Source organism: Salvelinus namaycush, chromosome 20 (assembly GCF_016432855.1).
Source record: "Salvelinus namaycush isolate Seneca chromosome 20, SaNama_1.0, whole genome shotgun sequence".
NCBI lineage: Eukaryota > Metazoa > Chordata > Actinopteri > Salmoniformes > Salmonidae > Salvelinus > Salvelinus namaycush.
Window position 1 is genome coordinate 8,948,954 of NC_052326.1, and position 144,179 is coordinate 9,093,132.

The following is a 144,179-nucleotide window of genomic DNA, read 5'->3' on the forward strand; positions in this document are numbered from 1 at the left end:
CACAAAGAAAAGAGAGACAGTTCATGAAAGTATGCCTTATCTACTTTGTAAACTAGTAAAATGATTTGGTCAGTCAGCTCTGCAGCATGCTTAGTCAGCCTAACCTAGCTAAATAGGATGACTAAAGACAGTACAGTATGGGGAGCAGAGAGAACATTGTCTGTCTGTTTGGCTGCTACAGCGTGAGCAGTGATGAGATGATGACTTTTAATTAAGGAATGAAAAAAAATTAAGTCAGCAAATAAAAGATAAGTAATACACACAACTGAAATATTGTATTATTTCATATTCATTTCGTATTTTTCTATTGATGTCTAGCCAATGTGGATATTTTCAAGGTTTGCCTGTTCATTATTTTTGGCTTTGGAATTTCCAATAAAAAGCTCTAAAATCATTTTTATGTCATTATTTCATGAAGCATTTCATATTTAAGAAAATAATCTAAACCGAAATTGAAAATCGTAATTCTTTTATATTAATCTAGCCAAAATCGTACCGACCTCAAAAAACAAGAATTGCTCAACACTAGATCCTGACAAACTCCCCAGTCCCTGCCGGTGACAAGCATACCCATAACATGAGGCTGCCACCACAATACTTTAAAATACAGAGGGGCCATACCTGAGAACGTTAGAAAAAGTTTTAGTTTAAGCATCAGCCAATTCAAATCGTTGAAGTAGTTGCACGTAGTCAAAGGCTACATATTAGCTGTTCCCATTACATAACTTGGCCCATTTAGCCCTTTGCTATCCTCACCAGGTGGCTGTGATTATATCCGGTTATATGCGGGGGGGGGGAGGGGGTCTGATCCCAGATCAGCACTCCTACTCTGAGACGTTTGGTGAATATAAGCCTTGAGTCGCTTGGTTGCAGCAGGGACCAGGAGACCAAGAGGTTGTTGGGGTCCCGGACGGCTGAAGCATGCATATATACATGCATAGTTTCACAACAGCGCTGGATTCCTGGTAAGATTAACATTCAGTAACAAGGATCAGCCTCAGTCCTCCAGCCTGTGGAACCAAGTTGCTACTGACACAACTGGGACCTGAACACACAAAACAATGAATACACACACATACACTCACATATGCACATACACACTATGGTACACACAGATATACACGCACAGACTGTTCTTATGGACTGTACACACAGATTCCCACACACAGGCAAATACAGACAAACATGGATACACATACTGCACGTACAGACAGATAAACATGCATAACCCCACACAAATATGTACATATATCGTACTTGATAAGGCACACTCCACATGCACTCAGACACATATGCATGTACACATTCACAGTGCTCTTGACCCAAAGCTGTTTTGATTTTCCCATTGTTCTCTCAGCCACAGCGACAGCAGTGCATGTTAGTGTACGGTCCCCACTTCACGTCAACTGCAGGTGACTACCTAAGCACTTTACACCGACAGGCAGACCATTTCATAACAGTCTGTGTGTTATGAAAGATACTTAAGTCATAATGCCTGATATGCCGGTGTTTGGAGGATATATTGGCACGGGTGTTGTTAGGCCCGGCCAATACATCCTCCAAACACCGGCTTCGAGGGCTTACCAACATATTCGGGTTACCAACATAACGGGTTATCAACATATAAAAAATAAGATTTACATATTTTCATTAAAAACATATTCATACTATTTCATCCTTTCTACCTTAGCCGGCTGGTCGTTCGTTCTATCGGTGACGTTGCCAGAGATGCGACCCAGTCGATCAGTCTTTTTGTTCTGTATCTATGGACACGACCCAGTCGTTCGTTCTAAGTGTTCCATTGCCGTACTGGCTGGCAACGTTCTTATCCCTTGCTTGCTAGCTAGGCAACTACGGCTAACTTACACATTCATATCAAACAGTGCAGCCAGGGGGCCTCCCAAGTGGTGCAGCGGTCTAAGGCAGCGGTCTAAGGCATGTTTCGCAGCCGGCTACAACCAGGAGACCCATGAGGCGGCGCACAATTGGCCCAGCTTCGTCCGGGTTAGGGGCGGGTTTGGTCGGCCTGGATGTCCTTGTCCCATCGCGCTCCAGCGACTCCTTGTGACGGGCCAAGCGCATGCACGCTGACTTCGGTCGTCAGGTGTATGATGTTTCCTCCGACACATTGGTGTGGCTGGCTTCCGGTTTAAGCGAGCATTGTGTCAAGAAGCAGTGCGGCTTGGCAGGGTCATGTTTTCGGAGGACGCATGGCTCTCAGCCTTCGCCTCTCCCTGAGTCCGTACAGGAATTGCAGAGATTGGACAAGACTGTAACTACCAATTAGGGAGAAAAGGGGGCCAAAGGTACACACAAAAAAATGGTGCTGTCAGAATAACAGCAAAGTAGCTGCATTTGTTCAAACTGTTTTCTAGTGACATTTATTTGGATACATCCAAAATTATGCGCGATTTTGCCTGGCGTAGAAAATGTGTTCTCTCGTCAGGGCACTGTTGTTCAGAGGAGCTAGCCAACAACACAGCTAGCACAATCACTTCAAACTGAAGCTGGAAAGACTGCAAACTAGCTGCACTTTGTTTCGTTTTACCTGTTTTCTATTGATAGTACTTTGTATATATCCATATAAATGATGCTGATTCATGATTTCGACTGACTGAGAAAAGCTGCCTGCCTGTCTCATCCCGACTCCCGACACGTTCATTCAGGGGCGCAACTTTGGTTTTAGAAGTTGGGGGCATCATATATATATATTTTTTTATCCAGTCAGATAAAGACTTCGAACGGCCTACCCGAGCGCTCAGAGGCGTCTGCATGGTCCTAGAGCAAACCGTTGCCTCGTTTTGTATCACATTCCAATTATAAAACCGGGGGGGACAGAAATGCCATTTCAGAATGTGGGGGGGACATGACCCCGGGTGAAAGTTCTGCCACTGTGTTCATTACCATGGGACAGCTGGAGATCAAATTTGAATATTGAAACTAGGTTGCAAATGTCGTAGAGACAGACAGCAAGGTTTATACAAAATCTCCGCTGTCGAAAACTAAATGTTAGTCTAAAAAAATGTGAGATAATGTCTCGATGCTTTTTATATTGTAGATCAAGTCCATACATTGCCTGGCTGGGCTGATGAGACAGTGGATTGTCCAGTCAGATGGAACAGAGTAAATAGGCATTTTAAAGTCATAGATTTAGCCGGTGGTTACTTGTGGCATGGACACAAGTAACCAATTTTAACCAATCAGCATTCAGGATTACACCCACCCGTTGTATAAAGTATAACAACAACAGCAAAAGACAGCAGTTTATGTATGTTGCAATTGCAAATACCAATAGCAGTGGAAATTCACAGGGATTTAAACGTTCAATGTTGTAATAATGGCTCGACAATAATGCAATGTGAAGCTGCACTGTATACTCAAAACACCACACTGCATGAGGTTGTTGGCCTGGACTAGATAATAAAGCACCAGCTTCCCATTTATTTTGGTCAGAGACACATTTGCTAAATAGACGATTTACTATAAACCATTAGTATTTACTGTAAACTTCCTGTGACCGAGCTCATTACGGATTTGCCATCCTGTAAAATCAACCTGTGTATCATGAACACTGTCTGCTGATCAGAGAGCAACCCAGTTGCATCCACCCTGAGAGAGGAACGGTAGTAAGGAATGCCGCCTCCAGACGTCACACAGAGACACAGTATTCAGTGACTGCATGGAGGCCTAAGCCCTGTCTGTCTGTTACATGGTGACAGGGAGATAGAGGAGCACACGCACGCACGCCCGCACGCACGCACGCACGCACGCACACGCACACACACACACACACACACACAAATACACACACACAAATACACACACACACACACACACACACACACACACACACACACACACACACACACACACACACACACACACACACACACACACACACACACACACACACACACACACACACACACACACATACAAAGCCCAACATTTGGGTCTGTTACAGAAGTGACGGAGATGTAGAGAAGAGGAAGAAGCTGTAGCCTAATATGTTCTCATTCGTTGATGTCTCTCCTCCCTCCCCACACAAAGACACACACATAGATACAGCTTCTATTAGTATAGCGTTGAAGTCTCTAAGCCGATTCCCATTCTTTAATAAAACCCTGTTCTCTCCACTTCCTCTCTTTGCCACCATTTGAATTGAGCACGATTGCGTAAGAGTCTTAAGCTCACTGATCGGTTAGGAGGGAGGGAAGGGAGGGAAAAGTAAGACATACTGACAATACTGACACACACACAGCCCTTTAGTTGCACTGCTATATTTGTATACACTGCCGTTACTATCTATAGTCTTTCTCTCTTTTTTATCTATAGGCCCCTCTCTGTTCTCAGTAATAGAAGCCCCTCTGTGGTTCTACAGACAAAGGCTTGTATACAGCAGCCAGGATTGTGTGTGTGTGTGTGTGTGTGTGTGTGTGTGTGTGTGTGTGTGTGTGTGTGTGTGTGTGTGTGTGTGTGTGTGTGTGTGTGTGTGTGTGCCCGCGTGGGTTTGTGTCTGTCATAACGAGGAGGGTAGACCGTCTCAACCCATCCACTGTTCATAGAGAGAGAGGAAGAGAGGAGGTGAAAGGACAATGAGACATAGATATACTGTACACTGGGAGCCAATTATTGTTTTGCAGTGTGTTGGTTTGGCAACAGTGAATCACTCCTGTCATGCCAATAAACCTAGCCTTAATTTGAAGTTGGCAGAGAGAGAGGGACTGAGATAAAAGAAAGAGAAGAATAGAGAGTGAGAGGGGATCAGAAAGAGTAGGAAACAGAGAGAGCAACCAAGCAGAGAATCAGCTGGTTGTGACTTCATCTAAGTCAAACTGTGTGTTTGTGCGTATGCCCTTGGGCCGTGCAGACACAGACAGACAAACCACTCCCAGTCTCCATCCTACTCCTCCCTTCTCTTCATCCACCTTGAGAGAGAGAAAGAGAATTAGCAGAATCGGTCTCTCTTTGTTTGCTTTTTGTTTACAGATCAGTGACAAAGTACACTACAGACCCTCACACACACACACAAATCTTCACAACAAACAGTTATTATAGTTATCATTATAGACAACATCACATTGCCTACTGTAGTAACTGTATGAGTGATTACGGGGTGGACTGTGACTGCACTGCAAGGTCAAGTAAGAACAGTAGTAGTGGCACACAGTAGAGTACAATTACATCCCTCTCTGCCCCCGGGCGCCTGGTGACCCAAACACACTCTGACTCTGTCCCTGCCACAGCTGTGGGTTGCGTGCCTAGACTCCCTGCCTCCCTCTACCCAGGTCTGAGTGCTTCACACTGGGCTGGGAATGGAGCGAGGGTGGAGGGGCACTAGTCTAGCCTCTGGCTTTCGGGGAGAGGGAGAAGGCTGGCTGGCCCACTGACACTGGCAAGGGGGCTACGGGAGGATAGGAGGACGGGAAGGGAAAGGCGGGGGTGTATGGTTGTGTGAGTGGCAGGGTAGGGGATGGTAACAGCTATAGGTCAAATAAGAACACTAAAATTGCATTTAGACTCCCCTCCCCCATCTCTGACACACACACACACACACACACACACACACACACACACACACACACACACACACACGAGAGCCCCGTCCATCAAAGAGCTATAAGTGAAGCCACATGTAGTAGCTGAACGGAGAGGGGAGACAGACAACATAGCGACAGGAGGGTTAGGGTCAGCCCCCCCCCCCCCCCCACCCAGCTCTATGTGTTGTGATAATTGTGTTGTTTGTTCTTTAACCTGTTAGTTCATATTCCTTTGCGACCGTGATATATAGGCCTAAAGGCCGAGACAATAAGAAGACACAGTAGCAGAATAAATTCAACCACACCTTTGTTTCAGCACAAAACCAGATAGCAACTTCTGTCCAGTGAAGTCCACAAAGCACATTGCATGTAACAGGCAGTTACATGATATACAAATGTTTCCCACATTTTCGGACCCCTAAACTATTGATTTAGAACCACAGAGTTACCGCAATTTGCAAAGAAAACAGGAGCTGCCTTCATCATTCCAGCACCATTTCAACTTCAACATTTCAACATCATCATGCTTAGTCTAACATAGTAGATACCAAAAACAGTTTAATCAATGTAAGCTAAATATGATGTGGCTGTCCATGGTTCTGATGTGTGTGTGCACGTTTGTGCAAGTAGAAAAACATGTTGACTCACCCTGCTTGTAGAGAAACGCCTCTCTTTCATGTTGACGAAACGGTCTATCGCTCTGTCATACCGTTCACACTTTTAATTTTTGTTTTCCTGGCTACCTGGCTAAAATGCGTGCTCGCTAGCCTAACTTCCATTCATGGTCAACGTTAGCTAGTTAACATTAGTCATCAACATCTAGCTGCATATTGAACTTCCATCCTCTCAGGCCAGGGGCACAACAATGTATGATTTAATGTTTGGATCAGATTTGACGTTATAATCATTGGCCAGTACAGAGAATTAAGTAAAACCACAAGTCCAAGTCCCTATCTCCATCAATGGATAATTTAGGAAAGGTCCCATTTTAGCTAGCTAGCAACACAACAACACAACGAGATGCAACAATTCAAGTTTTTCTGTCAATGCCGTATGCTATCAATGGCATTTGATAGGACGCCAAAATACAAGCTGGCTTCCCTTGACACTTTTTTTTGGTGTGCCAGGACCATTCACAGATGAGCTCACTCAGTTTAGCTCAACGCTGATTGGCAAATGTTTTATACTTTTTTTATCAAGGGAGGCCAAATGCTCGCTGGCTTCCCTTGCCCTCAATGCTACGGGTGGCAACAATGCTATACTTGTGTGGACCAGACAGCATCAGATAGATGGCCTACATGTAGAGAGACAGAGGGGCGCTGTTTAGTTCGCTCGGATGCTTTCCCCTGTGAGATATATTTAGCCTCTTGCGAATTGAAGGAAAATTACGAAACACAAAAGACAAATTATGTTTGTTGTTTATTTTTTAATTTATCTGTACATTTTATGGGGAAGCCTGGCTTTCCTTGGCATCCGTTAATACATGCCACTGGTAGGATACATCCAGAGGTCTGATCTGATCAACAGATACACCAGTCAGTCATACATCCCACTGGGCTATTCTAGCTACACCTTGGGGGTGTTAGCTGTGCCTGTCATCATCATCTTTGTTACCGCTGTACATTCATTCAGGACACGTTTTCATTTTCAATGGTGACAACAACACATTGACATATTAGTTAAATATAGTGTAATTATCAATAGTTAATTATCAATAATTATCAATGAGAACAGTTTTGGGTGATAGTCGAGTCACATGGTGAAAATAGACAGTTGATGTGCTTTGAATTGGGCGTGGACATCTCTCTCTGCTTTTCTTCAGGGCATCCTGCACCTCGTTTCTATGGAAACATACTCTCTAAAAAGGGCTGAGAGAGAGAGAGAGAGAGAGAGAGAGAGAGAGAGAGAGAGAGAGAGAGAGAGAGAGAGAGAGAGAGAGAGAGAGAGAGAGAGAGAGAGAGAGAGAGAGAGAGAGAGAGAGAGAGAGAGAGAGAGAGAGAGAGAGAGAGAGAGAGAGAGAGAGAGAGAGAGAGAGAGAGAGAGAGAGAGAGAGAGAGAGAGAGAGAGAGAGAGAGAGAGAGAGAGAGGAAAAGATCGAGGGGGTGCCTCTTAGGACAGGTTAAACACTAACCAGCACCCACCCACACCGAGATACACATCCACACAAATGTGCACACATACCCACACAACCACACACATGTGCACACACACTCACCCACCCACCCCCAGATACACACACACACACACACACACATCCACACAACCACACACACGTGCACACACACACACGTGTACACACACCCACCCACCCACCCACACCCAGATACACACACCCACACACGTGCACACACACCCACCCACCCACACACTCCCACACACACACCCTCTCTCTCACACACACGCACACTGCTGGAAGAGAGCAGCATCACCGGATCATAGAACCCTGGTCTGTCTGTCTCTACACCCCAGATCCCAGGACACCAGCAGACCTAGAGCCTTTAGAAATGGCTGCAGAGATGGCTCTGCACAGGCCTAGAGGCTGATCCTCGTCAATAAGCCATAAGACCTGAGAGACAAGAATGACTCTCACTAACTCATCACAGGACACAAGTCATTTAAGTAAGTAAGGTTATGGTAGAGAGCCCAGGGTTTAGACCAGGGTTTAGACAGTCGATGCAGAGAGTGCAGAGGGCTCTGTGACTGTGATGGCAGGGTGTATTGGCCTGCACAACACACACACACACACACACACTCACAAGACACAAACACACCTACTCTCTCTCTCCATTATGTGGATGAAAATTGGATTGCTGCTGCTGGATTTGAAATAACTTGATTATAAACAGCCTAACTGTAGTGCTGGGATAAAAATCACTTAATAAAGCTGAGTGCATTGACATGAGGGAGAACACACAGTATACACACACACACAAACACGTAGCTATCGTTATACACCGAGTATACAAAACATTAAGAACACCTGCTCTTTCCATGACATAGACTGACCAGGTGAATCCAGGTGAAAGCTATGATCCCTTATTGATGTCATCTGTTAAATCCACTTCAATCAGTGTAGATGTAGGGAGGGAGACAGGTTAAAGAAGGATTTCTAAGCCTTGAGACACGGATTGTGTATGTGCCATTCAGAGGGTGAATGGGCAAGACAAAAAAATGAAGTGCCTTTGAACCGGGTATGGTAGTAGTTGCCAGGCGCACCGGTTTGTGTGAAGAACTGTAACGCTGCTGGGTTTTTCACACTCAACAGTTTCCTGTGTGTATCAAGAATGGTCCACCACCCAAAGGACATCCTGCCAACTTGACGCAGCTGTAGGAAGCATAGGAGTCAACATGGGCCAGCATCCCTGTGGAACACTTGACGCCTTGTAGAGTCCATGCCCCTACGAATTGAGGCTGTTCTGATGGCAAAAAGGGGGAGGTGTTCTTAATGTTTGGTTTGCTCAGTGTATAATGCAAGGATGCACAATGTCCTGCTGTTTTTTACTATCAATTTATGTCATTGATGGCCCAGAGAGCACACCTGGTTTCCCTGGTTAAATGAATCACTAACTATGACGTACATGAATGAATGGAACCCACAAGGCAACAAATAAAAGATCAGGCAGGAACCACTTGGAAAGAACTTCAGAAAATTGCCCAGAACGGGGTCCACTGTTGAGGCCCACTAGAAGCTAAAAAGGTATAAGTTAAGTAAGTCAACACATACAGGAAATACAAGAAAGACAGGACTTTAAGGGGAAGTTTAGTAAACGGTTAGAGTTCTGCCCATGTACACACACACACTAACCAGGGAAAGATGAACAGTTGGGTTAACAATCAGCCAATGTCCTAAAGTAAAACAATCTAAATACTTAAATGGACCTAAGTCAAAGGACCCTTTCGTCCACACAGCTACAGTGTGTCGTGTTTCTCCATAACTATGTTGCCTTAAGATATGGGGGGATTAAGATTGAGGGTAACTATGAGTTACCAGGGGTCAGGAAGGTCACCATTCATTCATGTTTTCTCTGCTGTGTAGACCTTCTGTGTGCCTTTCCGTTGTTTATGTATACAGAGTCTCTGTACAGATAAACAATTGAAAAGGCACACAGAAGGTCGACGCAGCACAGACAACACTGCGCGTTTTGGATTTTACGACCTGGCTCATAGTTCGCACCAACAAATGGAGACCACGCGTGACTTACATGTAAAAAGGATTACATTTAATACAAACGTGTAAAATAAGCTGTTGACGTCTGCAGGATCAGTAGTGTATGCAGTGTGTGGATGAGTGGAGAGCGTGTTGTACGGTGAAAACAAACCCCAAAAAACTAAATGTGGTGGAAGCCAGCCTGCCAGTAAGGGGAGAGAGAGAGTGTTTTGGCTAGTGTGGCCACCCTTTATAGCCTGCAGGCCAAGCGTGCCCAGTTGCGTCAAATCAGCTGACAATCGTCCCAGCTATGCCCACTGGCCTCCTGCAACAAGCAGACTACCAAACAGAAGATCCCAGCAGACAGAGCGGGAGGGACGTCACAGTAAGGAAATCATTATAGACTCTCTACAGCAGGGCTGCCCAGCCCTCTTCCTGGAGATCTACTGTCCTTTTAGGTTTTCAGTCCAACTCTAATTTAGCGTATCTGATTCAGCTAGTTAAGGTCTTGTTGAGCAGCTAATTAGTAGAATCAGGTGCGTTAAATCAGGGTTGGACTGAAAACCCACAGGACGGTAGATCTCCAGGAAGAGGGTTGGGCAGCCCTGCTCTGCAGTATATAATATAACTGTTGACTTTGTCATGAGACATGAAGGCTAAGCATAATTACGCTAAAAAGTTTGCTATAAGATAGGCCTATTACAGTCCTATTTCCGATCATTTTTTAAAATATAAGTTCAACTCTCAGGGAAAACCTTAACTTCCACAGTTATTTCCAATGTGAAACAGTATCCTGTATCAAATAGGTCCACTGAGACTGTTCATTAACTGCAGGTCAGCTTTGTTTGTGACCTCGCAATCATTAAGGGGTTATCTGATACACTGAATCTCACAGGGTAAATAGGCTACTTATCCAAAAACACAGGGCCTCCCTTGTCCTTAGTTGCCAAAACACAACTTTCCCCTGAAGGAGAGAAGGACAGTTGCTGATGACAGCTGCTGATGGCTACCATCACTGATGTTGATCTCTCCTCCTCTCGCTCTCTTTCTCTGAGTGCCTTTTACACTGTCCCTCTCTCTCCCTTAATCGAGGGATTTTTTTTCATTTAAATAACCATTTTGGTGCAATTTTCACAAGTATGTGATAGATTTTCACAACTCTAAGCACATTTTCAAATTGACTGAGTACAACAACTTCACAAAGTCAGTTGTTCACTATATCAAATTAGATACTTAGATGGAGTGTGTATCTGCTTTTCAAAATGCAATATTCATTTTACTTTGATACAATTTTCTTGTCAATGGTTAACAATACAATTACCTATCACTTAATCAAACTTCTCAAAACTGATAACTAATAAAACAAAAGTATGTAGTGTCTAGTTAACGTAAATAGTTTGATAACTGCTGTACATTTCTATATTTTTACCTCAAAAATGTATCAATTTCATATCAATTTAGGTTGGAAGGTAAAAACGAATCATATATGGATGTGGCTGTAAACACTACATAATCATTCTCCATCAGCCGGTGTGCTTCAGTAGGACAGTCTAAGTAGTCATGTGGTACCATTTGAAATGATAGTGTATTGTACAATGCACTGATGAAATACCTGGGTGGTATATAACAATATATTCCACTCAGTATCTGAATTTCATTGATACACTGTACACTGAAGAATTTCAAGCAGAGTCAGGCGATACTGTATCAGTTGACAAGTCACGTAAAATAGCATACTTTATTTCAGACGATTTGTCCTACGTACAGGGGAGTGCTTGTAATATACGGTGTACATCTGTGCATATGCTAACAAAATCTTTCTTGGAGATGTTAGGCCATACAGCACATTGAAAAGAACAGTTTTGACATTTGTATCTTGTATGTTTTGCTATTGGATTACATGGTAGTTAAAATGACGAAATCTAAGTCTATCATTATCTAATATATTGGTGACTAATCAAAATATTCCCCCGAAAACGTTGATTTTGTTCGAATGACTCAGGGGTGAAAGATGCGTGGAACCTCAATGAATGTTTAATCAAAGGTTCTGAACATAAGCTAGACGGCATTACAGCGTTATCAGTTTAGTTCTGTATTTAAGAGTATTGAAAATATCTTACATCTGAAACATTTGTCATAGTGATTGAAAAAACGGTACTACGACAGCTGTTATAGTTCCCATAGTCTTCTAGTAGCTCTATAAATGTATGCTTCATGGAAAGGATTCGTCTAGTTGTTGTGGTAGTATTAGCCGTGTTCCAATAGAGTTATCATCACATTTAATAATATCATCGCATTTATATTAGTCAGCCCATTTCCTTAACATTAAAATGAATTGACATTTAATGTTTGGCTACCTGCTATTCAAAAAAAAAACGATATCACTAGGTTGAATATAGCAATGTATCTTCAACCTCCCCCTATCAATGGAAGCAGATGGTCGTTTCCGTTCATGAAGAGATGCGTGTCGGGTGTTCTATTCATGAGACTTGGCGCCGGCGGAGATGAAAGGCGGAGCAGATGAGCGGGAGCGATTTTTTAAAATTGATTGATTGATTTACCGGCCCGCCCCTCCCACGAGACCAGCATTGTTCGATTGTCTCGCGCACCGTTAATTTGTTTCAGTACAATAGTCATCAGATTATATCGTGACAGGTGGCAGTTACTATTCTTTACCTATTCTCCTTCATTGTCATGATCATTTAGGCGTTGACTAGTTTTCATGAGAGCATCATCTGGACGTGTCATTCTGAGAGTTGACAGTGATAATGGCAAAATAATACAATATGCAAATTAGGTTTGTAAATACAATTGACATTGCAATTAGCGTAATTGCATGGGCATTGGGTAGGCAGGTCCAATGAACATTGGGGGCAGAAACTTTTTTTTTTTTTTAAGAGTTAAAAGAAAATAACAATCCATCTGTTTCTGTTTTTATGATGGTTAACATTTTAAGAAAAAAAGATGGAGGAAAGCTTTGCTATTGTTTACCTTATTACTCACATAGCTGACATCTGTCAACTTCTCGATAAATTGTCAGAAAATTGGGCCTAGTGAAGCATTTGAGCTTTAACCCTTATCCTAGCCTACACATATCAGTGGTAGAATATGCTTTAAAAAATTACCCAAAACCTCTGATAAAATTCAGGAATAAATCCTTATTTTAGTCCGACTCTTTTCACTTGTGTGGTGATGACCTTGTAAAATCTAATGCTATTTCAATTATAACATTATAGTGACACCTACTGGTGAGCCTCTGTAGCCTACGTCCCTGAGCTAAACTTCAAACATCAAATAACATTACAAACATTAGACATTGTCATGCAGTGTACGTTTCGTCCGTGTACGTTTCGTTATTGTGTCAAAATGGAGTGGCTTGTTTTCCTATTTATTGTGTCAAAATTGGACATGGAATAACGGAAAATAAATAACTTGTATCAAATTTGTAATGTTACTTGTTAAGCACATTTTTACTCCTGAACTTATTTAGGCTTGCCATAACAAAGGGGTTAAATACTTATTGACTTAAGACGTTTCAGCTTTACATTTTTAATTAATTTGTAAAAAAAAAATAAAAAAAAAATCATAATTCCACTTTGACATTATGGGGTATTGGGTGTAGGCCAGTGACACAATCTCAATTTAATACATTTAAATGCAGGCTCTAACACAACAAAATGTGGAAAGTAAGTAAGTTAAAATAAGCCTTTTTATTGGTATGAGTTTTTTTCACCAACATAATTTCCTGCTCACTGCAAGGCAGACGTAAACTATACTGTTTAGTTGTGAATACGACTATTGCTGTGACAATTGGCCTACTGTGTAGGATCTTAATTTGATCACCCTATTGTTGAAGGAAATTTCAGGAAATGCAAACGTAGCGTTTAAAATGCTGTTAAAGTTTGTAATTACCACTTCGAAAAGTCAGACTTCATTTGCCCTAACTAAATATTTAACAACCCTTACAAAAATAAATAAATTACAATCCACACAATAATTCATATTTCCTGTTGCTGCAGGATTATTTTCCTGCTGTGAGAAAATGATCAAATTAAGATCCTACATCTGTACATACCCCCTGTGGGGGGGTTGATGATCAATGATACGGAACCTGTAATATTACTTGGTTACTGATTCACTCCCCACAAACACATTCTCTCACACACACACACAGGACCATTCATAAAGTTCAGTCACTCAGCCCTATCAAGTGGACATGATGCTCTCAAAGTCTTGCACTACCGCCTCCTACTACACCCTGATGAGAAGCAATAATCCTGGCCCCGTCGCTGTAAATCTGGATATCTCTCTAACCCTGCTGTACCCCACTGTGCTGAGACAATATGCCTCTAGAACAGTTTTACACTATTTTAAATGGAATGTACAACAGTGATTACCTCTCTCTCTCAATTCAAATACAATTCTAAGGGGCTTTATTGTCATGGGAAACATATGTTAACATGACCAAAGCAAGTGGATTAACTCAATCTCTCTCTCGCTCTCCCTCGACAATCGGTTTAATTCAATGTTTAAATTCACTTCGTGTTGTTTTTACTGAAAGTTGACATATGGCATTTGTATGGAGGGATGTGGGTGTGTGGGGAGAGAGTGGATAGATTGGTGTACATGGGTTTGGTTGAAGAAACTCCCTCACCCGTACCGCCCCTCCTCCTCTTGATATGCAATAAAAGTGAATGTAATTGCTGTCTTTAAACATCTATTCACTACTCGTCAAATGGCTGTTTTTAGGCCTGTTTTAAAAGGCAAAGCACTTTGGATGAAGTCTATATTACTATGCTTATATATGTTGGTACTGTATGTACAATAAGGTATCCAATGTTCTTAAATCTGACATGGGTTGAAGTTAGTATCATTAATCCTGAATTGTAGTGTATTTACAGAATAACCTGTTGTAAAAGGTAATATCCACTAGATGGCAGTAATGTGCTACCACCTTCAGAGGTCTGATTTTTCTATTCACCCTTCAGGTACTGAGCACGTGTCCAAATTAATGAATTTCCCCTAATTTGCAATGCAAATGTTGCTTTGATGGTATGACTGGTTGTGATCCAGACACGTAAAAAACGTGACATGCAAGGTTCAAGTGTCATAAAGTGGGTAACATGGAGCACCCAAATCCTGTCTGTCACTCACTCCATTAAATATCTCAAACCACCCTTTGCCTTGATGACAGCTCTGCATACTCTTGGCATTCTCTCAACCAGCTTCACCTAGAATGCTTTTCCATCAGTCTTGGAATTCCCACGTAGATGGGGGATTTATCAATAAATGGGTGGGAAACAGAAGTTTACACGTTAAATAAAAATAAAATCCCTGGAAAGGAGGGTCTAAACTGGTGACCATGAGGTACCAAATTTACAATCTGATGCTGCATTCAAAACAACTGGGAACTCGGAAATCTCTCACTTCCGACTTCAGTGCGTTCAAGACAACTGGGAACTCAGATTTTTTTTTGCTCTGACAGGGAAAAATCGTTTTGACCGGTCATCCAACTCGGGAACACGGCCTCTTTCTAGAGCTCAGACTTTCCGACCTGAAAATCACTGACATCCTGATTTGACCTAGTATTTTTCAGAGTTAGTAGTTGTCTTGAAAGCACTATAAGTCAGTTGAGTGAACTATCCCTTGTTATAAAATCTTTGGTCTGACAGACGCTTACATGACAACCGGAATGCATTGTATGATGTCAACATCATGGGCTCCCGAGTTGCGCAGTGGTCTAAGGCACTACAGTCCCTGGTTTGAATCCAGGCTGTTTCACATCCGGCCGTGATTGGGAGTCCCATAGGGCGGAGCGCAATTGGCCCAGCGTCGTCTGGGTTTGGCCGGGGTAGGCCGTCATTGTAAATAAGAATTTGTTCTTAACTGACTTTCCTAGTTAAATAAAGGTTCAATAAAAAAATAAAAAAACAAAACAAACAGGGCATAACCCATAGCCGCCAAATAGCTTAGCATTAGCTCATCATAAATCAGTACAACCTCCAAAAAAGTATTTTACACACATCATATGTGTCCATTACAATCTATGCAAGGATCGGAATGCATGATTTGTCACGAGTACTTGAAAACATGTGAAAACAGTAAATACATTATGAACCATAAATACGCACGGTGTGCTACAGTAGAAACAACACAATATACATAAAATAAGCCACTTACTTTGATAGGACACATATCCAAAGTCCAAATTGTAAGGAAAACAACAATGAAAGCAATGCGGGCGCCATCCAAAAAATGTGCCGGGGGGAAAAAAATTGTGCAAGGCCTGTTCTGATTAGAGATGCGCAATGTCTTCATACTGGATCTGACGAAACACTGGGGAAGTGTTTGGGCTCTCGTTGAAGAGAGACGTTTGTCTGGCTTAGTAAAGGCTATGCAACTTCTTATGTGAATTAATGAGGAGGCGGAACACACCTCAATTCAAACTGTTGTTAGAAAATAAAACTTGGTATAAAATCATTTTTAATTGACAAGCCTTGGTTTGAGGGCAGCGCGGGTTAACTGTCTTGTTGCATAACAATCACATTTTGGAACAGTGAGGGGAACAACTACTTCAGGTCTCAGAGCGAGTGACGTCACCGATTGAAACGCTATTAGCGCGCACCACCGCTAACTAGCTAGCCATTTCACATCGGTTACACTGACATCACACTAAAATTCAAGTGGGGCGACCATTATAAATATTTGGAACTCACACGTGAAAAGGTTAGTTGGCCAAAAGGTACACAGGCCGTTATTTATTTTGCTTTATTCCATGTCCAATGTTGACACAATGAGTAAACAAGTAGATTTCCGATTTTCGTTATTCAAATTCAGAAAACGAAAAAGGAAAAATACAGTTTTGACTCAGAAATCAAAATAACAAAACTTAACTTACCATGCAGGATACCCATTTGGTACACCATGTAATTTCAATGTCGATTATTGGGTAATATTTGGCTGATATTGACCAATGAGATTACAACCTAAATCCACCCACTCAAAAAGACAGACAAAAGTTAGTTGAATTTCCAATGTGTTATCACTATGCGTTCAACCTTCTAAATGCACAACCAAATTAAAATGGAAAAACAATGTCAGATTTTTGGTTTAGTTGTCTATCACTGCTCTTTCAACCATTTAAAAGCACACTAAAATTCAAGTGGGAATACAATGTCCAATATTTTGTTTATTTTACAATGCATTTGGAAACTATTCAGACCCCTTCACTTTTTCTACATTTTGTTACGTTAGTCTTATTCTAAAATGTATTAAATAAAATATTTTCCTCATGAATCTACACACAATACTCCGTAATAGCAAAGCGAAAACAGGTTGAGCTCAGGTGCATACTGTTTCCATTCGTCATCCTTGAGCTGTTTCTTCATCTTGGAGTCCACCTATGGTAAATTCAATTGATTGAACACGATTTGGAAAGGCACACACCTGTCTATATAAGGTCCCACAGTTGACAGTGCATGTTGACAGTGCAGAGAAAAAAACCAAGCCATGAGGTCGAAGGAATTGTCCATAGAGCGGAGGCAGGATTGTGTCAAGGCACAGACCAGGGGAAGGGTACCAAGAAATTTCTGCAGCATTGAAGGTCCCCAAGAACACAGTTTGGAAGTTTGGAACCACCAAGACTCTTCCTAGAGTTGCCGCCCTGGCCAAACTAAGCAATCGAAACAGATTTGTCCAGACTCCAGTTTCCGGATATAAGCAATTATTTACTGTACCAGACAAGGTACTCCAGCAAAGACCAGATACCTACAACTACTTTGTATCTGGGTGGGTCCATGATATTGAAGTGAAGAAATACACTCCCTGGTCAGTTTATTAGGTACACCCATCCAGTACCAAGTTGGACCCCCATTTGCCTTCAGAACAGCCTGAATTATCAGGGGCATTGATTCTACAAGTCGGAAATGTTCCACAGGGATGTTGGTCCATGCTGACGCAAGGGCATCACGCAAATTGGACGCCAGTGCCACCAGCCTTTACCGTTGACACCAGGCAGGATGGGTCCATGGACTCATGCTGTTATGCCAAATCCTGACTCTGCCATCAGCATGACACAACAGGAACTGCGATTCGTCGGACCAGGCAATGTTTTACCACTCCTCAATTGTCCAGTGTTGTTGATTGCATGCCCACTGGAGCTGCTTCTTATTGATTTTAGCTGATAGGAGTGGAACCTGATGTGGTCGTCTGCTGCAATAGCCCATCCATGACAAGGATTGACGAATTGTGCGTTCCGAAATGTCATTCTGCACACCACTGTTGTACTGCACCGATATTTGTCTGTGGTCCGCCTGTTAGCTTGCACTATTCTTTACATTCTCCTTCAACCTCTCTCACCAACGAGCTGTTTGACAACAGCACTGCCGCTTGACCGGATGTTTTTTGTTTGTATTAACCATTCTCTGGACATCCTAGACACTGTCGTGTGTGTGACAGCCTTTTCTGAGATACTGGATCCGGCGTGCCTGGCACCGACAATCATACAACGCTAAAAGTTCTTAGGTCACTCGTTTTTTCCCATTCTAACATTCAATCAAACAGTAACTGAATGCCTCAATGCCTGCTTTATATAGCATGCCATGGCCACGTGACTCACTGTCTGTAGGAGGGATACATTATTGTGAACGGATACATTTTTGTGAACATATACCTAATAAACTGTCCGGTGAGTGTATAATGAAGTTCACGTCGTTGTTGGAAAGGTAAGTGAAACATGAAAGTTATCTTTAGGCTACTTGTTAGCGTTACGTTAGCTAGCTAGCTCGTTGTTTCTGTAGCAAGATAACTAGCCAACGTTATCTAACTTAGCTACTCACCGGATAGATTGCAAAACGATCATGCCCTTCCCACAGACTTGATCTATGTATCTACCTCTCGCATAATTTCCCTTTTTGTTTTGGTCAGGTGAACCACTCACAGCGAATGTCAGTCCCTGCATTGAGGATCTGGGTGATCTGTGCACACTGCACTTCTATGGCAGTGTAAGAGCAGTGAATCTGATGAAAGCCTTACAGGCTGATACAAACTCATGCTTTCAATAATTCTATAAAAAAAAATGTTTTATCCAATCGGATAAACACTCCAAACAGCCTACCTGAACGCTCAGAGGAGTCCGCATGGTCTTAAAGCACACAGTTGCCTCGTTTTGTATCACATTCCAATGATAAAACTCGGGGGACCAAAATGTAATTTTAGAATTTGAGGGGGACAAGTCCCCCTCCGTCCCCAGTGAAAGTTGCGCCCCTGGTAGTAGGTGCCAGGCACACCGGTTTATGTCAAGAACTGCAACGCTGCTGGGTTTTTCACAATCAACAGTTTCCTGCGTGTATCAAGAATGGTTCCCCACCCAAAGGACATCCAGCCAACTTATCACAATTGTGTGAAGCATTGGGGTCAACATGTGCCAGCATCCCTGTGGAACGCTTTCTACACCTTATTGAGTCCATGCCCCGACGAATTGGGGCTGTTCTGAGGGCAAAAAGGGGGGTGCAACTCAATATAAGGAAGGTGTTACTAATGTTTCATATACTCAGTGTATATAGAACCTTTATTAGGATTCTCTAATCTCGTCCAAATAACCAAAAGGTTCTATATAGAACTCCAAATAACCTTTTTTTTCTTGAGCGTTCAATAGTCTTACTGTAACCTTCCAATAACTTTTACGTTTATTACTGTGGCACTGTCATGACTAGTTGGAAGGGATCTAGCGTTTGTTAAATGATCAGATTTGACTTTTCCTCGCAGGTTAGGATCACTTTTGCAACAGATTAGGAGAATTAACGTAGCAGATTGAGAATTAGGTTAAAGTTAGAAAAAGGATTAGGGTTAGCTAAAATGCAACAAAACAAATCTACTTTTGATGTTAACTTGACATGGATCCCTTAGCCATGATCGTGACAAGCTGCCCTCTCTTCTCCCCAGAGCACCCGCGTCCTATGTTTAAACATCTTGTGGCAGAGATGAATCGTGGGAGAGTTGGGAAGAGAGTGAAAGACAGACCCAGAGAGAGATGGAGAGAGAGAAACAGAGAAAGACAGCAGTGCAAATATACTTAGACTTGAGTATTTCAACAACTCTTCTCGTCCGACTTGTTAGGCAATCATATCTACCTATGGGGGAAGGATGGCCAGCCACACAGGAGGGTGATTTTTACTAAGGAGGAGAAGGAGGCCGTGCTGACCAAGATGCGTGCTGGCCAATTCGGAATGAAGCACATGAATGCCAAAATTAAGCTACGCTTCTTCTGACAGGGAATTGTCAAAGTGGACAGCTGGGCAAGTGAAATAACCTTGTGCTTACCAATCACATTCTATTATTTCTGAAATTATTATGATTTCAATTAATGTCATATCAGAGAGCACACAATGTTTCAATATGTCACTTTTCTCTTTAAGGTCAGTACCCTGTCTAGCCTGCCAGAAGTTTGAGAGGGTGAAGACTGTGGCGCCGGAGTTGAAGCCCATCAAAGCACATGATCGGTAAGTGTCCCAATTCAAATTTTGCCCTGATAAGTTGTTTAGTAATGGTTTCTTTATTTGACCACAGCAGAGTTCAATATTATTGTGTGTGTGTGTGTGTGTGTGTGTGTGTGTGTGTGTGTGTGTGTGTGTGTGTGTGTGTGTGTGTGTGTGTGTGTCCTTACAAATACAAAAATCTGCAGACTGTATGATACGGGTAAGAATAAAGGTATCTTCTCTCTAACACTTTAAATGTTAGGGGTTGGACCTCATCGGAACCCTTCACTAAATCCAGGATTGGCAACAGCTGGTGTTTGCCGGCGACCGATCACTTTACCAAATGGGTGAAGGCAAAGGTCAGTAAAGGAAGAATATGTGCTTAACTCTAAATTCCCCTTCTGTAACCCATTAAAAAGGGTGCTTGGAACCAAAAATAGATTTTAGTTTTGTATGATACCCATCGAGGACGAGACTAGCGAGGCCACCTCCAAGGCAATAGTGGACTATCTTCAGCACCCACGGTTCTCCTGAGGTCATCTTGAGTGACCGAGGTCATGAATGCTGGAACAAGGTACGGATGCTATAGGTTATATGGTTTGTTTTATTTATTTCATACAATGCGTTTTTCCACATGGTACATAAGACATATTTCAATATCTTACATTGTCAATAGATATCACTTTCCTACTGGTAAAGAGTTAGTTTGCGGGGTCACAGGTTAGTCAAGGTAATATGTACATGTAGGTAGAGTTTGTGACTATGCATAGATAATATACAGAGAGTAGCAGCTGCGTAAAAGGGGGGGTGCAATGCCTGGGTAGCGATTTGATTAGCTGTTCAGGAGTCTTATGGCTTGGGAGTGAAAGCTATTAAGCCTTTTGGACCTAGACTTGGCACTCCCGGTACTGCTTGCCGTGCGGTATCAGAGAGAACAGTCTATGACTAGGGTGGCTGGATTCTTTGACAATTTTTAGGGCCTTCCTCTGACACAGCTTGGTATAGAGGTCCTGGATGGCAGGAAACTTGGCACCAGTGATGTACTGGGTCGTATGCACTACCCTCTGTAGTGCATTGCGATCGGAGATCGAGCAGTTGCCATACCAAGCAGTGATGCAACCAGTCAGGATGCTCTCGATGGTGCAGCTGTAGAACCTTTTGAGGATCTGAGGACCCATGCCAAATCTTTTCAGTCTCCAGAGGGGGAATAGGCTTTGTCGTGCCCTCTTCACGACTGTCTTGCTGTGCTTGGACCATGATAGTTTGTTGATGATGTGGACACCAAAGAACTTGAAGCTCTCAACCTGCTCCACTACAGCCCTGTCGATGAGAATGGGGGCGTGCTCGGTCCTCCTTTTCCTGTAGTCCAAAATCATCTTCTTTGTCTTGCTCATGTTGAGGGAGAGGTTGTTATCCTGGCACAACACGGCCAGGTCTCTGACCTTCTCCCTATAGGGTGTCTCATCGTTGTCGTGATCAGGCCTACCACTGTTGTGTCGTCTGCAAACTTAAGGATTGTGTTGGAGTCGTGCCTGGCAATTCAGTCACGAGTGAGCAGGAGAGTACAGGAGGGGACTAAGCACGCACCCCTGAGGGTTCCACGTGTTGAGGATCAGCGTGGCAGATGGGTTGTTACCTACCCTTACCACCTGGGGGCGGCCCATCAGGAAGTCCAGGATCCAGTTGACGAGGGAGGTGTTGAGTACCAGGGTCCTTAGCTTAGTGATGAGCTTTGAGGGCACTATGGTGTTGAACGCTGAGCTGTAGTCAATGAATAGCATTCTCACATAGGTGTTCCTTTTGTCCAGGTGGGAAAGGGCAGTGTGGAGTGCAATAGAGATTGGTGTTGATGTGAGCCATGACCAGCCTTTCAAAGCATTTCATGGCTATGGACGTGACTGCTACGGGTCAGTAGTCATTCAGGCAGGTTACCTTAGTGTTCTTGGGCACAGGGACTATGGTGGTCTGCTTGAAACATGTTGGTATTACAGACTCAGTCAGGGACAAGTTGAAAATGTCAGTGAAGACACTTGCCAGTTGGTCAGCGCATGCTCGGAGTACACGTCCTGGTAATCCGTCTGGCCCTGCGGCCTTATGAATATTGACCTGTTTAAAGGTCTTACATCTGCTACGGAGAGCATGATCACACAGTCGTCCAGAACAGCTGATGCTTTCATGCATGCTTCAAAGTTGCTTGCCTCGAAGCGAGCATAGAAGTAATTTAGCTTATCTGTTCGGCTCGTGTCACTGGGAAGCTCGCGGCTGTGCTTCCCTTTGTAGTCTAATAGTTTGCAAGCCCTGCCACATCCGACGAGCGTCGGAGCCGGTGTAGTACAATTCAATCTTAGTCCTGTATTGATGCTTTGCATGTTTGATGGTTCGTCTGAGGGTATAGCGGGATTTCTTATAAGCTTCCGGGTTAGAGTCCCGCTCCTTGAAAGTGGCAGCTCTGCACTTTAGCTCAGTGCGAATGTTGCCTGTAATCCATGGCTTCTGGTTGGTGTATGTACGTACAGTCAAACTGTGGGAAGACGTCATCAATGCACTTATTGATGAGGCCAGTGACTGATGTGGTGTACTCCTCAATGCCATCGGAAGAATACCGGAACATATTCCAGTCTGTGCTAGCAAAACAGTTCTGTAGGCTCAGCATCTGCGTCATCTGACCACTTCTTTATTGACCGAGTCACTGGTGCTTCCTGTTTTAGTTTTTGCTTGCAAGCAGGAATCAGGAGGATAGAATTATCGTCAGATTTGCCAAATGGAGGGCGGGGGAGAGCTTTGTACGCGTCTCTGTGTGTGGAGTAAAGGTGATCTAGAGGTTTTTCCCTCAGTTTGCACATTTAACATGTGCAACCATGTTAAATGTGTAAATCCTTCACATCCGACTCGTTCAAGAAAAAATCTTTGTCCAGTACGAGGTGAGTAAATCGCCGTGTTGATATCTAGAAGCTCTTTTCGGGCATGGCAGATGATGGCAGAAACATGATGTACAGAATAATTTACAAATGACGCGAAAAAACACAAAATAGCACAATTGGTTAGGAGATTGGTTAGGATCTCCTCTGGTGCCATTATCATGAAAAGACATTACCCTGTTAGACTACATTCGCTTGTAAAATAGACTTAACTTTAGGCTATTGACTGTATTGCAAAAGTAATATTGAACGCAACCAAATATCAACGAGATTTATCTTCTGCTTGCATAGTATAAATTATGAATTTATTGACAAACTGGAATTAAAGCCAGCCTAAGTCAGCGGCACAGATGGAACTAAGCAGAAGATATCTGTCCTTCAAATGTTGATAGTGGATATAACGTTGAAGATCTGACTTTGTTTTAAATGTTCAAAATTCAACATATTTTACACAAGGTTTGTCTATGTTGAAATGTGGTTATCATGGTGACATAATCCTGTGGTTGACATTTTTGAAAATCAAATGTATTTTCCACGTCACAATACATTGACCATTATATGCCCAGTGAGCAGGCCTTCATAGAGGCTATAAAACACACTGACGAAGTGTTGAAAACTCTGCTGCGACACCACTGTTTTCAGATGCCTGAGTATGGCTGCGTAGCCTATAGCCTACGTTGCCTTTCCTCTATAGACAAAAAATCTCAGTGTCTTCCTCACCAAATTACTCTCACTATCCACGTAAGAGCCCGTTTATCCGTCCATCAATAAATTAAAATAGTCTAGAACTTTCCTCATTCTTCCAAGGATCTGTTTACCACCATCAATTAATCATTCATTGGAATCCTGAGAAACACGGGGAATCACCCACTAGGCTTCCCTTGCACTGCATGCCTCATTTATGAACCAACTACTTCAACAGGTGGTATTCTGACTGGATGGCCAGCACAAGTGTCCACTCATCTATCTGTTCCGTGTGGGGTCCGTGTTGGTTGATACATTCTGTGTGTGTGTGTGTGTGTGTGTGTGTGTGTGTGTGAGAGAGATACTGTATGTCAGTAAGTGACGCCTTCAGCACCGGGAGCTGTCCATGGTTTTGAATTTCCGAGCAGCAGTGTTCATCAGGACAGACGAGGCAGAGTGAGTGTAGAAAGAAGGAACGGAACTTTTTTCCCCCTTTTTTCCCCTCTCTTGACTTGGAAACCATCAAAAAAGTTATCTAGAAATAGTTTCTCCAACCGTCGCCATGCTCCCCGCGCAGGAAGCGGCTAAGATCTACCACACCAACTACGTGCGTAACGCACGCGCCGTGGGTGTCCTGTGGACCATCTTTACCATCTGCTTCGCCATCTTGGTGATGGTGGTGTTCATACAGGTCAGTAGACAGTTATTTCTTTAACTATTTCTAGATTAACATTGCTGTGTGTTATATCCCGAGGACCACATTGGAAAGAAGTGTGGTCACACTTTATTTGGATAGCATAACCATCTGTATGTGTCTATCAACAAAATCTGTTAAGCAACTGCTTGCTAAGATTAGGGGTAGGTTTAGAATAAGGGTTAAGGTTAGGTTTAGGTTTTCGTGATATCCAATTGGTAGTTACAGTCTTGTCCCATCGCTGCAACTCCCGTACGGACTCGGGTGTGAGCCATGCGTCCTCCGAAACACGACCCTGACAAGCCGCGCTGCTTCTTGACACACTGCTTGCTTAACCCAGAAGCCAGCAGCACCAATGTGTCAGAGGAAACACCGTCCAACTGGCGACCTTGTCAGCGTGCATGCGGCCGGTCCGCCACAGGAGTCGCTAGAGCGCGATGGGACAAGAACATCCCGGCCAGGCCAAACTCTCCCCTAACCCGGACGACGCTGATCCAATTGTGTGCCGCCTCATTTGTCTCCCGGTCACGGCGGGCTGCGACACAGCCCGGTCTCGAACCCAGATCTGTAGTGAAGCCTCTAGCACTGCGATGCAGTGCCTTAGACCGCTGCACCACTTGGGAGGCCACCATAAAGTGTTTTTAACATTTCCCTGTGTCATCCTCTGGTGTTCTTCTTTTTAAAATGATTTTGTACACAGCCCCCGATGATGCTGTAAGTAACCAAAACCCTTGTGTGCATATTTCTTGTTCTTGATGTCCCTCTTGTCCAGCCCTACTGGATCGGTGACAGCGTCAACACGCCGCAGGCGGGCTACTTTGGCCTGTTCCACTACTGTATCGGGAACGCGCTCACCGGCGAGCTCATCTGCAAAGGGAGCGCGCTGGACTTCGGCTCCATCCCGTCCGGGGCCTTCAAGACAGCCATGTTCTTCGTTGGCATCTCCATGCTGCTGGTTGTGGGCAGCATTGTTTGCTTCAGCCTCTTCTTCTTCTGTAATGCCGGCAGCGTCTACAAGATCTGCGCATGGATGCAGTTGGCCTCCTGTGAGTAGAAGAAGAAGCCATACACTAAAACATTTCCTTTCATTTGTACAGTAAATTACTGGCAGCACAGTAGTCAGTAGGTTACTGTACATTTACAATACATTACTGGCAGCACAAAAGCCAGTAAATTACTGTAGATTTATAGGACCTTTACTGAAACGCAAATTTACAGCATATTACTGGAACACCTGACTATAGCAACATGCGGTATTTCTAGAATGTATAGGGCATTACTGGAAGCACAGGGGTTAATAAACAGTTTGATTTACAGTGCAGGCATCTAGTGCCAACGATGGGCAGTGTCTGTTACATGTATTTGATCAAGGTATTTTAATATCTATTCTGTTTTTCACTAGCCTACAATTGAAGACGTTTGAGGGCGGAGATCATTATAATACCCAGCAGTGTGCTTTGCATTTTTACATTTTGGTAAATTAGCAGACGCTCTTGCTACTGTAATTGTAATATTTTACTGTAATTACATGGGATTGGTGTAAATTTATGGGAAAAGGTTTAGAGAAAAGGTTTAAAATAGGGTATGGTCTGTGGGGTACAGCATTTTCATTAATGGTTGCAACAAATATAGCCTCTCACAAGGCACGCCTCAATGTTAATGAGCCAGAGATTATTTCGCCGTCCACAACATTTTCCCACAACACACCATTATTCACAGTATACCGCTGTAAATGTACAGCAAAACAGCTTATATAGCACTTTACTGTAATATTATATTGTAAAAATACAGCAATTGCTGTAATTTTACAGCAGTGTAGAAGAATGCTATTGATCCCCCTTAATGTGTTGTTCTTTACAGTACTGTAATATAGAAATACAGTAGATTTTTAAAAATTGCTGTACATTTCCAGCAATTTGTTACTGTGTATGATTAGGATAGTGTGTGTTCTGTGCTGTTTACTTGTTTGTAGGCTAAGTATTGAGAGTCTGATTAGTGGTATTGTTCCACTTACAGTAGTAGTCCTTCTCTTCCTTTTCTTCTTCCTCCTCCACCAATCCCACACCTGCGCCTGTGAGTAATGCGACACTGAGGCTTTTCTCCATGGCAACGCAGTCAGTCTATTTGTGCTTGTGGTGAAAACTGTCTTTTATCTACTTCTGAAAAGCAGGCTGCAACATCACTGAGTGAACACCTCCCGGGAAATGAACAAAATTAGTTCAACTGAGTATTTCAGCACCAAGGACAGCTACCTAGAGGGAAGAGGAAATCCAGAGTGGTCACCAAATTTGGTCCTGGAAAGCTATGTGGTGCAGGCTTTTGTTCTAGCCCAACACTGGCACATTGATTCAACTAATTAAATAAGTTAATGCTGGGCTAGAACAAAACATACCCATAAACTCTCCAGGACCATGAGCAAGTTTTAAGAGAGCAAGGCAAACTGTTGCCAAATGTAACTCAGGAAGCTGAGTCTGAATTTAAAAAGGGAGAAAGTATATGCTCAGAGAATAGAAAGTGAGTTTGTATGTGCCAGGTTAGAAAGTGAGTGTGTAATGTTTCAGGACAGGTAATGTGATCCCATCACATGTAGCTTAGTGTGCCGAGGTGAGATGAGATGACTGAGCTTAGGGGTGAATTATGGATGAAGTTTATCTAACTCAAGACTGGAGTTGCCAAGCAACTACTGCCGTAACTTTCATTGCTGTGTGGGTCTTGGTCTTGTCCATCTGTCTCTCTGTTCATCTACCTAACTGATTGTTGGTCTGTCCATCTGTCTTGCTCCCGCTCCCTCCAGAGTCACCTGTACTACAATTAGCTTTTTAACTGGTCCATCACTTTCTCTCTTTCCCACCCCCTTCCTAGCCACTTGCATGGTGATAGGCTGTATGATCTACCCTGACGGCTGGGACAGTGAGGAGGTGAAGAGGATGTGTGGACAGAGAACAGATAAGTACACCCTGGGTAACTGCACGGTGCGCTGGGCCTACATCCTGGCTATCATCAGCATCATGGACTCCCTCATCCTCTCCTTCTTAGCTTTCTCCCTGGGAAACAGACAGGACCAACTACTGCCTGACAACTTTCAGGTGGACGGGAAAGAAAAAGACAAAGGTATTGAGGGAGAAGAGGAAAGGGGTGAGAGGTAGGGGAGTGGGATGGAGGTACATGGAAAAGTTGAATTATAGAATTATAAAATGTTACCTCAACTCGTCCATCTCCAGACGTCCTATTAAAAAAAACTGGAAATCAAAACAGTGGTGGAGAGAGAGACAAAAGAGAGAGAGAAAAGAGGAAGTCTATAACATAATTTCTAGCAGTGGTGTTGATGTGTGTGAGCAGACTGTTCCCTCCAAGACAAGGCGTTCCTCCAAAGAATGTTCCTCAAACATTAGTCTCTGACTGTTGTCCTTGTCCTCATCCAAATCATTAGTGCTGGAATCAGATCACCCAGAGAGTTTATATCATATCACAGAGGGCATAATGAGAAACTGAGACCATTTCAAAACGCACCATTATTAAAAATACATTTAGGCAACCTCTCGAAACACTATAAACACACACATATAAACACTATTCTTCAGTTAGTGAGAGGAATTCATTGGGAGAGCAGAGAACTTGTGTAGATCTTCAATAAGTGGTGTTGTGACACCACTTTACAGGTCTTGCATGTACCGTTTAGAAACGCAGAGGAAGTCTAGTGTAACCAACACAGTGTTTAGCCACGATGTAATACAGCAATTACTGTTATGGTTCATCGCTGCCCTTTAAGATCTCATTAGGAAGTTTCAAACATCCCAACCCACTTAACCACAACTTTCCTCTTTCCTCTCTAAGGAATATTATGAAACTCTTAGTCACGTCCTTTCTTCAGCGCAATATAATAAGTACATTAAAAAATGTCACCATTTTGTAATACTTTACTTCGAAATATCTGGGTATCTTTTATAGGAATAGGTAATACCTTTCATTAAATAGCCAAAAACGAATTATTCAGTCGACATCCCTTCCATCTCTACTGAGTTAGGTATATCGGCTTTTAGGTTTTTTGCACCTTACTTGTGGAATGATCTCCAAAGCTGTCTAAAAATGGATGAATTGGTGCCTCTAGGGAAATTCAGAAGGCTGATAGAGGACCTTTTGACTGAAGAATGTGTTGTTTTCTATGTGTTTTTCTTTTTGTGTATTGATGTGAATGTTGATGTGTATACAGGGCTAATATGTGAAAGAGACATTGGTCTCAGTGTGACTTAAATAACCCCTTATACCAGTATGTATTAACAACTGTAACAACCACATGTACCACTCCTAGGGATGTGCATTTTTTGCCTTTCAAGACGATTCGATACGTATCTAGATACATGGGCTCCGATACGATACGTTTTAGTTTGAAATGAGTTGGTGCGATTCGGTTCGATGCACTAACATTTGTTGTTTAAACACATTTATTTTCCATTCCAAATTAAAAATCTGGTGCTGATGGATATCATGAGCTGGATCTGTCTGAGCTGACTGTGTGTGTGTGTGTGCGTATAAATGATGTACTGTAAGGTGTGTGTGTTTGTGTAAATGATGTACTGTAGGGTGGGTGTGCGTAAATTATGTACTTTAAGGTGTGTGTGTGCAAATGATGTATGTCTACTATGTAGGCACCTGATCTGAGCCATAAGGGAGACTAGGCATCTGCCACCCCACTATCAGATTAAAGGGGAGGTAGTGTAGCTTTGGAGGTAGCGTACACTTTGGTTCTCACCCACTAATTAATTTACCATTTTTGCAGATTAACTGTTTGCGCTAGAAATGTATGAATATTTATAATTTACAAATGAGATATGACATAGCCAATGGATTTCACCCGTCTCAAAATCAAATGGTTTTGACCGATTGGAAGTTTAGTGAGCTTATTTTTACCTCCCTCTTTGGCGATGCAGTAATCCTCGCAAAATTTGGAAACGATTCGGTTGGATTACAATTCGATGCACTAAACATTAGCTGAATAAACATTAATTTTCCATTCTAAATTCAAATATGCTGCTGATGGCTCTGAGCTGGATCTGTCTGAGCTGACTTCTCTGTGTGTGTGTAAATTATGTCTATGGTGTACTATTTGAGAAGGACCGGTCACACAAATTTCCTAGGTGGCAAAAGGTCGCAACGCATGCAACTTCAAACTGTTCACAACCCTGTTGTTTACAGGTAAATTCCCACAATTCAGTGTGCCACCTAGGAAATGTTTGTGACCAGACTACAAAAGGAAAACCAGCCACGTCGCATCCTCAGAACATGCGCAGACCAGCTGGCATATTCAATATCTCCCTATCCCAGTCAGCTGTCCCCACATGCTTCAAGATGGCCACCATTGTTCCTGTACCCAAGAAAGCAAAGGTAACTGAACAAAATTACTATTGCCCCGTAGCACTGGGAGTGTGGTGCCAGGAAAATAACCTCTCACTCAACAGAGGTTATTTTCTCAGTCAACAAAAGAGAGGATCGTGGACTTCAGGAAACAGCAGAGGGAGCACCCCCCCACTCCACAGGACCGCAGTGGAGAAGGTGGAAAGCTTTAAGTTCCTCGACGTACACATCCCTGACAAACTGAAATGGTCTACCCACACAGACACTGTCGTGAAGAAAGCGCAACAGCGCCTCTTCAACCTCAGGAGGCTGACGAAATTTGGCTTGACACTTAAAACCGTCACAAACTTTTACAGATGCACAATTGAGAGCTTCCTGTCGGGCTGTATCACCACCTGGTACGGCAAGTGCACCGCCCACAACCGCAGGGCTCTCCAGAGGGTGGTGCGGTCTGCACAATGCATCACCGGGGGCAAACTACCTACCCTCCAGGACACCGACAGCACCCGATGTCACCCGAAGGCCAAAAAGATCATCAAGGACAACAACCACCCAAGCCACTGACTGTTCATCCCACTACCATCCAGAAGGTGAGGTCAGTACAGGTGCATCAAAGCTGGGACAGAGAGACTGAAAAGCAGCTTCTATCTCAAGGCCATCAGACTGCTAAACAGCCATCACTAGCACATTAGAGGCTGCTGCCTACATATAGACTTCAAATCACTGGCCACTTTAATAAATGGCACACTAGTCACTTTAATAATGTTTAAATATCTGGCATTACTCATCTCATATGTATATACTGTATTATATTCTACTGTATCTTAGTCTATGCTGCTGTGACATTGCTCGTCCATATATTTATATATTCTTAATTCCATTCCTTTACTTAGATGTGTGTATTGGGTACATGTTGTGAAATTGTTAGATATTACTGCACTGTCGGAGATATAAACACAAGTATTTTGCTACACCTGCAATATCTGCTGAACACGTATGTGACCAATAAAATTTGATTTGGGAAGTCTACACATTTTGCACAGTAACTAACTACTGACATTTAGAAAGTAACCTACCCAACCCTGATAAACGGCGACGCATTTTCAAAGCGCAAGATCGGTTACAGAAATAAACTGTTTTACACCTGCATTTGGAGTTGAAAGTCATTCATGGATATACACTAGGGATATAACTATATAATATAATATAACTAGGGATATACACTCACCGGCCAGTTTATTAGGTACACCACCTGGTTCACGAATGGATCTCTCCTACAGACAGTGAGTCACGTAGCCGTGGCTTGCTATATAAAGCAGGCAGACAGGCATCAAGGCATTCAGTTACTGTTCGATTGAATGTTAGAATGGGCAAAATGAGTGACCTAAGCGACTTTGAGCATTGTATCATCGTTGGTGCCAGGCGTGCCGGATCCAGTATCTCAGAAATGGCCGCCCTCACAGATTTTCACGCAAGACAGTGTCTTGGTGCGACAAACAAAAAAACACCCAGTCGGCAGCAGTCCTGTGGGTGAAAAAAGCTTGTTGATGGGAGAGGACGAATGAGATTGGAGAGAATCGTACAAGCTAACAGCAAGTTGCTATAGAGGGTGCTGAGATGTTGGCCGGGGTACGGGTAGCCAGGTGGAAAGCATGGCCAGCCATGGAAAAATGCTTATTGAAATGATCGATTATCGTAGATTTATCGGTGGTGACAGCATTTCCTATCCTCAGCTGGGAGGAGGTGCTCTTATTCTCCATGGACTTTACAGTGTCCCAAAACGTTTTGGAATTAGTGCTACGGGAAGCACATTTCTGTTAGGAAAGCTAAGGCTAGCTTTTTCAATCTGACTGAGTATATTGGTTCCTGACTTCCATGAAAAGTTGCATGTCGCGGGGGCTATTCAATGCTAATGCAGAACGCCACAGGATGTTTATGTGCTGGTCAAGGGCAGTCAAGTCTGGGGTGAACCAAGGGCTATATCTGTTCTTAGTTCTACATTTTTTGAATGGGGCATGCTTATTTAAGATGGAGAGGAAAGCACTTTTGTGGAGCAACCAGGCATCCTCTACTGACGGGATGAGGTCAACAACCTTTCAGGATACCCAGGCCTGGTCGATTAGAAAGGCCTGCTCGCTGAAGTGTTTTAGGGAGCGTTTGACAGTGATGAGGGGTGGTCGTTTGACCGCAGACCCATTACGCATGCCGACAATGAGGCAGTGATCGCTGAGATCCTGGTTGAAGACAGCAGAGGTGTATTTAGAGAGCAAGTTGGTCAGGATGATATCTATGAGGGTGCCCATGGTTACGGATTTAGGGTTGTACCTGTTAGGTTGCTCGATCATTTTTGTAAGATTGAGGGCATCTAGCTTAGAATGTAGGACGGCCGGGGTGTTAAGCATGTCCCAGTTTATGTCACCTAAAAGAACTCTGAAGATAGATGTGGGGCGATCAATTCACATATGGTGTCCAGGGCACAGCTGGGGGCTGAAGGGGGTCTATAACAAGCGGCAACGGTGAGAGACTTGTTTCTGGAAAGGTGGGTTTTTAGAAGTAGAAGCTCGAATTGTTTGGGCACAGACCTGGATAGTATGACAGAACTCTGCAGGCTATCTCTGCAGTAGATTGCAACTCCGCCCCCTTTGGCAGTTCTATCTTGTCGGAAAATGTTATGGTTAGGGATGGAAATTTCAGTATTTTTGGTGACCTTCCTAAGCCAGGATTCAACATCCTTGTGGAACGTTTCCGATAACTTGTAGAATGTCCCAAATAATTCAGGCTGTTCTGGAGGCAATGGGGGTAGTACCTGGTACTAGATGGGTGTACCTAATAAACTGTGTATCACGTCACTTCACTGGAGTCAAGATAAAGCAAAATCCTACGGCCTACTTGTAGAGGCAGTTGCCAGATCGGATGGAAAGTATGCTCTGTCTGCAGTGTACCATCACTTTGGAGGGCAGCCTGCCTGCAGTGTGCTCATTGCCAGCCGGGTAGCCCTGTTCTTCCTCACAAATATTGTAATAAAATTGGCCAGAATGTTACATCTTCATCCCATAATATTGAAGGCAGTGCGATGTTACAGCTGCTTAAGACATAGCTAGTAGCCACCGAAACTAGGCCAATTTGAAATACACTGCTCAAAAAAATAAAGGGAACACTTAAACAACACAATGTAACTCCAAGTCAATCACACTTCTGTGAAATCAAACTGTCCACTTAGGAAGCAACACTGATTGACAATACATTTCACATGCTGTTGTGCAAATGGAATAGACAAAAGGTGGAAATTATAGGCAATTAGCAAGACACCCCCAATAAAGGAATGATTCTGCAGGTGGTGACCACAGACCACTTCTCAGTTCCTATGCTTCCTGGCTGATGTTTTGGTCACTTTTGAATGCTGGCGGTGCTTTCACTCTAATGGTAGCATGAGACGGAGTCTACAACCCACACAAGTGGCTCAGGTAGTGCAGCTCATCCAGGATGGCACATCAATGCGAGCTGTGGCAAGAAGGTTTGCTGTGTCTGTCAGCGTAGTGTCCAGAGCATGGAGGCGCTATCAGGAGACAGGCCAGTACATCAGGAGACGTGCAGGAGGCCGTAGGAGGGCCACAACCCAGCAGCAGGATCGCTACCTCCGCCTTTGTGCAAGGAGGAGCACTGCCAGAGCCCTGCAAAATGACCTCCAGCAGGCCATCAAACTCAGAGAACTGGAAGGAAATGCGGCCAAAGGAGGTGTTGGCTTTGGGGATGACCAGTGAAATATACCTGCTGGAGCACGTGCTACGGGTGGTGAACTGTGAGCTGAGATAACGCGGGGCTTTACCTAGCAAAGACTTATAGATGACCTGGAGCCAGTGGGTTTGGCAACAAATGAAGCGAGGGCCAGCCAATGAGAGCATACAGGTTGCAGTGGTGGGTAGTATATGGGGCTTTGGTGACAAAACAGATGGCACTGTGATAGACTGCATCTAATTTGCTGAGTAGAATGTTGGAGGCTATTTTGTAAATGACATCGCCGAAGTCAAGGATCGGTAGGATAGTCAGTTTTACGAGGGTATGTTTGGCGGCATGAGTGAATGAGGCTTTGTTGCGAAATAGGAAGCCGATTCTAGATTTTGGATTGGAGATGCTTAATGTGAGTCTGGAAGGAGAGTTTACAGTTGGACCAGACACCTAGGTATTTGGAGTTGTCCACATATTCTAAGTCAGAACCGTCCAGAGTAGTGATGCTAGACGGGCGGGCGGGTGCGGGCAGCGACCGGTTGAAGAGCATGCATTTAGTTTGGATAAGTAGGAGTGACGCCATCTGTCGGAAAAGAATGCTCCCATAGTACAACAAGAGTCTTACCTCTTTCTCTCTCTGTTTCAGAGGAAGCCTGAGCTCATTATCAACCACAGAAGACAGACGTACTACATACAACATGACAGAAGGACCTGTGAGGTGGTGGTGTTGTGGAAAAAAAGCCCAGCTAGTTAAAAGGCAATATCAACTCCACTTTAGTGCATCACTTTACAATAACACATGCACCTGGTAGAACACTGATAAGTGATAATAAATGTTCCATATTAATATACCCTGACCGTGCTTTACTGGAATATAGAATATACCGCACAGCCTCCTAACAAGTACAAGTCAGCCATTTTCAAAATCTAAATGTTTATTCAACTACAGAAAATGCTTAGTTTAGCAGTGAACAATCAAATGCAGAGAGGGAGGTCAGTAGAGTGGGAGGAAGAAGGGCAAGGAGAGGTCAGGGAAAGAGCGCATTGAGAACGAGGGAGGGGGGGGGCTTGTAGAAAAAGAGCAACCAATGGGATCGGGGGGGGGCACCCTTCAAAGCATTATAATAGCGTCATCATTCTTTATTACAATCAGCGATTATACATTTCTCTCTTTGATGCATTTAAAACAGTCCTACACTGCAAGGGGGGCAACGTCAGTATGAAAATAAGCTTTAAAAATGCAGCAAAAAAAAACTAGCAAATGCGTCTCAAGGCATCAATCAACCTCATAACTCATTCAAACATTTGCACCTTAGCAGTGTGTGTGTCCCAAAAGGCACCCTATTCCCTAAATAGTGCATTACTTTTGACCAGAGCCTAAATGGGCTCTAGTCATAAATAGGGCACTAAATACGTTATAGGGTGCCATTTGGGACACAGTCAGAGCTTCCTCTCCTTCATAATATACACAGTTCAAACAGAAGCTCCAAACAGAAGTTCAGAGAGACAAGGCCAACTCTTTGGTACAGATATGTACAAGATAGGGGTTCAGATATGGTGTGCGCCTAAAATGGCACCCTGTTCCAACTATATAAAGAATAAGGCGTCATTTTTTTCTAAATCTGTTCTGGAATCGAATACAGAATTATTCTGATTCTGATAATTTTTCTGAAACGGGAAAATTCTCACGATCTTGTATCACATCATCTAGCATAAAAATAAGCATTATTTTCTCAGAGGCAAACGTTATCTAGAACCGTAGGAGAGGTATGAAACTAGCCAGCAGATTCTTGATCCTATGTCACGCTTGTTTACACTGAGCTGCACTGGGGTCAAAACACAATCATGGTTAGATTAAGACACCACAGAGCCGCAGCGAGATATGGGCTGGAAAACTTCTCAATGCAGGGATGGGATGTGCCCAATGATATATATATATATATACACACACACACACACACACACACACACACACTAGATGACTTACAGGGGTCACTGTTTTGAAGCCACCGCGCTGTCATTTTGGCACTCCTTCACCATTGTAAAAAATATTTTGGAAGCTATAAAAATGCATTTATTAATGTCTACATTGACGTCTGTTTTTATCAAGTTTACTCTGTTAGACACCTTAATGCATACTGTCCCCACTACAAAAATATGTAAATACAGGTCATTTTGTCCTTTAATTTAATTGGAATTCCATTCATTCCTATGAAGGACTGCCTCTTCTAGGGAGTGCCAATATGGTCGACCGGTTGCTTCAAAGCCACTCATTGGCCAATACATAGCATCAGCAATCCAGGTTTTATATACATCCTTGGATGTAACACGGTACTGAAAAGTGTACCTATATCCAAACTGATACATCAAGAAGATTGAAATACCGCTAGTTTTACTAGAAGAATGCCCTTTCATCCTCATGCTAGTGAGCAGTAGCCACCGCCACCATTTTGGAATGGCAGTGTCAGCCAATCAGCCTCTGTCGTTCAACGCGACGTGCCATTCCATAATGGCTGCTGTATCTACTGCTAGCTCGGATGAGGAGGAAAAAGGGCAGTTTGAATTGAAGTACAATTTGGGGCACAGTGGCACATCCCGTCGCTGCATTGAGGAACGTTTTCGACACCGCGCCGGCTCCGCGCTGTCTAAATCTAACCACGATTGCATTCCGACCCCAGTGCAGCTTAGTGTAAACAAGCGTAACGGCAAGATCGGAATCTGCTGGCTAATTTGAAACATGGTTATTCAGTAGCATAGGTCTAGTCATGGTCTGTGGATCAATGCGGGTAACAGAAGGTAGTACATGAAACGCGGGACAGAGTACGATGGTACTATCTCCACACTGTGGTAAGTGCCATTCCAAAACGGCTGCTTGGAATGAGACAAGGAGGGATAGGACAGGGATGATGTCATAGAAGAGAGACAGAACAAGTTCCATTGCATTCAGTCAGTTCGGGAATACTTCATGGAGAATCCTTAGAATCTTTTCATTACTTTCTAGGTAGCTTACTCTTCCCCACAATCCTACACACATTGTAAATATGCTTTGTTATTGAAGGAAAAGACTCAAACTAACTATCAATACTGTATATAAAATAACAACCAATCGGATGTGCTAGTATAGTGGTACAGTGGGTGTTTTGTAGATATGATTGGATCGGTCTTGAAGTTGTCCACTGGAGGTCTGTGAGGTCTGATCTTAACTCTGAACATGCACGTCTGTCAAACATAGAAACAAAAGAGAAACTCCGAATGAAACTTGTGAGAGGTGTCATCATTGGCACAGAGAAAAACACGAGTAAATAAAGAAAAAGTGATCAGATACTCAAGTCCTATCCAGTCAGTACCAAAAAGAAACAAAGTAAAAGAGAGAGACATAAATAGATATAGTGCTGCTGGATCGGGCGTCCTTGTGTTTATTTATCTGGAACCAGTGTTTTCTATGAAGGCCACCAGTAGGGCTTCAGTAGCCAGTCTAGTGTGGTTTGTGCGTGTGTTGAGCCACTAGGGAGGCAATGCAGGCATGGTGCTGGCAACGGCTTCCTCTTAGTGTGTATTTATATGTGTGTGTGTGAATGCTTGTGAGTACGTGAGTATGTATGTATGTTTGTGTGTGTGTATATGTACATATGTTCATGTATGTATGTATGTGTGTACTGTTTGAGCTGCTTGTTGGCTGTGGTAGCGCTGTGGCTCCTCTAGGGGGCGATCCATGCGTGTCGGAGGCACTCTGCAGCCGTAGCTCTCTTCTCTGGTACCAGGTCCAACATTGGGAAAAGGAAGCTAGCAAAGGTAGCTGCCTCCTCTTTAGACCACTCATACTTCTCCACTAGCACCTCCAACAGACCCCACGGCTTCAGCTTGGTAATGTGCCTCAGGTCACCTAGGGAGGGACGGAGGGAGAAAGTTAACTACACACACACATTCCCAAGACAGTTTACATGTGAAAAAGACAAAAAACACCCACACTTTTAGACAAGGCTCAACTTTAACCTTTTCACACGTGAGTAACAAATATCTCCAACGGTCGCCCCCAGCGTGAGTTGTTTTATGCACGTAATGTCAGAATGCGCTCACTATTCCAAAACGTGATTATTACGCAACAAGACAGTTAACGCGTGCTGCCTGCTAATTATCTATGGGCTATGTTTCAATTTGTCAATTTCAAATTATTTTCTAACAGTCCGAATTTAGGTGTGTTCCGCCTCCTCATTAATTCACATAGCCCATTTCAGCATTGCGGACAATTTATGTTTGAAGCTTTACTGAGCCGGACAAACTTCTTCCAAGCACTTCACCAATGTTTCCGCAGATCAGTATGCAGACATTTGCGCAGTCTTGCACGAATTGGCACATTCAGACTTTGGATATGTGTGCGTTCCTAACAAAGTAATTGCCTTTTTTTCTGTATATCGTGTTGGCGTTTCTAGTGTAGCATGTATGTATGAAACAATGTATTTAGAGTTTTACTTGCGTTTTCAAGTACTGGTGAAAAATAATGCATTCTGATTATTGCATATATTGTAATGGACACCTATGATGCGTGTAAAATACTTTTTGGAAGGTTGTACTGATTTTAATGACCTAATGCTAAACTATTTGCCAGCTATGTGTGGCGCCATGTTTGTTGACATTATACAATGCATTCTGGGTGTCCCGTTAACGTCTGTCAGACCAAAGATGTTATAATGAGGTGAAAGGTAAAATTCCGGAAGTGAATGATCATTGACAACACACCCCCTTCAACATGCCTACTGCAAACGGACCAAACTAATCTTGTCTCCTCTTTGGTTGACGCGAAAGAGAAAAAAAACATGGCGGTGCGCACAAACTACCCATCTTCGGATTACATTCGATTTCTAGAAAGTGTTTTACTCAAATATTTAGATCAATGATCAGCTCACCCGTGATGAAATATAAATAGTAGTTGCTATTAGCTAATTCATAGTGTTTTCTGACAGCCGAGAGTTATCTAAATATGACCGCTTGGATTACGTCAGTTAGCGCTAGGACTAATGTAGCCTACATTTTCCGGTTTGGATGACTGTGTATGAGGTCTCTACTTCTGTGAATGTCGTAACATTGCATCCAAAAATAAAACTTCACATTCAGGACATCATTTTGCAAGGACTTTGTTTGTGCAAAATGTTTGTGAGAAAACAGTGTGGCTAGCTTAAAACGCTGACTGTTGCGTCAATAACAACTGGACGTTCTAAATAAGCGTTCCAATCACACCGGGTTTGAGCGTACGCTGCAGGGACCACTGTCGAAGGATCACACCCGTTACGTGTGAACAGGTTAAACCTGCTATGGCACGCACACGAACGTGCACACAAACTATGATAACTATGAAAACACACAGCAGAGGGATAAACGACGAGGCAGAATCAATGCGTTAGCCAGCTAACTTTGATAAACAACCAGAAATAACTATTGATTTTGTCATTCATTAACAAAGCTAAACTCCGATATGGTTTTTCTTTGTTGAGTTAATTTGTCCATTCCCATTTCAAGCATACCCTTCTAAAAAAAGGTTGCTGGCTAACTTACTGATCCTGGTTTGTAGTATAACACTCTAGTGCTTCTTTACCTTTCTTGGTGAAGAACTCCTTGGAGTATTTTCCAGCCAGGATCAGCTTCTTAGGAACTTTACCCAACAACTCAATGATCAACGCTATGTGATCTACACAAGAGAGGAAGAGGACAAACAAATTAGACGGTGCCAATCTCAGTTGTGATGAAGGTCTGCAGAATCCTCACAGACACAGCAGCAGGATCTACACAACAGGATGTGAGAGTGAGTGTGTCTTGAGGTCTAAAATATTTGAGATACTATAAAAAGGCACAATCTTGTGCCTTTACAGGGAGGGGAACATACCTTCATCTCTAGAGTAGTCTTCCCCAGAGTGAGGCTCAAACAGGTAGTCTCCTGTAGCCAGCTCAAAAGCCTAGAAGGGACAGTCACATATACAGTACCAGATAAACGTTTGGACACAACTACTCATTCAATGGTTTTTCTTTATTTTTTACTCTTTTCTGCATTGTAGAATAATAGTGAAGACATCAAAACTATGAAATAACACATATGGAATCATGTAGTAACCAAAAAAGTGTTAAATCAAAATATGTTTGAGATTCTTGAATGTAGCCACCCTTTGCCTTGACAGCTTTGCACACTCTTGGCATTCTCTCAACCAGCTTCATGAGGTAGTCACCTGGATTTATTTTCCAACAGTCTTGAAGGAGTTCCCACATATGCTGAGCACTTGTTGGCTGCCTTTCCTTCACGCTGCGGTCCAACTCATCCCAAACCATCTCAATTTGGTTTCACAGAACACAGTAAGGACTCTGCCTTTGAACATTTTTCACACGTACCAACAAACGGGTGTGCTCATTCTACAGTGGTCCCTTACAGAACACAGTAAGGACAGCGTGGCCAGCTCAAACGCTGACTGTTGCATCAATCGAAACTGGACGTTCCAAATAAACGTTCTAATCCCACCGGGTTTGAGCGTACGCTCCAGCGACCACTGTAGAATGAGCACACCTGTTTGTTGGTACGTGTGAAAAGGCTCAAATGCAGAGTTGTACCAGACAGGGGGATAGACTGATGACTAGTAAGCCCCGCAGCTTAATACAAATACATATCAGAGCACTGTCTGCTGGGCTAGTTAGCGCAAGATTTTCTGAGGCTAGTTATACACTGACTAAGTTGTTTCACATTCTTGCGGGACCTCCTTGGGAAACTAAACTATTTATTAAACGTGGTTGTACTTGTGAGTTGTAACCCACATTTTTTCTTTACATGACCACGTCAACATACAGCCAGACCTGACCTGTGGTAGTTGGTAAGTGCGGAGACGTTCCTTTGCGTGTCCCTACTGACAGGAACACAGAGGCGAGGCCATGTTTTGGGTTGATCTGACAAGCGTGAGGAGTGTGTGTCGGGGTGTGTGTGTGTGTGTGTCCTCCATCATATCTCTACCCACCATTGCGGCAGTGCTCCAGATATCAGCAGGCGTCCCGTAGCCGGCTCCCATCAGCACCTCCAGAGAACGGTACTGACGAGTTTGGATGTCATCTGTAAAGTGCTTGTGCTGAGGAGGAGAGGAGGAGGGATGGAGAGAGAGAAAGAAAGAAAGAGAGAGAAAGAGAAGGCATCACTGATCTGACATGACTCGTATTGGTGTGAGCCTTTAAGTCAAATCAAATCACATTTTATTGGTCACATACACGTGGTTAGCAGAGGTTATTGCGAGTGTAGCGAAATGCTTGTGCTTCTAGTTCCGACAGTGCAGCAATATCTAACATAGACTGTAGTAAAAACCCTTGCCGTCTGTCGCATATCCGGTCATATTTATTTAATAGTCTGGTCATCTCGAGTGGACGGGATGAGAAGTGGGTCTTCCACAGCATCCTGTCCTGATTAACGATCACGCTAGCGAGCGAGGAAGGATGACTTGGGCCCAAATAAGATTTTAAAAAATTCAAAAATGGCTGTACTATACTCACCACCCAGCAGGCGTTCCCCAGATCAGCGATTTTGATCTGGATCTTGTCTGCATTGAGAGGTTCCAGAGGGTTGACCAACAGACTACCTGCTGCTACTTTATCTAAAAAGAGAGAAGAGGGTGGAAAGTGGAGGGAGAAAAAGGAGAGGAACAAAACAATATTTATCTATAATGTGAGCGTTGTGTGATGCTGCACCAGCCGGAAAAAGTCAGTTCTGCCGAGTCAACTGGAAGAGAAAGCAGACGGAAAAGACCGAAAGAGAAGTACTGAGGTGGTGATATTATAAGGAGCCCTCAGAAAGATGACAGAAAAAGTAGAGAAAGAGAGACATTACAGCTATTGACACTCACAAATAACACTTACGCCATCAACGCGAGTGTCTTCAGTGAGGTGAACCGTACAGAACATTGCAACTAGAAATGTGAGGAATAGAGCCGAAATGATACTTGAATCTACATTTCAAAGAGACATGTCTGAACTCCGTGATCTTTATTCTATAAGGTTTCCCCTCCTGATGAAGCGCGCAGCAAAGTGCCATCTCTCCCCCTCCACTAACCATTCCTCTCGCCCTCCTCTTCATCCTCTCTTCCAGGCACCTCATCCGTCTCCATCTCCTCGTCTTTTCTCTCCTCCTCATCCTTCTCTGGTCGTTTACACTCCTCCGTCTCGCCCTCCTTTCCTCTCCCTCTCCCTTCTTTATCGTGTGTTCCAGGGTCACTGGGCCCTCTGCCATTGCATTCTGGGTAAACTGCGTTGGCTGGCGATTCCCGTCCCTGGGTACTGACATTGTCGGGGGCTACGGCGTCAAGTTTGTTGGCGTTCTGTTGGTCCTCTTCTTCTTCGTTGGTCCTCTGTACTACATGGCTCTCCGAGAGGGCATGGCCATTGCAGTTCACCTCCATCCTGCTCTCCTCCTCCATTTTATCTGGAGCTGGGTCTAGGGGACAGAGGGTAAGTGATAGGACAGTCAGTCACATAACCCTATGTCAACACACTACTGATCAGCAACCCTGGTCCCATGACATTTGGTCCAAATATTGTTTGAAATCCACTACATGGCAGCCGGGCTGCCAGAATCATTGATCTACAAATCCCCTTGCATGCCATAAGACTACTCATTATGTAATGAAGATTAGCAATTCTGTGCCTCCAATTGATCTCCCCACACTGGTTGTGTTCTCTAAAACCATGGTGTTTGTTTACCTGCTGTGACACCATTAGCGATGTCCTGTAGCGTGTCGGTGGGCGGGGGGGAGTCTGTGGTGGTCCCTTCAGTCTCCTCTTCCCCCTCCTCCTCTCCTCCCTCTGGCGCTCCCTCCATCTCCTGAATCCTCTTCTCTAACATCTCCGCCTGCTTCCGCTGTTTCTTCTTCATCTTCTTCTTCTTGTTCTTTGACATCTTCGCCGTCTGAGGGGAGGGGTAAGGAGAGGGGGATGAAAAGAGGAGTGAAGAAGGGAAGAGAGTTCAAGGCTTAGACTACTATACAATTTGTAAAACTGCTTTTCCATTGATAAGTGTGAACAGAGAGCCACCCACTCCCATGCATTACCTGGTAGCAGCAACCACACTCAATAAAAACATCATGCTTTTATAAATAACGCAGAAAAACAGAGACTTACTGGTTTGGGCGCAGGGGCTGTGCTCACTAGGCAGAAAGAAGAGAAAGAGAACATTCGACTGTCATATCCTCAGCTAGATAATGACTAAACCAGCACAGGATTATGTCAAATCTGCCTCAGTAATTAGCATACAGTACCAGTAGCACGGTGTCTGTCTGTATTGTATTGTCCCTAGAATTTCTAAGCAAACAGCTGGAGGCAGGGCCTTCTCCTATAGATCCACATTTTTATGGAATGGTCGGCAGACCATTGTATCCATGTGAGAGACGCAGACTCTGGCTCAACCTTTAAGTCTTTACTGAAGACTCATCTCTTCAGTAGGTCCTACAATTGAGTGTAGTCTGGCAGAAATCAAATCAAATTTTATTTGTCACATGCAGGGAGAATACAACAGGTATTAATGCTTACTTACAAGCCCTTAACCAACAGTGCAGTTAAAAAAATCTAATCTACCGAAATAGAAGTAACAAATAATTAAAGAGCAGCAGTAAAATAACAATTGCGAGGCTATATACAGGGGGTACCGGTACAGAGTCAATGTGCGGGGGGGGGGGGGGGGGCGCACCGGTTAGTCGAGGTAAGATGTACATGTAGGTAGAATTATTAAGGTGACTATACATAGATAACAGAGCAGCAGGAGCATAAAAGAGGGGGGGCAATACAAATAGACTGGGTAGCCATTTGATTAGAGGTTCAGGAATCTTATGGCTTGGGGGTAGAAGCTGTTTAGAAGCCTCTTGGACCTAGACTTGGCGCTCCGGTACTGCTTGCCGTGCGGTAGCAGAGAGAACAGTCTATGACTAGGGTGGCTGGAGTCCTTGACAATTTTTAGGGCCTTCCTCTGACACTGCCTGCGTATAGAGGTCCTGGATGACAGGAAGCTTGGCCCCAGTGACGTACTGGGCCGTACACACAACCCTCTGTCGTGTCTTTGCTATCATTAAATTGAAGACTTATAGTTTTTATCAAAGATTCCTGTAATTAGGGATTACGCGATCAACTGAGTAATAACGTAACTAATTAACTATGAATTTGGGAGCACCAGGGAAAGTAGTCAGATTACAAAGTTATAATTTCCCAATATAACCTTTCAGATATTTTCATATCTGATCAATAGTCTTCTAATTAATGATTTATTTACTTTACCTCACGTTAGTCTCATTCCAAACGTTGTAAATTGTTGATTATCTGCACGAACCCAGTCTTCACTATGAGTCATCCATACATCAATTGTCTTAAATCATTTATTTATTACTAACTAATTAATTCACAGATATGCACAAACAAAACAAACAAACTTAAAAAGGGTTACATGAAATGGGAGAAATATGCCCTAGTGGCTGAACCGGCATGGCGGCTCGTTAGACAAAAGGGAGAATGGGGGGTCGATTCAGAAGTCACTACAGAGTATACTCTTTATAACAATTGACATGCTAATCCTTACACATGAACGCTCACTCATTCGGGAACAACTGCAATCAATATATATATATTTACGCTCGGTGTGTGTCGTCTTGATCGTTGGAGAGAAGTTAGTTTCTGTTGGAGTGAAGTTAGTTTCTGTTGGAGTTCCTTCTGTCTCGGTTATTGTGGATAGTTCAGTGACATTCGTTATAGAATGGATGTTTCGGCGGTTGTCTTTCTTCGCGTTCAATGATACCGAATTCCTAGCTGCAGACTAGTAGTCAATATCAAAACTTGTTATTATTCGTCTAAGAGTTTAACCACGTGGTATGGTTAAAGATTCAGCAATTGTACTTAACCTTCGTTCTCCTCCTGGAGGATAAACATGGTCTAATGGTAATTTCTCAGAGTTGACTTTTATTCAGATAGCAGGAAGGGGCTGTCCTTGGATGTCTGACCCAACTGGCTCAGGGGCGGGTCCTCAGGTTTAGTTCAAATCAAAAAGGGATTTGTATTTTTCTTCATTAAACAGTCCAAAATCATATTACACAATTATACAAACAGTATCATACTCACTCATTCATTTTATACAACAAACAGATGTAAACCTCATATCTAAGGTTATTATATAAACAGCGGTATGGCAATGTAGTCCCACAGTCTCTCATGAGTTTCCCACGTGGTGACCAATGGGCATGTTAATAGCTGGACTCTCCACCGATCTTTTATACTTTTGCAGGGAACATGAAATATGTTCGTACCTCAAGTTCTGTGAGGTGGGAGAAAATTCCTTTGTCCTGAAAGTTTACCCTCTGTCTAATACTGTTGGGCCATGAGGAGATTCTCAGGAATTTACGACGTCTCTCTGTGACCACAGCATGGGTTGAAGGGGCAGGGAAAGGCAGGGAGAGGGGGATGGGGTTTGCAATACCCAAGCAGGCAACGTCATGACACCTCTGTAGTGCCTTGCGGTCGGAGGCCAAGCAGTTGCCATACCAAGCAGTGATGCAACCAGTCAGGATGCTCTCGATGGTGCAGCTGTAGACATTTTTGAGGATCTGAGGACCCACGCCAAATCTTTTCAGCCTCCTGAGGGGAAATAGGTTTTGTCGTGCCCTCTTCACAAATGTCTTGGTGTGCTTGGACCATGTTAGTTTTTTAGTGATATGGACTCCAAGGAACTTGGAAGCTCTCAACCTGCTCCACCACAGCCCCGTCGATGAGAACAGGGGAGTGCTCGGTCATGCATTTCCTGTAGTCCACAATCATCTCCTTTGTCTTGATCACGTTGAGGGAGAGGTTGTTGTCCTGGCACCACACGGTCAGGTCTCTGACCTCCTCCCTATAGGCCGTCTCATCGTTGTCGGTGACCAGGCCTACCACTGTTAAGTCATCGGCATACTTAATGTTGTTGGAGTCGTGCCTGGCCGTGCAGTCATGACTGAACAGGGAGTACAGGAGGGGACTGAGCACGCACCCCTGAGGGGCCCCCGTGTTGGATGTGTTGTTACCTACCCTTACCACCTGGGGGTGGCCCGTCAGGAAGTCCAGGAGTCAGTTGCAGAGGGAGGTGTTTAGTCCCAGTGTCCTTAGCTTAGTGATGAGCTTTGAGGGCGCTATGGTGTTGAACATTGAGCTGTAGTCAATGCATAGCATTCTCACATAGGTGTTCCTTTTATCCAGGTGGGAAAGGGCAGTGTGGGGTGCAATAGCGATGGCATTATCTGTGGATCTGTTGGGGTGGTATGCAAATTGGAGTGGGTCTAGGGTTTCTGGGATAATGGTGTTGATGTGAGCCACGGCCAGCCTTTCAAAGCACTTCATGGCTACAGACGTGAGTGCTACGGGTCGGTAGTAATTTAGGCAGGTTACCTTAGTGTTCTTGGGCACAGGGACTATGGTGGTCTGCTTGAAACATGTTTGTAATACAGGCTCAGACAGAGAAAGGTTGAAAATGTCAGTGAATGTGTACTCCGCATGCTCGGAGTACACATCCTGGTAAACCGTCTGGCCCGGTGGCCTTCTGAATGTTAACCTGTTTAAAGGTCTTACTCACATCGGCTGCGGAGAGCGTGATCACACAGTCGTCCGGAACAGCTTAAGCGCTCATGCATGTTTCAGTGTTGCTAGCTTCGAAGCGAGCATAGAAGTAGTTTAGCTCGTCTGGTAGGCTCGAGTCACTGAGCAGCTCTCGGCTGTGCTTTCCTTTGTAGTCTGTAATGGTTTGCAAGCCCTGCCACATCCGACAAGCGTCGGAGCCGGTGTATTACGATTCGATCTTAGTCCTGTATTGGCGCTTTGCCTGTTTGATGGTTCGTTGGAGGGCATAGCAGGATTTATTATAAGCTTCCGAAAGTCCCGCTCCTTGAAAGCGGCAGCTCTACCCTTTAGCTCAGTGCGGATGTTGCATGTAATCCATGGCTTCTGGTTGGGGTATGTACGTACAGTCACTGTGGGGACGACGTCATCGATGCACTTATTGATGTACTCCTCAATGCCATCGGAAGAATCCCGGAACATATTCCAGTCTGTGCAGGCAAAACAGTCCTGTAGCTTAGCATCTGACCATGTCACTGGTTCTTCCTGCTTTAGTTTTTGTTTGTAAGCAGGAATCAGGATAGAATTGTCGTCAGATTTGCCAAATGGAGGGTGAGGGAGAGCTTTGTACGCGTCTCTGTGTGTGGAGTAAAGGTGGTCTAGAGTTTGTTTCCCTCTGGTCACACATTTAACATGCAGGTAGAAATTAGGTTAATGCAGGCAAACTCAAATCTGTTTAAAGTCCCCGGCCAGTAGGAGCGCTGCCTCTGGATGAGCGTTTTCCTGTTTGCTTATGGCCGTATACAGCTCACTGAGTGTGGTCTTAGTGCCAGCATCGGTTTGTGGTGGTAAATAGACAGCTACGAAGAATATAAACTCTTGGTAGATAGTGTGGTCTACAGCTTGTCATGAGATACTCTACCTCAGGCGAGCAAAACCTTGAGATATCCTTAGATATCGTGCACCAGTTGTTTACAGATAGACATAGACCGACACCCCATGTCTTACCAGAGGGCCAGCTGTATGTTATTCGCGTCGTCGTTCAGCCACGACTCGGTGAAACATAAGATATTACAGTATTTATTGTCCAGTTGGTAGGATATACGTGCTGTAGTTCGTCCACTTTATTATCCAACGATTGTACGTTGGCCAATAGTACCGATGGCAAAGGCAGATTAGCCACTCATCGCCGGATCCTTACAAGGCACCTTGATCTCCTTCGCGATATCTCCGTCTTTCTCCTGCGAACGACAGGGATGAGGGCCTCGTCGGGTGTCTGGAGTAAATCCCTCTCGTCCGACTCAAAGAAAAATTATTCGTCCAGTTCAAGGTGAGTAATCGGTGTTCTGATGTCCAGAAGCTGTTTTCGGGTCTTAAGAGACAGTAGCAGCAACATTATGTACAAAATAAGTTACAAAAAATGCAAAACAAAACAGCACGGTTGGTTAAGAGCCCATAAAACGGCAGCCATCCCCTCTGGCACCATTACTATCGCCCAGGGGTGCGAAGGTGAAAAGCAAGGTACTGGAGTGAAGAAGAACCATCGCTGCCTGGCCGGCTCCCCTTCTCCACTAGGATTCTCTGCCTCTGACCCTATTACGTGGGCTGAGTCACTGTCTTACTAGTGCTCTCCCATGGGCATTAATATTGACTTGGTGCCACCTTTGCTGCTATAACAGCCTCCAATCTTCTGGGAAACTTTCCACTAGATATTGGAATATTCCTTCCATTCAGCCACAAGAGTATTACGGAGGTCGGGTACTGATGTTGGGCAATTAGGCCTGGCTCGCAGTCGGTGTTCCAATTGATCCCAAAGGTGTTCGATGGGGTTGAGCCCAGGTTGAAAGTCACTGAGCTCTTCAGTTAGGCCATTCTAATGCCAATGTTTGTCTATGGAGATCGCATGGCTGTGTGCTCGATATTATACACCTGTCAACAATGGGTGTGGCTGAAATAGCCGAATCCACAAATTTGAAGGGGTGTCCACATACTTTTGTATATAGTGTTAATGTTTGTTTTTGACTTTGTTATACATTTGTTGTCCTTTTTGAGGATCCACATGTCATGGAAAATGTTATTTTGAACAACTAATGAGCAACTCCATTGTAAATCCAGCGCATATTGAATGTTGAGATTGCCGAAAGGCCAGTCTTTTGCAATGACAAGGAGTGGCGAGGAGTGGAATTTTAGCCAAAGAGACTGGTACTCAGACTAGAAGGCAGTCGGGAGGAGACAAGATCCAGTGGGACCATTCTAGCCAAGGAGAGGGCAGACTCGTGTGTGTACAGGTACAACTCCCGAGATACAGTGCATTCGGAAAGTATTCAGACCCCTTGACTTTTTCCACATTGTGTTACATTACAGCCTTATTCTAAAATGGATTAAATAAAAAAAATTCTCACAGCAACCTACACACAATTCCCCACAATGACAAAGCGAAAACAGGATGGTCTGATAAAACCAAGATCGAACTCTTTGGCCTGAATGCCAAGCGACACATCTGGAGGAAACCTGGCACCATCCCTACAGTGAAGCATGGTGGTGGCAGCATCATGCTGTTGGGATGTTTTTCAGCTGCAGAATGCTTATGTAAATAAGGTATCAGTTTATTTTTAATACATAATTTCCCCCCCGAAAAATCTGTTTTTGCTTTGTCATTATGGGGTATTGTGTGTAGATTGATGAGGGAAAAAAAAAAAAAATTGTGAATAAGGCTGTAATGGAAGGGGTCTGAATACTTTCCGAATTAACTGTATACCCACTGATTGTTGAAGAATATAACTTATGAAGGCCTGATGAGCTTAGTTCAACTGTCGTACTTCATCAGAACTGAAAATACAAGATTGTTTACAAACATTGGAGTAAAATCATATAAATGGAAACAAACACTTACATGGTTATAATTTTGACATCATGGATAGTCAGTCCTTTAATCCATAGCTCTGTCTATTAATTTGAGAGGTTACATTTCTCCAGGCCCATCCCTCAGCTTTTTACCAAAAACACTGACCTAACATGCTGACCCAACAGGCTCTGCGCGTGTTTGCGTGTGCCATTGTGCAGGTGTTGTTTTTGTCGATCCCCACCAGACACGTTCATGACAAGCAGGCTAAAATACTTAAACCAACTGAACCAACTATATTCATTTGGGGACGGGTCGAAACACACATGAAACATTCATGGACATTTAGCTAGCTTGTTGTTGCTAGCTAATTTGTCCTGGGTTGATATTTACCTGAAATGCATATGGTCCCTTTTATTTTTGCTAGATCTTTGTAGAATGTTTGGCCCATGTTGAGTCATACAACATCGTGTGTTCTCTACTCGGACAATTCATCCAGATGAAAAAACGGGAAAGCTAGTTCGTTTTTCTCCTTGTTCATTCTTCTTCTGTGGAATTTATATGAAAGTTAGAAACCAACTTTAAGGCGCATTACCACCACCAAATGGACTGGAGTGTGGCCCTCTTTCTTTCAATCACCCACGTGGGTATATGCTCCAAAAAGTTATATTTTAGCGCCTGGCTATGCAGACATTCGTTGCCACCCGCAAACATTTTTGGATGAATGATTGATGCATGTGCAAATATGTGGCAACGTATTTTTGCAACGCGGGCGGTGTGGTCAGCATGTAACGTAGAAGGCGTAAAAGAAACGTCTGTGCGGGGTTAAAAGAAACCGGAAGCATCCAGTTCAGGCTTCGCCTCATCTCTGCTTTTTCCCTGAAAACCATATGCCTCGGGTTCTTCCGACCCTCTGAGGGTGCCAAAACACAGGCAGGGTGACCACTTCATTGCTTAAGATGGAGTCTATCTTTTACAATCCCATTATTCACCATCCCAAGCCCTGATGGTAACGTTATGTTCACTATGTTCGTTATGTTGATAAAACCTTCCGAAACTGTTCACTCTGTTAATTCAGTGTGCCAATTGGTCGAGAGAAAGTGTCCGTCATCTGTGGATACAGAGGAGGCTGGCACTCCTGTCCTGTCACTCTGTAGCCCCAGCAGCCATCGTCCTATCGTAGGACTGTATATATGCGTCTCCTTCTTTGTGGTGTGTCTGTGTGTATGTACCTGCAGATCCAGAAGGGGGTGGAGCTCCTGTCCTCTGCCACTCTGTAGCTTCAGCAGCCATATTCCTAATGTAGGGCTCGTTAACAGTCAACAAGATGTTCTCTGGCTTGATGTCCGTGTGGATGATCTTACACTTTGAGTGGAGGTAGTCCAGCCCCTGGAGAACCTATAGGACGGTAGAGCATCAGTAAGACCACTGCTGCATAGGGTTTCAACATTAAGAATAATTCCAGTTGGAGGATTCCACGAATCAGGGAAACTTTAGAATTTTCAACCTTGTTTCGACGTAAAAGTTATGTAGAATGTTTGTTTTTGCTAAAAAAGAATGCACCCAACCTGGAACACACCCAATGTTGTGTGAGGAATAAGGTTTTGTTTTACCTGTCGAATGATGCTCTTGACACAGGGCAGAGGAAGGCCCTGGTAGTTAGACTTGATGATCCACTTCAGCAGGTGATGACCCAGAACCTCAAACACCATACAGACATCTGATGGGCAGCTGGGTCAAGGACTCAAAAACACACACACACCCTTGTCATTCACGCCTATGCATTTGGCAGACACCTACCCAATATAAAAAATGTGAACACCTAAGGTTCTGCCAAGAACCAAGATGGAAGTGGGCCAACGAACCCAGAAATCAATACGACCTCTTCCAGAAGCTGGGCATGCTGGGACGGAGGAAGTCTGGACGCGTTGCCCAGACACCCAGCTGTGACCAGGATGTAAGCATTGCTGGGACGGACAGACAAACTGTCACTACATCTGTGGCTCTGTGCGTGTCATCTAGCTGGAGTGTATTGTGCTGCCAACAGCTGTACCACACCGGCCAAACATCAGTGCAACATCTGCGAAACACTGATAGATAGTGCCAGGACTAGGGCAATAAAGATGTTAAGGCTCATAATATTGACTAATACTAACGCACTGATCTTAGGGAGTACTGAGTAGATGGAGTATGCCTGCGTCCTTTGATTGTCTGTTTCAGGGTTATTATAGTAAACTACAACTGAAAAAAAAAAAAAAACTATTATTATGTAAACTTTCAGCAAAAAAAAAATCTAATGGGATTAAGCTTTTTTCTTCTTCTTCTAATGGGGGTTTCAAGCTTCCGAATCTGGCAGCTAAATGCTGAGAGGAGATAGTGATGTTTCAAATTGACCTAGCTTGTGCATCATGACCACTGGCTATCAATGTTGAATTGCTGTGGGAGCATCGAGCACTCTTTAAAAAGACTAGTGCAGTCAAAAATGGGATTGTCCTTTATACAGTATATATATATATATATATATATATATATATATATATATATATATACACATACATACACATATATATATATACACCCATATATACACAAAAGTATGTGGTCACCAATTGAATGGATTGGCTATTTCTGCAGGTTTCCACATATTTTTGGCCATGTAGTATATTTCCACGTTGTTTTTACACTGCTGCTACTCGCTGTTTATTATCTATGCATAGTCACTTTACCCCTACCTACATGTACAAATTACCTCGACTAACCTGTACCCCCACACACTGACTCGGTACCGGTAACCCCTGTATACAGCCTTGTTATTTTATTGTGCAACCTTTTTCCCCCTTTCGTTTATTTAGCTAATATTTTTATTTCTTGAACTGCATTGTTGGTTAAGGGCTTGTAAGTGTAAGGTCCACACCTGTTGTAATCGGCGTTCGTGACAAATAAAATTTGATTTGAGGTTGGAATAATACTGCGAAATTGTGAAAAATATGATAGCGCCATTTTAGTGTAAGAGCTGTTTGAAAGACCACTTGAAACGTCAGCCTGTTTCGGTGGGATGGAGTTTTGGCCTTCCATGGTGACATCACCATGTGATAAATTAGTTCAATTGACCAATAACAGAGTTCCAAACATCTCTGCCAATAACAGCACATTTTCATTTTCCCCCTTCCCACTCAGACCAAAATTATTGCTTGAGAAAATGCACTTTGCAAGAAGCTATTTTTGTTTATTTTTGTCCATTTTAATTGAAAACCACTAACACTTCAGCTCCGTTATATGCATCAGCGTTGCGTCAATGTGACATTTTAACTGCTCTGCATTTTAACAGGAGAGCAGAGGGGAAGAGGGTCTTTATTCTATTTTCCTCTGCTGTACCATATTCATCAACTACGCGCAAGTACAATAGTGTTGGTCCTGTTTTTTGTAAGTACTCATTAAAATTGTTGCTAGTGGTTGTACTAAATGATCCTCTGATTAAACAAAAGCAACGTGTGTGAATTGTAAACATAGTCAATGTAGCTAGCTAGAGTTTCTGCTAGCTGGTAGCTTCGTGACTTTCGAAATCTTAGTAAAATAACCAGTGGTGTATAGTCGAGGCCATATGCAACCGAAAAACTCTTGAGCTTGTATGCTGCTATTGGATGTGACAAAACGCGCGCGCAACACGGGCAGTATAGTAGCTTGCATTCATTTCAAAGGAAGCATTCCCTCAATGGCTGATGGCAATGCAAGACACTCGATTGTCGTAGTGTAGCAGGGCAGTTAGGTACTTAATTGTTATCCAGAAATGAATTGCTAGAGACAAATCGGCGTAATGTCTTTTCCACAGGTGCATGTTCATTAATTGTTTATGGTTCATTGAACAAGATCTGTGAAGTTCTGATTTTTTTTTACAAATCATCTTTGAAAGACAGGGTCCTGAAAAAGGGAAGTTTCTTTTTTTGCTGAGTTTACATATACATACGACATGCCACCAGGGATCTCTTCACAGTCCAAGTCCAGAACAGACTGAGAAACATGCAGTAATACATAGACCCATGACTACATGGAACCACATCAAGTAACTCAAGCGAGCAGTGAAATCAGATTATAAAAACAGATAAAACACCTTATGGCACAACACGGACTGTGAAGAGACGCATACGCACACACATAATGGCTGCATCGCTGCTTCATACGGCAACTGCAAGGCACAAGACTGCAAGGCGCTATAGAGAGTGGTGAGTACGACCCAGTACATCCATACCATGTTTACAAAGGACGTGACCAAACATTTGATTCTTACAGAAATACAACCTAGAACACAATAAATGGCCCCTCCCCTCCCATAAACTACATTATGTCCCTAACACAAACTAAATAATATAACGAAATAGAAATGTTTATATCAAACTGAATAAAAACTAGTAAATCAAGGTCACAAAACTGAAACTCAAATAAAAACCAAAAAACTCGTAAAATCACAAAACTATAATAACCTTGGTCTGTTGTCATGCTTGTGTATATAACAGTTGATAAAGCACTGTTGTCATTGTTTTACTGAGGATACGACTTCCGTTCATGCCAGAGATCTTGAAGTCGTCTAGTAGCTGAACCACCTTCTCTCTGCTGGGGTCGTTCTGGTCCGTGTTCCTCACTGATCTCAGCAGCTTGATCTCATCCAGGGCTGTCTCAGTGTAGTGCTCTGCACTCTTCACCACCTTCATGGCCACAAAACGCTTCCCCCTGGAGATACAGGACAACTTACACAGTGTACCAACATTAGGAACACCATACTAATATCAGAACTGCCAACCCTGTCCAACTTTTTAGAGTACCAGACTCGCGCAGAAAATTGGAGATTCATGTGCTTTGACAAACATTATGGCTCGCACCTGGTTCAGTTCAGTCCTCTGAAAAGGTACTTACAAAACATAAATAAAAGTACAGAACATATAAAAAAAATACATGTTTGGTGGAATTAGCACAGATTGTATGTTTATTCCATGTACAGTGTAGAATGGAGATAATTATATATAACGTTTTTCTTGGCACATGAACCCCCAAGTTTAGTCTCTATAGTAGAAGAACGCTTGTCGCCTCTCAAAACAGGGCAAATCACGAGGGACAGCTCACAAATATTGGCTTTTTAGAAACGGTTCCTAATCAACACTAAAAGCAAAATCATTTAAAACATACAAACAAAATGATCGCGTCGACAGACCGCAAACTGGCTACACAAAGCTTAAGTAGGCTACCGCAAAGGGAATCTGAACGCTGTTCGCTAGAATAGTCCGGTGTTTCAGCCGATGTAAAAGTGCCCATTGGATTTCTTTGCAGCGCGTACATCATGAAATTGATAAAATCTCAAATCTAGTGAAAAGGCTTTTTCGAAGCATTGCCTCTATTGCTAATACCGGACACGCATTCATTCTACATTGCGCAGTCTTCTAAACTCTCGACTCCATTTAATGCCAATATGTTCATATTTATTTTGGATTATACATTTGTAATGCTTTTTGTGACGTGACTCATAATTACAGTTACAGTCTATCAGGTTGCGTGATCCTCGTAATGTTACGTGGAAAATACAACTAATGGGACGCAGAATTAAATGTACTGTGCGTGGCCAAAAGTTTTGAGAATGACACATATTAATTTTCACAAAGTCAGCTGCCTCAATTTGTATGATGGCAATTTGCATATACTCCAGAATGTTATGAAGAGTGATCAGATGAATTGCAATCAATTGCAAAGTCCCTCTTTGCCATGCAAATGAACTGAATCCCCCAAAAACATTTCCACTGCATTTCAGCCCTGTCACAAAAGGATCGGCTGACATCATGTCAGTGATTCTCTCGTTAACACAGGTGTGAGTGTTGACGAGGACAAGGCTGGAGATCACTCTGTTATTCAAACTCAATCAGCAAGACAGACTGGAAGCTTCAAAAGGAGGGTGGTGCTTGGAATAATTGGTCTTCCTCTGTCAACCATGTGTACCTAACCATAAACATCAACGCCTTTCTTAAAATCAATACACAAGTATATATTTTTTAAACCTGCATATTTAGTTAATATTGCGTTCTAACATGAATTTCTGTTAACTAGGAAAAATAGTGTCACTTCTCTTGCAACAGAGTCAGGGTATATGCAGCAGTTTGGGCCGCCTAGCTCATTGCAAACTGTGAAGACTATTTCTTCCTAACAAAGACAGCCAACTTCGCCAAACGGGGGATGATTAACAAAAGCGCATTTGCGAAAAAAGCATAATCGTTGCACGAATGTACCTAACCATAAACATCAATGCCTTTCTTAAAATCAATACACAGAAGTATATATTTTTTTAAACCTGCATATTTAGCTAAAAGAAATTCATGTTAGCAGGCAATATTAAACTATGACTTCAAGCCTATCAACTCCCGAGATTAGGCTGGTGTAACTGATGTGAAATGGCTAGCTAGTTAGCGGGGTGCACGCTCATAGCGTTTCAAACGTCACTCGCTCTGAGAATTGGAGTAGTTCCCCTTGCTCTGCAAGGGCCGCGGCTTTTGTGGAGCGATGGGTAACGATGCTTCGAGGGTGGCTGTTGTCGATGTGTTCCTGGTTCGAGCCCAGGTAGGGGCGATGACCATTGTTACAATGACCATTGTTATGTTTGGAAGAAAAGGGGGGACGTTTGCAAGCCGAAGAACACCATCCCAACCGTGAAGCACGGGGGTTGCAGCATCATGTGGGGGTGCTTTGCTACAGGAGGGACTGGTGCACTTCACAAAATAGATGGCTTCATGAGAAAGGAAAATTATGTGGATATATTGAAGCAACATCTCAAGACATCAGTCAGGAAGTTAAAGCTTGCAAATGGGTCTTCCAAATGGACAATGACCCCATGCACACTTCCAAAGTTGTGGCAAAATGGCTTAAGGACAGCAAAGTCAAGGTATTTGAGTGGCCATCACAAAGCTCTGACCTCAATCCTATAGAAAAGTTGTGAACAGAACTGAAAAAGCGTGTGCAAGCAAGGAGGCCTACAAACCTGACTCAGTTACACCAGCTCTGTCAGGAGGAATGGGCCAAAATTCACCCAACTTACTGTGGGAAGCTTGTGGAAGGCTACACGAAACATTTGACCTAAGTTAAACAATTTAAAGGCAATGCTACCAAATACTAATTGAATGTATGTAAACTTCTGACCCACTGGGAATGTGATGAAATAAATAAAAGCTGAAATAAATCACCTCTACTATTATTCTGACATTTCACATTCTTAAAATAAAGTGGTGATCCTAACTGACCTAAGACAGGGAATTTTTACTAGGATTAAATGTCAGGAATTGTGAAAAACAGAGTAAATGTATTTGACTAAGGTTTATGTAAACTCCCGACTTCAACTGTATATACACAAAAGTATGTGGACACCCCTTCAAATGAGCAGATTCTGCTATTTCAGCCACACCCGTTGCTGACACGTATATAAAATCGAGCACACAGCCATGCAATCTCCATAGACAAACACACGTATAATTGTTTGTGTGTTATTAGTTTAAGTCTATTGTTGTGACTTAGATGGAGCTTAGATCAAAATTAATGTTCAATTTATGCAAAAATCCAGGTAATTCCAAAGGGTGTATGTCAGACAGACATTATAGATACTGTACACCGTCAACACTTACTGTATGTCCCAGGCCAGCCACACAGTGGAGAAATGTCCCCAGCCCAGCTTCCTGATCACATGGTATCTCCCATTGAACAGGTCTCCTATCTTCACATGGTGGTAACCTCCTGCAATAGTAACATATGGTAGTTGGTGTGTGTGACTGTGTATGGACGTGTTTAACTATAACCAGAAGTCCCAACAAGAATAGTAAACAACAATTCCACCAACTGGGAACACTGACCTGTTCACCGGGCGTGCTACCTTGTCCCGGACCTGCTGTTTTCGACTCTCTCGCTCTCTACCGCACCTGCTGTCTCTAACTGAATGATTGGCTATGAAAAGCCAACTGACTTTTACTCCGGAGGCGCTGACCTGTTGCACCCTCTACAACCACTGTGATGATTATTATGATTTGACCTTGCTGGTCATCTACGAATGTATGAACATCTTGGCCATGTACTGTTATAATTTCCAGCCGGCACAGCCAGAAGAGGACTGGCCACCCCTCAGAGCCTAGGTTCCTGCCTTTGTTGGGAGTTTTTCCTCGCCACCATGCTTCTACACCTGCATTGCTTGCTGTTTGGGGTTTTAGGCTGGGTTTCTGTGTAATACTTTGACATCGGCTGATGTAAAAAGGGCTTCATAAATACATTTTATTGATAGATTGTCAGTCCCCACGAGGTCAAATGCTACTTTTAGGGGGTTACGGTTAGAATTAGGTTAAGGGTTAGGGATAGGAGCTAGAGTTAGGATTAAGGTTATGGTTCGGTTTTTGGGTTAAGGTTAGGGAAAAATGGGATTTTGAATGGGACTGAATTGTGTATCCCCACAAGCGCTGTACAAGACTGTGTGTGTGTACACAGTGTATCATACCTCTACAGTAGTCGTTGGGATCCTCCTGCTCCTCGTCATCAGAGCCCAGTATCTCCTCATCCTGGTCTGGGATAGGAGAGTCATTCTGCTTGGACGCACCTCCCCGCGGCGCAGGGTCTGGTCTGGAGAGCGAGCGAGAGAGAGAGGGCAGGGTTATTGTAAATGAGCCTTTTCCGTTAACTTGGGATTGAGGCGTATAGCTGCTGGATCTACACAACCGATGTCATGGGACGTGGTTTCATCTGACATTCTACTTTTAAGGTCGGAAAACGTGACATACTTTAATTTATATGTCCCTTTGGTGCTCCCTGAAGCTGGGAGGTCAGGCCTCTAAATAGTACTCCATCGACAGCTGTGATGCCTTGGTATATTCAATCAAATCGGCCTCAATGGCAATAGGCCAAAGTGATATTGAGGAATCTGTGTCTGCATCCCAAATGGCACCCTATTCCCTTTATAGTAAACATTTTTTGACCAGGGCCCATATACAGTACCAGTCTAAAGTTTAGACACACCTACATATTCAAGGGTTTTTCTCAAATGTTTTGCTATTTTCTACATTTTTGAAGTAATAGTGAAGACGTCAAAACTATGAAATAACACACATGGATTCATGAAGTAACCAAAAAAGTGATAAACAAATCAAAATATTTTATATTTGAGATTCTTCAAAGCCACCCTTTGTCTTGATGACAGCTTTGCACAATTTATTTTCTTCTTAATGCGTTTGAGCCAATCAGTTGTGTAGTGACAAGGTAGGGGTGGTATACAGATGATAGCCCTATTTGGTAAAAGACCAAGTCCATATTATGGCAAGAACAGCTCAAATAAGCAAAGAGAAACAACAGTCCATCATTACTTTAAGACATGAAGGTCAGTCAATTTCAAGAACTTTGAAAGTTTCTTCCAGTGCAGTCGCAAAAACCATCAAGCGCTATGATGAAGCTGGCTCTCATGAGGACCTCCACAGGAAAGGAAGACCCAGAGTTACCTCTCCTGCAGAGGATAAGTTCATTAGTTACCAGCCTCAGAAATCGCAGCCCAAATAAATGCCTCGCAGTTCAAGTAACAGACATCTCAACATCAACTGTTCAGAGGAGACTGAGTGAATCAGGCCTTTGTGGTCGAATTGCTGCAAAGAAACCACTACTAAAAGGACACCAATAAGAAGAGACTTGCTTCCGCCAAGAAACACAAGAAATGGACATTAGACAGGTGAAAATCTGTCCTTTGGTCTGATGAGTCCAAATTTGAGATTTTTGGTTCCAGATGCCATGTATTTGTGAGACGCAGAGTAGATGAACGGATGATCTCCACATACAGTGGGGCAAAAAGGTATTTAGTCAGCCACCAATTGTGCAAGTTCTCCCATTGCCAACAAAGGGTATATAACAAAGTATTGAGAAACTTTTGTTATTGACCAAATACTTATTTTCCACCATAATTTGCAAATAAATTCATAAAAAATCCTACAATGTGATTTTCTGGATTTCCCCCCCTCATTTTGTCTGTCATAGTTGAAGTGTACTTATGATGAAAATTACAGGCCTCTCTCATCTTTTTAAGTGGGAGAACGTGCACAATTGGTGGCTGACTAAATACTTTTTTGCCCCACTGTATGTGGTTCCCACTGTGAAGCATGGAGGTGGTGGTGTGATAGTGCTTCGCTGGTGACACTGTTGGTGATTTATTTACAATTCAAGGCACACTTAACCAGCATGGCTACCACAGTATTCTGCAGCGACACGCCACCAATCGAGTTTGCGCTTATTGGGACTATCATTTGTTTTTCAACAGGACATTGACCCAACACATCTCCAGGCTGTGTAAGGGCTATTTGACCAGGAAGGAGAGTGCTGCATCAGATGACCTGGCCTCCACAAACACCCAACCTCAACCCAATTGAAACGGTTTGGGATGAGTTGGACCGCAGAGTAAAGGAAAAGCAGTCAACAAGTGCTCAGCATATGTGGGAACTCCTTAACCTGTTTGGGCTGCAGGGGCAGTATTGAGTAGCCGGATAAAAGGTGCCCATTTCAAACGGCCTCGTACTCAATTCTTGCTCGTACAATATGCATATTATTATTACTATTGGATAGAAAACACTCTCTAGTTTCTAAAACCATTTTAATTATATCTGTGAGTAAAACAGAACTCCCTTTGCAGCAAACTTCCTGACAGGAAGTGGAAAATCTGAAATCGATGCTCTCTTCTAGGGGCTGCCTATTAAAGTCCTTGAGATTTATTCGTTTAGATGCACTTCATACGTCTTCCACTAGATGTCGACAAGGAGTGAGAGAAGAAATGAACTGTGTAACTTGATCTGGGCTCGTATAATTGCTCTTTCTATGACGTGTCACCAGTTTCCTGTTTTCTGGAGAGCGCGTCATGGGACCTGGATTTGCCTTTTGATAAGCTGTCGTTACGGACGACTAATATCTCCGGCTTTGATTTTATTTGATACATGTGACCATATCATCGTAAAGTATGTTTTTTCAATATAGTTTAATCAGATTATTGAAATTTTTTCGGGAGTTTTGCCGTGTTCCGTTCTCTTCCGTTTGTTGACATGGAGAGATTCGTGCCACTTGGCTAGTGCGCTTGCTAAATCGAGAGGGAAAGAGGCCGTTCTAAATCCAAACAACGATTGTTCTTGACAAAGGACCCCATGTCCAACATTCTGATGAAAGATCAGCAAAAGTAGGAAACATTTTATGATGCTATTTCATATATCTGTCGTACATGTGAACTAGTCGTCGGCGCCCAGCTTTTGGGTACTCTAGCTATACCGAAGCTGTATGTCGAAATTAAGTTATTTTTAGAATTCTAACACGGCGATTGCATTAAGAACTAGTGGATCTATCATTTCCTATACAACATGTATTTTTTAGTTATGTTTATGAATAGCTATTTGGTCAGAATATGTGTGTCAGAAAAAGTGTCAGAAAAAAATCCGGACGTTGTGGGAAAAAGTAGCTACGATAGCACAATGTATAACCACTGATTTCAGCTCTAAATATGCACATTTTCGAACAAAACATAAGTGTATGTATAACCTGATGTTATAGGACTGTCATCTGATGAAGAATATCAAGGTTAGTCAAAAATTATATATCTTTTACTGGTTTGTTACGATCGCTAACTTTTACTGCTGGGAAATGGCTTGTGTTTTTGGCTATTGTGGTAAGCTAATATAACGCTACATTTTGTTTTCGCTGTAAAACACTTGATAAATCGGAAATATTGTCTGGAATCACAAGATGCCTGTCTTTCATTTGCTGTACACTATGTATTTTTCAGAAATGTTTTATGATGAGTAATTAGGTATTTGACGTTGGTGTCTGTAATTATTCTGTCTGCTTTCGGTGCAATTTCTGATTGTAGCTGCAATGTAAACTATGATTTATACCTGAAATATGCAAATTTTTCGAACAAAACATAGATTTATTGAATAACATGTTATAAGACTGTCATCTGATGAAGTTGTTTCTTGGTGAGTTTGGTTGGTTCTTGGTTAGTTAGGTTGGCTTTGTGCATGCTACCTGTGCTGTGAAAAATGTCTGTCCTTTTTTGTATTTGGTGGTGAGCTAACATAAATATACGTGCTGTTTTCACTGTAAAACATTTTAAAAATCGGACATGTTGGCTGGATTCACAAGATGTGTACCTTTCATTTGCTGTATTGGACTTGTTAATGTGTGAAAGTTAAATATTTCTAAAAAATATATTTTGAATTTCGCGCCCTGCACTTGAAGTGGCTGTTGTCATATTGTGGGCGGCCTCGGGCTTGCAGCCAGAAAAAGTTAAAGAGTTGGAAAAGCATTCCATGTGAATCTGGTTGAGAGAATGCAAGAGTGTGCAAAGCTGTCATCAAGGCAAAGAGTCGCTAGTTTGAAGAATCTAAAATATATTTCAATTTGTTTAACACTTTTTTGGTTACAACACTAATTGAAAATTGTAAAAATAAAGAAAAACCCTTGAATGAGTAGGTGTGTCAACTTTTGACTGGTTTTCTATGTTTGGTATTGTCGATGTTTGATGCTGTAAAACTTGGGGAATTGCTCTCAGATTATCAAGTCCTGTCATGATAACTTTGTTGGTACAGGCGAGCACATCAGCAGTGGAGCTCAAATGATTGCTCTCTGTCTCATGGAAATAGTTGGTTTTTAGCTGTATATAGTCAACTAACTAGTTGTTTTGTCTTGTTCCTACCGATTTAATTACTATGTTAACAACCCAAGCAAAAACAGTTGTGTGTGTAGCGGTAAATTTGGGCTGCGCTCACGAAGTGTCAACTTCAGCTGTCACTTTCACTCGCTAGCCATACAGACAAGTCTCAAGTAATAAATGTCACATGCACAAGTACAGTGAAATGCCTTTCTTGCAAACTCAAAACCCAACAATGCAATAATCAATAACAATGTATTACAAAAAACAAAAATGAGAAATAAGAATAAGGAAAATTCCTGTCTTCGGCCGTAGCACGAGGGTTGTCTACGATAGCTCTGTGTGTGGGAGCCCTGCTCTTCAGTTTAGCGCCAACCTCTGTGTTAATCCAGAGCTTTTGATTGGGGAAACAGTGAACCCACACCGTGGGTACCACATCGCCGCTGCATTTTCTAATGAAGCCAGTGACGGAGGTGGTTAGCTCGTCAACGTTATCGGCGGAGTCTCTAAACATATTCCAATCAGTGCTAGCAAAGCAGTCCTGTATACCCTCTGATTCTGGTGACCATTTCTCAACATAGAAAATTGCGGGTACTTCCTGTTTCAGCTTCTGCTTGTAAACAGGAAGCATGAGTACGTAGTCATGATCTGATTTGCCAAATGGCGGACGAGGGAAGGTCTTGTATGCATGCTTGAGGGTAGAATAGCAGTGGTCTGGGACTTTATCGCCCTTAGTGGCGTTAGAGATGTGTTGATTGAAGTTGGGCATCATGTGTCTTAAAATCGCGTGCAACCAGAAAAGCAGCCTCCGCGTGTAGGGTTTCCAGCTTGTTTATAGCCTTGTACAATTTGTTAAGCGCCAGGTTGCTATTTTTATTGTCCTGAGGTGAAAAGTATACAGCAGTCACAATAACAGTTGAAAACTCCCTCGGGAGATAGAAGCATTTGACCATCAGGTATTGCAAGACAGAATAACAGAATTAGCACATCAGTTGGTGTAGATGAAGAGGCAAACACACCCCCCCCCCCCTTAATTTCCCTGACTCCATTGTACTGTTCACCCATCTAGTTGGATAGCCGTGGGGGGTATCTTCGCCGAGAGCCATGTTTCTGAAAAGCAAAGAATATTGCAGTCCCCCCCGTTGGTAGCAAATCCACGATCGGAGGTCATCCATCTTATTATCAAGTGACTGTACATTAGCCAGTAGAATGGAGGGAAGAGGTGGCCAGTTTTCCCTTCGCATTAATCTCATCATTATCCCCATCGCTTGCCTCTGTAACGCCGGCATTTCCGCTTGGGCAGCCCAAACATTTGGTCAGAATTAGAGCCCAGGGAAGATGAGTCGAAGTAGAAGCCGGAATTGGGTTAAGTAACTGCCGATCTGATGTTCAAAAGAAACAATAACAGATATAATTGTGAAAATAGAGTTAAAATAAACAACAAAATAGCAATGTTGGGTCGGAGCTTGCAAAACTGCGGCCATCCAGTATGGCGTCATCTTGCACTTCTAACCACTGAAATGAAGGCTAGAGTAATGTGTGTTAATCTGTTTGGCATAGGTTAGGGTTTGTCATGTTTGCTATGTGCAGAAATGCATAGGCTATACATTGCCTCGTTTTCACATTATTTTACAGCTTAGCTGTGTAGGGTAGATGCCCGTGCAGTGGAGCTCATAGCCACCGTGCTTCTACACCTGCATTGCTTGCTGTTTGGGGTTTTAGGCTGGGTTTCTGTACAGCACTTTGAGATATCAGCTGATGTAAGAAGGGCTTTATAAATACATTTGATTTGATGATGAGTTGGATATTTGTTTACATAGCCAGCTAACAAGTTGCTTGTTTTGACCGATGCAATTCATTTGGAAACTGTCCCAGCTTCGTAACTAATCAACGAACATTGGCAAACTCTGTAGTTCGTTTGTCAGGCAAGAAAGCAAGAGTTCATTGGCGAGAGAGCGAGGTTCTGGAGTTGTTTTTAAAAGTGTTAGGAACTTATATTGTAATGGAATACAACAAGAAAATAGGCGAGGTTGACCATCTCGAACAACCGAGGTGCTATTACAATGTTGGATGCAATGGGCACCTCTTGAAGGCAAAAAAAAGTTGTGGCTTGTTTTAAATCACATTGCCTATAGTAGGCAGAAAAGGCAGTGCCCGCAGTTTAGACAGATTATTGTTGAGTTGGGATTGTCAGTGAAAAGTAACTTTTCCCACATTTTATTACTTTACAGCCTTATTCTAAAATTGATCAATCCATACACAATATCACAATGACAAAGCAAAAACAGATTTTTATCAATTTTGGTCAAATGTATAAATAAATTATAAAACTGAAATATTATTAACATAAGTATTCAGACCCTTTACTCAGTCCTTTGTTGAAGCACCTTTGGCAGCGATTACAGCCTCGACTCTTCTTAGGTATGACGCTACAAGCTTGGCACACCTGTATTTGGGGAGATTTTCCCATTCTTCTCTGCAGATCCTCTCTAGCTCTGTCAGGTTGGATAGGGAGCCAGACTGCACAGCAGACGTGACGCTTGGCATTCAGGCCAAAGAGTTCAATCTTCATTTCATCAGTGCAGAGAATCTTGTTTCTCATGGTCTGAGTCCTTTAAGTGCCTTTTAGCAAACTCCAAGCGGGCTGTCATGTGCCTTTTACTGGGGAGTGGCTTCCGTCTGGCCACTCTACCATAAAGGTCTGATTGGTGGAGTGCTGCAGAGATGGTTGTCCTTCCGGAAGGTTCTCCCATCTCCACAGAAGAACTCTGGAGCTCTGTCAGAGTGACCATCGAGTTCTTGGTCACCTCCCTGACCAAGGCCCTCCTCCCTTGATTGCGCAGTTTGGCCGTGTGGCCAGCTCTAGGAAGAGTCTTGGTGGTTCCAAACTTTTTCCATTTAAGAATGATGGAGGCCCCTGTGTTCTTCGGGGACCTTCAATGCTGCAGACATTTTTTGGTACACTTCCCCAGATCTGTGCCTCGAATCCTTTCTTGGAGCTCTATGGACAATTCCTTCAAGCTCATGGCTTGGTTTTTGCTCTGATGTGGACCTTATATAGACAGCTGTGTGCTTTTCCAAATCATGTCCAAATCAATTGAATTTACCACAGGTGGACTCAAAGTTGTAGAAAAAAACATCAAGGATGATCAATGGGAACAGGATGCACCTGAACTCAATTTCAATTCTCATAGCACAGGGTCTGAAGACTTAAGTAAATAAGGTATTAAAACCGCATTGTTGGTTAAGGGCTTGTAAAGCAAGCATTTTTTTGGCGCATGTGACAAATAAAATGTGATTTATTTATGTTTAAACCCGTTTTCTCTTTGTCATTATGGAGTATTGTGTGTAGATTGATGTGGGGAAAAATTGATTGAATCCATTTTAGAATAAGGCTGTAACGTAACAAATGGGTCTGAATAAATTTCCGAATGCACTATATATCGAATCATCTTGGAAGGGAAAGAACCCTAATGATTTCCCTACTACACGTGCAAACCTGCCCAGCAAAATATAGCACAAATCTGACCTGATTGTGCCACCAGCTGCATTTACTACATATTTACAAGTTACAAGTTCAATACGATTTGGCTTGACTGAATAGTTCAAATGTGAGAAGTTCTCTGGTTAGAGCCTGTAGACCGGGCAAAAATCGTGTAGTCTATTTCAGCCTTCAGACGCATGGGACCTCAGCCCACAGAACTAGAATTCATTCTATATCTACGCCACAGCCTCAGCGGGTGTGCAAGATCTCCAGTCAGCTTGAGAGGCTGATGTTTGCCATGGGGTAATCAGTGGGTGAAAACAGAGCAGCACGTCCCATTTGTTATTAGACTAAGACACTGTCTGGTGTTTTTCTGTTCAACACTGGAAGTCTACTGAGGAAAACTGGATTGTGGATCAAAAATTAGTATTGAATTGCTCTCTCCCCATTTCCTTCTTCGAGCGCGCGTACACACACACACACACACACACACACACACACACACACACCTCAAACCCACCAACTCCTGTCAGCTGACTGGGATCAAGTATAGCAACACTATTCTGAACCTCAGGGACAACTACAAATTCACCCGTCCTTGATTCCCATCTCATAGCATTTTGAAAAGGAGGTGAAATGAAGAGGATACAAGGAATCAAGGAAAAATTAATAGCAAAAGAACCAAGGTCCTCATCCACGACAGCTGTAGGCTACAGGGATCCATCATCCTACACAACAAAACACAAACACACACCAGGAATAAACAAGCAACATTCACAGTCACTGTAAATTAAATCCACCTCACAAGGTTTGCATTTATTTAACCACCACCTCATTTACCAAAATATTGCCATAGAGGACTTCGCTGCAGTCACTTCCCTGCCTCACCGTCTGACATTCTCCCAACTGTTAATGCGGAGGGCTTTATATCCATTTCAAAGATGCACATATCCTCCTACTAACTTTATAGCATTGTTGCGTTAGGCATTTGAAAATGCCCTTTATGATGATTCGTTCCTTTTAGTGGTAGTTTTGTGATAACTACACAGATTTTAATTTTGTAAAAAACAAAAAAGATTTGGTTAGGGATTGTCTCAACGTTAACGATCCCCATATCGTTTAAAAGTTCACAACCCTAGCGGGGAGAGAGGGGTGGAGAATGAGGTGGAGCGAGAGAGGGTGCCGGACAATTATGAAAGGGAAGGACGTGTAGACAATGTCACCGACATTTTCCCGTCTCCATTGATGAGCAACCGTCACAGCTGCTGTTGCATTCATTCCTGACACACACTCGCAAAAACACACACGGCTCGACATTAATGCTTGTCCTCTTGTCCGAGACAAGTTAAAAATATATATATAAATCAGACAAGAATATAGATTTAAGTTGTCTGAATGGACAAGGAATATATATTAAAAAATGTCATCACAATATCAATAACGTCGATCAGAAGAGGCCAAACATTGGCACAATATTCAAATCTATTGTTCATGTACATAAATAAAAAGCCAACATGTCAAATTATAGGTGATATGCATATTGGCTACAGCTTCATGTCCAAACCGATGCTGACATGAGGCAGGAACCAGAAAATGTAGCCAGACTTTAACCCATTACAGTCAAAACCCTGTCTAAGCCGGGAGAGGGGTTTCTACTAAGCTAGAAAAGGTATGACCTTTTAATTAAGAAGGTCATACCAAGGATCCTTTAGCTATTTGATTTGTAATTTTAAAGACCCCTTTAAGTATCAAATAAAAAAATAAAAAATAAATAATAATAATTTATTGAAAAATTATATTTGGCCTTACTGCTATTAGCCCAAACAAACACATTGAATAACAGATTCACTACATGGTACAACAGATAGTTGTCCCCCCCCCCCAAAAAAAGGAACTTTGTTTCCGAAGTGTCTGTCCTATATCTGAGAGATAAGAAAGATCAGGAAACTTACCCTATATGACCAAAAGTATGTGGACACCTGCTCGTCGAACATTCCAAAATCATGAGCATTAATATGGAGTAGGTTCCCCTTTGCTGCTATAACAGCCTCCACTCTTCTGGGAAGGCTTTCCACTAGATGCTGGAACATTGGAAGCAAGTCCCCACAGCATTTAACCACAAGAGCATTAGTGAAGTCGGGCAATGATGTTGGGCGATTAGGCCTGGCTCGCCGTCGGCGTTTCAATGAATCCCAAAGGTGTTCGATGGGGTTGAGGTCAGGGCTCTGTGCAGGCCAGTCAAGTTCCACCACACCGATCTCGACAAACCATTTCTGTATGGACCTCGCTTTGTGCACAGGGGCATTGTCATGCTGAAACAGGAAAGGGCCTTCCCCAAACGGTTGCACAAAGTTGAACACATGATAATCTAGAACATCATTGTATGCTTTAGCATTAAGATTTCCCTTCACAGGAATGAAGGGGCCTAGCCCAAAACGGTAGCGTTCACCTGGAATCCACCAAACCCAGATTTGTCCACCGGACCGCCATATGGTGAAGCGTAATTCATCACTCCAGAGAAGGCATTTCCACTGCTCCAGAGATCAAGGGCGGTGAGCTTTACACCACTCCGGCCGATGCTTGGCACTGCGCATGGTGATCTTAGGCTTGTGTGGGCCGGCTTGGTCAAGGAAACCCATTTCATGAAGCTCCAGATGAACAGTTCTTGTGCTGACGTTGCTTCCAGAGGCAGTGTGAGCGTTGCAGAGGACAAATGATTTTTACGCCCTACACGCTTCAGCGGTCGTCCCCTTTCTGCGAGCTCTTCAGTATGGCCATTCTACTGCCAATGTTTGTCTATGGAGATTGCATGGCGGTGTGTTCGACTTTATACACCGGTCAGCAACGGGTGTGGCTGAAATAGACAAATCCACTAATTTGAAGGGTTGTCCACACACACAAAATAATTTAACCCCTTATTTGTGTCACTAAACAGTTTCCATATATACTTCCAAGAGCAAAACAACAGACAAATGTGTTCGCGAGAATCGCCTTTCCATAAAGGGGTCAAAAATGTTTGTAGGCCAAATCGTTCGGACGCTACAGACGATTTTGGTCTTATGGTCTGACACAAACTGCTCTAACTCCTCACCTTTCACCACAGATGCGGAAGTGCAATATTTCTATCTTAAACTGACAGATTTTTATGGGGATTGCTTTATTATGCCAATTCTATTCATTTTATAAAGACAAAAGTATTTGGTTGTATGCAAAGAAGCTAATAGGTAGAGTGTAGCCTACATCGTAAAAAAATAGTAATGCATTATATTTTGTAAAGTGGTTCCTTGCGTCATACAATGATGTAAAATGGTGTTAGACCATTTTATATTTCTTTGACAAGTAAATACAATCTGTCCTACTTGTCCAAAGGACATGTGGCTAAAAAAGTTCATGTCACGCCCGGACACACACACTTCCTTTCTCTATTAACCCTCTTCTCCTTCGGTCACTACTTCGCTAATCTAACCTTTAATACCCTGACCAGGGTCAAACATCAGAGACAGAAAAAACTCACAGACCTCCCTGACCACTGTTGAATTCTCAGTTGGGCTATAGCACCAGACAGACAGGCAGAAAGACCAGTGTTTTCAGTCAGACTCTTCTCCCTAAAATCACTGAAGTGTCTTTTCCTGCTTCCTCAGGACCACTGCAGAGGACAAAGCCCAGCTGTTACAGCTCACTCACTCACTCACTCACACACACACACACACACACACACACACACACACACACACACACACACACACACACACACACATATATATATATCAGGGGTACTTCAAGGACATGCAAGTGCAGAGATCCTGACACACACACACACACACGCGCACCTCCTCTCCCCCTGCTCTTACCTGCAGGATGCTCGGATGCCCATGGAGGGAGGTGTAGAGAGGATGGGTGCAGGCGGGACCTGAGATCCTCACTCCATACACCACAATACAACAGAATGAGGAGATGAGTGAAGAGGAGGAGATGGGATCAGCGTGGAGATGAACAGAGTCCAGAAAACTGAGGGGAAAAGTACAAAGGGAGGAAGAGAGCGGGAGAGGAAGAGAGCAGTGCAGAGAAGGAGAAGAGGATAAGAATGAAGAGGAGAAATCTGTGAGCCCCAGTCTCGCTGCAGGCTCAGGCAAAGGAGCTAGACACTGCTGTTACTGCCCCCCCCTCCCCCGCTCATTCACTCTCACCCTCTCGCTGACCGAGAACTCTCCTTGGCTGTCGTCAGCGCCTGGCCCAACCTCCTCCCCTCTCTGCTCAGCTATGATTGGCTGACTCAGCCCAGCACTGCATTGCAGGTGATGAATGCTTACACCTCCTCCACCTCAGACCAAAACAACCCCCCCCCCCCCCCCCCCCCTCATCCAGTCTTTCTTCTCGTTCCCTCCCTCTGCTTCCCTCTCTCATTATCATTACAACGCATCACAATCTGCATCTGTACCATCTCGCCCTATTCACTATCTTTGTGTTCACTACTCTTAGCAATGCTGCACAACGTGGTCGTCCGTCTCTGTGTCCATGTGCCTGTGCATCTCCCTCTCTTTATGTAAAGTGGCAGAGAGTTTATTCATAAATTACTCAGCCCATTACCCTACATTACCGTGTTCCTCTCAATGTTTCCCCACTTATTACTGTTACTATGGAGCCAGGGGTAACTCTGCACACACTGAACACTGTCCTGTCACCTCAAAACATGTACAGCATAGTCTCCAAGAATCTCGGCTAAACAAAGATGATATTTGACCGCAGTACATTTGCTTTTATTTTTCATTTTACTCAGATGGCTGTTAGCAATGACTTGAGCAACAGACAGAGTAATGTAAATCCATATTCAAATGGACAAGGTCTTTACACCCCAGAGTATTTTTGAAGTATTGTGGTGGCAGCATAATGTTATGGGTATGCCTGTCACCAGAAGGGACTGGGGAGTTTGTCACGCCGTAGTCTTTGGCAAAGCTAACCCTGGGATTCAGCGGAACAATTACACAAATTAGTAATGCCAAAGACGCATCAGAATGACTGTCCAATAGGTGTTGAGTGTTCCTGAACAGTCCAGTTTGAGTACTGACTTAAATCTGCTTGAAAATCAGAGACACGGTTTGAATACTGCTGTCCATCCATGATTCCCAACCAACTAAAAACAAGAGATATGTTGCCCTAAGAGTTGTGCAAGGTTGGTAGAATCTTAAAATTATTCACAGCTGTAATGGCTGTCCTTTAGAGAAACTAAAATAGGCCAGGTCTGTGTGTTGCAGTATGCCTTTGTAGAATAACCCAAAACATATCCTTGCCTATCTAGGCCTTTTTTTATATCACTTTTCATGGAATATTTTCATGAATATTTCCCTATGCAATATTTTCACCAATATTTCTTTATGTAATGCATCTTTCACAAATGTTCATGCACGGTTTATCAAACGTTGGTGCTTGCCTTTACTGCAGATTTTTACTAATCAAATCTACAAATAAAATTGATCAAATGTAATACGCTTTTTTTGGTAAGAGAAACGAAATACAAAACATATCCTTTTTATATTTTTACGAATATTTATTTGTGGGCGGTCTAATTATTTTATTATGAAAGGCTGGAAATGGTATATAATCTCCCCTCAGAGTCAAATCAGACACAGAGTACAGTGTGTGTGGTTCACAATGGAAAGCCAAAGCAAACTAATGGACGGACTGACAGCATTGCAAATTTAGAGTTTAGATGAGCTGGAATCTGATGGCATTTTTAGCTCGATAATCGACGTTGCCGACGAAGGTGATGTGACTGACATCGACTTAGTCTTCAAGCCCAATACCTTTCCATAATGTGGTGAAAGAATAAACCAGGCCCGGCGGATGAGTGACTCGGACTGGTTTTGAGACTCGTGGAGTTTTACATGGGAAAAGGCAGTAATGTGACCATGGACAACTTCTTCACATAAATATCCCTGGCAGACAAGTTCATTGCAAAGAAGACTAGCCTGCTCGGAACGATGAACAGAGACGGAAGCTGCTGCATTCTGCACAAAACATACCAGCGGAGCTACACTCCACATTAGTGATGGAGAGTGCTAAAGCAACACTCACGGCGGACAGATGTCAAATAAATACGTGTTTGCATCCTCAGCACCATGCATCCCACTGTTGCCATCGGCTGTGACCAAAAAAAAGAAACCGGAGACGGTGACAGACTACAATCGCACAAAAGGTATGAAGCTGTGTGCGGACTGTGGACCCGAAGCATAAAGAAAAGACGAGATTGATTCATGCGTAAAGGAATGGCTATACGGGCACAACACACTGTCAAATACAATCAACAAATTACTCTTTTCATATATTGTCATGGATATAAAGTGTCTTCCGAAAGTATTCACGCCCTTTGACTTTTTCCACATTTTGTTGCGCTACAGCCTGAATTTAAAATGGATTAAATTGAGATTGTGTCACTGATCTACACACAATACCCCCTAATGTCAAAGTGGAATTGTTTTTAGAAATGTATATACAAATTAATAAAATAAGTCAACCTTTTTCTTATGGCAAGCCTAAATAAGTTCAGAAGTTAGTGTGCTTAACAAGCCATAAAAAATTGCATGGACTCAATGTGTGCAAGTGTTTAACACCATTTTTGAATAACTACCCCATCTCTGTACCCCACACATACAATGATCTATAAGGTCCCTCAGTCGAGCAGTGAATTTCAAGCACAGATTCAACCACAGAGAGTTCTTCCAATGGTTCGCAAAGAAGGGCACCTATTGGTAGATGTTTTTTTGTTTTTTTTTAAGTAGCCGTTGACTATCCCTTTGAGCATGGTGCAGTTATTAATTACACTTTGGATGGTGTATCATAAAGCTGTATCTATACACCCAGTCACTACAAAGATACAGGCGCCCTTCCTAACTCAGTTGCCGGAGAGGAAGGAAAGGCTCAGGTATTTCACCAATGGTGATTTTAAAACAGTTAAGGAGTTTAATGGCTGTGATAGGAGATAACTGATGATGGGATCAACATTGTACTTACTCCACAATACTAACATAATGACAGAGTGAAAGAAAGCCTGTACAGAATAAACATATTCCAAAACGTGCATCCTGTTTGCAACAAGGCACTAAAGTATACTGCAAATTTTTGTCATGAATACAAAGTGTTATGTTTGGAGCAAATCCAACGCATCACAGAGTACCACTCTTCATATTTTGAAGCATGGTGGTGGCTGCATCATGTTATGGGTATGCTTGTCATAGGCAAGCACCAGTTTTTTTTTTTTTTGGGGGGGGGGGGGGGGGGGGGGGGTTAAAAATAAACGGAACAGAGCTAAGCACAGGCAAAATCCTAGAGTAAAACATTGTTCGGTCTGCTTTCCAACAGACACTGGGTGGATGTGTTAGCTTAGCTACCTGATTGCCATTCCAAGTTAAACCACCAGAAATATGCTAACATTCCACCAACCTTGCACATAATGCAACAATTTGTCAAGTCAACAAACGTGACGTCTAGATCTCCCTGTGCGGTGTACACTGCGTAAAATGGCCTGTTTGTGTGTCTACATGTAAGTCAGAATGTCTTTAATGATAGGATGCTAGGAGAACGCTACCTGCCCCAATGCATAGTGCCAACTGTAAAGTTTGGTGGAGGAGGAATAATGGTCTGGGCCTGTTTGTCATGCTCCCTTAGTTCCACTGAAGGGAAATCTTAATGCTACAGCATACACTGATATTCTAGATGATTCTGTGCTTCCAACTTTGTGGAAACAGTTTGGGGAAGGCCCTTTCCTGTTTCAGCATGACAATGCCCCCCTGCACAAACCGAGGTCCATACAGAAATGGTTTGTCGAGATTGGTGTGGAAGAACTTGACTGGCCTGCACAGGCCCTGACCTCAACCCATCGAACACCTTTGGGATGAACTGGAACGCCGACTGCGAGCCAGGCCTAATCGCCCAACATCAGTGCCCGACCTCACAAAGGCTCGAGGCTGAATGGAAGCAAGTCCCCGCAGCAATGTTACAATATCTACTGGAAAGCCTTCACAGAAGAGTGGAGGCTGTTATAGCAGCGAATGGGGGACCAACTCCATATTAATGCCCTTAATTTTGGAATGAGATGTTCGACGAGCAGGTGTCCACATACTTTTGGTCATGTAGTGTAACACGACCAGTAAGCCTTATTTACTTTGAAGAACTACTAAAATAGTTTTTTAGGCGGCAGCTCTAGAGATGAGAGGATGACATGGAATCAAATAATAGTAATCAAACAAAAATGTAATATGCACAACCGAAAAATTTGACTTAAGTGAAGTAATGTGAATAAATTATTGTTAAGTGATAAGCAGTAATGGGCAAGTACTACCATCATGGGACTTGTATTCATTGTTTTATTTCAGTTTGCTACAAAACCAGCAAGTATAGTGTAGAGAATCATTGTACTAGCTAAACCGCTGTGAAATATATTTCTGATCTACATGACCAAAAGAATTTCCACACTATGAAGTTGGAATAAGTATGAAAATGACTCTTTTTAGTGTAAAAGTCATTTGAAAAGACCGTTTGAAATTTCAACCTGCTTTGGGGGGGATGGAGTTGAAGCCTGCCTGGTGACATCACCAGGCGGTAAATGAGTTAATACACCAATAAGAGGGTTCCAAACCTTTCTGCCAATAACAGCAAGTTTTCAGATTTCCCCTCCTCACTCAGACAACTCCCAGACAGTCCTAGCAAACTTCTTGCTTGAGAAATTACTTTATGCTAAGAATCCATTTTTGTTTCTTTTCGACAATTTAAATTGAAAACAATCACAGTATGGTACTTAATTGTAAAAACAGCTACATTGGACCTTTAAAACTTCAGGCAGGAAAAACACCAGAACGTGACTTGCCAGCTAGACTAAGAGGTGGCCTTTTCTTAATTTCCTACGTCTGCCTAGTCCACTCACAATCAGCTAGTTAGTCAGTGAGTGTCAATCAGTGAGACAGTCGGTACAAAACAGTTAATTTACAACCGTAGTTCTGTAACCTATCTGCACACACACACATACAGTCTGCAGTGCTCCTCCCCCACCCCCTACCGCCCCTTCTCCTCATGTCCTAACTAACTCAGTCTCACTGCTGGGGGGCTCTCTGCAGTCCAACACACACATACTCACTGCAGGAAGAAATGGGTTACATAAAGAGTATCGAGGATGAAAATGTAGCAGAGAATTATAGTGCGTTAGAAAAACACTACAGTAACACACAGTCCATTGCCCTGGATAATACAACTGGAAGTGACTGGCCTTCCCTTTCTAAATCTGTGGGACAATGGTTAGGATTGGGAGGAAAGGAATAAACTAGATCAGGGGTTCCCAACCTAGGGGTCACGGCCCCCATAGTGGGTGCCAACGTTTCGTGGACCTTGACTTGAGGGGTTAAAAACAATCTATATCACACACACACACACACGATGCGTCGATATTACATTTTTGGCCGATACCGATATCCATTCTTTTCCTTGCAACAAAAAAAACGATACCGTTATGAAAACATTTTTTTGCGGCCTTTTAATGCGGCCTTTTAAGCATTCCAGTACAGTTAAATAGTTAACACACACACATGGACGCAGCGGTCTAAGGCACTGCATCTCAGTGCAAGAGGCATCACTACAGTCTCTGGTTCAAATACATATCACATCCGGCCGTGATTGGGAGTCCTATAGGGCGGCGCACAATTGGACCAGCGTAGTCCAGGTTTGGCCGGAGAAGGCCGTCATTGTAATAAGGAATTTGTTCTGAACCGACTTGCCAGGTTAAATAAAGTTTACACACACCAAAAAGTTATTTTGTTGGCATTTAATTAAAAAAGCTAGCCAGCTCATGGATGCAAGCAATGTTCTTCCCCAAAAACATAGCAAAACGACAATCTGTTTCAGTAGCTATAGCTAGCTAGCTAACTATATAGCTAGGTGTCATCTAAAACAACTCTAATTTATAAAGACAGTTCTTATTTGATTAATGGTGGTCGGACCCATCTATGTGAAGCTATCCACAATAAGGATAAGCCACAATAGTGGACTTTGCGGTTAACCTTCAAAATAAAAAGTATGGCATACATTCTACTATTTGTATTCATTTGCGTCACTGTTATTATGCCATACTTTAATTTTGAAGGCAAACCGAAAATTCCACTAGCTTTGAGCAACAGGGTTAAGTAGCTGGCTAGCTATTTATTTTCATGAACTGAAGTTCAATTTCAATAGGCAAACAACAAGTGGCAACCTAGCTAATACTTACTCACAAGGATTCCTAAATCATTGCTAAGAATAATGAAAATGACTGCAGTTTCTACTGGTCATTGTTTTCAGGCTGGTTGTATTGGTGCTAGCTAGGTACCAAGCTAAAGCTAGCAACGCCAGAAGTTGCGGTCGAACAAATTATGCTTCATTACCACTGCGGTATTGTAAACACATCGCTCGTGGCCTGTGTTTGCAGACTTTTTTGTACAGCTTTGACAGTGCTACTGTATCTTTCTCTAGCAGTGATGCCATTACTGTGTAACTCCGGTAGTGCAACATCTGAAAAAAAGCGCACTTGGTTGTGTGTACCGGTGCCCGACCAATCGACGAAAGCCAACATCACCCACGACAGAGAACGGTTGATTGTCAAGGGAAATGAATCCCATTATCTTGGTTTTAATGGATTTCGCCTTTGAGTTTTCTTGCTCTTTCAAATGACTGCTCGATCCACACAGCAGACATTGTGGGCTAGGTTAGGAATGCTACGTTGCACGTATAACGCAACATTTTCCGTGGCATCATTACATCGTGTACCTACGTTATATAGGTATGCACGTCAGCTTTGACATGGGTTTATCACATCGGCGTAAAAACTAGACATCGGGCCGATACCGATGCTGGCATGTTTAGCTAAAATCGTCCGAATCCGATATGTTCACCGATATATCGTGCATCCCTTACACACACACACACACAGTCAAAAGTTTTAGAACACTTACTCAATCAAGGGTTATTCTATATTTTTCCTATTTTCTACAGGTCTTCCATTCATGTGGCGGTCCTCACGAGAGCCAGTTTCATCATAGCGCTTGATGGTTTTTGCGTCTGCACTCTCAAACAGCTTCAGGAGGTAGTCACCTGGAATGCATTTCAATTAACAGGTTTGCCTTCTTAAAAGTACATTTGTGGAATTTCTTTCCTTAATGCGTTTGAGCCAATCAGTTGTGTTGTGAAAAGTTAGGGGTGGCATACAGAAGATAGCCCTCTTTTGTAAAAGACAGTCCATATTATGGCAATAACAGATCAAATAAGCAAAGAGAAATGACAATCCATTACTTTAAGATATGAAGGCCAGTCAATACGGAGTTTCTTCAAGTGTAGTCCCGCACTGGCTCTCATGAGGACCTCCACAGAAATGGAAGACCAAGAGTTACCTCTGCTGCAGAGGTTAAGTTCATTAGAGTTACCAGCCTCAGAAATTGCAGCCCAAATAAATGCTTCACAGAGTTCAAGTAACAGACACATCTCAACTTAAACTGTTCAGAGACTGTGTGAATCAGGCCTTCATGGTCAAATTGTTGCAAAGAAACCACTACTAAAGGACACCAATAAGAAGAAATGACTTGCTTGGCCAATAAACACGACCAATGGACATTAGACCGGTGGAAATCTGTAATTTGGTCTGATGAGTCCAAATTGGAGATTTTTGGTTCCAACCCATGTGTCTTTGGGAGGATGATCTCCGCTTGTGTGGTTCCCACCGTAAAGCATGGAGGAGGAGCGGTTATGGGGTGAGGGTGCTTTGCTGCTGACATTGTCTGTGACTTACTTAGAATTCAAGGCACACTTAACCAGCATGGCTACCACAACATTCTGCAGTGATACGCCATCCCATCTGGTTTGCGTTTAGTGGAACTATCATTTGTTTTTCAACAGGACAATGACACACCTCCAGGCTGTGTAAGGGCTATTTGACCAAGGAGAGTGATGGAGTGCTGCATCAGATAACCTGGCCTCCACAATCCTCCGACCTCAACCAAATTGAGATGGTTGGGATGACTTGAACCACAGAGTGAAGGAAAAGCAGCCAACAAGTGCTCAGCATATGTGGGAACTCCTTCAAGACTGTTGGAAAAGCATTTCAGGTGAAGCTGGTTGAGAGAATTCCAAGAGTGTGCAAAGCTGTCATCAAGGCAAAGGGTGGATATTTGAAGAATCTCAAATATATTTTGATTTGTTTTACACTTTTTTGGTTACTACATGATTCCATATGTGTTATTTCATAGTTTTCATGTCTTCACATTATTCCACAATGTAGAAAATTGTAAAAATAAAGAAAAACACTTGAATGAGTCGGTGTTCTACAACTTTTGACCGGTAGTGTATATTAATAAAGAACTTTTGGTACAATTCACACTTGTTTTTACCCATCTAAAATTACGCATAAATCCACACTGCTTTCGGCTATAAATTAGAGGTAAAATGCTAGAGGAAGACGCGACTGATGCACATTGGTTTGTCTCCATGACAAAGAAATTGTATCAGATTACTTCCCAAGCAATGTCCAATGTGACTCTGTCACTATCAATTGATCTATTCACTTTCCGTAAGAGAATATGTATAATTTAATTGAAAACATAAAACATTTGGTTGCAGAATAACATTTGGTGAAATCAGGTCTAGAATTTATTTTCCTTATCCATTATTATTAAAAGGTGCACTATGCAGAAATCGCTACTCCATTTCCTGGTTGCTAAAATTGTAATACTTGCCTAAATTCAGTTTGTAACAAAAGAAGCATTGTAGAGAATCATTGTACCATCTAAACCACTGTGAAATATCTTTTCAATCACCAAAAATATTGTATTTTCAGCCGTTTGAAGCTGGTGTACAAAACCACAATTAAAAGACGCAAAAACCAAACTTCAGAGTGGGAACCATAGAAATAGCACACATAGAACATATCTACTGCTTGCTGATGTGTCTGTAGCGCTCATGTTAGCATACATAGAACATATCTACTGCTTGCTGATGTGTCTGTAGTGCTCATGTTAGCACACATAGAACATATCTACTGCTTGCTGATGTGTCTGTAGTGCTCATGTTAGCACACATAGAACATATCTACTGCTTGCTGATGTGTCTGTAGCGCTCATGTTAGCACACAAAGAACATATGTACTGCTTGCTGATGTGTCTGTAGCGCTCATGTTAGCATACATAGAACATATCTACTGCTTGCTGATGTGTCTGTAGCGCTCATGTTAGCACACATAGAACATATGTACTGCTTGCTGATGTGTCTGTAGCGCTCATGTTAGCACACATAGAACATATGTACTGCTTGCTGATGTGTCTGTAGCGCTCATGTTAGCACACATAGAACATATGTACTGCTTGCTGATGTGTCTGTAGCGCTCATGTTAGCACACATAGAACATATGTACTGCTTGCTGATGTGTCTGTAGCGCTCATGTTAGCACACATAGAACATATGTACTGCTTGCTGATGTGTCTGTAGCGCTCATGTTAGCACACATAGAACGTATGTACTGCTTGCTGATGTGTCTGTAGCGCTCATGTTAGCACACATAGAACGTATGTACTGCTTGCTGATGTGTCTGTAGCGCTCATGTTATTGTAGTTTGCAAAAGAAATTGCCACTGAATTGATGCAAATAATCATGATATCATTCAGCCAAGGGAAGATCCACCCATTTAATGTTATTATATGATGCAAAACGCATCATACCGGCTATATTTCTGTGTAGACGTACCCTCGCATCACACACACACACACACACACACACACACACACACACACACACACACACACACACACACACACACACACACACACACACACACACACACACACACACACACACACACGTTTCCTTTCAAAAAGTTCCAGGAAAATATGAATCACTGATGCATTTTATTAAAGTCTTATGATTACCTTTGGGCAAATTAAGGAATTCCTAAGTTCAATACATTTAGGAGATTTCCTACTGTTCAATACATTTTTGAATATTGTTGAATTCCGTTTATAATGTCTGGATTCCGTGATTCGGTCCAGGTTCTCCACAACGCAGATTTTAATAGGGCCCTAGGATGGGCCAATAAAGGCTTGCTTAAATGAGAACTGAGCAGCAGGATACAGTCACCTGGGGCTACAGCCAGGGACGCTGAGACATCAATCTGACACATACACTAGGGTTGGGCGATATTACAATAGTATCAGATATCGAAGAGGATTGACCTACATTGTCGATGGTGACGACACTGTGATGAGACAGACGATTCCAACTCGACAACCAATTCCAACTCGACACCACGCAGTAGAGCTGACTGGGCAGCCCATGGCAAAAGTGGCCTATTTCTTCGCTATAGTCTGCATAACCTATTTCAATCGAGATGTTATAAACCATTTTTTTTTTTTTTTTTTTTAATCCCCTTTTCTCCCCAATTTTCGTGGTATCCAATCGCTAGTAATTACTGTCTTGTCTCATCGCTACAACTCCCGTACGGGCTCGGGAGAGACGAAGGTCGAAAGCCATGCGTCCTCCGAAGCACAACCCAACCAAGCCGCACTGCTTCTTTAACACAGCGCGCCTCCAACCCGGAAGCCAGCCGCACCAATGTGTCTGAGGAAACACCGTGCACCTGGCCCCCTTGGTTAGCGCGCACTGCGCCCGGCCCGCCACAGGAGTCGCTGGAGCGCGATGAGACAAGGATATCCCTACCGGCCCAAACCCTCCCTAACCCGGACGACGCTAGCCCAATTGTGCGTCGCCCCACGGACCTCCCGGTCGCGGCCGGCTGCGACAGAGCCTGGGCGCGAACCCAGAGACTCTGGTGGCGCAGTTAGCACTGCGATGCAGTGCCCTAGACCACTGCGCCACCCGGGAGGCCATGTTATAAACCATTTACAGAATGTTCTCTTGCAATGTAGACAGAGCTAATATTTTCACCAAAGCAGTACACAATGTCAAGCCCAAAAAATATGCGTCTCTCCCACCGCGCTACTTCATGGTAAAACAATGAATTTACACAGAATAAATATATTTTAAAAATGTACGTTTTGAACATTCACACCAGCAGAGCTAAAGGACGATGGCCAGAGCTTACCCATGATGCTGCACAACGATTTAAGTCAATAAGTCATTGTTTTATTCAAGGTATGATATGTTTGGCCTTGAAGTGACAAATCCAACCTGCCCGCGTCAATGCTTTGTCTTTTCCTATGAGATGACGTGGAAATTATTTTTTGCCCGTTTCATTTCATGCCTAGGTTTTATTTGAACCTCACCACCCACCAGCATGTTTATTAAATCAAACTCCTGCGAAGTTGTTCCTCTTCGAGTCATGACTGAGACAAACAGCTTTTTGCCGTAACCATGGAGCAAATCAAAAAAGGGGCGCAAATGTATGATTTATCGCCCTTTTTTAGCAGAAAATTAACAATCTGTTGGATAGTTTGGACATTTTCTATATCTTGTTTTGCTAATCTGTATGAAAAAAATGACAATTTTATAACTGGTATAATTGCATCATATGACTAACAGTATAGCTTCCGTCCCTCTCCTCGCCCCTACCTGGGCTCGAACCAGGGTTGGGCGATCGACATCGCACATCGGCAACAGCCACCCTCGAAGCATCGTTACCCAACGCCCCACAAAAGCCCCACAAAAGCCGCGGCCCTTGCAGAGCAAGGGGAACAACTACTTCAAGGTCTCAGAGTGAAATCACCGATTGAAACGCTATTAGCGTGCACCCCGCTAACTAGTTAGCCATTTCACATCGGTTACACTTGCATACCCTGCTCCCCCCGTCAACCCAAGATGAATGGTTTTGACCACTTCACTACACACTTTACTGCTTTGATTGGTGCAGCCCCTGTGAGCACCATGAGCAAGGGCTGATTTGGCTTTGCTGTACCGCAGCCTGCCAGTAGTCTACCTACCAAAGACAGCACCATGTCCATTTCAATGTAGAAAAAGCGCATGTCTCTGGTGGAAGATGCCAAAACTTGAGATAATAGATAACGAAGTCAAAGAAACCGATTTACATCTGTGGCAACGTTTTCCTTATTATGTGAGTGACAAACCCAGCTCCAGAACTATTAGCCAGCTGGCTAATCTTTTGAGAACAGTGTAGTTAAAACAAAAATCAGCAACAGATAACATTAGCTAGCAAGATAAGGTTAGCAAGATACACTAACAGCTGTCATTTCCCTATTTGTTGGCATTCATTTTAAGCCTAAGGCCAAGATGCAACGTTCAGGCCCTACTTTACCCAGGACTGAGTGCATCTGCCAAAATGAAGGCCAGGCCCAAAATAACTTACTCCATTAGTAAATCCATTAGCTGGTCCTCTGTCACTTGCTCCCTGCATGAAGAGCAAGCCGCATGAGCTCTGCTCTTGGCAGCTCAGTCTGAGTATCCATAGCAACGGCTCTGCTTGGGCTGCTCTGCTCAATGAAGACACATGAGAACAGTTAGCCGTCAGCTACTTTTTGTCACACGAGACACAGACAAAACTCAAGGAACATTATTTTCTGTGAAATAATCTCTCCCGTCTTAAAACAGGCCCTACCCGACCCTAACCCATATGTTGCAGCCCGTCGGACTCGGGTAGCAGAGCTCGAACGTGGATATCACCAGGAGATTCTTTCCCACCCCAAATTCGTGAATTCACTAGCCTGTGTCAGTAGCTTGCGTCATCCTTCGGAGGTGGAACCTAAACGAGCATTTCCACTGGGCAGGAATTGCACACCCTCCAACCAGGATTTCTGGAAATCCAGGAACTTCCAATACATTTTGGAACCCTACTCACACATCTCCATACACGCCACACACAATTCTGCATACACCTCATGCACACATGTAATACACCATGCACACACACCACTCCTCCTAAACTCGCCATTCTCATCTAAATCAGGTGCCCAGTGGAGTGATGTCAGTCAACATCTGCTGCGTAGTAAAGAAAATTGATCAGGCCACCAGTAAGTCAGGTGCGCTGCACACACACAGATCAGGGATTGACATTAACTTTTTTGGCCAGACAGATTTTTTTACTTGTTCAAAAGCTTAAGCCACTTGTGGTCTAACACTTTCGGCCAAAAGGGCGCTTGCTCATTGACAATGGTATCACCCCCCAGCGGGCCATCCCAAAACAGTTATAGAAAATAAAAAAATAAAAACGAGAGACGAGAGACAGAGACAGAGAGGAGAGACGAGAGGAATCATGACATTGACAAAATATATTTAGTGGAGCCAAATCTTTTCAAATAGCCCATTCCACTCTGGTGGAGCTGTGGCTCGTCAGAGATGTGTAGTAGCCTAACCCTATCTGGCTATCTGTGTGTGCCGAAGCGCACAGATTGAGTGAGTGACAGTCAACAAGCCTTGCTGGCTGTGTGTCTGTGATGGGTTGTAAATCATCATGGGCTGCAGAGCAAATCTGCTGTCCTCAGAACTGGATAAATATAAACTGATTAGATTTTTTTTTTTGCCTCATCCTCCTCTCTTAGGCCTAGGCTACTACATGTGTTGTAGGTAGGTTGCACATTGCTAGAATAATATGGCAAATTTATTTTATAGGTTTTCCTCAGCTGTAGCGTAAGTTCTTTTGACTCATTAGATTTGACCATCTGAGGATCGTTTGCGCCATCACTCATTGTGGCCTAAAATATGTAATTAAAAATAAATCTGTGAATGAGAACAGCATAGACTCCTAATTTCATAATTAATTCCAATTTAAAAGCTGCAACTTTAGGACAATAAACACTTTATTGGAATAGTTTGGAAAAAACTCTTCATAACTATAATTTGTCTTCATGCTTTAATGAAATTTCAGTTAGTAGGATTAGGCTTTGGTCGTTTGGTTCGCAATGACGAGGGATTTCCTTCAGTCTTATAATGCTTTGCTCAACTGTAAGGTTTGTTAAAATGTATCATTGGATTTGTACATCCTGCTATTGTTTCTTCAATCTCTCTCATTATTACCTTAGGCCTCCCATGTTTTGGGGTTATTCAAAAACAAACTTTAAACTTTGAGGTAGCCGAGAACACTGTTCGATTCCTTCATCGTTTGATCATGAAATAGCGTGGCAGAAAAAATCTAGTACGCATGAAACTGAAGGAGTGGCTTAATAGGGACGTCACATTCATATCAAGTGGAGAGAACATTGAACATTTGGCCTTCTTTAACAATAAGACACCGGAGTGTCTATTGGCCTAGATCATCTGACATTTGAGAGAGAGAAAAAAAACTATATTTTGCGCTGCTTTGGTGAAACTCTTAGCTCGGGCTACATTGTTCTCTTGCTTTGTGTAAATATAACATTTATTGAAGTAGGCTTTAGGAATACAGGCAATTTACTCAATGTCAACCATGCACTGCCCTGCCTGATCCAATTCTGATCGGAGTAACCGATAGAGATTTTTTTTTTTACTTGTCCATTAGGACAACTGAAATCTGTATTCTGGTTGTCTGACCAATTTCTTTTTTTCTACTTGCCCGGAAAAGCAGACAAGCCTTAACGTAGAGCCTACACACACACAGCATCCAATCTGCCACTCACTTGCACCTCAGGCCGGTGGCCAGCTTGACAACGGCGGTGTTGAGAGAGACAATCCAGTCGAGAAGCCACATGGCCCAGAGGCAGGGGAAGGCTCGGCCAGGCTAACCCAGGAATGGTGCTCTGATCTGGGGCTCGCTCGCTACACCGCTCCCCAGCTCTCCCCTGTACCACACCAGAACTGAACACACTGCGCAACTAATGCTAGTGAGCTACTGAGGCGAGAGAGAAATAGGAAGAAAGAGAGGAGGAAAGGGAGGGTGTGGAGGGATGAAGACTGGAAAAAGAGAAGAGGGAGGGAAGGAAGGAGAGAAGAGAGCAGGACTGAGACAGGAGAATGGAAGGCAAGTGTGCGAGAGCACTGCAGCGGAATTCAAAAACGGGAAGATTCTTCCCCAGTGTTGTGTAGATTGAGACTGGCACTGTTAGGCCATTTTAGGACAACCAGAGACAGAGCCGGAGGACTGGAGGTGTGTGTGTGTGTGTGTGTGTGTCTGGGTTTCCTTTAGCCGGTAATTTAAATGCCGACAAACAAAATTGCGGCCAGGCCAATTGTCCAGGAGAAGAAATAAAATCCCATTGCGAAATAATGCTTTTGTGCCTATTCATTGATGGAAATACCAGTCAAATCAAATGTTATTGGTCACATACACATGGTTAGCAGATGTTAATGCGAGTGTAGCGAAATGCTTGTGCTTCTAGTTCCGACCGTGCAGTAATATCTAACAAGTAATCTAACAATTTCACAACAACTACCTTATACACACAAGTGTAAAGGAATGAATAAGAAAATGTACATATAAACATATGGATGAGCGATGGCCGAACGGCATAGGCAAGGTGCAGTAGATGGTATAGAGTACAGTATATACACATATGAGATGAGTAATGTAGGGTATGTAAATATTATATAAAGTGGCATTGTTTAAAGTGACTAGTGATACATTTATTACATCCAATTTATTATTATTAAAGTGGCTAGAGATTTTAGTCAGTATGTTGGCAGCAGCCACTCAATGTTAGTGATGGCTGTTTAACAGTCTGATGGCCTTGAGATAGAAGCTGTTTTTCAGTCTCTCGGTACCAGCTTTGATGCACCTGTACTGAGCTCGCCTTCTGGATGATAGCGGGGTGAACAGGCAGTGGCTCGGTGGTTGTTGTCCTTGATGATCTTTTTGGCCTTCCTGTGACATTGGGTGGTGTAGGTCTCCTGGAGTGCAGGTAGTTTGCCCCCGGTGATACGTTGTGCAGACCTCACTACCCTCTGGAGAGCCTTGCGGTTGTGGGTGGAGCGGTGATACAGCCCGACAGGATCTGTAAAAGTTTGTGAGTGTTTTTGGTGACAAGCCAAATTTCTTCAGCCTCCTGAGGTTGAAGAGGCGCTGTTGTGCCTTCTTCACCACACTGTCTTTGTAGGGGGACGATTTCAGTTTGTCCATGATGTGTACGCTGAGGAACTTAAACTGTTTACCTTCTCCACTACTGTCCCATCGATGTGGATAGGGGGGTGCTCCCTCTGCTGTTTCCATAAGTCCACGATCATCTCCATTGTTTTGTTGAGTGTGAGGTTATTTTCCTGACACCACACTCCGAGGGCCCTCACCTCCTCCATGTAGGCCGTCTCGTCGTTGTTGGTAATCAAGCCTACCACTGCAGTCAATGTAATTCATTTGACCAGTCATGCTTATCGGTCTATTCGGTTAATTTGCATAATTTGGTGCAATTAAATTGGCATGTGTATATTCGTTCTGTATCTTACACAGCATTTTCTGCCTTTGAGCAGAAAATATGTCAGACAGCACGAGAGCTGATGCTACAGGTCCTCAAACAGCTCTTTCGTTGCTGCTGGAGTGAAACCTGCTTTTATTAGCCCAATCATTGCGCAACAATTCTACATGTAATTGCGTGTTAAAAACTGTTTTGATGGCTACGAAGAGCAACTATTTTTATTTCTCAACTGGTAATTGAAGTGCGCTTCCCATTCACCATTCAAATGCATAGGCAACAGAAGACAGGCTTCACTTTGCAATGAGCTGGAGGCAGTATGCATTTTGAAAGCATATGCTTAATTTGAAACCTTAACGTTTTACTACGTATTATGAGGCATGTCTTACCTTGCTTCAAAGTAGCCTAGCCAAAATCCAACCACATCCGGATGTAATTTTTTAATAAAGACTTCCATATTGGTTTTCAAATGAACTTTCTTTCATTGTCCAGTATATTGATGAGGAAAAACATTTGATCAATTTTAGAATAAGGCTGTACTGCTCTCATGCTTTGGGCTGTAGGTGTGATTGCATAGCAGTGCTCGTAGGGCCGAAGGCCTGTAGGGTTGTGTGTGATGTATACTGACTGAGGGAGATAGATTGTGTGTGAGTGTCAGTGTTTGTGTGCTCAGAGGAGAAGCTAATCGAGCTCATCAATAATTGGCAGAGCTTTGGCTCGAGCATCATCTCCCTGAATCGCCACCCCCCCACACACACATAGGTATTCAGTGAAAGCATAAAATGGACCATACCGTTATAGGAGCACCACTGTCAACAGGAATAATGTCAACTGTCCTTTCATTTATTTGTTAATTCATTCATGAGTAGTAACAGCGCAGGTTCCTTCTCCATTAAACCCTGAGGTAGTGAAGGAGGGGAGGAACCCCATTGACACAATTGAGATGCAGCTCTGGACAAAACAATGGCATCGGGCAACATTCACTTCACATGTCAGTTCAGTGAATGAGTCAACCACACAAACCAGGATACGGAATGCACTTAATGGACGAGAGCAAAATTAGGATTCTGTGGCATAATGAAAACCAAATACCAACAAGAAAGATTCCAATCAGACATATCTAACTGATAACCAGGATCGAAGACTATAAAGTCAATTCGGTCATGCAGAGGGGCGCTCTCTCGACAGTCCAAATTACTAACTAATAAAAGTTACTAGGCACTCACTTTTTGCCGGGTCTTTTCGTCTTTGTCCTTTTCTTCCTCGCCTGGAGTGCAAGAACTGTCACGGGGTAGATGACAAAATAACGTTACCATCGTTTCATTTGGCAGACCTTTCACTTTCATAACAGTACGTATTAACGTTAGTTTGATACACAACCTTGTAGCTAACGTTAGCTAGTTAATTATAATATTGGTTGTTAGTTATAACGTAAACACCATAGTGTTACATAGTGATAAGGGGGGGGCTAAAGTATATGCGCACAAAGTTGCAATATGGAACTAACTAGCCAGATAACGTTAGCTGCTAAGAAAGCTAGCGAGCAGGTGTTAGATGCTGAAATGGCCAGAATTAGTTAAGTTAGCTAGCTACAAAATACAGGTGTTTCCCACACGTGGGTTTTGTTTATTCAATTGCACAAACGAGTTTAATAATGTTTATCAAATAATATCAGGATTGTGCAGCTGTGAAAACCTCCACCGCTAACTAGTGACGTTAGCTAACTAGCTTTACAGCTCATGGTAGCTAGCATTTCGTGCCTAGCTAGCTACAACGCGTGGTTCGCTATTGTCTAGTTCCACAAAAAAATCCACGGCCTTGACAATTCCTTCAATAACAGTCATATGTCCAAAATCAGCGGCCTCAGCTTGTTGGATCATTGATGTGCGCATTCACTGATACTGTTCATTTATCATCCTTATTCTTTAAGCAGATTACCTTTCCTTTCCATGCTGTAAACGGGCCGGGGATGGGGTTCAAATTGGAGTTGAGCGATATGTTTTCAGTGTAGTAGTCAGAGCGCAGGCGTCCCTTGGTCATTGCAATCTGGAATTCTTGGGACGTCCATAACCCTAATCTGTACCAGAGTATGTGAACGGAGTTGAGCGCTCATCGATCGATGTCATTTCCTACCGCTTCACGCTCACAGGAAAAAAAAACGGCCGCTCCAAATTCGCCCCATTCATTAAAATCACAATTTAACCATCACCCATCTATTTTTGTGACTACTGGACCATCCTTGGGGGACGTCCCAACGATCCAAAAGAGCACGGACCGGCGTTCCCTTACAGGCAAAACTTCACAAACGTTCCCTCTTTGACCACGGCGTCATCGTTACCGTCTGTCCCTTTGATAGGCCTACATGAAACAAAATGATAATTTTTGCTACATGTCCTCTTAGAAAACAAATGTTTACGGATCATATTGATATATGATTATATCGAATCGCTTTAACTGGATAAACAGTATTCCTGGTTCACTTGCCCCAAAATCTATCTTCATCATGCAGATGTGGCCCAGGCCAAATCTAGGCCCACTTTATTGATAATAGGAGTTTGCCATGCATTTAATCGATTACTACATTTTCCAGAACTGCATGCAGGTTGGATGGATGCTGCACTGTCAAGATCCAACGTGTTCAACCCAACACCAGTGTAGTGGTTCCACCTAGTGGTAGCAGTATGCACAACACCATACCTGGGGCGTATTCATTACGCCGATTCTGTTGCAAACGTTTCTTAAACGGAAGCAAACGAAACGGGGAGTGACCTACCTGAATTTGTAAAATAGAAACTCTCGTTTTAGTTGGAAAACGAAACGTTTTGCAACTGTTTTGACTAATGATTAAACCCCTGATCATAGGTACAGTAAAATCAAATAAAAGTTTATTGGTTGTGTACACAGTTTTTCAGATGTTATCGCAGGTGCAGCAAAATGCTTATGTTTGCATTTCCAACAATGCAGCAATATTTATCAATACAATAACAATGCACACATAATAACAAGAAAAAGTAACAAGAAATGAATGTGCAATATGCAGAAATCGCTCCGCCACCTCCTGGTTGCTAAAATTAGAATAGTTAACCTAATTTTAGTTTATGTGACAACACAAGGAAGTGTAGGGAATCATTTTACATGTACGTCATTTAGCAGACACTTGTATCCTGAGCGATTTACAGGAGTAATTAGGATTAAGTGCCTTGCTCAAGGGCACATAGACAGATTTTTCACCCAGTTGGCTCAGGGATTCGAAACCAGCGACCTTTCAGTAATAAGCTATAGGACTGTTTCGCTAGCACAGACTGGAATATGTTCCAGGATCAATCTGATGGGATTGAGTACGTACGTACATATCCCAACCAGAAGCCATGGATTACAGGCAACATCTACATTGAGCAAAAGACTAGCGCTGCCGCTTTCAATGAGCGGGACACTAATCCGGAAGATTATAAGAAATCCCCACTACGCACTCTGACGAACCATCAAACAGGCAAAGTGTCAATACTGGACCAAGATTGAATCCTACTACACCGTCTCTGATGCTCGTCGGATGTGGCAGGGCTTGCAAACTATCACAGATTACAAAGGGAAACCTAGCCATGAGCTGTCCAGTGACGCGAGCCTATCAGACAAGCTAAATACCTTCTATGCACGTTTCGATACTAGCAGCACTGAACTATGCATGAGAGCACCAGCTGTTCCAGACGACTGTGTGATCATGCTCTCCATAGCCGATGTGAGTAAAACCATTAAACCGGTTAACATTTACAAGGCCGCAGGGTCAGACTGATTACCAGGACGCACACTCAGCGCATGCAGTGACCAGCTGGCAAGTGTCTTCCCTGACATTTTCAACATCTCCCGGACCCAGTCTGTAATACCTACATGTTTCAAGCAGACCACCATAGTCCCTGTGCCCAAAAACGCCAAGGTAACCTGTCTAAATGACTATCGCCCCCATAGCACTCACATCTGTAGCCATGACATACTTTGAAAGACACCCTGGACCCACTCCAATTCCTGTACCACCCCAACAGATCCAGAGATGATGCAATCTCTATTGCACTCCACACTGCCCTTTCTCACCTGGACAAAAGGAACACCTATGTGAGAATGCTGTTCATTGACTACAGCTCAGCGTTCAACACCAATGTGCCCACAAAGCTCATCACTAAGCTGAGGACCCTTGAATTAAACACCTCCCTCTGCAACTGGATCCTGGACTTCCTGACGTGCCGCCCCCAGGTAGAGAGGGTAGGCAACAACACATCTACCACGCTGATCCTCAACATGGGGGCCCCTCGGGGGTGCATGCTTAGTCCACTCCTATACTCCCTGATCACCCACGACTGCGTGGCCACACATGACTCCAACAACATCATTAAGTTTGCAGACAGCACGATGGTGGTAGACCTAATCACCAACGACGATGTGACAGCCTACAGAGAAGAGGCCAGAGTCCTGGTAGTGAGGTGCCAGGACAACAACCTCTCCCTCAACATCAGCAAGTTGAAGGAGCTGATCATGTATTACAGGAAATGTAAGGCCGGGCATGCCCCCATCCACATCGACGGGGCTGTTGTGGAACAGGTCGGGAGCTTCAAGTTTTTCAGTGTCCACATCACTATGGAACTATCATGGTCCACACATATCAACACAGTCGGGAAGAGGGCACGACAATGCCTCGTCGCTCTCAGGAGGCTGTAAAGATTCGGGCATGGGCCCTCAGATCCTCAAAAAGTTCTACAGCTGCTCTAAGTGTTGCCAGGACAATAACCTCTTATGAATGAGCTAATCGTGGACTTCAGGAGTGCAGTGGAGAGGGTGAAAAGCGTTACGTTTCTCGGCGTACATATCACTGACAACCTGAAATGGTCCATCCACACAAACAGTGGTGAGGAAAACTCAGGAGGCTGATTAAATAATTTGGTGTGATGAACCAACAACAAAGGGAGAGAATGCGTTTCCACTGCTACAATGGCGGCAAACTTTACACCACTCCAGCCGACTCTTGACATTGCGCATGGTGATCTTAGGCTTGGGTGCGGCTGCTCAGCCATGGAAACCCATTCCATGAAGCTCCCGACTAACAGTTCTTGTGCTGATGTTGCATCCAGAGGCAGTTTGGAACTCGGTAGTGAGTGTTGCAACCCAGGACAAACGATTTTTACGCGCTACGCACTTCAGCACTCGGCAGTCCCATTCTGTGAGCCTGGCTTACCACTTTGGGGCTGAGCCATTGTTGCTCCTAGATGTTTCCATTTCACAATAACAGCAGGGCAAAAATTTGACGAACTGACTTGACGAACATACTTGACGGTGATGACGGTGCCACGTTCAAAGTCACTGAGCTCTTCAGTAAGGCCATTCTACCACCAATGTTTGTCTATGGAGATTGCATGGCTGTGTGCTCGCTTTTAAACACCTGTCAGCAATGAGTGTGGCTGAAATAGCAGAATGCACTAATTTGAAGGGGTGTCCACATGCTTTTGTGGATATAGAATAAATTATATAAAGAATTATAGTAAAAAGCTCTGGAGTACTTTAAATTAAATTTAAAAAATGAATGGTACTAAAATGACAGATGTGGTGTTTTTTGCTCCTGCACATAATTACATAACCTGAGCTTCCCCAGTAAAATGAATCCAGTCCGAATAGGCCCCTTCCTCAATTAAGGCTTTGTTTTGTCTGCCCAATGCAATTGCAAAGTAGCCAAGATTGTCGATAAAGGGTTTGGCTCCTGAGACCAATTGGAAATACATTTTAATCACCAAAGCTTTATTAAAATATAAAAAGTTTGAGAGGTGTAAAACAGTTAGCTGACGTTCCCTTTTTATATATGCATTGTAGGCAGGCCCACATTATTTTACCCATGCAGGTCCCGTTTGGATATGCGTAAAACCCTCCATATATAGCCCTATTCGGACAGGATTCATTTTACAAAACTCAACATCATTTTTTTAAATTCATGCCAGCAAAGCCACTACACAACACAACACTAAACAATACCTGAATTGCACTATAACGGTGACAAATGGTGCCCGCAAACTGTTAGGGCCTACTTATAGCTGTCCCAACAGCAGAGCTTTCTTTTCAGCACCATGGAGTGAATCCTTTCCACCGCTACACCTGGCTATCAGCGGAGCCTTGTCTGGCAGCGAAACAGTTCATTCAGCCTCATTTACTGCCTTCTTAAAAAACATAGCTGATATGGCTGACTTGCTTAAACAAATGTGGTTTCTAATGACAATAGAAATGCATAAACTATGGCATAAGATAATGGAACAATGAGCAGATAAGAGGCAATCTGTAATTCTGATTAAGACATTAATGAACGAGCTAAGACGGACGTAGTCAATATAACTATTTGTTCAGCACTTTTGAAATGTACAGCAACATAATTCAGAACATGGGCCATTCTTACAGTATTCTCCCTGTACACCAAGTCAGAACCGTAGGATAAATAAAGGGGGCATATAAGCAGACAATGAAAGCTCTTTGTCACGCCTGCTCTCACTCTCCCACATTGGTGCTCGAGGGCCAGGCTACCCTTCATTACGCACAGCTTCACCATCAATATGCGCAGCAGCACTCATTGGACTCACCTGGACTCCTTCCCTTTGTTGATTGCCCCGTTTGTAACTGTCTGCTCCCCCATTTGTTCCCGGTGACTGCATTAATGTCGTAATGTGTTCTTGTCCAGACACTGTCCTGTTTCGCTCCATGTCCGTTGACAATTAAATGTTCACTCCCTGTATCTGCTTCTCGTCTCTACCAGTGTCGATCTTTTCAGAATGCTGACACCACTAAAAGAAGCATCAGGGAGTTTTTTGTTTTTGTTTTGGTTGGTGATGTCGGGTCCAGGTGCCGTCGCCGAGGGAATGGAAGGGCCCTAGGCTGCCTTTCATTGCGCACACTTGTCACCATCATTACGCGCATTAGAGCTCATTGGACTCACCTGGACTCCTTCACTTTGTTGATTGCCCCGTCTATAACTGTCTGCTCCCCCGTTTGTTCCTGGTGTCTGCATTAATGTTGTTATGTGTTCTTGTCCAGACGCTGTCCTGTCCTGTGCTCTTCCATGTCCATTGATAATTAAATGTTCACTCCCTGTACCTGCTTCTCGTCTCTACCAGAGTCGATCCTTACTCTCTTACAATATTCGATGATGACATTTCTCTAAAACAGGCTATAGGCTACATGTGCACCACAGTCAGAACAGTAGGCTAAGTTATGATGTGGAAAGGGACCAAATTATTAGGATGAGGCACATGGGCTACTAATAAATTACTACACAACGAACACTTAGTATTACTTTCTTAGCTACAGTATACATATCTCCCTGGCATATCACATAATTTATGTAGCAGCATACAATACATTTTGGGACTCACAGAAGGATCAACAAGGTTTAATATGGAACAAGTGTGGTATTTTAGGGTCCTCCCAAGGTGACAATAACACTCCAACTAACACTACAGTACAACTTGGCCCACGACTCCCTACCGTTCTCGGAACTCTGAAAAAAACAAGGTCGAATTATGACGTCAGTGATCTTCAGGTCGAAGAGGCCTGAGTTTCCGAACTTGGAATTTCGAGTTGGATGACTGTTCAAAGCTATTTTTTCCCCAAAAAAATATTTTGAAGTTACCAGTTGTCTTGAACTCACTGAAGGCCTGTGAATACTTATGTAAATGAGATTTTTCTGTAAATTTGCTAAACATTCTACAAACATGTTTTCACTTCATCATTATGAGGTATTGTGTGTAGATCGGTCAGAAAAGTATATGTATTCCGTTTTTAATTCAGGCTGTAACACAACCAAATGTGAAATAAATCAAGCGTTATGAAAACTTTCTGAAGGCACTGTAAATGTATTGACGCAGAAGAGTAGCCTCGACGTAGGCATAATTTGGCTAAGTAATTGTCTGCAAGTAAACATGTTATCTAAATCATCATAATTGACACAGGCTACATTTCCAGTCAAATTATAAATGGTGGTGTAGTTCCAACTTTCGGATAGACACGTAACAGCGTCAGATCAGCTGGTCTGCTATTTAGATTTTTTTTCATTGCAAGCAGCGTTATTTTAGCTAGGAGCGCTGCGTAATCTCCCATTTAATAGAGAAATCCAGCGGTAACTTGCAGGCAACCTATGGCTTGTATTCATGGATGCCAAGGGAAGCCAGGCTTCCCCAAATATTTGACCAATATTTTTTTTATTACTATTAAATTATTGATTTTTCACCTCTGTGTTTTCATAATTTTCCTCAGTGGCTGACTCTCACCGGAGAAATCATCAGAGCGAGGGAAACAGAACCCCTCAGTCTCAGTATGTGTAGCCCATGTATCTGATGCTCCCTTTATATATTTTTTTAATTAAATAATTTGCCAATCAGTGTTGAGCTGAGCTCAGCTGTGGGTTGTCCTGGTGCAGCAAAATGCCTCCCAAGGGAGGCCAGTTTGGATTTGGCTTCACACCAATCAAATCACATCCTAAGCACAACATCATTTTCATTTCTTGTCCACTTGTGTTGATGTCCTGCAGTAGCTAGCTTGCTAAATCAGCCCATTCCTAATCCATAGATGGAGATGTGGATTTGGATTTATGGTGTTGACAGGCCAATGATTATGAGGGCGATTCGAATTTATCAATAAATTAATATTCTGTGCCACTGGCCAGAAAAGATTGAAGTTCAATATGTAGCCTAGCCCTTTAAGATTCACTTTAACAAGGTATTAATAAGAAATTACACTGGTCACTCAAAACAACTTTGTTTTCAATTGTATGTTTGTGCCTAGTTGTGTGTAATTGTGTCTTTATGTTTTTAATAAAAAATAGAGCTGCATTGTGAAACAGCTGGACTGTGTCTCAGTGTTTTGGTGTTAATTATTACCAGTATTTGTAATCTCAGTCTTCTGTATTTGGTTCAGTCTGTATGATGACTCAGACGGCTTGTTCAATTCCATGAACAACATTTCAATCAGTGAGTTCAAGCAACTGATGTCAAACAACATACAGCTTAGTCTTTTGCCAGATGTAGGCCGGACGGCTTGGCACTCTACCTGGCTGGTACTAGTCTACCAAACGTGATCTAGTCTCGCTAGGCAGACGGGTTGCCTCCCACATTCTCACATGAGCTCAACGTGATCGGGTTGCTTCTCACCGAGAGAGAATGTGGTGATGTAGTTCTAACTTCTGACCACTAGAGAACAGCGTCTTACTTATTTTCACTAGAAAGTACTCCCTCCTAATGTTGTCATACACACCATTTGATGACAATAGGATCACAGAGGGATTAACCATACTCAGCAATATGTTTTATATTAGGATATGTATTGGTGACCAGGCATCACACTGTTGTCTTCTGTTGCAATTAAATTTTTTCATGTTTTGTGGCAACAGTGAGAGAAGCATGCGTCCTCACACAAACACACATCTTCACAAAATGTACCTACATGTCAGACGACATATCGGATTGTACACTGAGGCTAGGGTGTTTGCAGCAACTACTGTGTTTAAAAAAAATACATCCTTAGTTGTAGACACAACAAAAAGCCAAGAATATCTATCACGGCAACTACATATTTTCACATACAGTACTTCGGCCGAAGCCAAAAAATCTGCTTGAACGTTTCCTGTCCTAAACCAGAGGTGAGTTGGCTGTTTAGTGGCAGGGGTCACCACAGTTCACACCAAGATGATGAGGCTTGAGTCTATACTCCCTATACTGTGAAAAGATACTGTAGAGAAGTCAAACATCACATCTTATCACAGGTGCAAGGCAAACACTTTCCTCAGCATGTAGTCCCACAGATGAACAAAACAACTGTCAACTGACTGTGGTAAAAAATGCTGTCAAGTGCCCGGAGACATGAGGAGCTGCAGGGACCTTTGACCTAAATATATTCATAGGGTATATGAATAGGGTGTGTGAGAGGGAAGAGAGGGAGTGTTGTTGAAAGAAGGGGGTCCAGAAGCTTTTCTATGCTGCTGCCTGTCAGTGGGAAATAACAACTGGATTGAAATAACACTGCAGTCAAATATTATAGTTCAAAACACATTTGATGATGGAAAGTGCTAATGATAACGTTTTTAGTGTTCATAGAGATTACCCTACTACAGTGCCTTCAGAATGTATTCATACCCCTTGACTTATTCCACGTTTTGTTGTGTTACAGCTAATCAAAATGGATAGATGTTTTTTTTTTAAATCTCACCCATCTACACACAATGCCCCGTAATGACAAAGTGAAAACATGTTTTAAGAAATATTTGCACATTTACTTAACGTGAAAAACAGAAATATCTCATTTGCATGAGTATTCAACCCCTTGCAGTTGACCGGGGCAGCTGGGAAAGTGTCTAAGAGCTATGCACGTCTGGATTGTACAATATTTGCACGTTATTCTTTTTACAATTCTTAACTTTATTGTGTACATTGTTTGCTGTTTTTATCAATTCCCCATTACCTACAGTATATAACTAGCTGTAGCCTACATTTACCGTTAATTCCCATCATTTCTCATCTGCAATGTTTGTTTGGTTTGGTTGCAGTCAATATATTCTATTCCAGTCATTTACCTTTCTCATTGTCAGAGTGAACATGTGTTTTGCAAAACTCACAACCTATGCTACACTTGTAAGAAACACGTTTTTGTTTATTTCATTCCATTTACGAGTTTTGTCAATGTATTCATCGTCTTTTGTTTGACATGCTTCTGTCAATGTTGAGTAACGGTGCGCACCTGATTTCGCATAGAGAAGTAGCACGAGCCTAACTGGCCTGCGCACAACTGTAGGCCAATACAGTGCATTCGGAAATAATTCAGAGCGCTTGACTTTTTGTTACATTACAGCCTTATTCTAAAATTTATTAAATTGCTTTTTTTTACCTCGTCAATCTACACACAATACCCCATAATGACAAAGCAAAAACAGGTTTTTAGAAATTTTTGCACAAAAAACAAAAACTGAAATATCACATTTACATAAGTATTCAGACACTTTACTCAGTACTTTGTTGAAGCACCTTTTTCAGTGATTACAGCCACGAGTCTTCTTATGTATAAGCTTGGCACACCTGTATTTGCGATGTGAAGTAAGGTTTTCATCGAGCAGCTCTCTGTACTTTGCTCTTTTCATCTTTCCCTTGATCCTGACTAGTCTCCCAGTCCCTGCTGCGGAAAAACATCCCCACAGCATGATACTGCCACCACCATGCTTCCCCGTAGGGAATGGGATGGTGCCAGGTTTGCTCCAGATGTGAAGCTTGGCATTAAGGCCAAAGAGTTCAATCTTGGTTTCATCAGACCAGAGAATCTTGTTTATCATGGTCTGAGAGTCCTTTATGTGCCTTTTGGCAAACTCCAAGCTGGCTGTCATGTGCCTTTAACTGAGGAGTGGCTTTCATCTGGCAGCTCTATCATAAAGCCTGAATGACATAAAGCACACATTTACCCGGCAGAAATTCTGCTGCTGCTTGCTGCTGCTACAATGCGCTGGCTTCTTGCACCCACCGCCACCCCAGCATGGAGGCTCTGTGTTTGGTTCTGTGTTCCTGCTGGGGGGATTAGTATAGCTTACCGCACTCCTGTAGGCTATTTTATTTTGACGCTTTGCCCTGGGCAGTGAGCTACCCTGAAGGAGCAGAGCCTATATCTCGAAGACTTGCATTATTCATTGCTTAAAATAAATGGTTAAACTTATTTCTACGTGCCGTTCTAGAATTCAACAAAGCTGTCATATAACTATATTTATAACCGAACACTAACAGTAATTCATATTGTAGTCAATAGAGGAGAGAAGACAGAGGGTGGTCTCTCATCCAGAGCAGCCTAATGGAAGAGATTCCGGCTCTCTGAATCCATTCAGGTAAGTCATTCATTCACTTGTTGAGAAACTCAGCACGATAAATGTACATTTCAGGCTGAATTACAATAGTTAATGTTGGTCTTGTGTTATATAGATGATGTTTGATTTTGTGGGGGAGGATGATGATGCCTCGAGCAAGGTTTTTACTCTCCAGGTGGCAGCGGCTTTGCAACCCTGGAGAGCACGATTAACGGGTCATTGGAGGAGTATGAAATTCAGGAGTTGTCACGTTCTGACCTTAGTTCTTTTGTTATTTCTTTGTTTTAGTATGGTCAGGGCGTGAGTTGGGTGGGTTATCTATGTTCGTTTTTCTATGTTGGTTTTTTCGTTTGGCCTGGTATGATTCTCAATCAGAGGCAGGTGTCGTTAGTTGTCTCTGATTGAGAATCATACTTAGGTAGCCTTTTGTCACCTGGGTTTTGTGGGTGGTTGTCTTCCGTGTCTGTGTGTTCCACACGGAACTGTTTCGGTTTTAGTTCGTTCACTTTATTGTTTTGTATTTCAGTGTTCAGGTTTGTTCCATTAAATATTCATCATGAACACTTACCACGCTGCGCTTTGGTCCTCTTCTCTTTCTCCCAAAGAAGATCGTTACAGGAGTCTGTGAAGGATGTGTAGGTGACGCATGATAATAATAATAGTAATACATTTAATGTTTGTATCTGACTACAGTTGAACTAATTGATAGTTATAAACTTTGTGTGGTTGTTTCTGTCAGTGGTGGAAAAAGTATCCAATTGTCATACTTGAGTAAAAGTAAAGATACCTTAATTGAAAATGACTCGAGTCAAAGTCACCCAGTAAAATCCTACTTTAGGTAAAGTCTAAAAGTATTTGGTTTTAAATATACTTAAGTATCAACAGTAAAAGTTTAAATCATTTCACATTCCTTATATTAAGCAAACCAGATTGCACCATTTTTTTATTTTATTTTTATTTACGGCTAGCCAGGGACACACCAACACTCAGACATAATTTACAAACAAAGCATGTGTTTAGTGAGTCCGGCAGATCAGAGTCAGAAGGGATGACCAGGGATGTTGTCTTGATATGTGTGTGAATTAGACCATTTTCCTGTCCTGCTAAGCATTCAAAATGTAACGAATACTTTTGGGTGTCAGGGAAAATGTATGGAGTAAAAAGTACATTATTTTCTTTAGGAATGTAGTGAAGTAAAAGTTGTCAAAAATATAAATAGTGAAGTACAGATAACCCCAAAAACTACTTATGTAGTACTTTTACTTAAGTACTTTACACCATTGGTTTCTGTCCAATTACCTGTCCCCTCTCACCTCCTACCTGTCCCCTCTCACCTCTCGCCTGCCTCCTCTCCACTCACCTCCTTCATCACCCCTCACCCTCAACATCCTCACTCTTTTCTTCTTTCACCCCTCACCTCCTCACTCACTTTATCCTTCTCCCTCACCTTCACCTCCCTCATCTCCAAAATCGGATCCAGAGACTGAGTTGTTTTAAGAGCATTTGTTTATAAACAAAATGTAGTATTTAAAACCACAATGTCAGAGTATTTTCCCTGAGATCAATCCTTATTGGATTTGCCATACATTTTAAATAAGCCCCCCCCCCCCCTCCGCCCTCTAGAATGGACCTACGTGCCGTTTTACGTATGCTCTGGAGCCGAGAGGACCAGGACAACTGCCCCATCACCAACATGATAAACATCCACAGGGGAAACGTCCTAGACTGTATGCCTGTATGCGTTTCAACGCATACACTTTAACACAGGGGCTAAGATGGATGTTGCCTTTGTGGACGTTGAGTCCAAGGTGGAAGGGGCAGTTGACCAAGGGGGTCCCTCAAGGGAGTATTACTGGCTCTACATGAGGGACATCAGAGACCATCCCGGGGGAGGGTGTCCCTTGATGTCCATGGTAATTCTCTTTTCTTTTTACAGTACCTGTGTTAAGGTCTAATTTTCATGTGAAATACAGAATTTAGGCCAAAACAATTAGTGAAGAAGCTTTTTCAGGTGCTTTGTCCAGGGCGATAGATCATATGGATAATGGAGCACATTTGAAATGTTGCGTTTTTAGCATCACATGAAGGCCTTTATGGAACCATTGGGAAAATGGTCAGTGCCTGTGTGGTCCATGGAGGTGTTCGGTCACACTTCTTCTCTGAGCGACTCTTTACAGCGGTGTGTGGGAAGCCTGCTCCTCCACTCAGAGCACATTTGGAAAATGTACGTTTGATGTCCTCCCAAACAGCAAAAGGAAATAATAGATCATCCTTATTTACATGTATGGTTTCTTTTTCTGTGTGTAAAATTCTCCATTGCCTGTCATAAATTCTAGATCAAAAAAGCAGAGGACCTATCAGAAGTAAAGAACAAATTGGAGGAAGACAGGCTGATCCTACTGGGGCTGAAAAGGATTGTTGTCAAGACAATGGAGGACAGGAATGGTGTGGTTGAATTGTTAGCTATTTATCAGTCATTGCTTGGGGATAGAAGCTGTTCAAGAGCCTGTTGGTGCTAGACTTGATGCACCGGTACCACTTGTCGTACGGAAGCACAGAAAATAGTTCATGGCTTGCGTGGTTGGAGTCTTTAACGATCTTCCGGGCCTTCCTACCACACCGCCTGATATAGATGTCCTGGATGAAAGGGAGCTCGGCCCCAATGATGTAATGGGCTGTCCGCACCACCCTCTGTAGCGCCATGCGATCGAGGGCGGTGATATTGCCATGCCAGGCAGTGAGGCAGCTAGTCAAAATGCTCTCAATGGGACAGCTGTCGAACCTTTTGAGGATTTGAGGTCCCATGCCAAACCTTTTCAACCTCCTGTTGCGCCTTCTTCATGACTGTGCGTGTTTGATCCATTTAAAGTTAAGTGATTTGCGGGCTCTGGTTCCCCCCAAAAAAGTAGTGCACTATATAGGGAATAGGGTGCCATTTCAGACACAACCATAGTGTGCTACTAATAGTTCAACAGGTTCCTATCGGTACATGCCGGATACCCCCTTCCCCCGTTACACATCTTCGTTCCCTAAGCCGATGGGAGATGGTTGAAGTCATTGTTAGTAGTTCTGCCTTCCTTCTAATTCGGAATCCTAAATCACCATTCTGACCTGACCTCTCCATTGGTCTGTTCTGTTCTGTTGTCTTGCATCAGGTCAGACAGTACAACCTGTCTTGTCAGTCGATGGACCTTATTGATGTATTAGGAGTGACGCCATTCTGCTGCATTCTAGAATGTAGAGAGATTAGATCACCCACGGTTACGGTATCGGAACCCAGCCACCTGTGGATAGTTAGTTCAGCCTGTGTGAGGTAACATTTCAACCCTCATTTAGGAACATTCCTTGACAGAACTTCCTCACTGTGTGGGGTCAAACTGAGGTTAGGGTCCCCCTCGATTCTGTCGAGGGTTAGGGATAGGGTCCCTTCCCCATACCCTCCTTCAAGTTCAATCACTGCAGGGTTAGGATCCCTCCCACCACCTCCACCTCTTTATCCAATCATAATTCTCTAACCAGCAGGCAAATCAACAGAGAAACCATTGTCATGTACATCCTTCTGCTCTAATAATCCAGTATTCACATCCCAACATCTTCACTTACTTACTTACTTACTTTATTGTCCCCATGGGGAAATGTTGTTGCAGTATCATGTACATGTTTAAAGTGGTGTTTAAACATGTACATGACAATACAACAAATTGACAGCACAATATTCATAACAGTTACATCCAAATTGTAACAATCGTTGTTGGAAGGATGGTCGGACCAAGATGCAGCGTGGGGTAGGTTAATAATTTTTATTTATGATAACCGGCACAAAAACAAGAAAGAGTAACAAACGAAACGTTCAGTTTTGTAGGGCTAAAAAGAAACAATACAAAAACAAGATCCCACACAAAACAGGTGGAAAAAAGGCTGCCTAAATATGATCCCCAATCAGAGACAACGATAGACAGCTGCCTCTGATTGGGAACCATACCAGGCCAACATAGAAATACAAAAAACTAGAGTACCCACCCTAGTCACACCCTGACCTAACCAAAATAGAGAATAAAAATTCTCTCTAAGGTCAGGGCGTGACAGTACCCCCCCCCCCCCCCCCCCCCCCCCCCCCCCAAAGGTGCGGACTCCGGCCGCAAAACCTGACTCTATGGGGGAGGGTCCGGGTGGGCATCTAGCCTCGGTGGCGGCTCCGGTTCGGGACGTAGACCCCGCTCCTTCCGTGGAACCGGACCGTGGATCATCGCCGGAGGAACCGGACCGTGGATCGTCGCCGGGGACTCCGGACCGTGGATCGTCGCCGGAGGAACCGGACCGTGGATCGTCGCCGGAGGCTCCGGACCGTAGATCGTCGCCGGAGGCTCCGGGCCATGGATGATCACTGGAGGCTCCGGACTGGGAACCGTCGCTGGAGGCTCCGGACTGGGAACCGTCGCTGGAGGCTCCGGACTGGGAACCGTCGCTGGAGGCTCTGGATTGGGAACCGTCGCTGGAGGCTCTGGATTGGGAACCGTCGCTGGAGGCTCCGGACTGGGAACCCGTCGCTGGAGGCTCTGGACTGCAGACCGTTGCTGGAGGCCTGGTGCGTGGAGCTGACACAGGGTGTACCGGGCTGGGGAGACGCACAGGAGGCCCGGAGCGTGGAGCCGGCACAGGACGTACCGGGCTGTGGAGGCGCACTGGAGGTCTGGTGCGTGGAGCTGGCACAGGACGTACCGGGCTGGGGAGGCGCACTGGAGGTCTGGTGCGTGGAGCTGGCACAGGACGTACCGGGCTGGGGAGGCGCACTGGAGGTCTGGTGCGTGGAGCTGGCACAGGACGTACCGGGCTGGGGAGACGCACAGGAGGCCTGGTGCGTGGATCTGGCACAGGACGTACCGGGCTGGGGAGACGCACAGGATGCCTGGAGCGTGCACAGGACGTACCGGGCTGTGGAGGCGCACTGAAGAAACGGTGTGTAGAACCGGCACACATTGTACCGGAACGATAACACGCTCCTCAAAGCGAGTGCGGAGAGCTGGCACAGGACGTGCAGGGCTGGGGAGGCGTACTGGAGACCTGGTGCGTGGGGCTGGCACAGTCTTCACCAGACGGCTAGCACGCTCCTCGGGACGAGTACGGAGAGCTGACTCAGGTGGCATTAAACTGAGGACACGCTCCTTAGGGCGAATGTCGTGCCTCATGCACCAACACAACAGCTCTCTCATAATTCTCTCCTCCAATTTCCCCATCAACTCCTTAACTGTCTCTGATTCACTCCCTTCACTCCCCTCCAAGTTCACCTTCCTCTCCCAGACTGGCTCTGGTTCACCCATCGGCTCCGCCGACCACCCCGTGTGCCTCCCCCTATTTTTTTTTTTAGGCTGCCTCTCGGGCTTCCGTCGTGGCCGCGAACCCCGGTGTCGTCGTTGTTGCTCCCTCGCTGCCTCCGCCTGCTTCCATGGCAGGCTTCTGTCTCCTGCCATGATTTCATCCCACGTCCAGGATGTCCTCCACTCCTGGCTTTCCTCCCAGGCCCAGGATCCCTGCTCCTCCTGGGCAAGCTGCTTGGTCCGTGGGTGGTGGGATCTTCTGTAACAATTGTTGTTGGAAGGATGGTCGGACCAAGATGCAGCGTGGGGTAGGTTAATCATTTTTATTTATGATAACCGGCACAAAAACAAGAAAGAGTAACAAACGAAACGTTCAGCTTTGTAGGGCTAAAAAGCAACAATACAAAAACAAGATCCCACACAAAACAGGTGGAAAAGGCTGCCTAAATATGATCCCCAATCGGAGACAACGATAGACAGCTGCCTCTGATTTAGAACCACACCAGGCCAACATAGAAATACAAAAAACTAGAGTACCCACCCTAGTCACACCCTGACCTAACCAAAATATAGAATAAAAAGGCTCTCTAAGGTCAGGGCGTGACACAAATAAAAAAAGACTAGCTTGCTGGCCTTACTGGGTCGATAGGAACATCAGCCTGAACTGTTTAGGAGGGATATCACACCTGGCACAAATTATTGTCTAGTTTGGTTTTCATGCCAGGGGGTGCCCTATACCTGCACCCAGAGGGGAGTAGTTCAAAGTCCGGGTACATGGAGTGGCTTGGGTCTAAAATAATTTTATGAGCCTTACTGAGTGCCTATCTGTTTGACTCTAAGTACCTTGATTGCTGTGGTGATAATCCTTCTCAGCATATTTTTCTGGCTGACACTGGCATTGCCAAACCAACAAACAATACAAAAACTTGAAATACTCTCAACATTAAAAGATCCCAGCTTTTTTAGAAAGTACAGTCTCTGTTGACTCTTTTAGTAGATCAGGGTTGTACACTTACTCCACTGAAGCTTATTGTCCAAGAGGACACCCATAAATTTGTATTCCTCTATCTCTATGTTCTGACCTCTGACAGATGTTGCAGAGGTAGGTGTTGTATGCTTATTGAAGTCTATGCACATCTCTTTGATCTTGTTGGTATTGAGGACCAAGTGTGATTCATCACACCACTCTACAAAGTCATTTAGGACGGGGCCATGTTGTTCCTCGTCATCATGCAACAGGCTGATCAAGGCAGTGTCATCAGCAAACTTAACAAAGTGTCTGTCAGGATGGGAACTAGTACAACTATTAGTGTACAAAATGTACAGGAGTGGGGACAAAACACATCCCTGTGGGGAGCCTGTGTTGGTGGTGCATATGTCCGACACTCGGGGACACAACTTGACCCGCTGTGACATCTGGTTCAGAAAGTCCAACAGCTACAAAACCAGCCACCCCATCTCAGGGGAAGTCACTTATGATTCTCTGTGCCAGAATATAAGGCTGGATTGTGTTGAAGGCAGAAGAAAAGTCAACAAACAGAACATTGACGGATTTGGCGCCCTCTTGAAGTCTGTAGATCATGTTGAGAAGAGTAAGAATGGCATCATCAACTCCTCTGCTGGGCTGATAGGCAAACTGAAATGGGTCGAGGAGCTTCTGGGTGTTGCTGAGAATATGACCTTTCACAATTTTCTCAAAGCATTTAATTCCTAAGGATGTCAAGGCGACAGGGCAGTAGTCATGCAGCAAAGAGGGATTAGATGCTTTAGGAATGGGTATAATTATTGAGTTTTTCCACAATACTGGCACGTGTTGCCGGTCGAGCGAGGATTGGAAAATGTCTGTATAAACACCAGCTATTTGTTCATCACAGTGCTTCAATGTCCACTTATTTTGCCCAGGCCTGGGCTTTTTTGTGCATTACATCCACTGAACAACTTCAAAACATCAGCCTGTTTAACAACAACCCTCTCAAACATTTGTAATGATGCTTCCATTTGTTTGTTTGCTTCCTAAGTCGTCTGATTCAAATCTTGAGAAGAAAACATTCAGTTCATTAGCCATGTTCTGTCCCTCATGTCTCCCAAGCTCAGCACTGGTTTTCTCCTGCCTATGTGGGAGGAACTAGCCATGGATTTAATCTTTTACCAGGCCACCCTTGAGTTTCCTGAGGAGAGGGTCCTCTCCACCCTTTGCTTGTATGCCTCCTTGTCCACCAGTATCTGTCTTTTGATCTCACGTTGTACATCTCTTAAAGCCTGTCTATCACCCTCAGCATAAACTGCCTTCTTCCTATTAATTCGTGATTTTAGATGTCTTGATACCCAAGCTTATTGTTAGGGAACATTTTACAGGTTTTTGTAGGCAAAACTGACTCAACACAGAAGTTGACATACACTGAAACAACATCTGTGAGTTTGTTAAGATCCGAGCTGCTGTCTTGAAATACCTCCCACATAGTACAGTCAAAACACCCTTGGAGAGGAGTGATACTATTGTCGTTCCAGATCTGGACAGTTTTAACTGTGGGTTTCTCCCTCTCCAAGAGCTGACAGTAGGTTGGCTGGAGGTAGACAACATTGTGGTCAGATGTCCCCAGGGGAGGTCCGGTGGTGGCAGAGAAAGCATTTGGTATTCTCCCATAGCACAAATCAAGAGTCTTATTTTTCCTAGTGTGACATTTCACATACTGGTGGTACGTGTGCAGGACCTTGTGCAAAGTGCAGTTGTTAAAATCCCTTCAAATAAATGTGGGTGCGTCGGGGGAGTTGGACTCCAGTTTCCGTGACAGATTATAAATCATCTCTGATTCCTTTGCTATATTATCGTTTGGTTGAATGTACACAACGGTAACAAACAATTGGGGGAACTCACAGGGCAGATAGTAGGGTCGCAGTGACACAGAAAACAGTTCAATGTCAGGGGTACAGAGTCTCTCTCTTACCAGGGTCCATTTACACCACTGGTCCCTGTGACGGTCAGATCACGATCTGGCCAGTGTGAAGCCAGCTGGCTCCACTTCCCTGTCTGGGACTCATCCAGCCAAGTCTCAGTAAACGCCAGCAAACAGGCCTCCCAGTATTCATGTTGGAAGCGCAGATTCGCTGACAGCTCACCCGCTTTCCCCCTCAGTGACTGGGCGTTGATCAGCAAGGTGGTGGGTACTGTCTACTGTCTACTACCCTGTCATACTTCTCTGTCTGATTCCCCTGCGTTTTCCACGTTTACATTTGGGTTTGTAATCCACTCGCAGACAATCAGGGATTAGATGAGCCCTTGGGATATCCATTACGTTCGTGTTTGAGTTGCATTGTAGTAGAAACTCTCTGCTGTATTGGATTCCGCTGCCAGCAGCGTTTCCATAACAGTCCTTTAGTAACGAGTATGTACGCGATCAACAAGATCAGTCCAACACCCCACCACTGAAAAGCCATCATTGACAGATGGTTAACAAACAACACACGACACACACATTGCGGGATGCGACAGACCCGTGCCCCCTGTGACCTTCATCACCAGATCAGACTTAATTGTCATCATCGTTCGCCCTCAACATCCTCTCCAATCTGCTCTGGCACCTCTGACTCCCTCTCTGGGGCAGCTTGCCTACCGGGTCCCTACACAGCACATACTGCTTCCAGATCTTCCGGAACGCATTCTGGAACTTCTTGATCTGGAATGCGTAGACAATGGGGTTCACAGCGGAGTTGCCGTGTGTGAGCAGGATGGCGATGTAGATGAGAAGCGCGGGCTTGTCACCGTTCGGGCTAAACAGCGTGATGCAGTTGAGGATGTTTAGAGGAAGCCAGCTGATGGCAAACAGGAAGAGGACCAGAGCCAATGACTTGGCTAGTTTCAGCTCCTTACTGTAGTAATGGCTACGGTCTGTGTGGCTCTCCATCACCTGGGGTAGGAGGGAGGGAGAAGAGGATTTAGACTTTAGATTCAGAGGCTGTACATTTCTGCAATGCATACTTACAAGTTAACTGATGTTAACTGACGTTACATTTTTTGGTTATTCTATTCCAAGTGTGTTTGATTTGCACAGCACTGTGTCCTGGGTGGAGTGAGTTGACACCTGATTTAGAAACAAATCAACATCTCTGCTCATTATGCCTGTCTAAGCTTTCATCCCTGAGGGGAATAAATAATCTGTTACGCCAAAGGACAGCGAATTTCAACACCCCTTTATCTCCTTCCACCTCCCTGCTGTACTCATCAAATGCACCCGCTTCATTCACCTGACTCTAGTCTAGTCAGTGACCTTCATGTAACCTGGTCCCAGAACTGTTTGTGCGGTCTTGCCAACTCCTAGGATCATTCTCAGGCCATGTGAGAATGACCATAGGAGTTGGCAAGATCAAGCTAACTTTGGCAAGACTAGCTCAAGCTAACCTTGACAAGACATTGGAAAGACTAGCTCAACCCAACCTTGGCAAGACATTGGAAAGACTAGCTCAAGCTAACCTTGGCAAGACATTGGTAAGACTAAATCAGGCTAATGTTCTTACCGAGCTGGCGTTGGATCATATAATACCGCAGCATAGATCATTCTTGCACATATAATAGAGACAATGCACATAGCTCATGGTAAAGAAGGTAGGGTTACCCTGTTCTAGTCATCTGATTCTCAAGACAGGTACTTCTCTACAGACAGTGAGCTACCTTCTTGTTGAGCTGGTGGTGTATCTTGTAGAATATCTCAGCATAGATGAGCAGCATGAGGACGAGGGGCGGCAGCACCCAGCCGAAGAAGTTGAAGTAGACCATGTAGTCCATGCTGATGACTTTCTCAAACTTACACATCACTAAGAAGTCATGGGTCACCTGGGAGACATTGTCATGGAGACGCTGCCGGTTGTTCCAGCCCAGCATGGGCGTCAGGCCAACCACTATGGCAACCATCCAACACACCACCACCGCCGTGCCTGCACGCCGCCGTGTCACCACATGTTTGTAGCTATGGAGATGGGGGATAAGACAAGAATGAGGAGTTAGAGTATACTGGGTTGGTGTGTGTGTATGTGTGTATTGAGCAACAATTGCTGGAGTTTCAGTGCATACTTTTCTGTTTTCCCTGTTTATATGCTTCCAAGTGCTTTCTTTGTGTCACGCCCTGACCTGTTTCACCTGTCCTTGTGCTTGTCTCCACCCCACTCCAGGTGTCGCCCATCTTCCCCACTTATCCCCTGGGTATTTATACCTGTGTTTTCTGTCTGTCTGTGCCAGTTCGTCTTGTTTGTTCAAGTCTACCAGCGTTTTGTGTGTCAGCTCCTGTTTTCCCCAGTCTCTCTTTTCTCACCCTCCTGGTTTTGACCCCTGCCTGTCTTGACTCTGAGCCCGCCTGCCTGACTACTCTGCCTGCCCCTGAGCCTGCCTGCCGTCCTGTACCTTGGCCCCACCACTCTGGATTATCGACCCCTGCCTGCCTTGACCTGTCGTTTGCCTGCCCGTGTTACAATAAAAATTGTTACTTCTACACAGTCTGCACTTGGGTCTTACCTGAAACCTGATACTTTCTTGACTTTGAATCAATAGAAGAAATTTGTGTCCTGCACTACAAATCGTTTTCAAGGCAAAGGGTGGCTACTTTGAAGAATCTCAAATATAAAATATATTTTGATTTGTTTATCACTTTTATGGTTAGTACATGATTCCATATGTGTTATTTCATAGTTTTGATGTCTTCACTATTATTCTACAATGTAGAAAATAGTAAAAATAAAGAAAAACCCTTGAATGAGTAGGTGTGTCCAAACTTTTGACTGGTACTGTAATTGTGGCCGGAGGCAAGGTACATACAGGGCCTGTGTTAAAGACAGAATGTTTGCATAAGGGTGTTAGTTGCAGAGTTTGGCAGGACCGACATCAGTGTATTCTATGGAGTCCCAAAAACCAAGGCTTTAATGTTACGGGCAATTGGGAGAGCAGAATGGAATGTGACTGGGGAGGAGATCTGTGTGGCTCATAAATTAAGGAAGTGGGTAATAGAGTCTCTGGGGAATGATACCCCTCTGTGTATAGTGATACAGGAGATATCTCGTAGTAGAGGAAGGACAGCTAATTGTGCACGATATGCATGTTAACATTAGAAGCCTCCTCCCTAAGTTTATTTTATTCACTGCTTTAGCACACTCTGCCTACCCGGATGTCCTAGCCGTGTCTGAATCCTGGCTTAGGAACCAAAAACCCAGAAATTTCCATCCCTAACTACAACATCTTCCAACAAGATAGAACTGCCAAATCAAATCAAATGTATTTATATAGCCCTTCTTACATCAGCTGATATCTCAAAGTGCTGTACAGAAACCCAGCCTGAAACCCCAAACAGCAAGCAATGCAGGTGTAGAAGCAAATGGGGCGGTGTTGCAATCTACTGCAGAGATAGCCTGCAGAGTTCTATCTTACTATCCAGGTCTGTACCCAAACAATTCTAGCTTCTACTTTTAAAAATCCACCTTTCCAGAAACAAATCTCTCACCGTTGCCGCTTACTATAGACCACCCTCTGCCCCCAGCTGTGCCCTGGACACCATATGTGAATTGATTGCCCCCCATTTATCTTCAGAGTCCGTGCTGTTAGGTGACCTAAACTGAGACATGCTTAACACCCCAGCCATCCTACAATCTAAGCTTGATGCCCTCAATCTCACACAATTATCAATGAACCCACCAGGTACAACCCCAAATCCGTAAACACGTGCACCCTCATAAATATAATCCTAACCAATTTGCCCTCCAAATACACCTCTCTTGTTTTCAACCAAGATCTCAGCAATCACTGCCTCATTGCCTGCATCCTTAATGGGTCTGCGGTCAAACGACCACCCCTCATCACTGTCAAACGCTCCCTAAAACATTTCTGCGAGCAGGCCTTTCTAATCGACCTGGCCCGGGTATCCTGGAAGGATTTTGACCTCGTCCCGTCAGTAGAGCATGCCTGGTTATTCTTTAAAAGTGCCTTCCTCACCATCTTAAATAGGCATGCCCCATTCAAAAAATGTAGAACCAGGAACAGATATAGCCCTTGGTTCTCTCCAGGTCTGACTGCCCTTAACCAACACAAAAACATCCTATGGCGTTCTGCATTAGCATCGAATAGCCCCCGTGATATGCAGGCAGTTAGGAAAGCTAAGGCTAGCTTTTTCAAGCAGAAATTTTCATCCTGTAGCTCAACTCAAAAAAGTTATGGGACACTGTAAAGTCCATGGAGAATAAGAGCACCTCCTCCCAGCTGCCCACTGCACTGAGGCTAGGAATACTGTCACCACGGATAAATCCACTATAATTGAGAATTTCAATAAGCATTTTTCTACAGCTGGCCATGCTTTCCACCTGGCTACCCCTACCCCGATCAACAGCCTTGCACCCCCCACAGCAACTCGCCCAAGCCCCCACCATTTCCCCTTCACCCAAATCCAGATAGCGGATGTTCTGAAAGAGTTGCAAAATCTGGACCCCTACAAATCAGCTGGGCTAGACAATCTGGACCCTCTCTTTCTAAAATGATCTGCCGAAATTGTTGCAACCCCTATTACTAGCCTGGTCAAACTCTCTTTCATATCGTCTCAGATTCCCAAAGATTTGAAAGCTGCTGCGGTCATCCCCCTCTTCAAAGGGGATGAAACTCTAGACCCAAACTGCTATAGACCTATATCTACCCTACCCTGCCTTTCTAAGGTCTTCGAAAGCCAAGTTAACCTCTCTAGGGTACGTGAGACGGTAGCATCCCACCTCTTCAACAGCCAGTGAAACTGCAGGGTGCCAAATTCAAAACAACAGAAATCCCATAATTAAAATTCCTCAAACATGTATTTTACACCATTTTAAAGATACACATGTTGTAAATCCAGCCACAGTCTCCGATTTCAAAAAGGCTTTACGACGAAAGCAAACCAAACAATTATGTTAGGTGAGTGCCTAATCACAGAATAACACAGCCATTTTTCCAGCCAAAGAGAGGATTCACAAAAAGCAGAAATATAGATAAAATTAATCACTAACCTTTGATGATCTTCATCAGATGACACTCATAGGACTTCATGTTACACAATACATGTATGTTTTGTTCGGTAAAGTTCATGTTTATATCCAAAAATGTACATTGGCGCGTTACGTTCAGAAGTTCCAAAACATCCTTTGATTTTGCAGAGAGCCACATCAATTTACAGGAATACTCATAATTAACATTGCTAAAAGATACAACTGTTATGCATAGAATTTTAGATGCACTTCTCCTTAATGCAACCGCTGTGTCAGATTTCAAAAAAGCTTTACGGAAAAAGCAAACCATGCAATAATCTGAGTCTGCGCTCAGAGCCCAATCAAGACACAAATATATCCGCCATATTGCGCAGTCAACATGTCAGAAATAACATTATAAACATTCACTTACCTTTGATGATCTTCATCAGAATGCACTCCCAGGAATCCCAGTTCCACAAGAAATGTTTATTTTGTTCGATAACGTCCATCATTTATGTCCAAATTCCTCCTTTTGTTAGGGCGTTTAGTAAACGAATGGAAACTCACGAGGTGCAGAGTCCAGCGGAAATGTCGGACGAAAATTCCAAAAAGTTATATTACTGGTCGTAGAAACAAATCAAACGATGTATAGAATCAATCTTTAGGATGTTTTTATCATAAATGTTCAATAATGTCCCAACTGGAGAATTCATCTGTCTGTAGAAAAGCAATGGAACGAGAGGTAACTTTCTCATGACCGCGCATCACGAGACCGAGGCTGCTGGTAGACCTCTGACTCATTCCCCTCTCATTCAGTTCCGCTTCACAGTAGAAGCCTGAAACAATGTTCTAAAGACTGTTGACATCTAGTGGAAGCCTTAGGAAGTGCAAGATGACCCATATCCCACTGTATATTCAATAGGGACTGAGTTGAAAAACTACAAACCTCAGATTTCCCACTTCCTGGTTGGATTTTTTCTCAGGTTTTTGCCTGCCATATGAGTTCTGTTATACTCACAGACATCATTCAAACAGTTTTAGAAACTTCAGAGTGTTTTCTATCCAATACTACTAATAATATGCATATATTAACATCTGGGACTGAGTAGGAGGCAGTTTACTCTGGGCACGCTTTTCATACAAACGTGAAAATGCTGCCCCCTATCCATAATTAATGATGGTGTTGGAGTCGTGTTTGGCCACGCAGTCGTGGGTGAACAGGAAGTACAAGATGGGACTAAGTACACACCCCTGAGTGGCCCCTGTGTTGAGGATCAGCGTGGCAGACGTGTTGTTGCCTACCCTTACCCCCTGGGGGCGGCCCATCAGGAAGTCCAGGATCCAGGTGCAGAGGGAGGTGTTTAGTCCCAGGGTCCTTAGCTTAGTGATGAGCTTCGTGGGCACTATGGTGCTGAATGCTGAGCTGTAGTCAATGAATAGCATTCTCACATAGGTGTTCCTTTTGTCCAGGTGGGAAAGGGCAGTGTGGAGTGCGATTGAGATTGCGTCATCTGTGGATCAGTTGTGGCAGTATGCGAATTGGAGTGGGTCTCGGGAATCCGTGAGGATGCTGTTGATGTGAGCCATGACTAGCCTTTCAAAGCACTTCATTGCTACCGACGTGAGTGCTATGGGCGGTAGTCATTTAGGCAGGTTACCTTCGCTTCCTTGGGCACAGGGACTATGGTGGTCTGCTTGAAACATGTAGGTATTACAGACTTGGTCAGGGAGAGGTTGAAAATGTCAGTGAAGACACTTGCCAATTGGTCCGCGCATGCTTTGAGTACACGTCCTGGTAATCCATCTGGCCCACGGCTTTGTGAATGTTGACCTGTTTAACTTCACTAGGGTAGGGGGCAGCATTCGGAATTTTGGATGAAAAGCGTGCCCAAATTAAACTGCCTGCTACTCAGGCCCAGAAGCTAGGATATGCATAAAGCATATCACTCTAAAACACTCTAAAGTTTCCAAAACTGTTAAAATACTGTCTGTGAGTATAACAGAACTGATGTGGCAGGCGAAAACCTGAGGAAATTCCAACCAGGAAGAACTATTATTTTGAAAGGCTGTTTTTCCATTGAAAGCCTATCCACCATACAAAGACTTAGGACCCAGTTCACGATATCTATGGCTTCCTCTACACGTGGCCAGTCTTTAGGCATTGTTTAAGGCTTTTACTCTGAAAAATGAGGGAGATACAGCACTTCAATGAGAGGCCAGTGGAAATTTCCAGACATGAGTCCTGTGCGTGATCGGGAACGCACCTTTCTTGTTTCTCCTTTTCTATTGAAGAAGCTTTTGTCCGGTTGAAATATTATTTATTATTTATGACAAAAACAACCTGAGGATTGATTTTAAACATCGTTTGACATGTTTCTACTAACTTTTATTGTACTTTTTTGACTTTTTGTCGTGATGTTGAGCGCGTGCAATGTGCCTTTGGATTTCTGAACTAAACGCACCAACAAAACGGAGGTATTTGGACATAAAGATTAACTTTATCAAACAAAACGAACATTTGTTGTCTAACATGGAGACCTGGGAGTGCCATCAGATGAAGATCATCAAAGGTAAGTGATTAATTTTAATGCTATTTATGACTTTTGTGACACCTCTCCTTGGTTGGAAAATGGCTGTATGGTTTTCTGTGGCTAGGCGCTGACCTAACATAATCGCATGGTGTGCTTTTGCCGTAAAGCCTTTTTGAAATCTGACACAGCGGTTGCATTAAGGAGACGAATATATTTAATCGTATGTTAAACACTTGTATCTTAGATCAATGTTTATGATGAGTATTTCTGTAATTTGATGTGGCTCTCTGCACTTTCACCGGATGTTTGTTTGAGACAATGCATTTCTGAACATAACACTCCAATTTTAAATTAGGTTTTTGGACATAAAGATTAACTTTATCGAACAAAACACACATTTATTGTCTAACATGGAGTCCTGGGAGTGCCATCAGATGGAGATCAAAGGTTAGTGATTAATTTAATCGCTATTTCTGACTTTTGTGAGCCCTCTCCTTGGCTGGAAATGGCTGTATGGTTTTCAGTGACTAGGCGTTGACCTAACATAATCACATGGTGTGCTTTCGCAGTAAAGCCTTTTTGAAATCGGACACTGTCGTTGGATTTACAGGAAGTTTATCTTTAAAATGGTGTATAATACTTGTATGTTTGAGAAATTTTAATTATGGGATTTCTGTTGTTTTGAATTTGGCGCCCTGCAATTTCACTGGCTGTTGTCGAGGTGGGATAGAGGTTAAAGGTCTTGCTCACATTGGCTACCGAGAGCGTTATCACACAGTCGTCCAGAACAGCTGGTGCTCGTGCATGCTTCAGTGTTGCTTGCCTCGAAGCGAGTATAAAAGGCATTTAGCTTGTCTGGTAGGCTCGCGTCACTGAGCAGCTTACATCTGGGTTTCCCTTTGTAGTCCTTAATAGTTTTCAAGCCCTGCCACATCCGATGAGCGTCAGAGACGGTGTAGTAGGATTCAATCTTAATCCTGTAATGACGCTTTGATTGTTTGATGGTTCGTTTGAGGGCATAGCAGGATTTCTTATAAGCGTCCGGATTAGTGTCCCGCTCCTTGAAAGTGGCAGCTTTATCTCAATACAGATGTTACCTGTAATCCATGGCTTCTGGTTTGGATATGTACGTGCGGTCACTGTGGGGACGACGTCGTTGATGCACTTATGGATGAAGCCGATGACTGAGATGGTATACTCCTCAATGTCATTGAATGAATCCCGGAACATAATCCAGTCTGTGCTAGCAAAACAGTCCTGTAGCGCAGCATCCACATCAGTTACAGGGTGTCCACATCACCAACAAACTAACATGGTCCAAGCACACCAAGACAGACGTGAAGAGGGCACGAAAAAACCTAATCCCCCCAGGAGACTGAACATATTTGGCATGGGTCCTCAGGTCCTGAAAAGGTTCTCGAGCTGCACCATCGAGAGAATCCTGACCGGTTGCATCACTGCATGGTATGGCAACTGCCCAGCCTCCGACAGCAAGGCACTACAGAGGGTAGTGTGTACGGCCCAGTACATCACTGACTCTGTACAGGTACCCCGCTGTATATAGTCTCGCTATTGTTATTTTACTGCTGCTCTTTAATTACTTGTTACTTTTATTTCTTATTCTTATTATTTTTTTTTATTTTTTACTGCATTGTTGGTTAGGGGCTCGTAAGTAAGCATTTCACTGTAAGGTCTCTACACCTGTTGTATTCGGCGGATGTGACTAATAAAATGTGATTTGATCTTACCATTTACGTATTGAGTGAGTCACTGGTACTTCCTGCTTTAGTTTTTGCTTGTAAGCTGGAATCAGGAGGATAGAATTATGGTCAGATTTGCCAAATGGAGGGCAGGGGAGAGCTTTGTATGCGTCTCTGTGTGTGGAGTAAAGGTGGTCTACAGTTTTTTCCCCTCTGGTTGCACATGTGACATGCTGGTAAAAATGTAGTAAAACTGTTTAAGTTTGCCTGCATTAAAGTCCCACGCCACTAGGAGTGCCACTTCTGGATGAGCATTTTTTTGTTTGCTTATGGCATTGGTTTTATTTGGTTTTATTAAGGTCTTAGTGCCAGCATTGGTCTGTGGTGGTAAATAGACGGCTACGAATAATATAGATGAGAACTCTCTTGGTAGATCATAAGGTTATCATAAGGTACTCTACCTCAGGCGAGCAATAGCTTGAGACTTCTTTAATATTAGACATAACGCACCAGCTGTTATTGACAAAAAGACACACACCCCCACCCCTCGTCTTACCAGACGTCGCTTCTCTGTTCTGCCGGTGCATGGAAAATCCCGCCAGCTCTATATTATCCGTGTCGTCGTTCAGCCACGACTCAGTGAAACATAAGATACTACAGTTTTTAATGTCCCGTTGGTAGGATAATCGTAATCATAGGTCACCAATTTTATTTTCCAACGATTGCATTTTAGCCAGTAGAATGGGTAGGAGTTTGGAAAGCAGTATATCCTTCTCGTCAGAAAAAGCTTCTTCCAGTTCAAGGTGAGTAATCGCTGTTCTGATGTCCAGAAGTTATTTTCGGTCATAAGAGACGGTAGCAGCAACATTATGTACAAAATAAGTTAAAAAATAAGTTACAAACAACGCAAAAAAACTAACAAAATAGCACAGTAGGTTAGGAGCACGTAAAACGTCAGCCATCCTCTTCGGTGCCATCTTAACTTCGGCTCCAACTTGAAATATTGAAATATCCTTATTCATGTTTAACATATTAGAACTGGGTGTGGAGTACAGAAAGTACATCTACCTAAGTCCATATGTAGCAGCTCATTGTAAGTGAAATATATAATGATTTTCTCTACACATTACTACCAAGTCGGTCAACAGATGGAGAGCGTTACAGACTCACTAGGAGAGCAAACCTCACAGCTGGTGTGGAATTCAAATAGAGCGGGTCTGCTACACACATCTCATCTTGACTATGGACTTGACACCAACTGATACTGGCTATGAATACACTGTCTGCAGTCTGTTGTGGTTGGGGAATATCAGTTGTAGATGAATGAATTCCATATTTTATATACAATGTGATATAAAATACAGTTAATGCTTCTCCAGCTGGAAGCAACATCATATTGACATGTAGCTCTGTCTAAGAGCTGATTGTGGGAGATTCTCATTTGGGCAAAGGACTGTCATCCATCCTCTCTCCTCCGCAACCCGGAAACTGATAAGTGGTTGACGAGTGTCAATTCATTAATAGGCAAACTGAAGAGTATCCTCCCCTCCTCGATAGCCCCCTCCTCCTTTCGCCAAAGATATTCATGTGTATCCTACCACGGAAGAGTTTGGAAATCTGCCACACCCCCTTTTGAATCAGCTTTTGTTTTGCCAGAGGAGAAAAACATGCACACGTTTAAAAACAACATGCTACTTATTGTTTTATCTATAAAATGTCTTGCACAACTAACTTCATTTGTTTTGAACACTTTACACATTTATTTTGGGATCCGCCTCTGTAAACGTAATTTGCCTAACGACGCGCGAGTGCAGAAGCACCGTCTAATTTCAAGCCTGCGCATTGCCAATAATATGTACACTCTCCTTGCCGACTCGATTAACTTTGACCTTTTCCAAAAGGAGGAGAGTGAGAGTGGACGGAGGAGAGAGGACGCAGGAGGTGAGCAAATCGAATTGATAAAAGGCCTGTCTGGCAAAACTGTTAATGGGCTGTGTAGTTGCAGCTACAGTGAGCTCCAAAAGTATTGGGACAATGACAAATGATTTGTTGTTTTGGCTCTCTACTCCAGCACTTTGGATTTAAAAATGCTACAATGACTTATGAGGTTAAAGTTAAAGCTTTAATTTGAGTCTATTTTCATCCATATCAGGTGAACCGTTTAGAAATTTGTCACGCCCTGACCTTAGAGATCCTTTTTATGTCTCTATTTTGGAGTTGGGGTGGGCATTCTATGTCTTGTGTTCTATGTTTTCTTTTCTGTGTATTTGGCCGGGTGTGGTTCTCAATCAGAGGCAGCTGTCTGTCATTGTCTCTGATTGAGAACCATACTTAGGTAGCCTTTTTCCACTTGTGGGTAGTTGTTTTCTGTTTTGTGTCTGTACCAGACAGGACTGTTTCGTTTCGTTCACTCTCTTTGTTGTTTTTGTTATTTCAGTGTTCAGTTTATTTATTAAATTAACATGAACACTTCCCACGCTGCGTTTTGGTCCACTCCTTCTTCCCAGGACGATCGTTACAAAATTACAGCACTTGTACATAGTCCCCCCCATTTTAGGGCACCAAAAGTATTAGGAAAAATGTACTTAAATGTGTATTAAAATAGTAAAAAGTTAAGTATTAGCACGCAATGACTACATCAAGCTTGTGACTCTACAAATTTGTTGGATGCATTTGCTGTTTGTTTTGGTTGTGTATCAGATAATTTTGTAACCAATAGAAATTAATGGTAAATAATGTATTGTGTATTTTCTTTTTGTCACATTCAGGATAATCATAGTAGCTTCCACATTATTGTAGAAGTGTTTAGAAACATATTCTATTCTTATTTACAATTAAAGTGACTCCAAAATGACGCAATACATTATTTACAATTCATTTCTATATACCCTAAAATGAAAGCTGACAGTCTGCACTTTAACCTAATAGTCATTGTACCATTTCAAATCCATAGTTCTAGAGTACAGAGCAAAAAATAAGAAAGAAAAAGAGTTACTGTCCAAATACATTTGGAGCTTACTGTAAAATAGGCTAAGTAGCCTATTCAGGCAATCTGCAACAAAATAGCCTATACTGCACATTATCTCAAATCCCACTGCCAACACACAAACGAGACAAATGTTTGACCTACTGACCTTGGCAAAGAAAGCATGCAAACAGAGACAAAAGAAAACTCAGCAAAGCCCAATATTTCCCCTTTCTCTCTCTCTTATTATTACCTCATTGGTATTTTCACCCTCAGGTAACGGTCGATAGCGATGGCCAGCAACGCGAAGATGGAACTCTGCGTGAGCACCAGCACGATGCACGTGACCAGCAGGCAGCTGTAGAAGTGCATCTTGAAACCGATGTTGATGGTGACGGCCAGCGGGATGACCAGAGCCCCCACCGCAATGTCCGCCAGAGCCAGAGACACAATGAAACAGAAGGTCGTGTCTCGCAGCGAACGGTTGATCCGCACCGCCCAGATAACCATCACGTTTCCGATCACCGAAGTCACTGCGATGATCACCTCCATCACGATGTAGATGGCTTCGACGGTCATCGTGCCGTTAGCCTGGTCGGTCCTGTTGTCTGGTGCTGCTAGTATCTCAGAAAGACAGAGTGGAGAAGTCCTCATATTCCTTTGTGGAATTCGGAGAGCCATTGGAACTCTTCTTTAAGCCTGCGCATGGTGTTCTGTTGTTCGATCCTTAGGAGGATATGAATCTAGATATATTGGTTGAAAAGTCCTTTTTGAGCCTGCATTACTGGGCAGAATGTGGACCTTGGTTTGGACACATCATGCATATTGAGGTTTTAGTGAAAGTCTGGTGTCCCACTCCCCAAAAATGAGGAGGAACAATTTTGCCAGAGAATGAGTAATTGAGTCACACTGGTCACATAGTTCCTCAATTCAGTTCGCATCACCACTAGTCGTCATCATTAGTAAGAATAGAAAATTTAAAAATAAAATATATGACGCTGGGGTCATAAACGGAGAAAGCTGTCAAGGAATTAAAAAATATATAAATATGTTTAGGCTACTTCCGGAACGTTTAATCAGATTGATTATTCCCCCATTCTCCTCTCGTTCGTTCGTCCGTTATATTCCGGTTCTTTTTACAAAGGTGTTCCGCGTAGAATTCAGTCTTCTTTGCCAAAACCTAAGTTTGCTCACAAACGCAGAGCAGAGTGTTTTTTAAAGGCTACAGCGGCAACTGTCCCGAACTCAGACACAGGATGCTGACTGACAGTACGATCAGCTCCAATACAATCTCTAGTAATTGCGGCGAGGGAATTGTCTTCTCCCCGTTCTCTGTACGTTCTGTTAAATCACATGCGCCGCCGGCGGACATCTATGCAGAGAGGGATAAAGAGAAAGAGAGAGAGAGTGCACACTGTCCACAAAATGAGGTGGAAACTGAGTTGCACTTCCTAACCGCCTGCCAAATGTATGACCATATTAGCGACACATATTTCCCTCCGATTACACAGAACCACAAAGAAAACAACCCCAATTTTGATAAACTCCCATATCTATTGGGTGAAATACCACAGTGTGACATAACAGCAGCAAGATGTGTGACCTGATGCCACAAGAAAAGGGCAACCAGTGAAGAACAAAAACCATTGTAAATACAACCCATATTTATGTTTATTTATTTTCCCATTTGTACTTTAACTACCCTCTGTAATGCCTTTTGTACTACTTGCACAAGGTATGACATTTGAAATGTCTTTATTCTTCTGGAATTTTTGTGAGTGTAATATTAATTTGTATTGTTTATTTCACTTTTGTTTATTATCTACTTCACTTGCTTTGGCAATGTTAACATGTTTCCCATGCCAATAAATCCCTTCAATTGAAATTGAATAGAGAGAGAGAGAGCGAGAGAAAGAGAAAGAGAAAGAGAGAGAGGACACATGGTGCCGCCAATCTATCCCAGCATTGGCCAGTGCGCATGAACGTGACATGCCCATTCTCATGAAAAACAGAAAAAGCTATCTTATTTGTTTATGAAATCGATATTGTGTAGCCCTTACTTGCAGTCAATGACCAAATGCTCCCTCATTGGCGTCATAAGTGGAAAGTTATTCATATTTTTCATAACTTCATAGGCTAAATAAAAACGTTTTTTTGTTTTTGTTTTTTTACTAATGACGAAAATCCAGTGTTTCTATGTCAAACGGTTTAATTATATTTCAATCTGTGATGTATGTAATGTGTAATATTGGGATGCAAACTCAAATTAAATAAATATCAACTCTATATCTGACATGGTACAGGTGTCTTCTTTATTTTTAAGCCCATAACCATGTGTGTGAGTTGTTTCAAAGTAGATTTGTTTAACTACCAAGAATCCCTCTGTGGGACCCTGATTTAGCCCACTGCAGTAAAAAGGTAATGTGAGCAGGTGAGAGACGGAGAAATGTTGAATGCAATCAAGGCCTAGCCAGTGCTTTTATTTACTGGATGCCATTGTCAAGGTCATTTGGTGTGATTGTGAAATCCACCTTTTTTATGCTAGAAGGGGTGCAATATAATGACACAAAGCGCAAAGAATACACAATAATGTCATAAGCTGGAAATGTAGCCTGTGACTTAAGAACGCCCATGTATGTAAATCAAATATCTGCTTCTCAACTAAATGTGTGCTTTCATATTCAAACGTTTTGGTGGTTTCCATGGCTTTGTCCACCCCCATGGTGGTGGACAAAGCCAGTTTATAGGTTGATTGACGGTTCCAGTAAAGAAGGCTTCCAGACCAACAAAGGATTTCTTCTCTACTGACAGAGGAACAAAGAGAGAGATAGGAGTGGAGGTAAATAGATGATATACAGACAAAACCAAGCTAACACAGTGTGTGTCTGTGTGCGTGCCTGTGAAAGGTTAGAAGAAATTATTCTGATGGAATCAGAACTGGGAAGATTTTAAACTGGATGCTTAAGCAGAAGCATTGGCAGGTTCCAGATGTGACTGTCTCAGTCAGTGACACACGCGCACAAGCACGCGCACATACAGTCGTGGCAAAAAGTTTTGAGAATGACACAAATATTAATTTTCACAAAGTCTGCTGCCTCAGTGTCTTAAGATATTTTTGTCAGATGTTACTATGGAATACTGAAGTATAATTACAAGCATTTCATACGTGTCAAAGGCTTTTATTGACAATTACATTAAGTTGATGCAAAGAGTCAATATTTGCAGTGTTGACCCTTCTTTTTCAAGACCTCTGCAATCCGCCCTGGCATGCTGTCAATTAACTTCTGGGCCACATCCTGACTGATGGCAGCCCATTCTTGCATAATCAATGCTTGGAGTTTGTCAGAATTTGTGGGGTTTTGTTTGTCCACCCGCCTCTTGAGGATTGACCACAAGTTCTCAATGGAATTAAGGTCTGGGTAGTTTCCTGGCCATGGACCCAAAATATCGATGCTTTGTTCCCCGAGCCACTTAGTTATCACTTTTGCCTTATGGCAAGGTGCTCCATCATGCTGGAAAATGCATTGTTCGTCACCAAACTGTTCCTGGATGGTTGGGAGAAGTTGCTCTCGGAGGATGTGTTGGTACCATTCCTTATTCATGGTTGTGTTCTTAGGCAAAATTGTGAGTGAGCCCACTCCCTTGGCTGAGAAGCAACCCCACACATGAATGGTCTCAGGATGCTTTACTGTTGGCATGACACAGGACTGATGGTAGCGCTCACCTTGTCTTCTCCGGACAAGCTTTTTTCCGGATGCCCCAAACAATCGGAAAGGGGATTCATCAGAGAAAATGACTTTACCCCAGTCCTCAGCAGTCCAATCCCTGTACCTTTTGCAGAATATCAGTCTGTCACTGATGTTTACCTGGAGAGAAGTGGCTTCTTTGCTGCCCTTCTTGACACCAGGCCATCCTCCAAAAGTCTTCGCCTCACTGTGCGTGCAGATGCACTCACACCTGCATGCTGCCATTCCTGAGCAAGCTCTGCACTGGTGGTGCCCCGATCCCGCAGTTGAATCAACTTTAGGAGACGGTCCTGGCGCTTGCTGGACTTTCTTGGGCACCCTGAAGCCTTCTTCACAACAATTGAATCACTCTCCTTGAAGTTCTTGATGATCCGATAAATGGTTGATTTAGGTGCAATCTTACTGGCAGGAATATCCTTGCCTGTGAAGCCCTTTTTGTGCAAAGCAATGATGACAGCACGTGTTTCCTTGCAGGTAACCATGATTGACAGATGAAGAACGAACAATGATTCCAAGCACCACCCTTCTTTTGAAGCTTCCAGTCTGTTATTCGAACTCAATCAGCATGAAAGAGTGATCTCCAGCATTGTCCTCGTCAACATTCACACCTGTGTTAACGAGAGAATCACTGACATGATGTCAGCTGGTCCTTTTGTGGCAGGGCTGAAATGCAGTGGAAATGTTTTTTGGGGGATTCAGTTTATTTGCATGGGAAAGAGGGACTCTGCAATTAATTGCAAATCATCTGATCACTCTTCATAATATTCTGGAGTATATGCAAATTGCCATCATACAAACTGAGGCAGCAGACAGAGCATTTATATTTGTGTCATTCTCAAAACTTTTGGCCACGACTGTACACGCACAAGCAGGCACACACACACACACACACACACACACACACACACACACACACACACACACACACACACACACACACACACACACACACACACACACACTCTGTTGACGCTTGTGTATATCAGTGGAGGCTCCTCAGAGGAGGAAGGGAAGGACCATCCTCCTCAGTGAATTTCATTTAAAAAACAATTGTGAAACATTAAAAAAGTTATCCTTTTTAGATAAAAACACACTGTTTTGTAATGAAGGTTTACAGTAGCTTCAACAGCACTCTGTAGGGTAGCACCATGGTGTAGACGGAGGACAGTTACTTTCCGTCCTCCTCTAGGTACATTGACTTTAATACAAAACTTAGGAGGCTCGTTGTTCTCACCCCTTTCCAGAGACTCAAATCAAATCAAATTGTATTGGTCACCTACACACGGTTAGCAGATGTTAATGTGAGTGTAGTGAAATGCTTGTGCTTCGAGTTCGGACAGTGCTGAAATATCTAACAAGTAATCTAACAAATCCCCAACAACTACCTAATACACACAAATCCAAAGGGGTGAATGAGAATATGTACATATAAGTACATGGATGAGCGATGGCCGAGCGGCATAGGCAAGGTGCAGTAGATGGTATAAAATACAGTATACACATGTGATATGAGTAATGTAAGATATGTAAACATTATTAAAGTGGCATTATTTAAAGTGGCATTGTTTAAAGTGACTTGTGATCCATTTATTAAAGTGTCCAGTGATTGGGTCTCAATGTAGGCAGCAGCCTCTCTGAGTTAGTGATTGCTGTTTAGCAGTCTGATGGCATTGAGATAGAAGCTGTTTTCAATCTCTCGGTCCCAGCTTTGATGCACCTGTACTGACCTCGCCTTCTAGATGATAGCGGTGTGAACAGGCAGCGGCTCGGGTGGTTGTTGTACTTGATCATCTTTTTGGCCTTCCTGTGACATCGGGTGATGTAGGTGTCATGGAGGGCAGGTAGTTTGCCCCGGTGATGCGTTGTGCAAACCGCACCACCAGGCGGTGATACAGCCCGACAGGATGCTCTCGATTGTGTATCTGTAAAAGTTTGTCAGGGTTTTGGGTGACAAGACAAATTTCTTCAGCCTTCTGTGTTTGAAGAGGTGCTGTTGCGCCTTCTTCACCACACTGTGTGGGTGGACCATTTCAGTTTGTCTGTGATGTGTTCGCCGAGGAACTTAAAACGTTCCACATTCTCCACTGCTGTCCTTTCGATGTGGATAGTGGGGTGCTCCCGCTGCTGTTTCCTGAAGTCCACGATCATTTCCTTTGTTTTGTTGACGTTGAGTGATAGGTTGTTTTCCTGACACCACACTCCGAGTGCCCTCACCTCCTCCTTGTAGGCTGTCTCGTTGTTGTTGGTGATCAGGCCCACTACTGTTGTGTCATCTGCAATCTTGATGATTGAGTTGGAAGCGTGCATGGCCACGCAGTCGTGGGTGAACAGGGAGTGCAGGAGAGGGCTGAGCACACACCCTTGTGGGGCCTCAGTGTTGAGGGTCAGCGAAGTGGAGATGTTGTTTCCTATCTTCACCAACTGGGGGTCGGCCCATCAGAAAGTCCAGGACCCAGTTGCACAGGGCGTGGTTGAGACTCAGGGCCTCCAGCTTGATGATGAGCTTGGAGGGTACTGTGATGTTAAATGCTGAGCTGTAGTCAATGAACAGCATTCTTACATAGGTATTCTTTAAGTCCAGATGGGATAGGGCAGTGCGATGGCGATTGCATTGTCTGTGGACCTGTTGGGGCAGTATGCATACTGAAGTGGGTCTAGGGTGGCAGGTAAAGTGGAGGTGATATGATCCTTGACTAGTCTCTCAAAGCACTTCATGATGACACAAGTGAGTGCTACTGGGCAATAGTAATTTAGTTCAGTTATATTTGCCTTCTTGGGTACAGGAACAATGGTAGCCATCTTGAAGCATGTGGGGACAACAGACTGAGATAGGGAGTGATTGAATATGTCCGTAAACACACCAGCCAGCTGGTCTGCGCATGCTCTGAGGATGCAGTTGTCACATCCTGATCTGTTTCACCTGTCCATGTGATTGTCTCCACCCCCTCCAGCTGTCACTTATTTTCCCTGGTGTATTTATCCCTTTGTTTCCTGTCTCTCTGTGCCAGTTCGTCTTGTATGTTCAAGTCAACCAGCATGTTTTTGCCCGTGCTCCTGCTTTTCTATTCTCTTCTACTAGACCTCCCTGTTTTGACCTTTGCCTGTTTTCTGGACTCCATTCCCGCCTGCCTGACCATTCTGCCTGCCCTGACCTCGAGCCTGCCTGCTATTCTGTACCTCTGGAATTCTGAACTGGTTTTGACCTTTGCCTGTCCACGATCATTCTCTTGCCTACCCCTTTTGGATTGTTAATAAACATCTTGGACTCTAACCATCTGCCTCCTGTGTCTGCATCTGGGTCTCGCCTTGTGCCCTTATAGCGGCTAGGGATGCCGTCTGGGCCAGCAGCTCCTGTTTCAGTTTCTGCCTATAAGAAGGGACGAGCAAGATGGCGTCGTGGTCGGATTTGCCGAAGGGAGGGCGGGGGAGGGCTTTGTATGTATCACGGAAGATAGAGTAACAGTGGTGAAGAGTATTAGCCCTGCGAGTCGTACAATCAATATGTTGCTAGAATTTAGGTAGCCTTGTTAACAAATTTGTTTTGTTAAAATCCCCAGCTACAATAAATACAGCTTCCGGACATATAGTTTCCAGTTTGCATAGAGTCCAGTGAAGTTCCTTGAGGGCCGTCTTGGTGTTCGCTTGAGGGGGAATGTACACAGCTGTGACTATAACTGACGAGAATTCTCTTGGTAGGTAAAATGGCCGACATTTGATTGTAAGGAATTCTAGGTTGGGTGAGCAGAAGGACTTCAGTTCCTGTATGTTGTTATGATTACACCATGAGTCGTTAATCGTGGGGCGGCAGGTAGCCTAGTGGTTAGAGCGTTGGACTAGTAACCGAAAGGTTGCAAGATCGAATCCCTGAGCTGACAAGGTAAAAATATGATGTTCTGCCCCTAAACAACACTGTTCCTAGGCAGTCACTGAAAATAAGAATTTGTTCTTAACTGACTTGCTTGGTAAAATATATAAAGCATATGCCCTTCCTCTTCACAGAGAGGTGTTTATCTCTGTTGGCGCAATGCATGGAGAACCCGGTGGTTGAACCAATTCTGACAACATATTCCGAGAGAGCCATGTTTCTGTGAAACAGAGCATGTTACAATCTCTGATGTCTCTCTGGAAGGAAACCCTTGCTCAAATTTCATCTACCTTGTTGTCAAGAGAGTGATGTGCACATCTACGGAGCCTGACCAGAAGGCCACTCCCTCTGTGGCGCTGTTGTTTTGGATCGGCTGCTGGGATCAGATCCATTGTCCTGGGTGGTGGTCCGAACAGTCCGCTTCGGGAAAGTCGTATTCCTGGTTGTAATGTTGGTAAGTTGACATTGCTCTTATATACAATAGTTCTTCCCGGCTGTATGTAATAAGACTTAAGATTTCCTGGGGTAACAATGTAAGAAATAATACATAAAAAAACTAAATACTGCAGTTTCCTAAGAACGCGAAGCGAGGCGACCATCTCTGTCAGTGCCATCATACACAGTAATTATGACAACTTCCGGAGGAAGTCCTCCAACCTATCAGAGCTCTTGCAGCATGAACTGACATGTTGTCCACCCAATCAAAGGATCAGAGAATTAATCTATTACTGAAAGCATAAATTACAGCTAGCTAGCACTACAGTGCATAACATGTGGTGAATAGTTGACACAAAGAGAGAGAAAGACAATAGTTATTAAATTAATTTCTGATAAATTGAAGGAGACTCAAGAAAGAGAGAGCACTAGCTATATTTTATATTTTTTTCATTTTCACTTACTTTAGCTCGCTGAGTTTGCTAGCTAGTTTAGCCTACTCAAACACCAGGCTCAAACAGAGAGGGGTGCTATGTCACCTAGCTGGCTATGGCTATCCAACACTGGAACTCTTCTAAGTCAAGCTAAGCTTTTGGTTTTATACATTTATTGTCACGGGGCCCGGCAGTGTAACTGCTAAACTGCACTGCATGATTGTAGGGGGTTTACTAACTGTTAAAATATTTTATCAAGGTTTAAGATAAATGATTAAATAATTCTACCCGGAAACTTAACCATTAGGATTAGAGGTTATGTAGCATGGACAAGGAGTAATTAAAGCTGATAACCATTGGGGAAGAGAGGAATGTATGTGTGTGCCGAAAGAAAGCAAAGAGACTCCTTAACCTATGTTTGAACCGACCCAGCTATAACTCTGGGGAGATAAGATAGGACAGGGAGAGCCCCTCCAGGTTTCCTGTATCTGGGGGGGACTGGAACTGTCAGCTGAGTGGTAATAAACTGTGGTGAGAATGGTAGAAAAGTAGATAGGATAGCTCTCCTCCTGTTAGTGTGTATGTATGTGCGTAGGTTAAAACCTCTCTGGGATAGCGGGACGGTAGCGTCCCACCTGGCCAATAGCCAGGGAAAATGTAGAGCGCCAAATTCAAAAAATGTATATAAGATCAAACTTTCATTAAATCACACATATAAGATATCAAATTAAAGCTACACTCGTTGTGAATCCAGCCAACATGTCAGATTTCAAAAAGGCTTTTCGGCAAAAGCATAAGATGCTATTATCTGATGATAGCACAATGTCAACAAAGAGAATGTAGCCTATTTCAACCATGCCGGCGCTACTCAAAACGCAGATATAAAATATAAAACATGCATTACCTTTGACGAGATTGTTTTGTTGGCACTCCAATATGTCCCATAAACATCACAAATGGTCCTTTTGTTCGATTAATTCCGTCCATATATGTCCAAATTGTCCATTTATTTGTCACGTTTGATCCAGAAAAAACAGCTTCCACTTTGAAGAACGTCACTACAAAATATCAAAAAAATTACCTCTAAACTTTGCCAAAACATTTCAAACTACTTTTGTAGTACAACTTAAGGTATTTGTAAACGTTAATAATCGATCAAATTGAAGACGGGTCTATCTGTTTTCAATACAGGAGGACAACAAACTAATGCTACTTTTCAAGTCTTGCGCAACTCTCAAACAGTACACATGACGTTACTCTACTTCCTGATGGCCTTCTTCTTCATTGCACAAATTAATATCCTCAACCTATTTCCTAAGACTGGTGACATCCAGTGGAAGCAGTAGGAACTGAGAACAGGGTGATCAGAAATGTTGTATTCCAATGAAAACTCATTGAACAGACAGTGACATAAAAAAAATAAATGGTTAGTCCTCAGGGTTTTGCCTGCTACATAAGTTCTGTTATACTTACAGATGATTCAAACAGTTTTAGAAACTTCAGTGTTTTCTATCCAAATATACTAATAATATGCATATCTTATATTCTGGGGATGAGTAGAAGGAAGTTGAAATTGGGCACGCTATTTTTCCCAAAGTGAAAACTCTGCCCCCTATCCTAGAGAAGTTTTTAAGAGAATGTTATAAGAGGAACATCTTTGGATAGGCACAGGAGAGCTCTCGCAAATAAACTTGGATTTGATCAATTGTGAGCTGGGAATTCTGTCTGTTTCATTTAAAACCAGAACTTTACAACCTCTGGGTTGCAGACCGATTAAGATAATTGAAATTTATGAACATTGATTACAAAATTCTATAACACTAACACGTTAGATGTAGTAGCTATGTTGATTATGACGTTAGCTAATATGGTGACAACGATGTAGGCTGTGTGTAGAGGTTAGCGGTTATGATATGAAGGTTTGGTTTGGACAGATTATTTTTGCCTGGTCACAGACAGCTGATGTGTTGTGCGCTGAAGTCCACAAGCTGAGGGAAAAGGTGAGAGGAGAGCGCGTAGATGCTTGAAGGAATTATACAACAATCAAAGGGATCATGCTGTTTGTATGTGGCTGCTATGAAAGTGAACTCTGTTTGCGTGTGATCGGGTGTATTCATTCCGTCAATTCTGTTGAAAAACATTTCTTAAACAGAAGCAAACAGAACGAAATGGGGATAAACATACCTGAATTTGTCCAATAGAAACTCATGTTTGGAACAGTTGAACAACTAATGACTACACCCTAGATCAGCTAAATGCAGGCAAGAGTGTGCAAGGCGGTATTGAATGTGTTATTGTCTGTCACCTTGAATACTCAAATTCCTCTCGACCTGTGCACCTACGTTGTAAACGTTCATTCATAGGCTAAGTTGATAGGTAAAAGGAACATTGAGTATCGTGTAGTAGCCTAAACCTACCAATGTTACACTGAGCTGGGTGAATGGATGACAGTGAATGACAGTCATCCAATATGCTGCAATAGAAATAAGGCCATGCTCATGAAAAAAAAGAGTCGTCCTCACTCGTCTTAAACGGCACCGACCGCCACTGTTGTGTGTGTGTGGCCGGCACCTTTTACAGAACTTACCAGCTACTTTTCTGCTAAGTCATCCTCGCCCACAGCCTCCCAAGGCCGTATACAATCTTACAGAACATCTTGATATTTACTGAGCTTGTCCTTGACTCCACCTTAGTCACACTGTTTGTCGGCACACTTTACACTCTTACTCACACAAGAAAACACACTCCAGAAACAACATCATGGTGCAGTTATAGAGCAGCCACAGAATTGTTTGTAATGGTAGTGTGTATGTATTGTGTTTAGAGGCCTGGCTAAATGTAAATATAAAAAGTTGCTGCCATCATATAACATGGTATTACTCAGGCTATGACCAGCGGTGTAGTGGAGTTGACCCATCTATTTGCATTGAAAGTATAGGGAGTGTTTCTGTTTTCACTGCGACTGTCAGTTGGAGTTTACCCACCTATTTTCTTATCACTACATCACTGGCTATGACCCATCTGGCCAGACAAGGAATAGCGGAAGTACGGCGCTTCCTAACCACAACGTCCCTATTTACAGTTTAAGAAAGAACAAGTGGTATGTGTTGAGGTCAGAGAGACTCAAGCTAAATATGGTAATGTTGGTTGGAATGTAGAGCAAGATTGCGAAAGTGTTGTTTTGTCTTTGTATTGGTTTCCGGAGGCTAAATGCAGTCCTAGGCCTACTGTTCACCAACTACAATGACATGACTCAAGGTATATGTTGGTGTGCTTGTTCAGTCTCAGAGCCAATAGAACCACAGTGCCAAAATAAGCTTTGAATCCACTGTTTGGAAAGACTATTTAACAATGAGGTGACAGGTAGCATAGTGGTTAGAGCGTTGGGGCAATAACTGAAAGGTTGCTGGATCACGTCCCCTAGTTGACAAGGTGAAAATCTGTCGTTCTTCCCCTGAATAAGGCAGTTAACCCACTGTTCCCCCGTAGCCTGTCATTGTAAATAAGAATTTGTTCTTAACTGACTTGCCTAGTTAAGAAATGGCAGTGTTTTGAAAAGAGAGAGCTTAAAGTAACTGTCCTGTGAAATTCTCGCTTTTAAAAGTTCATATTCTGTAAACTCATACCCAAATAATGCTTTGTGAATTGTAGAAAAAACACTTCAAAAACCCAACCTCGGCAGATAAACTGGCCAATCAGCGGTCTATTCGCATTAATATTTTTTATGACCGGTATATGCCCACGCCATTCCAACACAGGAAAGCTGCTTTTTAACATACTTCTTTTTTTTTTTTAATTGGAAGGAAAACTAATTCACTCATATTGTAATTAATTATAGTTCATCTTTCATAGAAATTTGGAAACACTGGAAAGTTACTTTAAGAGATAGCCTATATCATTTTAAGGAGAGAGCAAGTATGGACATCATTTGCTATTCAGACAAAGGTTAGTTTGCCCATAATTATGTGTTTTCATGTGTTTTCCGGATGTGTTTCATTTTCAAACCCATTGTGTATATGCTTTAAACCGTTATAGACCTGCAAACTGAAATGTCGGTGTCGTCTTAATTGGAAGGCTGATTATGAGATGGTTGAGAGGGATCAGATTGTTCTGAAGGTTGTTGAGGCGTAACGGTAGCTCAGGCCAGAGTAGACTCTGCGCTGCCGAGTCCCCAACAAGTGGATCTTCCGGTATGCAAGGGAAATAGAAAGAGAGCTTCTGCTTTTGGACGTTAACAAGACGACACTCCATCTTAACTCCTCCATCCACATTTACTGGATTGGATGAACAGTGCAAAAGAGAACCTCACTGACAGTTATTTTTCTTCTCATCAAGACCAGTATGTAGGGGATCTAGTTTCAGGCATTTATTTGTACGCCTGCTACATTAGGTTTGGCCAGAGAGAGAGAACGTTAAGTGAGAGAGACCCCACTGCCCTTCTCTGGCTGGTGGCGAATAGAAAAGTTTGTTTGACCCCGTGGGGAACGGACGGTGGGAGCCTCTCCTCACGTGCAACACCCTGTTGGTGATGTGTTACATGGAAAGATCTGGGCTAAAAGCTTCTGTAGACTCACTGTATGTCAATGTAACAAGTCTGACAGAGATAAATAATATACATATTTTTTATATTTCACCTTTATTTAACTAGGCAAGCCAGTTAAGAACAAATTCTTATTTATATGTGCCAGCACCAGTAGCGCAATCCTCCCTCTTATGCATGAGAGTGTTCGGTGAGTTCGGAAAACTGAAAGTCTGCAGCTTAGAAATAATTTTCACATACAAAAGTTATATTTCCGATCTCAGAACTAAATAGTCTTTGCAAAATGAACATGGTCATTGTAGTAGAACGTTTATTTTGATTAGCCATTTTCAGCATCAAAAGTCACATCAGGTAGCCTAATTTCCAATGAAGCATTCTCCCTGTAATCAAAGATGGGGGAGCTTTGATAATGCTGTGGGGTTACTTTGCTGCCTCCGGTACTGGGGGCCTTGAACGATCATCAGGTGTTTTGAAGTCCAATGTTCAACACAGTGTCTAAAAACTGGGTCTCCATTGAAGGTTGTGGGTATTCGAGCAGGACAACGATCAAAAAGCCAACACACACATCAAAAAGCACCCAGGAATGGTGCTTTTGATAATGAGATGCCGGACGGTTCTGGAGTGACCAGTGAAGAGTCCAGATCTAAATTACATCCAAAACCTACGGCGAGATCTGAAAACATCAGTTGGTGGAGGGCACCCCTCAAATATTGAAGACTTAGAGCAGTTTGCTTCTGAAAAGGGGGCCAAATTGTCAGTTGAAAGGTGCAGCAAGCTACAGGAAGTGTTTGTCTGCAGTTATCTTGGCAAAGGCTGTGAAACCAAGTACTAGCTCCGGGGTGCCGATAATTTTGTACATGTCATTTGTCTTTATTTTCTAAATTCAAATTGTAAACTCATGTTTATAAAAATAAAATTGGTTCTGCAATGTGTGGTGATCCAATGTTTATTATCAATTTCAAGTTATTTTAAAGGCTGTTATTTATGAAAAGTGCAAGGGTGCCAATATATTTGGCGGCATCTGAATCATATCTTTGACATCATCTAGGCCTCTTCAACTCATTTTCTGTCTGTTCTCGATCACTACACTATTGCTACAATTATAGTTTTAGCAGGACTGAAGCATCTGTGGTTCCCACAGTTGACTGTCATGTTTTGTCATCTTCATTCTTAATCTTCACTGTTAAATCACTCTTAATCTCACATCCCTGGTATCGCTGTAAATGACTTCCTGACTGACAGTATATGTACGTGCATGTGTGTGGGAAGCTGGTATCGCTGTAAACGACTTCCTGACTGACAGTATATGTAAGGGTGTTGTTAGGCCCGAGACGAAGTCGCTGACCCAGTCAATCAGTAAACAGCACCTATACATTCTAAGGAAGGTCCAATAAACCTCCTTGTTATTCAGAAGAGGCGGTACTAACAATCAGTTATGCGCTATGACAGAGAGACAGTGGCTGCATTCCAAACACTTAAAAGACACACCCTATCCCCTCAGCCCTCAATTTAAGTGGACACTTCTAATGACATATCATGACGTCTGACGAGTATACACTTGCAGGGCAAGGAGCGAGGCAGGAAGGATTTTTAAATTTTTTATTCATCCCGCGATGATTGTGTTTTCAGCCACTGGTAGCTTGTGGGTGCTTTATATGCGCTATAGTCAATTAGGATTGCATGTCTACTTATATTAACTATATAATTATTTATATACGCCTACTGTATGATAGCTAGCAAATTAATTAGCTAACTAACGTTAGCCTGCCTAGCTACTTCTGAAGAAGGAAAATGTTATATTTCTCCAATTTCCAAAAGCTAACCAAACAAAAACATCACATTTATGAGACGTGTTTGTGCATTAGTAGCACAATTTCTAACTTATTTCCGTTCGTTTTTACTTACACTTGTATGTTGGCTCCATATTGATGTTGAGGTTTTAAGTTTTGGCTGACTTTTCTTAGAAATAGCCCAAAAACCCCCAATACATTTTGACCCGAGACATCGTTTTCAAAGCTGTCCAATTTGCTATAAAACCGTGAACATGGCAACACTGGCTATAATTCAATTCACGATGATTGTACATCCGCTAAGTTGCACCGCAGCCGCCATGGCATTTATACAAATATATATTTCACTATGACCTGCTGCTGACTGTCAGGCAGTGAGGCAGGTTGTTGCTGAGTGAGTGGTGAGGAGAGCCGAAGGGGTGTGTGTGTGTGTGTGTGTGTGTGTGTGTGTGTGTGTGTGTGTGTGTGTGTGTGTGTGTGTGTGTGTGTGTGTGTGTGTGTGTGTGTGTGTGTGTGTGTGTGTGTGTGTGTGTGTGTTGAGCAGTGGTGGAAAAAGTACCCAATTGTCATACTTGAGTAAAAGTATAGATACCTTAATAGAAAGTTACTCAAGTAAAAGTGGAAGTCACCCAGTAAAATACAAAGGGGATTTTTTAAAACAATTATAAACCTGGTTTGAACCCTGAATGTGGTTTTGGCTGAAAGCTGTGGTATATCAGACCATGTACCACAGGCATGACAATACTTTTTACTGTTCTAATTACTTTGGTAACCAGTTTATAATAGCACTAAGGCACCCAGGGGGATTGTGGTTCTCCCACATGACTGGGAGAACCTTTTCAAGGAAGTAAATACATTTAGAAGATGTAAAAAAAAAAAAAAAGATGTATTATTAGCTAACTATAGTAGCTACAGTGCAGGCTAACTCAAATGAGCTGCTAAATGAGCAGCTACCTAACATCACATTAGCTAGCTATCTTGATGTAGTTATCACTGTAAAAAACAAACACCAAATGCCTTTGTAGGTAGCTAGATAACAGACATGGAGGAAGGTGAAAGGATAGCAGCCCCAACTGTCAAAGTGAGAGAGTAGGCTATTCTGGATAGGGCAGGTACTTTTGTGTAGTTCCTATCCCTAGAAGTGAGGACGGAGATAATAGTAACATAATATTCAGTGCGGTGTAATTTGAGTATAATGAAGTCTGTTTCTTGTGAGGTTTTCTGTCCTCAGATACAGAGAGCTGTGAAAGCCTGTCTACAGATGAAGAGGTCCCAATGAAGAGCAGTGGGTCTCAGTTCTGGGGACTCAAAGGGGTGCACATTTTTGTTTTTGCCTCAGCACTGAACAGCTGATTCAAATGATCAACTCATCATCAAGCTTCAAGTGGTATTTATGTATTCATTTGTGACGCTTCCTTGATATGATCCTGTTATTGTCACATGCATCTATCAATCTAATGTTATCATGATTTGTTATAAGGGATATTATACTTCAATAATCCACAATGACCTGGTGATGTAAAAGTCTAATAATGACATTATCTTCCATATTCCTACAGATACCTTGTAACTGGAGATTCTTTCAAAACAATTGCCGACAGTTAACATGTAGGGCACTGCAAGGTTGGGTGACCAGGGGTATCTGAGACTGCCTCCTGGAGGAATTCAGGTGTATGAAGGCTACCTGTGTCCTGCATAACTTCATGAGGATGGACACGAGGACAAGGAGGGGATCTGCAGCTTGCCGACGTGTTCCAGAGGAGAAGTCTGCTGCTCTGCAGGATGTTTCAAGGATGGGGTCCAACAACGCAGCAAGAGAGGCAATCTGTGTGCGGGAGATCTTCACCTCCTACTTCTTCAAAGAGGGTGCTGTTCCCTGGCAACACCATAGACTACACTATGCACAACCAAAGGCTCTTTTAAGAGTATTCTTCCATTTACTTAGCTATATCAACTGCAGTTATTCAATTCCCAGTTTCTCTCCCTTCTACTTCTCAGGTGAGGGTGCTGTTTAGGTAAGTGTGTGATGTCTGTACAAAAACAAAACAGGCTATTTTAAATCAAAAAATTGCAATTAGACACCCTATAACCCATACACTCCTGTATCAATATGATTGATGGATTGTGTAGTAAGCAGACTCACCTTCAAAGAATAGGCAAGAGGGCCAACCATGGAGAATAGTAAGACACTTCTTTATTTCTATAACTACGCAATATTGTTTGTCCTCGTGTGTCCATTCATGTTTTTCAGCATAAAGTACTCTGCAGCCACTTTGTGTGTGGCCTCAACTGGTGTCCATACTGTGGACCAGGTGATTTTTGCATCTGAGCTCCTAGAGTGTGCGGCTCTCCTTTATTTTTAAGTTTTCTACTCCGCTAGCCAGCACCTCGCCTAAATAGGTGTGCGTTTATTTTTCTTATAGATTGTCCACACTGTGTTCAACAGGAATCTATAACTACCTTATTTTCGCAATAACAGTCTCTCTCCTTCACGTCATCCCTCTCTCCACCCTAAATCCTCTAGGTCATATCAGCTGTGTCGGTGAACCCCTCCTGCATCTGAACTGGCTACATAGAGGGCACAGCATGATCAGAGGTGAGAGGTCAGGCCAACAGGAAGTATTAAAGATATGCTTTACATTGAAATACAGATAGAGATGTAGTAGTCCCAGAGTTAATGATCCAAGGTCAGTTTTGCATTTCACCTCCTGATGACTGACAGTGTTAGAATATTAAAAAAACACAAGGCTTAAACATGCTCTCTCTCCATCTGTCTCTCATCTGCAGGTATGTGTTGATGTAAGAGAGGATGCCAACCCCCAGTCCAGTCATCGCCACCTCACCTGCTCTTAAGATAACCTTCGGGCCGGCTAGAGACACTATGTAATTGTGATGAACTGAGAGAATATTAGGGTAGCACTGATTCATTAATCATATGCTGCCTTCCTTTATCCTATGTTCTTAACTCTTTCCCATCTCTCTCACCACCTCTTTCTTCCTCTGTTTTTATAATGCACAACAGATGTGCATTGTAGTAAAGATTGAACTCGTATTTATAATATTATGTGAGCGGACCAAGTAATTGGGCGTCACTCTAAAGCGGGAAGGTGGAACAAACGAGTCAGGAGTAGGTTTTCTTGATTGAACAAAGTTCTATATTGAGGGCATTTGGTCAACACAAACACTCCAACAGAATCAATGAAACTCTCCAAAGGAAAAAACATATATCTTCTTCTCCAGAGCAAAACAGGAACACAATACGATTGTCTTTAAACTACCACCAAAAGTCACAACATTGTCACCGTCTTAATGGTTCTTCCTAGATAGCTCCTCTGTCTCGGTGGCCATCTTCCAGAGATAGTCCCCCTTCTTGCTGGTTCCATACTCTCTCTTATAGGGGAAGGAGAATATCTCATTAGTAGTGTCAGCTGTGCTTAATTGCCTCTGGTTCACTTGTCTCCCATGCCTTGTTGGGCTACCATCCGTGAGCCCAGCCTGCCCTCTGGTGGTCCTTCCACATACCTTCCCCCTCAGGACCGAACCGGAGGGTCGGGCGCCAGACGCACCGTCTTGGTCGCGTCGGGACAGCACGTCTGCATTCCCGTTCCTCGATCCGGCCCTGTGGATGACATGGAAAGAGAACGGTTGTAAAGACAAAAACCATCTGGCTATTCGGTTGTTATTGTTTCTCTTACCAGCCATCCACGTGAGGGGCGCATGGTCCGTAACTAAAGCAAACCTCCGACCCAGTAGGTAGTACCGGAGATAATCGAGGGCCCACTTAATGGCTAAGGCCTCTTTCTCTACGGTAGCATACCTCTGTTCCCGATCGCTGAGCTTCCTACTTATGAAGAGAATCGGCTTCTCTGCTTCGCCTTTACCCTGAGCTAGTACGGCCCCGAGCCCTGTATCCGAGGCGTCGACCTGCACAATGAACTCTTGTGAGAAGTCCGGAGCCTGTAGGACGGGATCAGAACACAGGCCATCTTTTAGCGATTGGAAGGCCTCTTCCGTCTCGTCTTTCCACTCTACCTGGTTTGGCAAGTTTTTCTTGATGAGGTTTGTGAGGGGATTGGCAATGGTTGCATATCCCGGGATAAAACGGCGATAATATCCCGTTATCCCTAAGAAGGCCCGAACGTCCCGCTTGGTCCGGGGTCGCGGCCAGTCCCGAATTGCCCTGGTCTTCTCTGCCTGTGGGCGTATTTTCCCATTCCCCACGGTGTACCCCAGGTATTCCGCTTCGGACAGACCCAGGCAGCATTTATTTGGATTGGCCGTCAACCCTGTGGCTTCCAAACATACGAGCACCGCCCGTAATCGCAGGAGGTGACTATCCCAGTCCTCGCTGTGGATAACCACATCGTCTATGTACGCCGCTGCATACTCTTGATGGGGCCGTAGAATGGCATCCATGAGGCGTTGGAAAGTTGCAGCGGCACCATGCAGTCCGAAGGGCATCCTCACATACTGGAAAAGCCCCTCTGGTGTGGCGAAGGCAGTCTTTGGGCGATCCTCCGGAGCCACCGGCACTTGCCAATATCCCTTCGTCAAATCCAGGGTGGTGATGAACTTGGCCTTTCCTAAGCGCTCCAAGAGTTCATCCACGCGGGGCATGGGATACGCATCGAATGTAGAGATGGCATTCACGGCCCTAAAATCGTTGCAGAGTCTCATACTACCATCGGATTTGGGGACCAGGACTATGGGACTGGACCACTCACTCGTCGATGGCTCGATCACACCCATCCTCAACATCTCCCTTACCTCGTTCTTAGCGATGACTCGGCGAGCCTCAGGAATCCTGTAAGGGCGGATATGCACCTTCTTGCCGGGTTCAGTGTGGATATGGTGGAACAGGACATCTGTTTGTCCTGGGAATGGAGAGAATATTCGACCGAAGTTCATAATCAGCTTGTCTAGCTGTCTTGACTGCTCCGGCAGGAGAGTTTGACCACGGCGCACCGGTGGTAGAGCCTCCTCTTTTCCTTTTCCCTCCAGGGCCATCAAAGCCACCTGATCCGTCGACGTTCCTCCCGTCGATCACCTTCACCTTCCTCATGGCCTCCCTTAGGTCTGGGTCTCTATGCTGCGAGGTGCCGAACTGTCCCTTTAATTCCTGGGGCAGATCAACCTCGGTAGAGGGATGTGGAGGATGTTCCCCATCCCCCTCAGGGGTGACCGATGAGAACCCCTTCCAGGTTCCCTCCTCGGATGGAGCTTCAAATATATCCCTTAGCGTCTGGTTGCTCCTTCCTTCCTGTGTAGTGTATAACCCTTCACAGGTGTCTTCATCGGTGGTTTCCTGGAATATCTGTCGTAAACGTTGGGTTGCTATTTCTTCCTCTGCTGCAGAGGACGAGGACGTAGCTACGTCTCCTTGTAGGACTACTACCTCGGGCTTGGATTTTCTCTTCTTTCCTGTCCCCCTTTTTCCACGCATAACGTCATCTGCCGAAGCTCCTTATATAGGGGACAGTCTCTCCCGATCAATAATGGTACCTTCAGCTGGGGCACTTTCCCTGCCCTTACTGTACACCTTCCTTTTGGAGTGAGAATCGGCAGATTCACAGTGGGGTAATAGTGGGTGTCTCCATGGATACAGGATACGGCTACTTTGTCTGGTAGCAGTGTTGCGGCGGTCACCAGCCGCTCCTCTACTAACGTAACCATACTTCCCGAGTCGAGAATGGCTACCACATCTTGTCCTTCGACTCGAACTGGAATCTCTGGGGCTGGAGCTATTTCTGCTAACCAACAGTGTTGATCCTGCCCCCTCAAACCGAGATGTGTGAGGGTGGGCAGTGATGACTCTGTGACCATGGGCTCGTCCTTGCTAGGACATTGTGGGGCATAATGGTTGGGAGACTGACATTTATAACACCGACCCTGCTGTGTGGGGGATGACTTCTCCCACCTCCGGAGGGGGTTTGGACGTTTCGGTGGCGGACGCGCCGGGGTGAGTCGTGGTACGGGATTGGAAGAATCCTTCCGTTCCTCCTTGTCACTTTTTAACAACTCCCCTGTAGACCGATATGTTTCCACCGCCTGTGCTATGTCGTCGGCTGACAACGGGTTGGCTTGCCCCACAACCCTTTTTAAGTCACTGGGTAATTCCCTCAATATCTTGTCCACTACAAGAGTCTCTATCACCTGTCCTACTCCCTTTTCAGGTTCTAGCCACTGTTTCGTCAGTCGTATTAATGCAAAAATCTGGGAACGGACGGGTTTGTCAGCTGTGTAGGTCCATTGATGGAACTTTACGGCCCTATCTCTGGCAGTCAGCTGGTACCGGGATAGGATCTCGGTTTTTAGTCGCCCATAGTCTGCAGCTTCGCGGGCATCCAGGTCAAAATAGGCTTCCTGAGCCACACCGGTCAAAAGAGGGGCTAATGCGCTCGCCCATTCTGTGGGCGGCCACTCTTCCAAGGTGGCCGTCCTTTCGAAGGTCATGAGGAAGGCCTCAATATCATCCTCCTTGGAGAGACGAGGTAAGATGGCGTGAGCAGCCGCTCTTGGCTTAACTCTAGGTTCTTCTCGCCGGCTCAGCTGTTGTTGCAGGAGTTCTATAGTTGTATGCTGTGCCGTGATCAATTGTTGTAGTAGGGCGTTATCCATCGTACTTGAATGGTTCCTCCTGGTCTACTGGAAGAATCTTGAATTACTCACTTATCCTTGTGTCACTCGTCCACCTAATGCCCACATTCTCCACCAATGTGAGCGGACCAAGTAATTGGGCGTCACTCTAAAGCGGGAAGGTGGAACAAACGAGTCAGGAGTAGGTTTTCTTGATTGAACAAAGTTCTATATTGAGGGCATTTGGTCAACACAAACACTCCAACAGAATCAATGAAACTCTCCAAAGGAAAAAACATATATCTTCTTCTCCAGAGCAAAACAGGAACACAATACGATTGTCTTTAAACTACCACCAAAAGTCACGACATTGTCACCGTCTTAATGGTTCTTCCTAGATAGCTCCTCTGTCTCGGTGGCCATCTTCCAGAGATAGTCCCCCTTCTTGCTGGTTCCATACTCTCTCTTATAGGGGAAGGAGAATATCTCATTAGTAGTGTCAGCTGTGCTTAATTGCCTCTGGTTCACTTGTCTCCCATGCCTTGTTGGGCTACCATCCGTGAGCCCAGCCTGCCCTCTGGTGGTCCTTCCACAATTACAATATGTATAATGCATGTAATTTTACCACTTGAATAATGAACTTCTTTCAATAAAGTGTTTCACATTTGCTACTGGTTGAAATTAAGTCTCATTTGATGAAATACTACACCTATCCTGTGTTTATCAGATCAATGCAGATTAAGGAAATTAGATATTGAGATGAACCGGTTTTACAGTATTTTTTATTTATCTCCCCTTTATTTAACCAGGTAGGCCAGTTGAGAACAAGTTCTCATTTACAACTGTGACCTGGCCAAGATAAAGCAAAGCAGTGTGACAAAAACACAGAGTTACAAATGGGATAAACCAACGAACAGTCAATAACACAATAGAAAAATCTGTATACAGTGTGAGCAAATGAAGTAAGGATGTAAGGCAATAGGCCAATAGTGGCAAAGTAATTACAATTTAGAAATTTACACTGAAGTGATATGTGCAGATGAGGATGTGCAAGTAGAAATACTGGTGTGCAAAAGAGCATTAAAACTAAAACAAATATGGGGATGAGGTAGGTAGTTGGATGGGCTATTTACAGATGGGCTGTGTACAGCTGCATTGATCGGTAAGCTGCTCCTACAGCGGATGCTTAAAGTTAGAGAGGGAGATAAGTCTCCAACTTCAGCTATTTTTGCAAATCGTTCCAGTCATTGGCAGCAGAGAACTGGAAGGAAAGGCGGCAAAGGCAGGTGTTGGCTTTGGGGATGACCAGTGAAATATACCTGCTGGAGCACGTGCTATGGGTGGGTGTTGCTATGGTGACCAGTGAGCTGAGATGAGGTGGAGCTTTACCTTGCAAAGACTTATTATAGAAGACCTGGAGCCAGTGGGTTTGGCGATGAATATGTAGCGAGGACCAGCCAACGAGAGCATACAGGTTGCAGTGGTGGGTAGTATATGGGGCTCTGGTGACAAAAGAGATGGCACTGTGATAGATTACATCCAATTTGCTGAGTAGAGTGTTGGAGGCTATTTTGTAAATGACATCGCCGAAGTCAATGATTGGTAGAATGGTCAGTTTTACGAGGGTATGTTTGGCAGCATAAGTGAAGGAGGCGTTGTTGCGAAATAGGAAGCCGATTTTAGATTTAATTTTGGATTGGAGATGCTTAATGTGAGTCTGGAAGGAGAGTTTACAGTCTAGCCAGACACCGAGGTATTTGTAGTTGTCCACATATTCTAAGTCAGAACCGTCCAGAGTAGTGATGCTAGACGGGCGGGCAGGTGCGGGCAGCGATCGGTTGAATAGCATGCATTTAGTTTTACTTGCATTTAAGAGCAGTTGGAGGCCACGGAAGGAGAGTTGTATGGCATTGAAGCTCGTCTGGAAGTTAGTTAAACAGTGTCCAAAGAAGGGCCAGAGGTATACAGAATGGTGTCGTCTGCGTAGAGGTGGATCAGAGAATCACCAGCAGCAAGAGCGACATCATTGATGTATACAGAAAAGAGACTCGGCCCGAGAATTGAACCCTCTGGCACCCCATAGAGACTGCCAGAGGTCCGGACAACAGGCCCTCTGATGTGACACACTGAACTCAGTCTGAGAAATAGTTAGTGAACCAGGCAAGGCAATCAGAGAAACCAAGGCTGTTGAGTGTGCCCAAATTAAATGTTAGCTATCTGGCTAACATTTATCGTAAATTAGCTTTATGATAAAAAAAATGCATAATTGTTTGTTTCTACATGTACATGTACATTTCAAGTGTACATTTTTTGCATGATTCATTATGTTATAATCACTTACATTTGCTTCCATCCTAGTATTTTTGTCAGCCATATTTGCTGAAGAAAGTCTCTAGCCTTGGGTCAAATAGCGTAAAATTCATAATGGGAACCATTCGATATGATTGGTCATCGCTCAGCGGTCTCCGCTGGTGATATGCATAACGTTGGGAAAAGTTTATTTTTCGCCACCTCTTGCACCATGTTCGCACTGCCCAAAAGGTCCCCGCCCTCTTCGCTTCTCACCGCTTTCCTTCTATTGAAAATGAATGGGAAGCGGTGTTTCACCGCGCGGCATCTTGTGCTAGTGTACACGGGGCTGTAGCCATAGTATATTGGCCATATACCATAACCCCTTGTGCCTTATTGCTTAAAAACCTCTCTGGACCACCCATCCCGGATCCGGGATAACTGTCATCAGAAACGCTGACTAGCATAGCCTAGCCTAGCGCCACAGGTATATAATATAATATAATATTATGAAATCACAAGTCCAATACAGCAAATGAAAGATAAATATCTTGTGAATCCAGCCAACATGTCCGATTTTTAAAATGTTTTACAGCGAAAACAACATATATTTATGTTAGCTCACCACCATATCCCAAAAAACACAGCCATTTTTTCACAGCAAAGATAGCTTTCACAAAACCCACAAATAGAGATAAAATGAATCACTAATCTTTGAACAACTTCATCAGATGACAGTCATATGACATCATGTTATACAATACATTTATGTTTTGTTCGATAATGTGCATATTTATAGCCAGAAATCGTGGTTTTACATTGGCGCCATGTTCAGAAATGGCTCCAAAATAGCGAAAGTAATTACAGATAGCCACGTAAAATACAGAAATACTCATCATAAAACTTTGATGAAAGATACATGTTGTACATATAATTAAAGATAAACATCTTGTGAATCCAGCCAACATGTCCGATTTTTAAAATGGTTTACAGCGAAAACACAACATATATTTATGTTAGCTCACCACAATATCCAAAAACACACCGCCATTTTTTCACAACAAAGATAGCTTTCACAAAACTCACAAATAGAGATAAAATTAATCACTAACCTTTGAACAACTTCATCAGATGACAGTCATATGACATCATGTTATACAATACATTTATGTTTTGTTCGATAATGTGCATATTTATAGCCAGAAATCGTGGTTTTACATTGGCGCCATGTTCAGAAATGGCTCCAAAATAGCAAAAGTAATTACAGATAGCTACGTGAAATACAGAAATACTCATCATAAACTTTGATGAAAGATACATGTTTAACATATAATTAAAGATACACTGGTTCTTAATGCAACCGCTGTTAGATTTAAAAAATAACTTTAGTAAAAAGCACAGCATGCAATAATCTGAGACAGCGCTCAGCCATTCTCCGCCATGTTGGAGTCAACAGAAATACGAAATTACATCATAAATATTCCCTTACCTTTGATGATCTTTCATCAGAATGCAGTGCCATGAATCCTAGTTCCACAATAAATTGTTTTTTTGCTTTATAATGTCCATTACTTCTGTCGAATTAGCAACTTTGGCTAGCATGTGTAGTTCACGTGTCCATAGAACTTTACGCTAATGAACGAAAACTTCAAAAAGTGATATTACAAATCGAATAAACTGGTCAAACTCAGTTGAGAATCAATCTTCAGGATGTTTTTCTCATATATATCCAATAACGTCCCAAACGGAGCATTTCTTCATGTCTATATAATCCATGGCAGAGAAGGACATCACATTCCCAGTGTGCGTGACCAAGAACTGGCAATCTGCCTGACCTGTCACTCCAATGGCTCTCATCCGGTCCCACATCAAGCTAGATGCTTCATTCCACGTTCTACTGCCTGTTGACATCTAGTGGAAGGCGTATGAAGTGCATACAGATCCATAAATATAGGAGAATTGAATAGGCGATGCCTTTCACAGCGACCCATTTCAGAATTTTCACTTCCTGTTTGGAAGTTTGCCTGCCATATGAGTTCTGTTTTACACAGATATAATTCAAACAGTTTTAGAAACTTCAGGGTGTTTTCTATCCAATAGTAATAATACTATGCATATCATATGATCTAGGACAGAGTACGAGGCCGTTCAATTTGGGCACCAATTCATCCAAAAGTGAAAATGTCGCCCCCTATCCCTAAGAAGTTTTAATCATAGCAGTCAAACGAGTTAAACCGACATCCGTTGATGGAAAATGATCTGCCGAATTTAATAACGGTGAATTATATTTTTTCTTGCGACATATTCAAATTCCTTTTGTCATTTCATTGCTCAAAATTATTATTGTTTTGAAGAAAACAGAATTTTGCTTCTAACGCCATTATTACAAGTTACTACGATATTCCTTCTTAATTGGCTCGATAGCGTTATGGAAAAAGGGTTTATTGCATAAATATGGCAACTCTTCCCTTTCTGGGAAAAAGAAATTGGGCTAGTTTTCAGGACTTGTGGGCGAGTTTTGAGTGGTCATTGGGCTGGAATTTTTTGCGGACATTGAACTACAGCGAAGGGAAATAAAAACTGTCACTATTGGACTTTGACATTATGTCATTCATAGAACGGGATAGTAGCAGTGTGAACGGACACTGACAGTGTGAAGTTGGCAACACTAACAATTAGCCACAATAGCAGACAGTGTTAATTTACACAAATACAGCTATTCTGGAAACTCATGAGCTGGAGCATATCGCTAGCTCTGACTATAGAAGCAGATTACTAACTCAT

General features: G+C 43.2%; 3 protein-coding genes across 4 annotated transcripts; 1 reads left to right on the forward strand and 2 right to left on the reverse strand.

Moving 5' to 3' along the window:
- The first annotated feature begins 24,326 nt into the window (after positions 1-24,326).
- On the forward strand, positions 24,327-27,604 carry lhfpl5a (LHFPL tetraspan subfamily member 5a). The gene is made up of 3 exons (XM_039016635.1): positions 24,327-24,455; positions 25,231-25,504; positions 27,321-27,604. The coding sequence occupies exons 1-3, from the start codon at positions 24,327-24,329 to the stop codon at positions 27,602-27,604; spliced, it is 687 nt and encodes a 228-aa protein (XP_038872563.1).
- Positions 27,605-34,453: 6,849 nt separating this feature from the next.
- LOC120065008 (SRSF protein kinase 1-like) lies at positions 34,454-87,405 on the reverse strand. Of its 2 annotated transcripts, XM_039015646.1 has the most exons (16): positions 87,329-87,405; positions 86,617-86,671; positions 57,458-57,579; positions 56,601-56,709; positions 53,501-53,676; positions 50,565-50,671; positions 50,184-50,349; positions 42,669-42,694; positions 42,252-42,456; positions 41,605-41,985; positions 41,049-41,149; positions 40,526-40,633; positions 39,415-39,484; positions 39,127-39,219; positions 37,194-37,419; positions 34,454-36,755 (listed from the first exon to the last, which is right to left on the reverse strand). In XM_039015646.1, the coding sequence occupies exons 1-15, from the start codon at positions 87,339-87,341 to the stop codon at positions 37,235-37,237; spliced, it is 1,917 nt and encodes a 638-aa protein (XP_038871574.1). In that variant the 5' UTR covers positions 87,342-87,405; the 3' UTR covers positions 34,454-36,755; positions 37,194-37,234. The 2 variants fall into 2 exon arrangements, with proteins under 2 accessions (XP_038871574.1, XP_038871573.1); XM_039015645.1 differs by having other exon boundaries at positions 34,454-37,419; positions 87,329-87,404.
- An 18,681-nt stretch (positions 87,406-106,086) lies between these two features.
- Positions 106,087-118,299, reverse strand: LOC120065572 (adenosine receptor A1-like). Its single transcript, XM_039016636.1, has 3 exons — positions 117,974-118,299; positions 107,226-107,520; positions 106,087-106,464 (listed from the first exon to the last, which is right to left on the reverse strand). Exons 1-3 carry the CDS (start codon positions 118,297-118,299, stop codon positions 106,087-106,089), a joined length of 999 nt encoding a protein of 332 aa, XP_038872564.1.
- Positions 118,300-144,179: the final 25,880 nt, after the last annotated feature.

Coding starts and splice junctions, on each gene's coding strand:
- lhfpl5a (XM_039016635.1), top strand. CDS start 24,327: ATGCTCCCCGCGCAGGAAGCGGCTAAGATCTACCACACCAACTACGTG. Junction 24,456..25,230: donor TGATGGTGGTGTTCATACAG/GTCAGTAGACAG, acceptor CCTCTTGTCCAG/CCCTACTGGATCGGTGACAG. Junction 25,505..27,320: donor ATGGATGCAGTTGGCCTCCT/GTGAGTAGAAGA, acceptor CCCCCTTCCTAG/CCACTTGCATGGTGATAGGC.
- LOC120065008 (XM_039015646.1), bottom strand. Junction 56,710..57,457: donor TCCCAACGACTACTGTAGAG/GTATGATACACT, acceptor TTACTATTGCAG/GAGGTTACCACCATGTGAAG. Junction 39,220..39,414: donor AGACTACTCTAGAGATGAAG/GTATGTTCCCCT, acceptor TCTCTTGTGTAG/ATCACATAGCGTTGATCATT.
- LOC120065572 (XM_039016636.1), bottom strand. CDS start 118,299: ATGACCGTCGAAGCCATCTACATCGTGATGGAGGTGATCATCGCAGTG. Junction 107,521..117,973: donor AGGGTGAAAATACCAATGAG/GTAATAATAAGA, acceptor CCATCTCCATAG/CTACAAACATGTGGTGACAC. Junction 106,465..107,225: donor ACCACCAGCTCAACAAGAAG/GTAGCTCACTGT, acceptor CTCCTACCCCAG/GTGATGGAGAGCCACACAGA.